This window comes from Rhinoderma darwinii, chromosome 2, assembly GCF_050947455.1.
Source record: "Rhinoderma darwinii isolate aRhiDar2 chromosome 2, aRhiDar2.hap1, whole genome shotgun sequence".
In the NCBI taxonomy this organism is placed as follows: Eukaryota; Metazoa; Chordata; class Amphibia; order Anura; family Rhinodermatidae; genus Rhinoderma; species Rhinoderma darwinii.
Genome location: NC_134688.1, coordinates 380,734,117 through 380,856,012, shown reverse-complemented (window position 1 = coordinate 380,856,012; position 121,896 = coordinate 380,734,117). Strand labels below are relative to the sequence as shown.

Here is a 121,896-nt window from a genome sequence, read left to right as displayed (position 1 = left end):
GGTTACGGGTTACGGCTCCGGTTAGGCAGCCCTTTCCCGGGAGCGGTGGCCAGGGAGGCCAGACTAGTCAGAGTGGACCAAGCGGCGGGGGAAAGGCGGGGTTTTGCTGGCAATTCAATGAAGGCCAGTGCAAGTTTGGGGCCACGTGCAAGTTCAAGCACGTGTGCTCCGAGTGTAATGGTGCATCACACGGGGCGGCAAAATGTCTGCGGAAAAAGAGGTCCGGGAACCAGCACGGGGCTGGTCAAGGGGGTGTCGCCGGTGAGGGTGGAAAGGATGGCCCCTTATCTAAATGAGTATCCGGATAGGGCGGCAGCTAAGTTGCTTTATGAAGGGTTTAGTGTTGGTTTTGTTATTCCTCCGCCTCCTTATGAGGTTCCGGTTACGCGGGGAAATTTAAAATCGGCTTACTTGCATGCGGAAGTCGTGTCGGAAAAGTTGTTAAAAGAAGTTTCGTTGGGGCGCATGTCGGGGCCATTTGTGGAGTCGCCGGTGAAAGATTTAGTTGTGTCCCCTTTGGGTATTGTCCCTAAACGCGAGCCCGGAAAGTTTCGTTTGATTCAACATTTATCGTATCCCAAAGGTTCGTCGGTAAATGACGGGATTGATCACGAGTTGTGTTCCGTAGTTTATACCTCATTCGATAAGGCGGTGGGGTTAGTGAGGGCTGCGGGTCCGGGGGCGCTGCTAGCAAAAACCGACATTGAGGCGGCGTTCAGGTTGTTGCCGGTCCATCCAGAAAGCCAACGGCTGTTGGGTTGTTTTTGGAATGGGGCCTTTTACGTGGATCGGTGCCTTCCGATGGGGTGTTCTCTGTCTTGTGCATACTTCGAGGCGTTTAGTAGCTTCGTGGAGTGGGTAACGAGGGGAGTATCCGGGGTCGATTCGTTGATCCATTACTTAGATGATTTTTTGTGCGTTGGCCCGGGGGGTTCGCCGGTTTGCGGTAACTTGCTTCATGCCCTGCAGAAGGTGGCGAGGGATTTTGGGATCCCTTTGGCGCCGGAAAAAACGGAGGGCCCGGTAGCGACGATTTGTTTCTTGGGAATCGAAATTGACTCGGTGGCAATGGAGTGTCGGCTCCCGGCGGATAAGTTGGGTGCTTTGAGGCTGGAGGTGCGACGGGCTTGTAGAAGGAAGAAAATGTCGTTGAGGGAGCTTCAGTCGCTGCTGGGGAAGTTGAATTTCGCCTGCCGGATTATGCCGATGGGGAGGGTGTTTGGTAGAAGGTTGGCGGCGGCAACGGCGGGAGTGCGGGCGCCGCATCATTTTGTGAGGCTCAGGGAGGAGCACCGAGCTGATCTTCAGGTTTGGGATGACTTCTTGGGCCAGTACAATGGTCGCTCGCTATGGATGGCCCCAGCGCAGGATACGAGTGATCTGAATATTTTCACGGATGCGGCTGGGGCGGGTGGCTTTGGAGCTTACGGGGGAGGTCCGTGGTGCGCAGGTCAATGGCCGGCTAGCTGGGTGTCCAGTGGATTGACGCGGAATCTGGCCCTGCTCGAGCTGTTTCCCATCGTGGTGGCGGCTACCATTTGGGGGGACAGGCTCAGGGATAAGAAGGTCCGTTTTTACTGCGACAACATGGGGGTGGTGCTTGCCATTAATAACATCACGGCGTCCTCTCCTCCGGTAGTTCAATTGTTGCGACATTTAGTGTTGGTGTGTTTGTCGCTGAACGCGTGGGTGGTGGCGGTGCATGTCCCGGGTGTACGGAATTGTGTTGCTGATGCTCTTTCTCGCTCGCAGTGGGACCGGTTTCGGCAATTGGCCCCGGGAGCGGAACGTATCGGTTTGGCGTGTCCGGATCATCTATGGGATCTGGTATCGGTCCCGTAGAGCAGCTGTTACAAAGGTCTTTGGCGGGCACGACGTGGAGGGCTTATGCTGCTTGTTGGAGGCAGTGGGAGGAGTGGGTAAGAGAGTTGGGTGATGTCAATACGGATAGAGACAGGTTGGTGGCACTTTTGTATTGGTTAGGGGATGCCTGGGAGGGGGGGTTTTCAGTAGCGAAGGTGAACCGGTTTATATCCGCGGTGGCGTTTGGGCTTAAGTTGCGGGGCTTGCGGGATGTATCGAAGGAATTTCTGGTATCGCAGGCTTTGAAGGGGTTGCGCAGAGGTAGGGTGGAGGCGGATAGTAGAAGGCCGGTGTCGTTTGCTTTGCTGGGCTTGTTGGGCGGTTCATTGGCATCGGTATGTCGTTCTGCAGATGAAATGGATTTGTTTCGGTTGGCTTTCTCATTGGCGTTCTTCGGAGCATTTAGAATAGGTGAGTTGGTGTCGCCAAGTACTAAACAGGCAGGGGGGCTGAGATCTGGGGAGGTGAGCCTTTTTGCAGATCGGTTGGAGGTATGGTTGCGTAGATCAAAAACTGACCAATTAGGGAAGGGAAAACTGATAGTTTTGTTCGCTCTCCCGGGGTCGGTCATGTGCCCAGTAGAGTGCATGCGTGGTTTTACAAAAAACAGGGGGTCTCCAGATTTGCCTTTGTTACGTCATGTGGACGGGTCGTTCTTGTCCAGGTTTCAGTTTGGAGCTGTTTTTAAAAAATGTTTGACGGCGGTTGGGGTTGCGGCAGGCTCATATTCATCTCATTCCTTCCGGATTGGCGCAGCAACGGAAGCAGGGCGCTGGGGGTTGGATGATGAGGGGGTGAGGCGTATTGGTCGTTGGGAGTCTAAAAGGTTTAAGTCCTATGTCCGCCCCCATATGTTGTAATTTTGTTGTTTATGCTTGCAAATGTTATATGGTGGTGCCTAACTGTGTTTTCCGTTTCAGATTCGCCTCCTTGTCTGGTGTGGTTGATGGGTCATTCGTACGTGCACTGGGGGGCTTTGAGGGCGGACGTCCGCCCGGATGGTCGCCAGTTGCGCATTCCGCGACAGGATGCGGTTGTGCATTGGCTGGGGTTTAGAGGTATGTCGTGGAACAGGGTGTTGGCGGAATTCCAGACATATGTGCGGCTTGATAGGGTTCCGGAGGTTTTAGTGTTGCACGTGGGTGGGAATGACTTAGGAGTCCGCCCTTTTCGTGAGTTGGTGCGGGATATCAAACATGATTTGTTGTGTTTGTGGGTATCTTATCCCAAGTTGGTGGTAGTGTGGTCGGACATAGTCCCAAGGAAGCATTGGCGGTTAGCTAGATCGGTGGAGAGAGTCAATAAGGCTCGGATAAAAGTTAACCGGGCGGTGTCCCGTTTTGTGGCAAAGAACGGGGGCATTTGCGTGAGGCATAGGGATTTGGAGTCAGGATTGGGGAATTTCTGGAGGAGTGACGGGGTTCATCTGACCGAGGTTGGCATTGATATTTGGAGCTTGGCTATAGCAGAAGGCATAGAAAGGGCGGTGGTGGTGTGGAGGAACTCACAGGCTTAAGGTGGTCAAGGCCTGTTTCGCGGTGGCGGGGGGAGTCCTTGAGGCCAGTCAGTACAAAATGGTGGGGGGGTCGCATCGGGGGTATGCGTCCCCCAAAAAAGGTACATGGTTGAAGACTTCATCGGGTGTTATCCCTTTGAAGTGGTCTTCTGGTAGAAGGTATGTCACTTGAAGGCTTCATCGGGTGTTATCCCTTTGAAGTGGACTTCTAGTGGTCGGTATATCACTTGAGGGCTTCAACGGGTGTTATCCCCTTGAAGTGGACTTCTAGTGGTTGGAGCCATCTGCAGAGGTGAACGGTGCTTCCGAGCTGGTTTACGGCTGGAGGTAATTTGTGGTTTGCAGATGGCTAATTCGGTGTGTTCTTGAAAGGAACATCTGAAGGGGCTTCAAGGACTTCCTCTGCTCGGGTTAATGTTAACGTTTAATTGTTATTTATGATTCTGACCCATGTTGGGTCATGTGAATTATTAGGAGGAATTCTCTGGTGGATTCCTAACTAGTTATCCGAATGTTTCGGATTTAAATTGTTTTTATAAAACTGTGAAATTAATAAACGGCTGCTGTGGCCATTTCACATCCAACCTCGGTGTCATGTGTCGTTACTAAATGGGGGTGGGGGATAGTATGGTTTAAGGTTAACACACGACTCGACCTAGGCAGGTCAAGAAGAGGCTGGACGCAGCTGCAGGCTTAAGGGAAGCCGACATGACCGTCCTGGTAGGGAAAGGGTTAATGTTAAGAGGTGAGGGAAAGGTGAAGAAGCTGAAGGAGGGACGGGGAGGAGCTAGGGGGGACGGGGGGGCCGTTACTGCGCTTCCCGCTGTTTCTCGGCATTGAGCCGGAAGCAGCGGGAGGAGTAATACACAAGAAGCAAAGCTCCCACCCTCCCACCCTTGTTTTGTTACTCCTTAGGTCTTCTGTACGTCCGTATATGAGCGTTGTGTTTTATTTTGTGTGTTTATTTAACATGTTTTTCTTTTTTCCGGAGTAGGTTCTGTTGTCATGGCAGCTGGCGGGGGGAGTCCTTGAGGCCAGTCAGTACAAAATGGTGGGGGGGTCGCATCGGGGGTATGCGTCCCCCAAAAAAGGTACATGGTTGAAGACTTCATCGGGTGTTATCCCTTTGAAGTGGTCTTCTGGTAGAAGGTATGTCACTTGAAGGCTTCATCGGGTGTTATCCCTTTGAAGTGGACTTCTAGTGGTCGGTATATCACTTGAGGGCTTCAACGGGTGTTATCCCCTTGAAGTGGACTTCTAGTGGTTGGAGCCATCTGCAGAGGTGAACGGTGCTTCCGAGCTGGTTTACGGCTGGAGGTAATTTGTGGTTTGCAGATGGCTAATTCGGTGTGTTCTTGAAAGGAACATCTGAAGGGGCTTCAAGGACTTCCTCTGCTCGGGTTAATGTTAACGTTTAATTGTTATTTATGATTCTGACCCATGTTGGGTCATGTGAATTATTAGGAGGAATTCTCTGGTGGATTCCTAACTAGTTATCCGAATGTTTCGGATTTAAATTGTTTTTATAAAACTGTGAAATTAATAAACGGCTGCTGTGGCCATTTCACATCCAACCTCGGTGTCATGTGTCGTTACTAAATGGGGGTGGGGGATAGTATGGTTTAAGGTTAACACACGACTCGACCTAGGCAGGTCATGCCACGTACTCGATTGAGTGTGCAGAACCATTTCACCAATGTTTCTTGCTTCATTGAATCTAGATTGTTAACTCCAGGCGGTCTAGAAAGCCATTATATCACAGTTGTGGCCCGGTTATGTAACGGGATTATTTTAGCGTTTCTGTGTTTCCTATTAACTTTCTTGTTCATTTCGGAGATGAGAAAATTAAAAGTTTGAATTCATTATTATTTTGTTATTTCATTTTATTGTAAAAATTACAGATTTCCAGCTTTTGCTATACAATTTTATGTGGGGGGATATCTATCAGGATCCTGGATTAACACATTCAATTTCACTGTAAAAAAACTAGCGACTTTGATTTTTGTAACTTTTCGCTCCAAGGGTGCTATATTGCAGGCACTGCATTGAATTTAGTGTAAAGCCTAACAGGAGGAGCCATGGCGAGGGGGAAAGAGAGGGGGAAGAGGAAGGAGAGGAGTATGTATGTCTATGGAGCTTGGGTGACTTTGTGACAGACCTCCATATTTCCATGGCTAGTTGTTAATGTTGGAAAAGAGTAAACATGTCACATATCCTATTAGAGAATAGAGAACTCTTTCTTTTCCCTAAGATACTGTTTGAACTGAGAGGATTTTGGAATAAAAAATAAATAAATTCAAAAATGAGCATCAGTGTTGAAATACAAATGTATACATCAACACTACAACATTTCATGTAAACCTATACACTTTATTGCAAATTCAAGAGATCTGTGGTTATCAGGTAGAGCTGGACTGATCGTGGTCTAAGAACTTGGCAAATAAGGGGTTATTTCCCCCTCTGGGACCTCCACTGTTCCTTAAAATGAAGGGTCCGTAGCACTGGTTTAGAAGTGCATACCCTTCAAAGTTTTTCCTGTACAGCGGTGATCCCAATCTCCAGCTGCAGCATCGCCTCGTTCACTTGTTTACCATGTTTGCGCTGCAGCCCCTTTATTCTCCAGACAGGTGGGTGCCCCAGAGGTCAGACCCGCACCGATCAGAAATTGAGATGGGAATAATATTTTAAAGGGTTATTCCTATCTTTTAAAGTGATGCCAAATCACTAGGATATTCTATCACTTTATGATCGATGGGGCTGCAGCGCTGATTTACCCCTATCCCAAAATTTTCCCTGCAAAGTAGCGCTCCCAGGCAGCTGGCTATTCAGGGAACTGCAGTCGGCCCCATTCACTTGAACAGGGGGCGTGCGGCAGTAACCTGCAAAGCAGTAGGCCAGGGGCAGCTCCGCAGGAAAAACTTAGAAGGGGATGGATCGGTCATTCGGTCAAAGTTTTTTTCACAGAAAAACTCTGAAAAATATGCAAAGTAGTCTGCATGTATTAACCCTTAATATCGCCAGCAAATTCCACACAAAAAATCTGTGGCAGATAGGGCAGCTGTGGATTTAAATTTCCACAGGATGTTCTCATATCTGCAAAGAAAAAACACAGCAGATAACAGTAGCATCAAAGTGGATCAGATTGAAAAAATTTCATCCACACGCTGTGTAAATACTGAGCAGGAAAAAGGTTCAGAAATGGACCTGCGGTATTCTGCAGCATGTCAATTGTATTTGCGCAATCGCTGCATATTTGCTGCGGGTTTTCCCCATTGAATTCAATGGGGAGGTAAAACCCACAACAATTGGCAGTTGTTGCATTTTTGCAGCGGGTTCACACAGGGATTCCGCCGCAAAAAAATGCAACTCTGAATAAAAATAAAACATTATACTTAGGAGGCCGGCCTGGATGACGTCAGAAGGACGGCCTCCTGGGATGACGCTTCATCCCATGTGACCGCTGCTGCAGCCAATCACAGGCTGCAGCGGTCTCCTGGATGGTAGCAGGCAGGTTAATTGAGCAGTTTTAGGCAGCGGTCATTCGTGGGCGAAAAACTGCACCAGTTTGGTGCGCTTTTTCGCCAGGGATTCCCTGCAGCGCACAGGGCGGATACGCTGCGTGCTTTTACGCAGCATATCCGCCCCGTGTGAACACGGCCTAGCGCATATATATCCTGACAGAATCGACTAGCATTCCACCAGCAATGCATGTGAATCTGGAAATTTCTAACCCATTCACATGCTCAAGGAAAAATCTGCGTGGACTAATGAACACAACGCGGCTTTTAAAATCCACAGACTTCTGAACGTGAATTTTGCGCTGGAGAGCCACAGATTAGCACAATTTAATTACAATGGAGCTAATCTGGGTGCGGATCGGCACATCAATGCGCAGTTTCAACTGCAGATTTATGCCACGGATTATCTTTCAAATTTACAGCGGATTAACCGAGAGTGTGAATATTATTGCGGAGGATTAGGGGAGATAGCTGTTTTAAAAGTAGGATAGCGGGGGTCCAGCAACGAGGACCCCTGCTGTTACTGAGATCAAGCGGCCTCAGGTCCCCAATGCTGGCAGTTTATATCAGGATGATTAGGAACATTAGAATTTTATTTTGAGGTAAGAACGCACACGCACCAAAATCGCATGCTCAGCTTTTGTTCCACTGGTGTCACATCAAAAGTCACAGTATAGCTCCAGCATAATAAGTGTTCATTTTTCCAGGGAAGTGAAAGTATGAAAAAAGAGACGTAAACATGCGGTATCAACTTTAGTAATCTCTTTTTCTCTCTTTTTCTCTTTCTCACTGACAAGGTTCGATCCTCCGTCCACAAGGTGGCGGTGTCGGGCCGCAGGTGATAAAGACGATTCACGCCTCCGTTGCTATAGACCAGCAGTTTGTTTACTTCCGGTCGCAGACACCAGGTTGAGAAGCAGCTTCTAGCGGGTGATCACTGTATGTGACAATCGGGTGACAGCTGTGTATCTGCCGCCACTGATATCCAGGGCATGGCTGCTGAAGAGGAGGAGAAGCCTGTGCCCGGTATGTGCCACCAGCGGCTTCATGTACCTCAGTGACAGCTCCTGGTACTTCACTGTTCTGTGCCTGTCATAGAGAAGTCCTATGTATACATCTCATTATTACACTGTCATAGCTGTCATCTGTATGTAGGTTTCTTATAGTGACTGCTATGATCCAGGTCTCTGCTGGGTAACAGCAATGAGACCTGGATCATACAATCACACCATTATGCAGTATACACCCCGATGACTAGTTCTGACCCTGACTACAATCCCCATCATTGCGATACATCGGAGTCTGTGTAGTGGTTGACCGTGAATGGAGACGAGCTTATTGTACCTGCCAATGGTGGGGGATATAATTGTGATACGATTATGCCTGATTTCTTTTTCTTACATATTCTGCACTGATCCATTCATATGCATCAGTTTCTCTTTTAATGCTTATCAATGATGTTCGGCTTTTATCCATTTCAATTCGCTCCTGTGATCTAGGAATTGGTGCTGATTCCACAATATACATTTTTGATACATCAGAAGATAAATTAAGGGGAGTCTGTCAGCGTTCGCCCGTTCCCCAACCACTAACACCGCTAGCTAGTGTAACGAAAAGAAGGCTGTACCTATGTTGCTGATCCTACTGCTAGCATAACTGGGAAAATAAAGTTTCAATCACTCATGAGCCATATGCTAATTAGATGCCAAGTGTCCTCAGGGCGTTCCCCAACCAGGGAAGTGTACTGGATTTTCGGTAAATTCTGCCCAACCCCTCACTCTGCGATATTTGTATTCCACGTCATGTGACGCAGGGGACCGTTAGAGCCGTCCTACTTACATGTGACGTGATCCTAGGGGGGGGGGTCTTCCTTCAGTCACCCTTTGAATGCGAGAAATCAGCATTGATCGCGACATTCAAAGAGTTTAACGGCAGAGAACAGAGGTTCCTCTGATCTCCGCCATCAGAGTGAGGCGGGGCTTGTGTATTACACTCGTTACCCCGCTCCTGATCGCATGGGCACACTTTCTGTAAATTGCGCAATCAACATGACGGGGAGGAAAAAACAGCATGTTACCAGATATATATATTTATTGTATATTTTACGCCAACATATCTTTACAAGGGCTTGTTTTTGCAGAATGAGTTTTATTCTTCAATGGTACCATTTTGGAGGTATATATAACTAATTGTTTAAAGGGGTTTTTCCATGAGAGGCATTTATGACATATCCACAGGATATGTCATAATTGTAAGATAGATGCTGGTCTCACCTCTGGGACCCGCACCTATCTCTAGAACGGGGCCACCTAAACGCCGTTCTGCCACTCTGTTGCGGCTGAAGCGGGTGAATTCCGACCATCAAAAAGGTTATATGGTCTGGAGTTACATAAACAGCGTAACTCGCTGAGCTACGCTGTTTCCGTAAGTCCCATAGAACTGAATGGTAGTTACGGAAACAGCGTAGCTCACATGCTACGCTGCTTCTGTAACTGCCATTCACTACTATGAGAGTTACGGAAACCGCGTTGCCCAGTGAGCTGCGCTGTTTATGTGACTCCCACTAGAAAGAACCAGGAAGTGGCCGGGAGGCAGCGAGATCAGACAAAGGTAGAACAGGGTTAAGGGGCCCCCGTTCTAGAGATAGGTGCGGGTACCAGAGGTGGGATCTGCATCTAGCTGACATTTATGACATGTCCTGTGAATGTTTTTAGAGAGGCGTAAAGGGAGCATGTCAGCATTTTTATGGCCTCCAAACTGCTGACAGTGTGATATAAGGGAAGAAAAAGGGGTAAAAGAAAAAACTTAGCACTTCTGAGGATAATTTGAGTGCTAAGTTTTGTTCTTGAATTTTTATTTTACTCCTTTTTTGCTTTAGTTTTATGTCAAAATGGCGCCATGTTACATTTGATATACGGTTATTGAGGTCAAACCTGGTAGTAGATTTAGTCTGATATATGGGAGTGGAAGGGTATATTATTGTTCCCTTTTTTTTTCTGGGTGATGCAAGCTACATGACTGAGAAAACAACGTTTGATTGCCCTGGCGCAGCGGTTGCAAGTGCCGCTCTCTGCACTGAGTGACGGCTCTAGCAGCCAATCAGGAAACTGCTAGAGCTCAGAGCAGAGACGGGACTGGCAGCGTGCAGTGCAGGACCACTTGTGCATCTAGTCCCGCCTCAGTCGAACTTGTGACCGGCATGCTGGGGGAATTAAAGGGTAACTAAACGTTGAACAAACTCTTGACATGTCAGATGTTTTGATTGGTGGGGGCCCGAGCACTGAGACCCCCACCAATTGCTAAAATGAAGCGGCAGAAGTGCTCGTGCGAGCACTCAGGCGCATCGTTTCTGTTCGGCTTTTTCCGGAAATCAATGTAGCTGTGTACTGGCTCAATAGAAAGTCTATGAGCCCGTACTGCGATAAATCTGCCTTCCGGAAATAGCCGAACAGAAACGAAGCAGCTCAGCGCTCACTTGAGCACTTCTGCCGCTTCATTTTAGCAATTGGTGGGGGTCTCCGTGCTCGGACACCCACCAATCAAAACTTCTGACATGTCACTATGACATGTCAGAAGTTTGTTGAACGTTTTGTTACCCTTTAAAAATCAAAAGGTACGTTTAAAATGCCCTTCCCCTCCCCTATATCACCCTGTCAGCAGTTTTAAGACGTCAAAAGTGCTGAGAGGTTCCCTTTAATGAGAGCTGTTCACGGTGCGGTATAAATAACATTTTTACTTTTATTATGGATGCCGTTCCGAATGTGGCGATATCAAATATGTTTTTTTTTATTATTTCACTATTTTTCCACTATAGGTGGATTATTAATGAGAAATTGATTTACTTTTTTTTTTAACTTTAACTGATTTTATTTTTAATAAACTTTTATTTTTATTTTTGTCCCACTAGCGAACTTGACTTTTCTGTTTTGCAGTCTATTATTGTCTGTCAGTGCTTTACTGTCAGGCAACCTATTAGTCCCTGCCATAGGTCCCCCTCATGCTGCCAAAACAGCTCTGACCAGTGGAGGCATGGACTACACAAGATCTCTGAAGGTTCCTTGTGTTATCTGGCACCAAGATGTTCGCAGGAGATCCTTTAAGTCCTGTAAGTTGTTAGGTAGGGGCTTCCATGGCTCAGACTTGTTTTTCTAGCACATCCAACAGATGCTTGTTTGGATTGAGATCTGGGGAATTTGGAGGCCAAGTCAACACCTTTGTCATGTTCCTCAAACCATTCCTGAATAGATTTTGCAGGGTGGCAGTCCGCAGTATCCTGCTGAAATAGGCCACTGCCATTTGGGAATACATTGCCATGAAAGGGTCTACTTGGTCTACAAAAGTGTTTAGGTAGGTGGTATGAGTCAGTAACATTCACATGAATGACAGGACCCAAGGTCAGAACATTGCCCAGTGCATCACGCTGCCACGCCTTTTTCCTATGGTGCCATCTCTTCCCCAGGTAATGCACACCACTCAGCCATACATCCACATGATATAAAAAGAAAATGTGATTCATAAAACCAGGCCACCATCGTTCATTGCTCCATGATCAAGTTTTGAGGCTGAAGTGCCCATTGTAGGCACTTTTGGTATTAAACAGGCGTCAGCATGGGCACTCTGTGGCTATGTCGCCGCATGCACAGAAAACTGCGATGCACTCTGTGTTCTGACACCTCTCTATCACAACCAGCAGTAACGTTTTCAGCAATTTGTTCTGCAGTGGTTCTTCTGTAGGATCGGATCAGACAGGCTAGCCTTCGCTTTCTATGCACATCAATGAACCTTGGGTGCCCACAACCCTTTCACAACCCTGTCACTGATTTGCTTGTTATTCTTCCTTGGACCACTTTTGGTAAGTACTGCCCTCCGATGGACTAATGCTAATGACGTTGGCGCTGCCAGACGCGGCCCGCGGTCAGCGCTCGTTCTTCGGAGGAGGTGAAGGCGTATCAAAGTCTTCCAAAAAAGCTCTCCATAGCGAGAATGCAGCGGTTATATTGAAAAGCAGATACTGGGCGACCAGAATGCAGAAACGGGGGCTGGATTGTTCAGGAGCGGGGCAGCTGGTAAATTGGCTATACAGTCAAAATGTATAGTAATTTTTTTTTGGGGGGGGGGGGACTGGAGAGTCACTTTAACGCAAAAAAGAAAAAAAATTCTTTAATTTCAAGTTGTAATTCAGGTTTCATATATTCCTAAAGGCAATTCTGCTTAATTAAAGAATACAACTTGTCCTGCAAACAACAAGCCCTTATACAGCTAGGCCGATGAGAAAATGAAACGTTATGGCTTTTGAAATGCAGCGATGAAAAAACTATTTATAAAAAATTGCTGCTTCTTTAAAGGGGTTTTGCAAGTAATTTTAAAAAAATTGGTCACAGTAGGAGGGATGCAAAACAAAAAAAGGCATTGCTCAGCTCATGGATCCGCGTCGTTCCAGCGCCTCCACTTCTGTTCCTTCCTGCTGCTGTGTATTGACATAGCTGCAGTGATGACGTGCCCGTATAACCACGTGATCGCTGCAGCCAATTACTGGTCTCAGTGGGAATACGCCACAGGATCGCTGAGGCCAGTGCTTGGCTGAAGCGTCACGTGGGTATACCGGCATGTCATCGCTGCAGCTATGTCAATACACAGCGGTGGGGAGGAATGGAGCCGTGGCGCTGGAACGACGAGGATTTGTGAGGAAAGTAATGGCTTTCTTTTTTGCATCCCTCCTGCATTGGCCAATTTTTTTAATTAACTCGGAAAACCTCTTTAAGGCCCAAACTGGGCCATGTCTTTAAGGGGTTAAAGCCAGATGACAACCCCTGTGGGAGCTAAAAAAAAAAAAAAGGCCATATTGGTTGTTGCACAGCTTTTCCAAAAACAGAAATAACTGAAAAAAAGCTTAACAGAAAAGAACTTTCTTCAAATACTGTCCTTAAATACTATAATTTGGGACATATGAGGCGTTTGCCCAGCTGGTGATACCTACTATTTTCTTTACTAACGGAGAAGTGGTTCTGCAGGGTTAGACATCCACTATTGAATGGTATTGGGCACGGTACAACTACAATTTTGTTGGGGAAAGGAGACCGGTGACCACAGTTCTTTCATATCGACACGTCATCTTTTATTACTTTTCTCTTGTTTTTTTTTTTTGTAGATTCTGGAGCTATATTCACATTTGGGAAAAGCAACTTTGCAGAGAATTGTCCCAGCAAATTTTGGTTGAAAAATGACAAGCCGGCATACATAGCATGTGGAGATGAACACACCGCTTTAGTTACAGGTTAGTAGAGATGTCCTATATCCCCAGCCTCCTTATCCCCATTTATTCACGACTTGAAGAAAGCAGAACGCAGAAACTGTTCCTTCCAGGGATAATCTCTCATGAAGTTTCCTCCATTCCCCCGGTACAAGAATGCTGGGTTAAAAAAAAATTAATAAAAACAAAGAATTACACGCTTCAGAATCCATCTGATAACATTGTGGTCCAGCGGCCATCCTACCTTGTGAAAGTGAGGGGGGTGCATATCAGTATATTCCGATTCTGCATTGTAGTAGTGCCCATGCCCACAGGAGAGTGGAGATTCAGAAGTGTCACCTGCTGACTATGGCACATGTTAGGAAAAAGAAAGAGAAAATCCAGCGCTGTGTTTGATTAAAAAGGAAAATTGTTCCCAATTTTACTGAAAAAATGGTTAAAAGTTACACGGAGACGCAGTCTCAAGGTGTATATATAGCGGGCTGGATGACCTTGGCCTACGCGTTTCGAGCAAGCGTGTTGCTCTTAATCATGGCAAAAAGGATATGAGTGCCCCCAATGCTGTGTCTGCTTTATATAGTAGTGCCCATGCCCACAGGAGAGTGGAGATTCAGAAGTGTCACCTGCTGACTATGGCACATGTTGCTAGGCAACTGCACAATCTTATCCGGGATCTGCTTAGCAAGAATGATTCATTCTGGAAATCTTAAATTCTTCCTATTGAATAATTCTAATGGAAACTCAGTTTTTTTTTAAATTCTCCCTTTAATGATTCCTTTAAACTACATGTTTCATATCAGGGCAGTGAATCTGTGGAACAAATTCCCATAATACATTCCGTAAAGAATGACATGAAATTCAGGCTTCTTGCAGTAGCTCCTAAAACTGATGGTGCTTTATTAGAGATTAGACTCTGATTCCCTGTATATAGTGAGGGAGGAGAAGCTTTCTTTCCTTTTGTAAAATGGATTATTTAACTTTTTTTTATTTTTTATTCTAATGTATAGACAATTTGGAATTTTGAAGTTAATCTCTATTATATTTATTGCTTCGACCCCTGGTTTTCCGGCAGATAACATGGAGCGGTGGCCGAGCATGCTCACTACTACTCCAATACGGAACTAGCCGAGCACTCTCACTTTACTTGCGAGTGCTTGAAATTTCAGAATTTATTTTCATAAGATGTTACTTAAATGACTTCTCTTTTCCGACTAGGAAATGGCAAACTTTATGTTTTTGGCAGCAACATAAATGGACAGCTGGGAATTGGATCTGGAAATGTTATTACTAAACCAACATGTGTCAAAGGTAAGAAAGTCAAAGGCTTTTTCATTGGTGCGTTCCCTGTCTTTTTAAAGAGGCTCTGTCACCAGATTTTGCAACCCCTATCTGCTATTGCAGCAGATCGGCGCTGCAATGTAGATTACAGTAACGTTTTTATTTTTTAAAAAACGAGCATTTTTGGCCAAGTTATGACCATTTTCGTATTTATGCAAATGAGGCTTGCAAAAGTCCAAGTGGGCGTGTTTAAAGTAAAAGTCCAAGTGGGCGTGTATTATGTGCGTACATCGGGGCGTTTTTACTTTTTTTACTAGCTGGGCGTTGTGCATAGAAGTATCATCCACTTCTCTTCAGAACGCCCAGCTTCTGGCAGTGCAGACACACAGCGTGTTCTCCAGAGATCACGCTGTGTCGTCACTCACAGGTCCTGCATCGTGTCAGACGAGCCGGCACCAGAGGCTACAGATGATTCTGCAGCAGCATCGGCGTTTGCAGGTAAGTCGATGTAGCTACTTACCTTCAAACGCTGATGCTGCTGCAGAATCAACTGTAGCCTCTGGTGCCGATGTGTCCTCGCTCGTCCGACACGATGCAGGACCTGGGGCAGGAAGTGAGTGACGTCACAGCGTGATCTCTCGAGAACACGCTTGTGTGTCTGCACTACCAGAAGCTGGGCGTTCTGAAGAGAAGTGGATGATACTTCTATACACAACGCCCAGCTAGTAAAAGTAGTAAAAACGCCCCGATGTACGCACATAATACACGCCCAGTTGGACTTTTACTGTAAACACACCCACTTGGACTTTTGCAAGCCTCATTTGCATAAATACAAAAATGGTCATAACTTGGCCAAAAATGCTCGTTTTTTAAAAATAAAAACGTTCCTGTAATCTACATTGCAACGCCGATCTGCTGCAATAGCAGATGGGGGTTGCAAAATCTGGTGACAGAGCCTCTTTAAGGGGAACCTGTCGGCAGTTTTGAGGCCTCAAAACTACTGGCGGGTGATATAGGGGAGGAGGAGGTCATCTTAAACTTTTTTTACTCTTAGGCATTCTAGTTGCATGCCCGAAAAACAGACGTTTGATTTAGTTTCAAGTTACATAGTTACATGGTTCGTATGGTTGAAAAAAGACACATGTCCATCAAGTTCAACCGAGGGACGGGAAAAGGGAAGTAAAAAATAAGTTACACTCTCTGAGTGACGGTTCCAGCGGCTAATTATGAGACTGGCAGAGTTGTCACTCAGAGCAGAGTCGAAGGGCTTGCAGAATTAAACATCAGTTTCAGTTGGGAATTAAACACCAAGAAAAAAAAAGTCCGTTTTAGTTTCAAAAGATATTTATTGGTATAAAATGAAGTAGAAAACGTTAAAACATTACATTGGATATCCCCGTTGGGGGACAAAATAAGAGATAAGGTAAAGGGTAAAAATATGGGGGGATGGGGAGGGATGGAGGAAAGGATAATAAAGATTAGATAACAAATAGAGCCATGGGAACGAAGGTCTACATACAGTCACTCAATAAATCATCATGCAACTATAGGGGAAGGTGTTATACAGAGCCAAAATAAAATATCAGAAAGTAATGGCACAGCGGAAGTCAGGTGCATGGGAGGAGGACCGCCATGGGTCCCAGACCCTACGGTAAGTATCTGTAGAGTCCGCTCTAATAGCTTCCAGCTTCTCATATATTGCTATGCGATTGATACTGTTTAAAACAGCGGTAAGGTCTAAGCCAGCTGTACGCCACTTCGATGCAATATAAATCCGAGTCGCTAGTAGTATAAATTGAGCGAGTTTAAATCTAGCATTACGCATTCGGGGAGGTGTAGCCCCCAAAAGACAAAATGGCAAGCGGGTTGGTATTTTAAAATGACAGATGTCAGATATCAAGGAACAGACACCTTTCCAAAGAGCTGCAACTTGGGGACAGGACCACCATGTATGATACATAGATCCCTCAGACGCACAACCTCTGAGGCAGCTGGCAGGGATCGTGGCATAGAATGGGTGGAGGCGTGATGGCACTAAGTACGCTCTATGCAGAAGTTTAATCGAAGTCTCAACCAAGGAAACCTGCCAGCTACCTTTACTTTTCGTATCACAGCACGGTTTCCATTGTGCAGCGGAAAGGCTGGTGCCCATGTCCTCCTCCCATTTCATCATATATGGAAGCTTGGTATCGGGGGGGAGAATGTTTAAAATACCATATAATATAGACAATAGGCCCACTTGGGAGAATGAAAAGATTACAAGCCTGTCAACAGCAGTATATGTCAGCTCATCCTGTGTAGGGATCAGTTGTTGAAGGAATGAGAAAAGTTGAGCAGCTCTATAATACTCGGATGGGGATTAAAGGTGGTAGTAAAATGAGCATATGTCATCAGACGTCCCCTTGTAAGAAAGGTATGTACCCTAGTAAGCTTCTTAGATGACCACCAGCCAAAGTTAGTTCCCTGTAATCCCGGGGGGGAAACGTGGGTTACCTAAAATAGAAGTCACAGGTGAGTGACGAAAATGAAGACCGTGCTTAAATCTAACTTTACGCCAGAGGAGTAACGAGTAATGTGACCGTAAGGATAGGTTTTTCAGAGAAGATGGCAGGGGTGAAGTCATCCACATCAAAGCTCCCCAGGAGTAAGGAGAAGGCTGGGCCAACTTGAGAGAGACCCAGAAGGGTGCATTATCAGGCGGCAGGTGGGTTATTAATAATTGGGTCGCTCTAGCTGCTGTTTAATATTTAGTCAAATTTGGAAAAGGCCACCAGATCTTTTATGGAAATACATTATGCGCGTGGATGTCCGAGGACGTTTACTGTTCCGTATGTACTTAAAAATGTCTTTCTGTAAAGTTTGTAAAGCTCTAATAGGGATGGGGAGGGTTCTAAAAAAAATAAAGGCGTCTGGGCAGAATTACCATTTTAATTGAATAGATTCTACCCACTCAAAAGAGGGGCAGTTTGACCCACTTGAGAAGATCGCCTTGGATAGCTTTATATAACGGGGGACAATTATATTTATATATAGTGTCGAGGGATGGGGTTAGGGATACACCTAAATAAGGAAGAAAACATTTCTGAGTACGGAAACAAGAAAAAAAAAAGCCCTGTCAGGAGCTTTGAGACTGACCGGTTCCCTTTAAAGTTAGTATGATAACCTTACCCTTAAACAATTAAAGTATTGATGTCATCAAAATGAACATTTTCAGCAGAACGTGCAATGACTAATAGAAAGTACAGCAGAGTGTTGAGCTATTGCATTATTCTCCAAAACGGAGCCTTTCCTTGTGGGTGTTTGGCTTTAGTGCTCCAGCAATGTAGTGAATAGTAATGCAGACTAAAGACACGTTGTTTTGTGACATAATACTAGTGTCTGCATCATTTTCTATCCTTCACAGAGAATTGGAGCATACGTGTTTCTAAATGTCTGTAAAGATGACTATATAATAAATATTCAGTCTACTGCAGAGGGCCACAATAAAACAAAAATATTCACTTTTTGTGGACAGTAAATGCATTTTTAATAGAGAAGCCCGAGCTTATGTGTATTGTAAGATGTTATAATACACTTAAAGCGGACCTGTCACTAGGTCATATAAGTTGAACTGGTTTACTGACCTGAATAGCGCTGTCTCCCTGATTCCAGCACTGTATTACTTTTTTCTTCTAGGTCCCCGTTCCAGAGATATGGACACCTGTTGTGTTGGCTCCCTCTATGCTAATTTGCTGTAGTTAGCCAACAGGGCGTGAACGTCCCTCAACCTGCCTCGCACTGATTGGTCAGCAGCAGAGCTATGGAAGGTAGCTCCACCCCGTTTGCTAACTACAGCAAATTAGCATACAGGGTGCCAACACAGCATTGGTCCATATCTCTGGAACTTGGGTCCAGGAAAAATAAAAATAGTGCCGGAATCAGGGAGACAGCGCTATTCAGGTCAGTAAACCAGTTCAACTTATATGTCTTATTGGCAGGTCCTCTCTAATGGACTTTCTTTCCTCAGTGCCAGACACACAGACAATTTTTCTTTTACATGCAACTGATTGGCTGGATTTAGAGAGGACCTGTCCGCCCTCCTGCCGTGTATGTTTTAGCAACTACTTGTATTTCCCATGATATAACAATTCTGCCGCATCTTTTTATTAGAACTCTGCATTGTGCCATGCCTCTGTTATTCCCCCTGGAAATATATTAATAAATTCACTAATGGGTGCTACCATTCCCACTGTCAATGGGGGCAGGTCGCTGCGAAGTTTGACTATTCAATTAGTGCTGATGGTGTGTAGGGACACACTTTATTGACCAGGTGAATGATGACACCCAGTTGTAAATTCATTCATATATTTCCAGGAGGAAAAATAGAGTAACATGGCACAATGCAGAGTTCTGAGGAAAGATGCTCCAAAATTGTTAATTTATAGGAGTACAAGTACTTACTAAAATAGACAAGTCAGGAGAGATGACAGGTCCTCTTAAAGTCCGCTTTTGATTGGTGCTCAATTTCATGCTGGTATTTCCTTCTGTATTAGAGGGAGAGTATAATACTGGTACTATACATACTATTACTTTCAGGGGTATTTTTTTTTCTGAAGGGGACAGTTTTTGTCTTTGTTATGCCACTTGAAAATGTCTCTGCACGTGATATAAACTGAATTTTCCAGTGATCTTGACATTCTGTGTGTTCATAGGGCTTACAATAAAATCTTTTGGTGGCCAGGTTTTCTCCATCCCTGTATTATTTAGTGTGCTTTTAGCAATCACATGCATAATGTATGTGTTCTCATGGGTACGGTTACATCAGTGGTTCTCAACTTGCCTTACCTTTACAACAGTACGAGAATCACAGGGTGCAGACGACTGGTGTAAATTTATAAGACATATGCAGTCCTGTGTATGGTATCTTGTATTGACACACAGTGTGGGCTTGCTTACAAAAATTGAGGCTTGCTGAGAAATTTAAAATCTTTGTTCCGTAGGGTTAACAGGGGCTTTATCCTGGTCTGTAGCTCAGGCATCTAGTTAGGCAGGTCTACCTAGTGAGAGGGATGGGAGGACGATGGTTTTCTTATAGTGATTGGTTGTAGAGTGAGCTGTCAGAAGATGCGGGAGGAGAAACTTTACATACAAAGACCATTGACAGGGAGACCCATAAGAGCAAATCTGGCTGACCGGAAGTAGCTTCCTTCTGCTTCAGAAACTGAAGACCGAAGATGCCTGGAATTAAATCCGTTATGTTTATAAGCGGAAAACGGCGCACAGTTACTACCCGTATGGATTTAGCAACACAAGTTTTTAATTTTTGTCTGATGGTACACTAATTATTTTGTAATGGTAGTCATGGATCTGATGCTGAAATGGTCATTATTTTATTCTTAAAGGGGTTCTCTAAGAGTTAATGGGATGAACTGCAGTACTGGGCATTACCATCCATATGTTACATATGTGTAACAATGAAAAGAACATTGCGTTCAATGGGCCACCGCAGTGCTTTCATTGTACTGATTGGTGGGGGTTCCGGGGGTGACACCGCCTCCTATCAACCATTAATGGCCAAGGAGTAAGCCAACAATATTAAAGTCCTGAACAACCCCTTTAACCTCTTTCACAATGAATTGTACATATACATTACTGGTTAATTGGACTTAACGTACAGCTTCAATACATGTACAACAATACAATCCCATAAAGGGCAGAATTACTTGACTGAGTGCAATGTCCTTCTGCCATTGGCATTTTTCGGCTGCATTACTTGCCTTCAACTGGAATCTGAGAATGCCAAAGAATGTAGATGGGAGCCAAAGGGGCACATCGCTCTGGTGACTACTTCCTCCTTCATTCTAGTTGTCATTGGGGATCTCACCACCCGAATCCCCCAGTCTATAGTGACACTATAAGGCCAAAATTCACTGCGTCCTTTTTACAAATGTGGAAAAACATTAACGTTACCCAGGCTGCTTTGATTTGCCGTGAGGATGCCCAGCATGGCTCTACCAAGCTCACCTGTCCTCAGAACATTATTACAGTTATCAGATGGCAATAATGTGAGGATCACCTATAAGGAAAAACGGCATATAAACAATCTTCATGTGTCCGTCTGTCTGCCAGTTTTCAGATACAGTCCGTTACATTCTAGCTTGTTATCTATACTAAGAAACAGACACACATAATCTTCTTTGATTCCTTCTAAAGCTTCCTGAAATTATTATCGCCAGCAGCGGGGAACATATCCTTTCTTTCAAGGAGCAAATATAATACGCGATTCCTGCTGTTTACAGATTATTCTCGCAATACTGGAATTGCCGGCAGCCCGGGATACAGCATTATAGCTCTCGCCTCATTTGTAATTTTTACTTTTTATGTTCGCTGTGTATTTCTTGGGCAGGTGATTCTTAAAGTGAATTCTAAAGTATAGCAACATAAATACACTTTTAAAAGTATACGTTAAAAATGTGAAAACTGGGTTACTAATGTACGTTTTTAGGCTGCGCGTGTGTTCCAGCATCCAGTCCTCATTTGTCAAGTTTTAGTTACTTCTGTTTCAAGGAAAGTCGGGTGACAACCAAATTGGTTGCTTTTATAGCTCTGATGGGAATTGTCATCCGGTCCCAAGCAGCAATTTTACCAGGTTCAATTCTCGCAAACCGTTATGGTTTAGTCTGTTCCCCTAGCGTCATTGCTTCCGATCTTAACGGTGCCATAAGAAATATGGCGGATCTATTCTTAAACTGACACCAACGAATTCTGGCGGATCCCATGACTTTTATAATGGGGTTGGTTAGGTTTCACCCCGATGCTGTTTTTTTTAATGATGTCGATGTGAACAAAGTCTAAGAAATTGCAGAATATCATTTTTAATAAATTGCAGAATAAAATTTGTAACGACTTGCCCAAAAAAGACAACCCAAAGATTTTTATTTGTTTGTGTTTTATATATTTTTTGGGGAAATTCCCATTTTTAGGTCGGTTAAATTGAATACCACTATAAGCTGTCCTTCTAAGAGATTAATAAAGATTTGGTAGACACTTTATTCGTAGCCAACACCTATGATGGAATACTCTGGCCTCTTCATACCCATTAGCTATGTAATCTGGGCCAGACTTACCTATAGGCACAGTAGACCTGTTTCTATATGCGGCCCTATGGGAATGGATCCTGAAAAATATTTATATGTAAATGAGGGGTAGTTAAATGTTAATTAGGCACCCACAGTGCTGTGGGAATGAGAAGCAGACAACCCAGGGAGGGATGAGGGGAAGACTGCAGAGGGTTCTAGATGTAGTAAGAAGCGCAACACAATGTTCTGTTTTATATGGATCGAGCAGGCAAAAATTTTAAAGCCATACATAATTTTTCATCCATATAGACCGAGAATTATGTGCTGATTCATATCTTATATCTTTATAGCAGTTGTAGCTTCAAATCCCGTGTATAGACATAGATTTAAAAGATAACATGCTGGCTGCCTGCAGACACCACTAGAGGGAGCTTAAAGAGGCTCTGTCACCAGATTATAAGTGCCCTATCTCCTACATAATCTGATTGGCGCTGTAATGTAGATAACAGCAGTGGTTTTTATTTTGAAAAACGATCATTTATGAGCTAGTTTAGATTTATGCTAATTACTCTCAATGGACAACTGGGCGTGTTTTTACTTTTTACCAACTGGGTGTTGTACAGAGGAGTGTCTGACGCTGACCAATCAGCGTCCTGAACTTCTCATTGTTCCAGCCCAGTGTGATTGTGCAGTGAAAGAAGTAAACACGCCCAGTTGGTAAAAACATAATACACGCCCAGTTGGAAATAAGAGAAAACACACCCAGTTGTCCATTAGAAAGGCTCATTTGCATAAATATAAAATTGCTCATAACTTGGCCAAAAATGATCGTTTTAAAAAAAAACAAAAGGTTACTGTTATCTACATTGCCGTGCCGATCACATGCCATAGGAGATAGGGGTTTGATAATCTGGTGACAAAGCCTCTTTAAGCTTACTGCATACTCGTATGTTAAACGCAATAGTATAATAGTATGCAGTAAGCTCCTAAGCTTCCTCTGGTGGGGCTACAAGCAGAGAGAATTTTATCATTTAATGGGGTTGTCGCATGAAAATAATTTATCACCTATCCACAGGACACTGAACTGAAACGTCGCATGTTGGAATAAAAGGATCACTTTTAACTTTTTTAGTGCTGTCTGATCTCCCATTCTCTGGTCATCAAGGACCACTGGACCGTAACCTTAAAGCGTGCACCCACCTACTTGTATTTATGTCTTTTGATCTAGTGCTGCTGATATCCATTGAATATCCACAGGATAGGTGTTAAATGAATGGTCGCTGCAGGTCCGACCGCTGGGACCTCCAGTGATCATGAGAACGAGGATCCAGTGTCCCCCCGCCTCCATTTGAATGGCGTGTAAGTCATGCATTTGCACTACCGCTTCATTCGTTCTCTATGGGACTAACGTATATAGCTGTGCACTTTCCAGACAGTCTATGCCGATAGACTCCTGAGATGTAAATCGGTGCCCGTATGTAATGGTCACTTTTGCAAAGTTTTATAAAAGGTTGCATCAGTTAAGGAATCTAACATCTCGTACACTATTTTGTTTTGCAGCATTAAAATCAGAAAAAATAAAGCTTGCTGCATGTGGAAGGAATCACACTTTGGTTTGCACAGGTATTTTTTTTTCTTTTACAGCTCTAAATATATGCATTGTGTGTGTGTGTGTGTGTGTGTGTGTGTGTGTGTGTGTGTGTGTGTGTGTGTGTGTGTGTGTGTGTGTGTATTAGAAAGAAACTCAAGTCACAACTAAAAATATGTTTTTAGTGATCTCTCATCCGTAGATTTTACATACTGGGGTCACTTGTAGTAGTAATTGGTAGGTTCTTTCTTTACTTCTCATGTTCCCTCTCTCAGGCTGCCCATAACTCTGCAGCATTACTGTGGACACGTAGATGTGAATTATTATATAGTAATCCACACTAATCCAAATAGTGATGCTATTGTGTAGATAATACTTATGGTTCCATGAGGACACATATACAGATGGACAGTGTAATCTTGTTTTTATACTGTGGTCTCTATCTTAGATTTAGATCCGACACTTTTAGGACACCGGGTGATCTAAGCTATAGGCTAGAGCTGCTAGACTATGTGTTTACAGACTGGCTTGTAACTAAAACAGATGCTTAGCCCCTTAATAAAAAGGCCTTAAAAGGGTTGTCCACTACTGGACAACTGATGACCTATCCACTGGATAGGTGGTCAGTATATGATCTGTGGGGGACAGACACCCAGAATCTGCACCGATTAGCTGCTCCGGTGGCCTGTGGGAACCGGATGTCATTGCACAGTATGCAATTTACGGGGCCAGAAGCAGTTTGCACAGTACATTGCATAGCGGCCGTGCTGCAGAACTGCAGCTCTGCTCCTATTCACTTAAATAGGAGCTGAGCTGCAGTACTTCAGCTAGGCCTCTATTCCGTGACCGGAGCCAACTGCTTCCGGCATGCACATCCGTGCACGGAGGCCACCAGGGTTTTCCCATATTCAATATTTATCACCTATCCACAGGATAAGTAATAAATATCTTCTTGGTCGGGGTTCAACCGCTAAGACCCCCACTGATCACGAGAACGGGCTTACCATACCTTTCCTGGGAGCCCTATAGAAATGAATGGAGCGGTGGTCGAGCATGCGCACTACCTCTCTATTCCTATGGTGCTCCCAGGAACGGCATGGTAAGCCTGTTCTCGTGAACTGTAAGGGCCCCAGTGGTCAGACCCCCGGCAATCAGATATTTATCACTTATTCTGCAGATAGGTGATAAATATTGATTATGGGAAAAACCCTTTTTTGCCAAGCTAAATTTTTTCGATTTTGCCTCTTACCAGCCATAACTTTTATTTTTTCTTTGATGCTGCTATATTTGTTTTTTTTATGTGGGAAAAATGAAAAAAAAAAATAATAATTCCTGCATCGTTTGCAGTACTGTGTAACTTGTTTGCGGCGTGAATATAGAAAAAACGCGATTTTCTGCATTGTTCGTTGTTTTTTGTTTTTTTTATACCAGTAAAATTTTCAGGTTATTACGGTCATGTGGATACCTAATATGTGTAGGTTTTTGCTTTTATGTAAAGTATGGGCAATAAAATATATTGTATACTAAATAATGACTTTTTTTGTGGACATTTTATTATTTTTTTTTGGAGCATTTTTTTTAATCCCATGAAGAGAACTTTTCAACAACTTTTATCAAAATGTATTAGTATACTCTTGTATGGTAATACATTACACTGTGTCACTATGACACATGCTGCTGTTAAGGCAACACATAGTGCAATAACAGCAGGCTCACTGAACAAACAGCCCTGGGGTCCATTCTATGTCCCTAGGGCTGACTGCAGAGGGTTCCCCAGTCCCCGATCGCATTACCGGGTTTACAGTGATGTGATCAAAGAGGGGAGTCACCTTAGATCAAAGGGTTATTCAGCTGGGATCGGAGGTTTCTCTAATGCCAGCTGGTTTCAGCAGGCTTCTTCAGGTTGGTTTCATCACCTGCATAGAGAATGAACGCTCACTGGAGCGCTCATACGCCTTTTCTACAGCGACGCCAAAAGATATTGCTGTAGACCTGCACCACCCCGTCAAAAGGCAGTGGGCGGTCGGGAAAGGTTTAAAGCAGGGGTCTCAAGTACGCGGCCCGCGGGCCGCATGCAGCCCCTGGGGCTGTCATCTGCGGCCCGCGGGACACAGAGCCGCTAGACTCTGGAATTCCCTGACATCGCTGTCCACATATGAACAGCGATGTCTGGGGCTTCCCCAGAGCCGTAGTCCCGTGCAGAGCGCTAGTATCGGCTCTGCTCCGGGACTCTGTGGAATTCCCTGACATTGCTGTCCATATATGGACAGTGTGTCTGGGGCTTCCCCAGAGCCGGAGTCCAGTGCAGAGCTCTAGTACAGGCTCTGCTCCGGGACTCTGTGGAAATCCCTGACATCGCTGTCCATATATGGACAGTGTGTCAGGGTCTTCCCCAGAGAGGAGTCCCGAGCAGAGCGCTAGTACAGGCTCTGCTCCGGGACTCTGTGGAATTCCCCAGAGCAGGAGTCCCAGTGATGTCAGGACCACTGGAGGAGTCCCAGGAAGAGCCTATTAGCGCTCTGCCCGGGACTCCAGCTCTGGGGTTGCCCCTGACATCTCTGTCCATAAATGGACAGTGATGTCAGTAGCAGAGCTGGAATCCCAGGCAGAGTGCTAGAAGCGGCTCTGCTCTGGGACTCCAGCTCTGGGCAAGCGCCTGACATCACTGTGGCAGCATCTGCGGAGGGCACTGTGGCAGCATCTACATGGGGGCACTGTGGCAGCATCTACATGGGGGCACTGTGGCAGCATCTACATGGGGGCACTGTGGCAGCATCTACATGGGGGCACTGTGGCAGCATCTACATGGGGGCACTGTGGCAGCATCTACATGGGGGCACTGTGGCAGCATCTACATGGGGGCACTGTGGCAGCATCTACATGGGGGCACTGTGGCAGCATCTACATGGGGGCACTGTGGCAGCATCTACATGGGGGCACTGCGGCAGCATCTACATGGGGGCACTGCGGCAGCATCTACATTCGGGCACTGCGGCAGCATCTACATGGGGGCACTGCGGCAGCATCTACATGGGGACACTGCGGCAGCATCTACGGAGGGCACTGCGGCAGCATCTACGGAGGGCACTGCGGCTACATCTACGGAGGGCACTGCGGCAGCATCCCCAGAGGGCACTGCGGCAGCATCCCCAGAGGGCACTGCGGCAGCATCCCCAGAGGGGATCTTGACGTGTGTCTGCCAAACGCTGCCAACTGAGCCGCCGGACTGCATTTAGCGACATTTAAACTGGAAAACTGGATTGTTGAAATAAGCACGTGGAGAAATATCTATATATGTGGCCCACTCACCCGGCCGAGTTTGAGACCCTTGGTTTAAAGGATAGTTGCATGGGCATTATCATGCACTAACTGCTAATCGTTTAAAACTATCGGAAAAAAACGCGTTAGTTCGTCTTTTTCCTTCTACAACATCTTGAAGCGTCTGGAGCATGTCCTTGTTAGTCAGACGTACATTATGACTGGTGACATGATTGAGCTAAGTCTGGATGTTGCTGTACTATTGGATGAGAAGTAGAAAGACCTTTGCAGTTCAGTAACTAGTAGCGGTCTTGAGCAAATAACAATGTACGCTTGTATGTTTTGTCTTTTATAGCACATGGAAAGGTTTATTCTTCAGGCTGGAATAGTGAAGGACAGCTGGGGCTCGGTGACACCACAGAAAGATCAAGCTTTCATGAAATTACCTTCTTTAATGGGCAGTACAAAATCAAACAGCTGTCAGCTGGATCAAATACATCCGCCGTCTTAACTGGTAGGAGATCTTCCCACAGATTAACATCCGCTACACTCTGAGCTCTGGAAGAATCTTTTATTTTTTTTCATTTCACCTAACCACTCGCAATGTGACATAAAGACGTGTAGAAACTCTCTTCAAGGCGAATTGTTCTCATTCATTTCCCAACTTTCTTCTGAGACTGGGTCGATCACAACATGACCTTGTCTTATTTCTTTCCAGGTCAGTGTTGACATAGAATCCTAAGTCCCTTTTATACGGGCCAATTATCAGGCAAACAAGTGTTCACAGAACACTTGTTCCCGATCACTGCCCTGTGTAAACAGGGCAACGATCAGCCGATCAACGAGCAAACGCTCAATCATCTGCTGATCGTATCGCTTTAAATGCCTAAAATTCTATCGTTGTCAGACACCCTGTGTAAACAGTGAGATGTGCTGCCGACATGATATAAATGTATGCGGACAAGCGATCGTAGTAATGAGTGCTCATCCCCATACATTACTGATCATAGCTCCTTGTGAAAGGAGCAAACGATCGCCGATCAACGAGCTGTCTCATTGATCAGCACTCGTTTACACGGCCCACTATTGTCTACTTTTTATATTTTAACCCGTTAGTGACCGCCAATGCGCCTTTTAACGGCGGCCACTAACGGGCTTTATTCTGATGCATATGCTCGTTTTACGGCACTGCATCAGGATAAAGTAAACAGAGCAGGGAGCGACAAATCTCCCTGCTCTGCCGTGTGAGATCTCACCCGTTTAACCCCTCCGATGCGGTGCTCAATAGCGTGCACCGCATCTGAGTGGTTTTGGAGAGAGGGAGGGAGCTCCCTCTCTCTCCCACCGACACCCGGCGATAAGATCGCCGAGTGTCAGTGTATCTAATGGCAGCCGAGAGCCTAATAAAGTTCCCCAGGTCTGCCTGTCATGAATGCCTGCTAGATCATGCCTCTGGCATGACCTAGCAAATGCCTGTCCATTTTACACGAACAGGCAGTAATACACTGCAATACAAAAGTATTGCAGTGTATGATAATAGCGATCGGAGAATCGCATATTAAAGTCCCCTAGTGGGACTAGTAAAAAAAAAGTTTAATAAGGTTAAAGGGAATGTGTTGCCAGCAAAACATGTTTTTTTTTTTAGTTAAACAATTAGTGTGTAGGTGATTAAACATTGTTCTAATTTTTTATTTTTTTTTCCACGGGTCAGGAAATATTATAAATTGGATTCAATTTATAATATTTCCCATTGCTGGTCACTTGATGGAGCCATTCCTAAAATTGCAGCATTGCATGTGGTAAAGCAACCACATTGCTTTATGCTGCAAAATTGGGAAAAAATCCCTCGCTCTAGTGAGCTCTCAGAATCCCCCCCTCCTTTATCCTGGCTAGTGCCGGGAGAAACGATGGGTTTGAACGGTCTAACCTCCTACACTGTGTGTCGCCATTTTTTGAGCTAACACACAGTGTAGTAGGTTTACATACAGTAGTAAACACACACAAACACGAACATACATAGAAATAACTTACCTGCTCCTGCCGCCGCCGCTCCCTCCGGTCCATCCGCTCCGTTTGCTGCCGCTGCTCCATGTGCACAAGTCCGGAAGCCGCGACCGGAAGTAGTAATCTTACTGTCCGGCCGCGACTTCCGGTCCACAGGAAAATGGCCCCGGACGGCGCGCATTTAAAATTGAACTGTGTGGGAGCGGCGCATGCGCCGTTCCCACACAACGGCGTACACGATAGTGGATGGAACGGGCCCCGTTCGCAGTCCCTATGGGACTGGAGCTGCCGTATTCCATGTCTGTATGTGTCGTTAATCGACACATACAGAAATGGAAAAAAAAATGGCAGCCCCCATAGGGAAGAAAAAGTGTAAAAATAAAAAAAAGTAACACACAAATTAATCCAAACGTTTTTAATAAAGCACTAACATATTTAACATATTAAAAAAAATTTTGGGGTGACACTGTTCGTTTAATTAAAAAAAAATTTGAAAAAAAATGAAAAACCCAGCTTTTCCCCTTACAAAATGCTTTACTATAAAAAAACCCCAAAATAAAGTAAAAAAAGTTACACATATTTAGTATCGCCGCGTCCGTAACGACCCCGACTATAAATCTATTACATTATTTAACCCGCACGGTGAACGCCGTAAAAAATGAAATAAAAAACTATGGAAAAATTGCTGTTTTCTGTGAATCCTGACTGATAAAAAGTGATCAAAAAGTCGCATCTACTCCAAAATGGTACCAATAAAAACTACAAGTCTTCCCGCAAAAAAAAAGCACTCACACAACCGCATCGGCGAAAAAATAAAAACGTTACGGCTCTTCAAATATGGAGACACAAAAAAAAAAATTTTTGAAAAAAAAGCGTGTTTACTGTGTAAAAGTAGTAAAACATATAAAAACTATACAAATTTGGTATCGTTGCAATCGTAACAACCCGCTGAATAAAGTTATTGTGTTATTTATACCACACGGTAAACGGCGTAGATTTAGGACGCAGAAAAGAGTGGCAAAATGTCAGTTTTTTTTCTATTCCCCCCCCCCAAAAAAAAAGTTCATAAAAGTTAATCAACAGATAATATGTCCCCCAAAATGGTGCTATTAAAAAATACAACTTGTCCTGCAAAAAAACAAGACCTTCTACAGCTATGTCGACGCAAAAATAAAAAGAGTTATAGCTCTAGGAATGCGACGATGGAAAAACTTAAAAAAATGGCTTGGTCATTAAGGCCTAAAATAGGCTTGTCATTAAGGGGTTAAAGGAATTTACACAAAGTGTTGATTTTAGTTCTACCAATACAGTCTGATCCTGTGCGGCCAGACGGCTCCAGGTTATTGCACACACTTATTATAAGAAGCAGGTGTTGTTAAAGGCAATATAAGTCTCCGTCTACTCCCTTGTGCATTGAACCCGCTTGTAGTACTGGTAATAACAGAAAATCATACTGTTCCTCCAGAGAAGTGCTGGCTCGTTGCTAATAAACATTACGACATCCTCAACAATATTTCTTATTGATTTTAGCGGATGGCAAACTTTATATGTGGGGTGAAAATTCAGAAGGTCAGCTGGGACTTGGTAGTGAGAAAAATGTCTTAAGTCCTCACCAGATAGATACTGGGAAGCCTATTTCTTGGATTTCATGTGGCTATTATCATTCAGCATTTGTAACACGTAAGTAAGGTTTATTTTATTATATTCGAAGTATATATATTAATGCATATGTGCACCATTGGACAACTTTTACATGATCGGACACTTCATTGGGACCTGTCAGAAGACGTTATTGGTGAGGGTATGTGAGCTGAGACTCTCAGTGATCACTAGAATATAGGGGCTGCAGTCACAATCCCATCTAAATCAATACTCTTCTACTTTGAATTTAAATCCTAAAAATATCTTTACCTTTCTACCATGATACAGCCAAGTTTAAGGACGCAGCGACGTCCGAAACGCGTAGGCCACAGAGGATACCCTCTTCCCACTTCATCTACACCCTGGACCTATACCACTGGACTTTGCTTTTAAACCTAGGACATTAAACTTGGAAACGTCGTTTCCATTTTAAACGCACTACAGCGCTGGATCCTACCTCCTATCCCCCATTTTTCAGTAACCCTTGCCTTAGTTGGGGTGACGTGATGGATTCCCCCCCTTCCCAAACAATGGTGAGATAATTGAACATTAAAAAATGAAGGCTAATTCCAGTCAAAACCTAAAACTTCCGGTGCAATTTTAGTTAATTCCAATATCCCGTCATACTCCGTGATCCAGGGTTCTGAGATATGTGAAGTTGTCTGTGGGGTACAGTAGAGATCTTTGTGGCTCGGAATAAACATTGTGACCATCTGTGATTTTATTTCCCTACTAACATAATCGCAGCTTTGTAAGGATAAATGGGTTGTCTCATCACAGAAAACCCTTTTAATATGAGAGGTACCCACAGGCCAAGCTGCTGAGACCCCTGGATTTTTCAGATAGCTGCTCATTACCCTTACAGGAAAATGTAGTATTACATGCGGCCATTCTAATGAATGTCCATCAGAGCTAAACCGCTGCTTTTCAGCTTCACTCCACTGGGGGTTATAGAGTGGGGTCCCCAGTGGGTCCCCCAACTATGACATCCATATGCAATCAAAGGGGAAATGGGAAATGGTTGTCAAGAGTAGATAACCCAATACTTTCACGTCAAAGGATATATGTAATATGTCATGAATTTAAATGTTAGAGCTCAGATCTTCACATTAAAGCCCAGAATTGCATCTTTCAAATGATACCAGGCTCAAAGCTCTAGGTTCAATATTCAAGACACAGCATGATGGAAAGTTTTACTTGCTGGTATTGTGTCTCTGTAAGTGAGGGCTGGAGGTGTGGGGGGGGGGGGTTAAATTGCAAGTGAGAGCAGGAAGGAAGATCACACCCTGTTAAGCTGGCCATGCACATTAGACGTATGCCAGCTGAGCCCACCAATCATCTAATATATATGGTGGCATTTCGACTTTCCACTGATGGCAGATGTTGGGGGAGAGAAGGTTAGGGCATGTTAAATTTCAACATGCACAATCCTTTTGTTCATTAGTCGATAAGCCGATTCCAGGAGGCGGCTTTCCCTCTATTGAAAACACATGAATTATTGGCGGAGCCGGGCGTGGATATGTATAGGGAAGTCGGGAGGAATAGCTGTTCGGCCGATTCCCATCTAAAGTGTATGGCAAGCTATGCTGGCATCTTTTCCCCTGTACAGGCTTCAGTGACCTCAAAGGGAAATACAGGAACTTTTATTAATGATAACACCCCCTTTTACCAATGAGAGAGGACATGTGCTCTTTGTCACATTTGGGGGGGGGGGGGGGTATTTTGTTTCCCTACTACAGGGGTGAGATCAGCAATTACACATGTCATCTCCACCTGCCCGTAATGAAACCATCAGACTTAGAGCTAGTTCACACAGAGTTTTTTGGCGCTGTTATTGACGCAGAAACCACGCCAAAAAATGGCCGAAATCGCCTCCTGATAGATTTCAATGGGAGGCGGAGGTGTTTTTCCAGCGAGCAGAAAAAAAAAAAGCTTGCGGAAAAATAAACCTTGCCGGGAAAAAAGCTGCATGCTCTTTCTTCTCGCGTTTCCGTCTCTGACCTCCCACTGAAATCAATGGGAGGCAGAGAAAGCATTTTCGTGGCGCTTTTTGCCTGCGGCACTCAACGCCCGCGGCAAAGAGTGCAGGCATGGCAAAATCTGCCTTAAAAATTCTTGAAGGACTGACTTATGCAAACAACTTCTCATACCTCAGCTTCAAGATGTCATGTGACATGAGGATGGGGAATTGTGGATGAAGCAAAGCACAGTCTTCAGATTTTGGAGTTGGGCTCTAAATCAATCAGACATATATGGATGCACTTTTCACACAGTCTGATTGGAGGCCCTTTTATTACGGTAGCTAGGATACATATGACTTCTAACAGAATTAGGTTTTATTATTCGCTTTATAAGGGCATAATGGGGGCTATGAGGTTAACTATGTCTTTAATATTTCTTTATCTTTCCTATATGGTAAGGCTATCTTCACGTTCAGGATTTAGGTGCAGATTCCGCACATAAATCCTCTAACATTCTGCATTTAATTCACCATTCACATCCTCCAGAAAAAAATATATGCGCCGTGGCAAAAAATCGTTAGCGAGAAAAATGACCATTTTCATTATTCTCGCAGATTCTGCACAGAAAAGCCGCAGATAAACCACATTAAATGGCAATGTGGCTAATCTTTGTGCAGATCTGCCGGCACCTCCGAGTGTCCGCCTCGGATTTCTGCTGCAGAATATTTGTAAAAACAATGTCAGGATTTGCCATAGGCAGCATAACTCTCCAGCTCAAGCTACATGAGTATTAACATTTACCTGCCTACGGTTTCGCTGTAGGGCCGAGGTCCTCAAACTTTTTTAAATCCCCAACCTTTTTTTAAGGTCATGAGCTACTTCAAAAATAAGAACATATGGTTGATGTTAAGCCACATTGGTATTAAAAGGAAAAAAGCCTATTAAAGATATGACCCGTGACATGGCTAGTACCCTATTTTTGGTTGTCAGTTCTATAATTTTGACTGTAGTGTCAAGTTTAAGTAATTCTATGCTTTCCCTGCTGCCAACAGTCACAATAGTATTTAGAGCTGCCACCAGATTGGGAACCACCTGTAGTGGGCCTGAGAGCCACATGAGCCACTGGTTGGGGAACACTGCATTTTTCTTAATTTCTAGTGCTACGATTCCTTAGGTTCTTTAAGCATAATTTAGATAGCAGATCTACATCACGATTTCTATACGGGAGCCCTTGACGCTTGCCCTGACATTCTGTACAGACACATATATAACTTGAATAATTTATATTATACATAATTTTTTTGATGGGGTAAACAATTTTTTTTTCCCGCTTTACCACACGTGTTATTAAGGCAGTGACTGAACTTCTATTTTGTAGAAGATGGTGAGCTATATACCTTCGGGGAACCAGAAAATGGAAAGCTTGGTCTGCCTGCAGAGAAGCTAGAAAAACACAAAAAACCTCAACGTGTCCCTGGTAAACTTGGAAAGGTAAAGATGGCATCCTGTGGTGGAGGACACACCATTGCCGTGACAGGTTTGTTACTGAGTAATTATATTGGTTATTTGAAGAATTCTAGGTATATTATTTTTTACTGTTGGTGGACAATAAGATAAAGAATAACCTTATATGATAATAAGTAATATAAGAGACAGCCATACATCTCTATTGTACTTTCCAGTCATGACTGGTTAAAGAGGATTTCTAACTACAGACTGTTATAGCAGATCACTTATTTTTCCATACCGTACTTGTGATGCTGTTCTAGCGGTCAGACCCCCATCCATTATACTTTTATGGCGCATTTAATCAATATACCATAAAGTCTGTGGTGGGGAAAACCCCCTTGAACTTTATCGGCCATTCGTTTGCAGACTCGGTTCTGTAAATGTTACTTGCAACTCTCTTGATGCTCAGTAGAGGGCGCTTTTAGTTATCTTTTTGTATTGAATCTCATGAAGGTACCGTACTTTTTTTAATGCTTGAAACTAACAATTTATAAATTTAATTCTAAATAAAAACACAGGATGCTCCAGTTGCAACGAACTACTGACATATAGAGGTATATCAGGATTTCAGAAGTTTGCATCGGTCCATAAACTTGAATCCCTCTTGATTTCTAGACAGAAGGGGCCACTGGGGCACTTGCAGGTTCATGCCGCTTTGGATTTTAGCTTGTCACTGTAATTTACATACATCTATGTCTGATTTTTAATGCACTACCCAAATTTAAATACTCTTGCAGTTCCCACTTTGACCTGGAGCCTAAAATATAAATAAATATATAGCATGTAGACAAGTGGTATCCCTAGATATGTTTTCTAACTTGACACCTTGAGAAGTTATTCGATTTCTGCTTTTTATCACTCTTTGGAAAGCTATCACGTGTGTGATAAAAGCTAAAGTGGCTGTGACTGTGACCCCAAACCTTTCAGGACACGGCCTAGTTTGGGCCTTAAAGAGGCTCTGTCACCAGATTATAAGTGCCCTATCTCCTACATAGGTATAAGTGAAAAGAGACCCAGCAGGCTGGCAGGCATTAAATTGTCACAAAAAGATACAAATTTGCAATGAAGCAAAAAGGATGCCTTTATTTCCAGTCAAGCTATAGTAATATGTAATGTATATGTAAATAAAATATAACTTTTATTGGTTAGGATTAAATATAATTAGAACAAAGACAAAAATCTGAATCTAAAATTTAGCCAGAGTTCACTGACAGGTGGATTTGTATCGATCAGATACAATCAGTGTATAGTGTAAACTGTCTGCCTTTGTGTCTCCTGCGGCATCTGCAGAACACCGGGCGACACAATTGAGTGGCGTATATATCTCAGTCAGTGAAGACTCTGAGGTTAAAAGATGCCCCATTTGAACCCCTGAAGATGCTGCGTATGCAGCGAAACATGTCGGGGGGGCCTCCACATTACTTTTAACCTCACTGACTGAGATATATACGCCACTCAATTGTGTCGCCTGGTGTTCTGCAGATGCCGCAGGAGACACAAAGGCAGACAGTTTACACTATACACTGATTGTATCTGATCGATACAAATCCACCTGTCAGTGAACTCTGGCTAAATTTTAGATTCAGATTTTTGTCTTTGTTCTAATTATATTTAATCCTAACCAATAAAAGTTATATTTTATTTACATATACATTACTATAGCTTGACTGGAAATAAAGGCATCCTTTTTGCTTCATTGCAAATTTGTATCTTTTTGTGACTATCTCCTACATAATCTGATCGGCACTGTAATGTATAACAGTGGTTTTTATTTTGTAAAGAGGAGTGTATGAGGCTGACCAATCAGTGACCAATCAGCCTCATACACTTCTCATTGTTCCAGCCCGGCATGATCCACAGCACAGTGTGATTGTGCAGTGAAAGAAGCTGGGCTGGAACAATGAGAAGTGTATGACGCTGATTGGTCACTGATTGGTCAGCCTCATACACTCCTCTGTACAACACCCAGTTGGTAAAAAGTAAAAACACGCCCAGTTGTCTATTAAGAAACTAATTAGCATAAATCTAAAATTGCTCATAACTTGCTCAAAAATTATCGTTTTTCAAAATAAAAAATACTGCTGTTATCTACATTACAGAGCCGATCAGATTATGTAGGAGATAGGGCACTTATAATCTGGTGACAGAGCCTCTTCAGGATAGTGATTTGTTTTGTGTTTTTACCTCCACAATCCAAAAGCCTTAACTTTTTTTATTTTTCATAAAAGAATTGGAGAAACAGAAGCCATGACGCCACAATTGTTTGAAAATAGTTACAAAAATGTTATTAGAACATACAATATAAAGTGACATGGATTTAAAACTTAAAAGGATCTAGAATATCAGTGTGGTTGTTTAAGGTCAGTTAGATAACGGATAACTTGCATAAGAAGATTGTTAATAGTTATATATACCTAAGGTAAAAACCAAGAATTGATATCTATATTGTATCCTATAAGCGTCCATGCATCCCGGTTTATGAAAGAAGTTGATAGGAGAAGCAGAAGGTTTATACAAAACGAATGCTCCTAATACCCAGAGTAAGAAGGTTGCATGGGATTTGCCATAGAAAAAACAGCTCAAAAAGTTCAAGTTCAAGGTAGATATGAAGGGGAAAAGAATCCCAACATATAGAGTAGTATTGAAGCAGACAGAAGTCTAATTCAAATAAAAGGTATATATGCAAGCTTACCCATAAGGATAAATGGTCTGATGACACCACACTGTAGCCTGATGTAGTTGCGCATATATACCGTTTAAGTTGCCCGACCCCTGGCGATCAACTGATCGCCCGTGGGTCATCTTTCTATTACACCGCCACATTGCCTTCAAAATTTGAATGTTCATACTGTTATACTGTTCATAATATTACATACTCTCACATCGCTCATATGTCCTAGTGTACATTAAAAGTTGTTCGCTGTCTGTTTGCATCAATCTTTATGAATAATGCACTTTACTGGACGCTTTTATGTGCAGCCATATTGTAGCTGACTTCCCGTAGTGATGACCAATGTCAATCCTTCTTCATATTTTTCCCTTTCAGACAAAGGCGTGTATACATTTGGTCTTGGTCAGTTTGGACAACTAGGACATGGCCCTTCTAGCTTCGAAACAGAACAAACACCTAAAACAGTAGATGCTTTGAAGCTGTATAAAATTCGATATGTTGCTTGTGGTGAAAACCACTCGGCAGTAATTACAGGTCAGTGAGCCAATAATATGTATTCCCCAAAAGACAAAGCATTGACATGCATGGTACAAATCATTATGTATGTTTCTTGTATTTGTACTTTTTGTGTTCTTCTGTGTTGGCACAGTTTATTTCTCATTACTGTGAACTCACTAAAGTTGTATAATGATGTATGAGGTTGCTATTCTTCACTACTACGGGTCATTCAGACAGTACTTGGTCGAAACTGGTGATTAACTAGATATTCATTTGTCTATGGAACTGTAAGTAAGTACCATTTTTAGACCATTTGACTCATGAGAGTTGTACCCATCTACCCATTATTGAATCTACCTATTACCCAGCTAAAGGGATTTTAGCCGTCTCAGAACAGGTACACTTCCGTAATGTTTTCCGTTGTAACGTAAACAATGACGGAGGTACTGGAACCATTACACGATGGACACTAACGGCACCTGATGGACCTCACTGACTTTTGTGTGGTTTGTTGCAGTTCCTGTCGTTTTGATGGGAAGAATATCGCTGCATGCTGTGCTATTTTTCCTGTCAAATGTGACAGAACTGCCGAATGCTGACGGTAGTGTGAACTCCGTCTTATCCATAGGGCAAAAGTCACTTCATCAGATTGTGACTATTGTGTAGGAGATACATGAATTATAAATAAATTGAATCCCATATATATATCCGATAATATGGTAATTTGGCACATTAGGCAACAAGCAGATTTTATCGGAATGTTTCTAGTTAGGACAATAATCATCAGAAGTGCATAGTATACATATATATGGCTAGATACTTGTCTCACTTGACAGATTAGACCTCATGCATATGGCCGTATCATGACTTCATACAAACCTACGAGTTATACAGAGCTGTGATTGGTCATTTATAGACCGTCGTGTGCCTCCCCATTTCACATTGGGCACACAGACTTTTCTTCTGTCAAAGTTATACCGAATCCTAGATAAAATAAAAATTGTACTATGTTCCATCAGACGCTGTATTGTTATGGAGGGACGTACTTCTAGAGGAGAATATTTCTGCAGAGCACCTTGCAGAGCCATACGGAGTCCTTGAGACTCTGCTGTGTGCATGAGGCCTAAGGCTGTGTATAGTCACTTCCAAAGGGATTGTCTTTATTAGCTACCTACATAGGTGTAAAACTACTTATGTTTTTCTACTGCACATTTACATGGAGATGGACGTAGTCTTTCTAATTTGCAGCAAAAACTTTAATTCTATTTTTGTGAACCTCTTCAGAGGGCTAAACCGTCCTATTTTACTATTCTGAATATTGATCGGTAAATTCAAATGCAGATGCGATGCAAACACCTCCATAAAGAGAGTACAAAATATATTCACCCCTGGTACAGCTCAAAATGTGGTGAATTAAAAAAGTTGGGAAAAAACTTTATGAAGTCTGCATACAAAACACACTAAATCAAGGCATAAGGTGTCCGTCACCATTATATATGCAAATAATATATATATTGTGGCATTATTAGTGCTATACTTTTGCCAACATATATTTATTAAATACACAAGGACGACGGTACCATGCATGAATTACATGAGTGAAACTGCATAAGCATAAGATCCTTATGGAACACTGGGAGTAAAACTGACACACTGTGTTATGCCCACGGACTGAAAGTACATGACACAGGGGTTGTCTCTTTAGCGTTCTATGAATCACTGTGTCATGCCCTGCGCTAGGCTTAGAGGGATTATTCAGTTTAGTAAACCCATTTTAATATACCCTTTAAGGGAATTAAGAGTTAATAGAGGAGGGTCCTCTGTTCAGTATCCTCATCTCTTGGCCAGTGTAAAGAGCGGTTACAAAGAGTATCTCTCGCTCTGGAGGACCTGTCCTGTACTGCATTACACAGACAACCCATTGATTTGAATGTTCACTGTGTAATGTTTAATTTCCCCTGTGGTGGCGCTGCAGGGAAACTGAACACTTACTGATAGGTTCCCCACAGATAACAGTTGATTGCTGGGTGTCCTAGTAAGGGGACACTTTGTGATCTGCTTATTGTCAAGGGACCCTTCTAACAGGTAAGGATTGTCTAAGGCAGTGTGTATGGTTTGCCCTAAGTGTTCCTCTAAGTACAGGCTTTATGGGACTGTGATCATTCTTCTATTTCGAACATTGCTTTTTAAGATCACTTGTGCAATACTGGGCCCCCCATAGACTGTAATTCAGTTTCAGATGCAGGGGACTGAGTACAAGCAATTTTAGTAGCACGCTATAGAGAATTCTAAGAAAAGCTTAGATTTCCTTTTCAACTAGACCAATTTTCCCATGAGCTAAGTAAATAAATTGTTCTCCTGCTTTCACACATTATTTACTAACTATATCGGTTCTCCTTAAACTTTAAGGTCCCCCATTGTTCATGAGGCGCAGCTGGAAAGGCATTTTTGACAGGAGTGATCATACGCTACACAGACCTTTCTCTGGCGGGACCAATATCTGGTTTAGTAAAATGAGCTTTAGAGTGTAGCTAAACGGTTGACGAACTTCTGACATCTCATAGTGACATGTCAGAAGTTTGGATTGGTGGGGGTCCGAGCACTGAGAACTCCACCAATCGCTTGAACGAAGCTGCTTCGTGTCTGTTCGGCTTTTTCCGGAAATAAATGTATTGGTGTACGGACTCAATACAAAGTCTATGAGCCCGTACTCCGATACATCGGCTTTCTGGAAAAGTCCGAACAGACACGAAGCGGTAGAGCGATCACACGAGCGCTTCAGCTGCATCGTTGTAGCGATTGGTGGGGGTCCCAGTGCTCGGACCACCCACCAATCCAAACTTCTGACATGTCACTATGACATGTCAAAAGTTTGTCAAACGTTTTGCTACACTTTAATCATGCTTATTTCAATGATCTGTTCGGTGCAGGAGGCAAATGAAAGATTAAAATGAGCAATATTTTAAATTTTGTTATGGACTTCGACTACTGTTGAGACTCCGGCATCACTATGTTCTGGCTGGCAGGGCCCTAGTAGGAAAAGGTTAAATGCCCTGGTCTATATCCTTTTAGTTAGGAAATATAATCTTGGAACCCCTGGGCACAATAGGGTTATGTTCACACCGTATTCGGTGTGTGCATTTGGCATACGTGCTGGGAAATGCCAAACAGGTCCATGGACCCCCGATGGACCAGACGGATGTCTTTTTTAGCATCCACTGGGCTAGTGTACAATGGTATATGTTTTCTTTGGGACACCTAAAAAATAATAATGGTAAATGGTATACCACACAGCTTATTTCTTGTTTTATACTATGGTGACATATAGGTGGCATATGCAACTGCATGGCATACAGTTGCATCCGTCGTTAGTTTACGTTCAGTGATCTATTGGCAACAGTACAGATGTAAACAATATATACAGTTTATAAAAATGTCCAGTTTCTGTGAACACACCTGTTTTTTCTGCACATAATAACATGTTTTTTATTTTTATGTTGTAGACAAAGGCCTTCTTTATACCTTTGGTGATGGGCGATATGGAAAACTTGGATTAGGGGAAGAGACTTTTACTAATCAGTTTTCTCCCACACTTTGTATGAACTTTTTAAAGTTCACCATCCAGTCGGTAAGCATATCTTGTCTGTTGTAGTTTGCATTTTTGCAGGATCCACCTCAACACAGCTATCCTATCTGACATAATCTGGTTGGTTTTTTTTTTATCGCCATTGACTTAGAATGGATGTGTCACGTTTCCTTCAGGTCTCCGTATTTTTAACTGGCAAGAATAGCCAAGTGCACAATGATATTCTGACCTTCAAAAGGCAGCGGAAATCTGACCGTAGAGAAATAAGTGTGAAAAGAGCCATACATTAACTTATCTTATGAACAATATTTGGAGACATTATTACAATACATTTTCTACAATGGCTCTTCCTCTCTGCTGTGGGCTCCTTCAAGCATAATTACATTGACAGCAGGAAAGATTTTGGGGCTCCTACCTCCCGCGGAAGCAGAGCATATCCTCGGGAAAAACTGTCTCCGCCTCCCATTCAAATCAATGGCAGGCAGTTTCGGACGTTTTTTTACCCTAAATCCAACATGGTTTCCACGTCAAAATCGGCGCCAAAAACTTTGTGTGAACTGGGCCTTATGATTCTGTATATTGTAAATGTTGTTATTAGCTTATGACAATACGTCTTGTTGTATTTGTGGCTGTTCACGCTTTATTGCTTCTCTGGAGTTGTGTTGTCTTATCTGCCCCATTAGTTATGTGCAGTTTGCCCTGTTCACACATGCAGTGCATTCAGAAAGTCTTCAGACCCTTTCAGTTTACCACACTTTGATACCTTGAGGCCTTGTGCTAAAATAAAATAAAAAATCAAGTTTTTTTTCCCCCATCATTCTGCACTTAATAACCCGTAATGACAAAGTGTAAATAGAATTTGTAAATTTTTTGCACATTTATTAAAAATCAAAAACTCAAGTTTTGCATGGACATAAGTATTCAGACCCTTTACTATGACAATTGAAATTGAGCTCTGGGGGCTTCCCATTTCTCTAGATCATCTTTGAAATGTTTCTGCACCTTGATTGGAGTCCACCTGTGGTAAATTCTTTTGATTGGACATGATTTGGGAAGACACACCCCTGTCTATATAAGGTCTCACAGCTGACAATGAATATCAGAGCATAAACCAAGTCATGAGGAGGAAAGAATTGCCTGTAGAGCTCAGGGACAGGATTGTGTGGCAGCACAGATCTGGCAAAACGTACAAAAAAATTTCTGCTGCACTGAAGGTTCCCAAGATCACAATGTCCTCCATAATTCTTAAATGGTGAAGTGGCCGGCTATAGGAAGAGTCCTGGTTGTTCCAAACTTCTTCCAAACTACGTAATCTGGAGAGAAGGGCCTTGGTAAGACAGGTGACCAAGAACCCAATTGTCACTCTGACTGAGCACCACTGATCCTGTGTGCAGATGGGAGAAACTTCCAGAAGTTCAACCATCATTGCAGTACTCCACCAATCTGGGATTTAAGGCAGAGTGGCCATAAAAAAAACTTCTCAGTAAAAGACACATGAAAGCCCGTCTGGAGTTTACAAAAAAGCACCTAAAGGACTCTCAGACTGCGAGAAACAAGATTCTATGGTCTAATGAAACCAAGATTGATCTTTTTGGCCTCAATTCTAAGCGTGATGTCTGGAGGAAACTAGGCACTGCTCTATCACTTGCCCAATATCTTCCCTACAGTGAAGCATGGTGGTGGCAGCATCATGCTGTGAGGGTGTTTTTCAGCTGCTGGGACAGGGGGACTGGTCAGGGTTGAGGAAAAGATGTATGGAGCAAAGTACAGAGATATTCTTAATGAAAACCTGATCCAGAGTGCTCTGGTCCTCAGACTGGGGCGGAGGTTTACCTTCCAACAAGACAATGACCCAAAGTACACAGCCAAGACATCATAGGAGTGACTTAGGGACAACTCTGTGAATGTCCTTGAGTGGCCCAGCCAGAGCCCTGATTGAACCCAATCGAACATCTCTGGAGAGACCTGAAAATGGCTGTCCACCGATGGTCCCCATCCAACCTGACAGACCTCGAGAGGATTTGCAGCGGAGAATGGCAGAAAATACCCAAATCCAGGTGTGCAAACCTTTTGGCATCATACCCAGAAAGACTGGAGGTTATCGCTGCCAAACGTGCTTCAACTAAGTACTGAGTAAAGGGTCTGAATACTTATGTCAATGCAATATTTTAGTTTTTCCTTTTCAATAAATTAGCAAAGATTACCAACGTAACAAAATGTGAAAAAATGGAAAGGGTCTGAAGATTTTCCGAATGCGTTGTATACATTGGTGAAATTGCCTATTTATATTATAGACTTTCGGAACTGGTTAGGCCAGGGTTAAAAAGAAATTCAGTTGCACAATTCCAGCCAAATGTGGGTCAGCCTACTCAAACTGCACGATAAGGCCTCATGCACACGTCCGTATTCTGGTCAGTATTTTGCTTCAGTAATTGTAAGCCAAAACCAGGAGTGGGTCCAAAACACGGAAGAGGTGCAAATCTTTCCATTATAACATGTTGGGTACGTAGACCCACTGGGCCGTACCGCCTTAATGGTATGGCAGCTGGCCAACAGGACACAGGTGAAAGTCTATAGTTCGTATAGGTGTACCTGTGGTAGCTTAAGACAGTAGCGAGGCATGCTCGGAAGGGACTTTGGCAGCAGGCGGACACCAGGCGTGGTGTAACAGGGAAGGATGACCAGGATAGCACGGGATACAGGTTACAGGTAGCAGGAATGGTAAACACTGGGAACTGGGAGACCATTTGCAGAGACAAATTAGGGTAACGACGACAAAGCTCAGGCAAGGCAGGAAGGGGCTGGTCCAGTGTGCTCATGGGCTAATTTGGCACTTTAACTTAGGTGATCCGGCCCGGGACCCGGCCGAGTGAAGCGGAAGTGAGCGCTGGCGTCTCCTGAGGAGGAGATGGGGGGTCAGCGCTCACATCCATGGCTGCGGCCGTCAGGAGGTGAGTGAGCCTGACGGCCCGCGGCCATGGGCATGACAGTAGGTTTTCTCTGTTTATGTTCCACTACTGGTTTTGGCTTCCAAATAGGGTTGTCACGATACCAGAATTTGGACTTCGATATCGATACTTCATGTAGTAGTGTGTTACTCGATACCAAAATGATACTTTGCCAACAATAATAATAAAAAAAAAAAGTTCTTACATCTTCTGATGTGAGGCACGTGGTGGGATGAATTTTGAACCTCTATGTGCCTCACATTAATAGTAATTAACCCCATCATGTTCCTCAGTCATAATGGACAACATTGGGTTAATGTGTGAGGTACATGATGGGGTTAATTACTATTAATGTGAGGCACGTGGAGGTTCAAAATTCATACCTCGTGCCTCACATTAATAAGTGAAATAAAGCAGTTTTTATTTTATAACCGCGTAAATTTCATAAATTACGCTATAAATTTCTTCTTACGGTCGCGACGATACCGAATGTGTATATTTTATGTACTGAGACTTATTTTAATGTTTATTGTAAAAATGTTTTTTTTTTTATTTGACACAATTTTTTTTTTTACTTTTTTTATTTTTAAACTTTAATGTACTGGCATATATCTATATACTGATAGTACACAGGCAGTTGTTATGACTTATCTCAGTATGCCCTAACATGAAGTATGGTCAGAGAGATCTGGGGTCCCTCAATGGACCTTGGGCTTTCTGACCATATATGGTATGTCCCCCGATCGTGTCACAGGGATTCCCTGTGACACAATCCAAAGGGCATCCCCCGTTCTCATTTACCCCTTGAATGCTGCGGTCAGCTTTGATCGCAGCATTCAGGGGAATAGCGGTGGAGATGAGAGGTTTCTCTGATCTCTTCCGTTAGAGCAGGGCTGTGTCTTTGTAATACAGCCATTGCCCCGCACCTGACAATAAGTGGCGCGCAGTCGGCATGAGGTGAGTTGGCCAGCGCTGCACTAATGAGCAGCGGCGCAGGCACGGAAGACAACATGGGGGTGTTTTGCAGTGCCCCCGCCATGTTCTGTCTTCAGTGCCGGCAATCATTAGTGCAGCGCTGGTCGCATCACATCATGCTGAACGTGTGCGCACTTGTTAGGACTCATGAGTGGGGCAATGGCTGCATTACACAGCCGCAGCCCCGCTCGAACAACATTCATGTGTTAAAATACTTAGCTGTGTGGCCGCAGAGCTTAGTATTGAAATACATCAATTAACGGTATTGAACCGTTTGAGTGTGCACGTTATCGAAACATTATCGAAGTTTCGATGCATCGCGCAACCCTACTTCCAAATACGGAGACAAAATAATGACCAGAATACTGACATGTGCATGAGGCCTAAGACTGTTACACAATTTTTCATTGCACTCCAGCATAGGCAAGGGGGGAAAAAAATCTGCAGCCGCCTTGGTCCCCGTTCCTGACTATTCGACGACTAAATATGTATTCGTATACATTTTTGACTCTTTCTTTACATTTTCCTTTCCTCTATTGCTTCTTTGTTTTCCTGCTTTTATATACAAAAAGAATCACCGGAACTACCTTACCACTGGTTATTACGTTTTGAAGGATTTTTACCTTTGTACCTATTGAATAGATTTCTTCCAACTTGGTTGCAGTACAACTGGCGCTTACTTTCCTTTTTTTCCCCGCAGCAGCAGGTGGTGCGATTGCAGAAATATCATATGTTAGGTTAATCTTTATAAAAATGTAAACTTAGGAAGAACATCCTTGATTTTATGTGCCAGAAACTGTTGGCCTACAAGTCCAGTCCCCACTAATAAATGGAAAGCTTTTGGAAGAGCTGAATAGGAATGGCATATTCAACCGGCTCTAGATACTTGGCAGGAAACGGGTGATGATCTGTTTTCTAAGAAATATTGATGTAATCTTCCCTAGTATTACATATATTATACATAACCTTCATTTTCGGCTCTGTTTGTGATTTTGTTCAGGCCTATTGATTTACATACAGTAAATCTCACGTGGATTGCCTTTCGTGTGGGTTATTGATCTATTATTTATATACACGTATACCATTTTTCAGGTTCTTGTTTTAAATGTAACTTTTTTCCCCTCCTCTTTCAGGTGGCATGTGGTGGCTGTCACATGCTTGTGTTTGCCATACCTAGGCATAAAGAATCTGAATTGGTCATCTACGATGAGCTCAAAGAGAATTATTTAGCAGTTAATGGTGATGGAGAAAGATCTACGACACTCCAGAGATCTCCATCTGCACGTGTAAGACGGAGGGAGAAAGTATGTTGTTTTCCATTACAGTGTTTTTTTTTTTACCTTATATTTATTTCAAGACCTGTATCATGATATTAGTACTATACCTCTGAATTCTATTATATAACAAGGAATGTAAGCCGCACAAAATCTAAATACTTACTGTTATAATGGTGGTTTCTCTTGGCTCAAATACCCACAAAATCTCTCTCAGACCGGAGCAGGCAAAACTAAATTGGGTATGATCCAACAAATACCCTAAATAACATAAAGTACAGTGAAGTTTACCGCTCAGACGGCACTGGTAACAGTCCAATATCATTCAGTATGGACTCTCTCCCAGAAAAATGCAGTGGACAGTCCGCAATCCAATGAGGGTGTGGATGGTAATTCTTATCCTTGCAGTTCCACCAAGCTCCTTATCGTCTCTCTCCACATTCAAAGAACTCCTGGTAGGAAAAGGATCTTATGTCTCTAATAGATGGAAAAAGGAAGACACATAGTGCAACACCCTCTGAAAAAGATTGCTCCACGCCAAGTTTAATCCATACTCACAGAAGTAACAAGAAATAAAAGCATCAAGGTAAGTAAAAATCTTTAAAATTTCTAGGCGGCACGCCAAACACTCTCGCCCGACCCTGGGACATGCCCCAGAGGAAGCCGGAAGGGCGAAACCCAGGGTCGGGCGAGAGTGTTTGGCATGCCGCCTAGAAATTTTAAAGATTTTTACTTACCTTGATGCTTTTATTTCTTGTCCTGTCCACTGCATTTTTCTGGGAGAGAGCCCATACTGATTGATATTGGACTGTTACCAGTGCCGTCTGAGCGGTAAACTTCACTGTACTTTAAATACTTACTGTGACGGATAAATGTTAAAGGGTTAACCAGTACCAGCAAATAGTTCAACCCGTTAGTGACCACCCCATAGTGTTTTTACGTCGGTCACTAACGGGCTTTATTCCGATGCAATAGCCTTTTTACGGGGCTGCATCGGAATAAGTAAACAGAACAGGGAGCTGTCAAATCTCCCTGCTCTCAGCTGCCAGAGGTAGCTGAGGGCTGGGGGCGTCCCTGCTCGACCGGGTGAGATCGATATTTGTATCGATTTCACCCGTTTAACCCCTCAGATGCGGCGCTCAAAAGCGAGCGCCGCATCTGAGTTGTTTTGGAGAGAGGGAGGGAGCTCCCTCTCATCCCACCGACACCCGGCGATAAGATCGCCGAGTGTCTGTGTATCTGATGGCAGCCAGGGGCCTAATAAAGGCCCCCAGGTCTGCCTGTAGTGTATGCCCGCTAGATCATGCCTCTGGCATGACCTAGCAGATGCCTGTCAGTTTTACACGGACAGGCATAATAGACTGCAATACAGAAGTATTGCAGTGTATTATAAATGTGATCGGATAATCGCATAGTGAAGTCCCCTAGTGGGACTAGTAAAAAAAAGTTTAATAAAAAGTGGAAAAAAAATGAAAAACCAACTTTTTCCCTCTACAAACTGCTTTATTATTAAAAAACAAAATAAAGTAAAAAAGTTACACACATTTGGTATCGCCGTGTCCGTAACGACCCCAACTATAAACTTATTACATCATTTAACCCGCACGGTGAACGTCGTAAAAAATAAAATAAAAAACCATTCCTAAATTGCTGTTTTCATTGAATCCAGCCTTAAGCAAAATGTGATAAAACGTGATCAAAAAGTCGCATCTACTCCAAAATGGTACTGATAAAAACTACAAGTCGTCCCGCAAAAAAACAGCCCTCCTACAACTGCATCGGCGAAAAAAAACAAACCGTTACGGCTCTTGAAATATGGAGACACAAAAACAAATAATTTTGAAAAAAAAAAAGTGTTTTCACTGTGTAAAACATACAAAAACTATACAAATTTGGTATCGTTGCAATCGTAACAACCCGCTGAATAAAGTTATTGTATTATTTATACCACACGGTAAACGGCGTAAATTTAGGACGCAACAAAGTGTGGCGAAATTGCAGGGTTTTATTCTATTGCCCCCCAAAAAAAGTTAATAAAAGTTAATTAATAAATTCTATGTACCCCAAAATGGTGCTATTAAAAATTACAACTTGTCCCACAAAAAAACAAGACCTTATACAGCTATATCGACGCAAAAATAAAAAAGTTATAGCTCTTTGAATGAGACGATGGAAAAACGTAAAAAATGGCTTGGTCATTAAGGTCTAAAATAGGCTGGTCATTAAGGGGTTAAGCACTGTGTGATGTTCTATTTCTAATACAGTTTGTGTTTCAATTCTTCACCATTTTCGAGGTTTCTGCTTGCAGTCAACGAATAGAAAGATTCATTGTTTACATCCAGAGGCTCAAAATCTGTCCTGATCATGTGATGAACACACAGGTGCACGGCTCGTTACAAGACAGCTCTGATAACTGTACTGTAATTGTAAGGAGTCCAGCACCTGTGTTTCCATCCCATGACCAGAACTGATTGTTAGCCTCTGGATGTAAACAATGAATGTTCCCGTTCACTGACAACAAGCAGAGATCTTGAAAATGTTAAGGCATTTAAATACACAGGGAGGTATTTATTAACATTTCTAAGCCAGTTTTCCGGCGTAGAAAGGTCTCAAAATCGCCCAAAATTGTTGCCATTTTTACACCACTCTTGCCACTTTTGTGGAAAATGGACATGGCTTCACAAAAAAGGACGGAGCCACAGTGGCCCGACAATATTTTTTATAAAACTGTCGTAAATTATAATAGATTTCACTTTGTGAGGCGTAGCAAGGTAGAGGCTGTGTCGGGCATATTTTTTTATTTTATGGCTGATGGCAAGAGCGGAATGGATGGCGCACGGCTGCGGTCATTGTGCCAGAATTGTGGTTCACAGTCGGCCAAAATAGGCGACACATTTATTAAGAGACTTGCCTCTAAATGAATGTTTCTCATCTTACTTCTACATTCTTTTTATTAAGACTGTCATATGAAACGGCAATCTTAATAAATTCCCCCCGCAGTATAGTAGAAAGTTGCAGAACTTGACATTATGCAGTGGTTAAGTTTTATCTGTGGTAACTGGGAAACCCCTTTAGGGCATGTGCACACCGGATCCGCCAGTGGATTTCACCTTATATCTGCACCGATTTAAATATGAAGATTTTTTTTGCGGAGTTCATAAAATCTCATCCACTTTGCTGCAAATCTAATACCCTACAGATTTTATATCCGGATTTGCAGGCGGAAAATCCTCAGCGTATTACAGTAGCTTCAAAGTGGATGAGATTTTAACAAATCTCGTCTACCCACTAAAGAGAAAATCCACTCGTATTTGCCACATGTGAACATACGCTAAATAAATATTCCATTGTTGTTCTGTTAAAAAGTGAAGTATTAGAAGTGTTAGGCTTCATGCACACGACCGTAGCCATGTGCATGATTTTCGGGTCGGCCGGCCGCGGAGTGTCACTTGCAAGCCACCCGCAAATCGCGGGCCGTGCACATGGCCGTGTCCATTATTTTCTATGACCCTGGACCAGGCTCTTTCTGCGGTCCAGGCTCCTGGGCCATGCACGGACTGTGGAAACTATGGTCGTGTGCATGGGCCCATAGAAATGAAAGGGGCCGCAATTCTCCCGTGGATTTTCGGGGGAATTACGGCCGCAAAACCACATTCATGTACATGGGGCCTTACTCTTACATATTCATTGTATCATACTGAAGAGATGTAATTCTGCAGGCATTGTGCTAAATATGTAATTTGTCATTCTCATATGTGGATATCAATTTTTGCATATAGCAAAGGTGACAAGTTGGCAGTATCCGCCTTCCTGTATCTTATTTAGTAAAACACATCGTTATGTAATCGTTTCAGACACAGACCTTTTCTTCATTGTTTTAATTTTACTCCTCCGTTAATTCAGTGGTTCTTGAAATGAATCTTCTGGGGTTGGGTGGACTGGTTTTCGGTAATGGCGGACAGGATGCAGCGTATTACTATTCATATATTTATTGCAACACCCACCTGTTGGTAAGGTCTGGGTGCTGTGATGGTTATGCTGAAAGCCGGCCCTTTAATAAAACGACTGCGAGAGGCAGAATGTTGTACAGCATGCCGGCGCTATTACTGTTCAGAAGAAGTTATCTCCTATGAGAGTACACTGGCCCACTGAACAACGTCCTGCCATCCATAGCCATAGAGAGGATCTGGCTTATTAATATTCATATATTCATGCAGTACCTACCCTTTGAGGCCAAATGCACATGCATATTACGTGCAGACTTGACGCGCGTAATTTCATGCGGTAGATCCGCAGCGTAATACAGTGCCAGCAAAGTAAATGAGATCTCAAGTAATCACATCTACACCTTGCAGAATTTTTTGCGTACGTAAATTGACCAGCATTGCGAATTTTAAAATTCGCAGCATGCCAATTTATCTTGCGTTTCCACCTGCAAATTGTATCTGACAAGTTTATAAAAAAAAAAAACGCACCAAAATCTGCACCATCAAACCAAAATGTAAAAACCGCACCTAAAAACGCATTAAAAAATGCACTCTTTGGTGCGGATTTTACCTGCAGAATTACCTGCGTTTACCTGTGGTTTTGATGTGGATTTTCTGCACCAAATTACGCAGCGTGTGTATGTAGCCTTAGACTTGCCTTTTGGTAATCTGCACTGTCAGTACAGTTTTATTACAGTCGCCCAAAAGTTGAGGTTTATTTTATAGAATTGGGTTTTAATAGGGTCTCTTTTACCTGTTTATTATAAAAGCCTAAATGCCTTTTGTTGATCTCGAATTTTCATGGAATTTTCTTTCATCATAAAGAACATTTATCTGTAATTTATTTCTCTTCCGTTAAGAAACATTCACCTGAACAGATACGTGACTTGACCCGTACGCTGCCACCATTGAATAGTCATTTACTGGAATCTTCACTGCCTGTTCCTAGTAGGACTGTTCCACCAAACCTTCTTAAAGTAAGACAAGTCCGGAGTGAATCAAGTTTCCAGGACTCCGCATCAGCCTCTAAATCGGGTACGAGTAACACACAACATTCATAAAGTAACCTAATGTAATGGAAATCTTTAACTTATTCTATAACCTGCCAACATGTCAACTAGTGCTGGCTGAGATACAGGTAACATGAGCTTGTTTCAGGAAAGCGGTATGACGGGTTCCCTGCAACATAGTATATGGGACAAATATTTTATTAGCCCTCCATGAAGATTTGCTATGCTTTCTACTGAGTAGTCAAGGCTACAGATTACATTGAAACCAATAGCACTTAATATATATATATATATATATATATATATATATATATATATATATATATATGTGTGAATAAAAGTTGTTGATCCTCATGTTCAAGCAAACATTTTCACTTTAATATGACATTTCTTTATTTTTGGGATTTCTTTAAAAAAAACACAAAATGTATACCTCTTATTCAGCATGATAAAATAATATATTATGGTATTTGAATCAGTTTGAAAGATATATATATATATATATATATATATATATATATAGTAATGATTTTGCATGTCAAAACACTTATTCTGCAGATGAAAAAGAAAAGCATGACCTAGTGAAGAGCTTTTCTGCTGATGACGAATCTGACAGCGTGAGCCAGCAAAGTTTTGGGGGCACCACAGACATTTTAAACATGGTACGGCTATTATAATGAAGTTTTAATGAGATAACAATAGATTAGATATGAGTTCCTAATTAATCATAAATGGGTGGATGGATCTTAAAATTTATACCCTCGAATACCATTTTGTTATTTTAATCTAAAGAAGACCAAAATTATGTGCAAATAAATTTTTAATATATCTTTATAGTGTATGGAGCTCCAAATTCCCTGCAGAGACAAAGTTAATTTATAGGATGTGATCTTCCTACAGCCAACACTAGAGGGAGCTCCGGACCTTACTGCATACTATGTTATTATTGAGTTTAATGTAAAAAACAAAAAACATGCAGTAGGCTCCCTCTAGTGTCAGCTGCAAGCACTAAGCATATTATCTTTTAGATCTATGTCTATGCAGGGATTTGGAGCTCTAAAAAATAGATCTCTAATCACTATAAAGCATAAAATTAAAGGCAGCATAGTATGTAAAAATATGTTCTGTTTGGCTTATAGACCTGTTTTAAAGAATAACTCCGTCCAGTGTATTCTTTGAACGTTTCTATTAGCCAAAGGTACCTGCCCCCATACTAGGGTGCCCTTATATAGGGAAGCATAGTCTGATGTCGGATCCGCTTAAATCTGCACAGAATTTTGGATTTATTTAGATTGAAAAACAAAAATGGTGTACGAGGCTAGACCTTCACTTAACAGGGAAGGTTCTCCATCGTAACCACTTTTTATTTCAATACATCTCTAATCAAGAGTTAGGCCTCATGCACACGACCGTAGTTTTTTTCTGGTCCGCAAATTCCAGGACCGTGTTCCGTGAAATGTCATCCGCAGTTCATCCGTATGTAATCCGCAAAATGCGGATGAAAAAAAAAAAGCCTAGGTAAAACAGGATGACGACAGAACTCATTCCCGCTCGTCGCCTAGCAACACTTCCGCAAATCCGCAAACTGCGGATGACACACGGAGGTGTATCTGCAATTTCCACGGGCCCATTGACTTCTATTGGCATGTCCGCATCGAATTTGCGGCCCGTAATAAGACATGTCCTGAGTTTCTGCGGCACGGATGTGCGGACATGCGGAGACCCGTGAAAACACGGATAGTGTGTATGGGCCCATAGAAATGAATGGGTCCGCAATTCTCCCGTGGATTTGCGGGGGAATTGCGGACGCAAAAACACGGTCGTGTGCATGAGGCCTTAGGCAACTTTCCAAATAGTCTTGATTAAATACCTATATTCATTTTGTGTCTATAGCTCATATGCAGACCTGTGTGTCTCCATGGTAACAGACTACAGACAAACCCTGTGTAGTCTGATCCTGCAGTCATATTTCCTTTCATCTGTACCCTACTTCTTACTAACCTATCAAATGTAGTTTAGTAAGAAGTAGGGGAACAGACTAAACAGGTTGAAAGAACATTTTTAATTAATACTCTTTGCAAAGATGCTGAGTTCATTTTAGATGCAGTGGAGCAATACAAAAAAATGGTTGTGAAGTTGGTCCTTCCCTTTCATAGAAAAGCTGTCTAAAAAAAAAAACTTCCAAGAACCGCATAAATAGCATTCACATGCTATCAATTATACTCCCATACATAGAACTATAATCTAATATCACAAATGACGAGAATGCAATAGAAAGCAGTCTTTTTATCATGTTATATTTATGTAGTCTATTGCAACATATGTTAACAACCTCAGCACCCCTCTGTAAAGAGAACCTGTCTGCTCCCCTGACATGTCTCTTTTAGTAAATATTTATATTTTCCTTAACAACTGTGTTATCCATTCCTCTGTTATTACACCTGGAAATGTATGAAAAAATTGACAACTAGGTGTTACCAGTTAGGGGTGCCCTACATACATTAACTCTGTACAATGTCACACTCTGTACAATGTCACACTGTGTAAAGACACACCCCTTTGACAAGGGGAATGGTAATGACCAGTTGTCAATTTATTCATACTTTTCCCAGAGGAACAACAGAGGAAGGGCACAATGTAGAGTTTTAAGAAAAGATGTTTCGTCATTTTTTTTTCATGGGGATTACAAGTATTTACTAAAACGGACATATCAGGAGGTCCTTTTTAAAGGTATTTTAGATTTGTGAAAAGTTGTTAAAAGAGATATTATAATTTTGTCTTTTAAAATGTGACATACCCTGTGTGTAGTATAACATTAAGAGTTATTCTCTAGAATAATGCTATAACAATACAAATGACCATGTATTTATGATGTGATTACATTTTTAGACACATGTAGTAAGCACAAACCGGGGAAACGGCGCTTTCTCACCTGTTCACAAGAGGAAGGTACGTGGGATTCTTCTCTAGTAGACATTAACATTAAACTATCATTAATCAAGGCAAGCAGATTTTCTGTTGATACTGGCTGAATATTATGTAAATCATTGACTTAAACAAGTAATAACACATCTAATATATATATATATATATATATATATATATATATGTGTGTAAAAAGATGAAATATTTGCTTTTGATATAAACATTGAATATAAAATTACTGTTGAATATTTGATTTTACTTTATGATTTTCCTATTAAAGGAGTTTACCCGTGAAAGACATTTTTGGCATATAGGTTGTCATATCATTCCGGGCAGAGAAGTGGCCATGTATATGAGGTCAATTGCTATTATAGTGAATGGGAGATATGTAAGCCTAGCAGACTCGCTTGGGATTAGTGGGGGGACCCCCACTGACCAGACACTTATGGTGCATACACTCAATATGCCACAAATATCAGTCTTGTGAAAAAAAAATTGGCCCTAATACATTTATTGATAAATGGATACTGGTGGAATCTATTGACAATATTAATACTATGTAGGTAGAAATGTTCGTAGTCTTATAAAGGCAGCTAATTGATTTTATTGCTTGAAATCTGCACTAAATATTCAAACAATTTTGAGAACCTTTTCATGGGCATACGTTGAAAAGGGAAGCCCTTATTGAAATTGAAAGGAACCCCGCCCCCCCTCATTCCCTCCTAGTTTGCACCTTTCCACTCCTGATCTGTCAGAAAAAGATATAATGCAAAAAAATTTTAGGTCCTGGAGATTCTCCAAAGGATTACCCCCTCCCCCTCTACAGTATTAGCCAGAGTGAAGAGACGCTGTAAAAAGAAGCTCTCGCTCTGGAGAACTTGTAGTAGCCATGTGTCGTTTGTTCGTTTCCCCTGGCAACAACAACAGAGGATTGTGGGAATTTAGCTGCTAGATCCCCTAAAATACCATTGATCTGCCCTAGATCCTTCATTCTGCTCAGCTCTGACTATTTTATTTAAAAATACTATAAATAATTTTCGAGCTTCTCGTATATGGACAATTTTAAGTTTTGGGTGGAAATGTTAAGGAAAGTAAATTATAACAATTGTTAGGTTACAATTTGGTGATACAGGGCAAAATTCTAAGGACAATTCTCTCTTGAATACCCAAAAATACAAGCAGACTAGCTGTTTGATGAATATTTATTGGAAAGCATTACATATATGAAATAATAATTTGTCATCTACTCTTACCGCTTCTTTGACTTGTAAAGCTTTATTAGTCTTTGCACCGCTCATGAAATGTATTTTGTTGATCTAGTGCTTCTAATTCCTGGACAAATTTTAGGGTATGACATAAAATTAGCTTTTCTCTTCAATTTGTATTCTAAATTCTATGACTTTTCATTTCCATCATATCGTCTTACTTTTCTGTTTTATAGGGGTTCTACACTGCAACAAAATAATGCCCCAGAGGCTGGAATGAGTACAGGATATATATTTAAGCATTGTACTCGTCCTCATTTCCAGCCGTAGGGCACTATTTTGTTATAGTATAGTACTCCTTTGACATTTCTATTAGCTTTTTCCTTTTGCTTTCCCGTGCATTTCATTTCACCTGTTCTTATTCTTTCCATTTTTCTTCATTGTGTTGCCTCTCGTGGAATAGAAGAACATTAAAAATGTGGAACTGAAAGGTGATGGTAAGGTTGAGATGAAGCAAATGAAGCAAAGGAGCAGATCTCGACTTTCATCTCGGTCACTAAAAAGCAATTCATTCAGTTCTAATAGTGATGAATCTGGAATTACTAGTGTAGATGCCCAAGCAGAGGCCGTTAAGAAATACATGCAGGCCAAATTTCGAAGGGCATCTGAAGCTGGAAAATCCAAGTTTGTTGCCAGTCAAGAACAGTTGAATTCTGCTCAAGATACTAAGGCAGATAAGGTCATCTCTAAGGCCAGTAGCAGAAGACAAGAAAAGTTAATATCAAAAGATAGCCAAGCAGAACTAATACAGGTTAAGTCTAGTGTCATTTCTCTCGAAGCTAGCGAGTCAGATAGCACAACCCCCTCTCCGGTTGATAAAACACGTAATAAATGCCCCCAGATTATCCGTGTTCTAAGCCATGATTCTATTAAAGGGTTAAAGACGGTAAGCAGTAGTGATAGGAACTGTTTTTCAAGCAAGTCTGGTCATACTTCACACTTGTCATCCAGATCAGATAACTTCGAAGGAGAGACATTCAGAAAAGATGTTAATTTAGTAAAAGGTGTCACAAACCTAAACAATGTAGTAGATGGCAGTCATCATATAGGGAAAGGATCCAAGCGTAATGATGGCAATAGAGTACTATGTTTTAAGGAGGAGAACAGTTCTTGTAGTACTGTGGGTTCAGAAGAACAAGCAAATCCTAAATGTTATAAGAAAAAGAGAGAAAATAAAATACTTGTTGTAAAGCAAAAGGAAAGTGTGGAAGTATTTGCCTTGCAAGAAAGTAAAACCGTAAAAAGAGTTGAGAACATTTCTGTTATAAGTAGTAATGTGGAGGGAGATGGAGAGGGTGACCTAAAAGATGATGTTACAGAGGAAGGGGATGATGAGGATGGAGAAGAAGAGGTGGTAAATAAGGAAGACCAGGAAGTTGGGGAAGAAGAAGAGGAAGAAGATGACTTAGAAAAAGATAACCGGGTAGAAACCTCAAAAGAGGAAGAGACCAATGATGAATTAGAAGAGGAAGAATATGAAAATGAGGAAGCTGAAAGAGAGGAGGCAGACAGTGAAGAACAAATGGAGGATGAGAGCGAAGAAGAAGTGGAAAATGAAGGAAAGGAAGAGGTGGAAGAAGAGGAGGAGGAAGGTGAAGAAGGGAAAGAGGATGAAAGTAATGAGGAAGAAGCAGAGAATGGAGGGGATGAGGAAGAGGAAGAAGAAGATGAGGAAAAAGAGGAGGCAGCAGATGAGGAGGAGGAGGAAGAAGAGGCAGATGAGGAGGAGGAGGAGGAAGAAGAGGCAGATGAGGAGGAGGAAGAAGAGGCAGATGAGGAGGAGGAGGAAGACGAAGAGGCAGATGAGGAGGAGGAAGACGAAGAGGCAGATGTGGAGGAGGAGGAAGACGAAGAGGCAGATGAGGAGGAGGAGGAAGACGAAGAGGCAGATGAGGAGGAAGAGGCAGATGAGGAGGAAGAAGAAGCAGAGGCAGATGAGGAGGAAGAAGAAGCAGAGGCAGATGAGGAGGAAGAAGAAGCAGAGGAAAAGGCAGATGAGAAGAAAGAAGGAGAGGCAGATGAGGAGGGGGAGGAAGAGGGGGAAGAGGAGGAGGAGGAAGAAGAAGAAGGGGCAGATGAGGAAGAGGAGGAGGAGGAGGAGGAAGAAGAGGAGGAAGAAGAGGAGGAAGAAGAAGAGGAGGAAGAAGAAGAAGAAAAGGGAGAGGAGGAGGAGGGAGGGGAGGAAGAAGAAGAGGGGGAGGAGGAGGAAGATGAAAAAAAAACAAAAGAAGAAAATAGTGGGAAGAATAAAAAAGAGGAACAAACCTCAATGAAAACTACCAAAGAAACTGAAAAGCAGAAAAAGAATGTTAAAAACATTAAGAAACAGGAACTTAAAGAATCTGAATCGACAAAACCAGAACATTTGGCAAAACTAAAATCTGTGGATCAATTTGTTCAATTCTGGGATAATATTTTACCACAATACCTAACACTAAAATAATACTTGGATATTTGCTCTTATTAAATAGTAATTTAGTCAGGGCTGAGTTAAAGGTTCTTTCTTACTAAGGCATCCCATTTCCATATGCAGTATTGGGGCAAATGGACGTCATAGAGGTGGGTCGAAACCTCTGCTGATCCATTCACTCAGAGAGCCATTTGTGATGCAGAGGCGAATCTTCCCCCAGCAAAAATTGCTGTATTGGCTCTCATTAAAGGTGTTGCCTGCGGTGAAACAACCCCTTTAATGTGATGTTATTGGATTTTCCTTGTCTCCTCGTATCTAATTCGACTATGAACTGATAGCCTTATTTTTTATATATTTTTTTTTATATAGTTTATACAGCTAATTCTAGAGTAGCAGTGAGGAACTTCTCCACCATTTTGTATATAAATATGCCATAGATATATTGTATGACCGCTGCATTTTGTGTGTTGACATGCAAGTAATGTCCTGTTGGTGCTATGTATGTGCCCATGTTTACTTCCTTTATTTCCTTCTGTTTCTAAGGCTTCGTTCACATCTGCGTCGGGCTCCGTTCATGGGTTCCATCGGACCTTTCCATCAGGGGAAACTTTACAGAACGGTGACAAACGGATACTTTACCATTGAAATCAATGGTAATGCAAACGGAAAACTATGGTTTCTCTTTGTTTCAGTTTGGTTTCCATTCGTGGTTTCCCCTGATGGAAAGGTCCAACGGAGCCCCGACGCAGATGTGAACGAAGCCTAACACATTCTTTATGTTTTCTGCCTTGCTGACATTTCTTGTTTCTGTATGTTTTATTTTATCTTCTGTTCTCTTTTGTATGTTGTTTGTTTGTAACATTTAATATATACAATTTGTGTGTCTGAATTATTATTTCTAACAATGAGTAAAAGTATTCGCAATTCTATGAAATTGGAATCCCTTTTTTATTTTGGACTGAAAGAAACAATAATAATTTGAAAACAAATAATAGACGCAGCAGATGTATGTGTATATATACACTACATGGCCAAAAGTATGTGGACAGCCATTTAAGTTAATGAGTTTGGCCATGCTGTTATGTTAAAGGAAAATGTGTAGGAGCAACGACAGCTTAGTCGCAAAGCAGTAAGCCACATAAACATCCAGAAAACGACGTCCAAGTGCTGAATTGCATAAAGTGTAAGGACCATCTGTTCTCAATTGCAACATTTACTACTCTCTTCCAAACCGCTTCTGGCGACAATATTGGTAAAATATTGGCTTGTCTGGAGCTTCATGGACTTTTCTCCCATAGCGGAAAAATTGCAAGCAAATCTGAGATCGCCATGTGTATAACCAGGCATTGTCTGCAGTCCTGTAAAGCACACTGCCATTATAATATGGCGAGAAAGCTTACTGCCCACATGTGCAAAGAAAACTGGAAAGTTAGATCAGGGGAAATATTTTCTGAGGCTGTTTTTCATGAGTTGGGCTTGACCCCTTAGTTCCAGTAAAAGAAAATCTTTAATGAAGACTTAAAGCGTACCTGAGTTTTCATCAAAAACTTCAGAATCGTCATGCTCCTCAGGCTTCAATGATGTTATGACGTTCCACAGGCAATTTTTTTTTATAAAAGTTAACATAACCAAACGATCACAATATAGCGTTGTTTAACCCGCTCGGTAAATGTCGCAAAAAAAATATATATATATAACACATTAAAATTGCTGTTTTTTTGTCACCTTAGCTCTGAATAAAAAGTGATCAAAATGTCGCATGTAACCCAAAATGGTGTCTGTAAAACTACAGTTCGCCCCGCAAAATTTAAGCCCCCACACCGCTAAATTGATGGAAAAATATAAACGTTATGGCTCTTGTAATATGGTGACTAAGCATATAAATATGGTATCGCCGTAATCCTATCAACCTGTAGATTAAGATGAATATGTAGTTTTTACCGCCTGATGGATGCCGTAAAAACAAAACCTATTATGGCAAAAAAAAATTGGCATAATTGCTGTTTTTTGCCCATTTCACCCGACAAATAATTCTCTTTCAGCTTCCCAGTACGTTATGCGGTACAATAGATGGTGCCATCAAAAACTACACCATATCCCGCACAAAACAAGCCCTCATACGGTTATGTCGACGAAGAAATAAAAAAGTTAAGGCTTTTGGAATGTGGGGAGGGAAAAACAAAAATGAACAAACTCAAATTGACCTGGTCATTAACCTCTTGCCGAATCAGGACGAGAATATTCGTCCTGAGCAGCGTGTGCTTGCCGCATTAGGACGAGCATTCTCGTCCTGCAGTTAAACTGTCACAGCATGTAAACACACTGTGACCGAACAGTCATAGACAGCTGATAGTCATATATGTTAGTGGCGGGACCGATCGCAGCTGTCCCCGCCTGGAGATGGCTGTGGTTGGTCAATCAATCCAAACTGACCAATCACAGCCAAAATGTGAAAAAATCGCCTTCCCCAGCTCCGATCTCCTCATTCCTGTCACAGTTGTAAGGAGATCAAATTCCAGAATTCATTTCTGCCTGGGAATAAAATTTGACACCACCGGGTACAGCAAACTGGATTTTTTTAAAAATCTTTTTCACAGAAGAGTTAGTGAACTTGATGGTTACACAAACAAATCTGTACGCATCACAATTTCTGGCAAATCACCCCATCTCTTACTATGCAAGAAGCCAGATGTGGCATCCCACTGATGCTGCAGAAATGCGAAAGTTTTTGGGGCTTTTTCTGAATATGTGGCTTATTTAAAAACCCACTATACGGTCCTATTGGTCCATTGACGTATTTTATGACACGCCAATGTACAGGGCAGTAATGATAACATGTTTTGAAGCGCTGTTAAAATTTCTGCATTACACCGATAACAGCCAGTGCCCTGTCCCTGATGTCCCTACCCATGACAGACTATTTAAAATTAGGCCACTACTGACTCATTTTAATGAGAAATTTTCAGGGGCATACACCCCACAGAAAAATATTGCCATCGACGAGTCACTCGTGCTGTTCAAGGGGGGGGGGGGGTTGGGATTCCAGCAATATTTGCCAAGTAAATGTTCAAGATACGGAATCAAAATTTACAAGCTCTGTGAGAGTGAAAGTGGGCACACTCACAGATTCCGTATCTACGAAGGAAAAGATTCCAAGATCCGTCCACCAGAATGCCCCACCATCCTCAACATAAGTGACAAAATTGTCTGGGACCTTTTATACCCCCTGCTAGGTAAAGGGTATCTCCTATACATAGACAATTTTTATACCAGCGTCCCTCTTTTCAAGTGTCTGTTTGAGAAAGGGACAGTGGCCTGTGGTACAGTAAGGAGGAATCAAAGAGGCCTCCGCAAAAATCTGGTGGATCAAAAATTGGGACTTGGCAAAAGCAGGTCCCTGTATAATGCATACATTATGCTGACTAAGTTTAAGGACAAAAAGACGTCTTCATCCTCACGTCCGCAAGAATAGACAGCAGCACCCCTGTTCCTGTAAGAAGCAGTAACACCACAGCCCTCAAGTCTGTGTGCATACAAGAGTACTGTTCGCACATGGGAGGGGTGGTCCTGGCTGACCAATTATTACAGCCATACAACGCGGTGCAGAAGTCGGGCGTCTGGTATAAAAAGGTCGCAGTGCATTTAATTCAAACAGCACTGTGTAATTGCTTTATAATTTACCGCAAGACAGGAAATATTGCCCGGTATCTTGAATATCAAGGACACGTAATAAAGCAATTACTGTTCGAAGACCGGGCAGAAGAGGGTGCAAGCACATCCCATGGAAGTCAGGCCAGCAGAGTTGTACCTGGACAGCACTTCACAGCCGAAATTCCACCCACTGAAAAAAAAAGACGGCCCTACAAAAAATGTTGCGTTTGAAAAATGGACTTCGAAAAGACACGGGTTATCATTGCAACACTTATAAGCCGGGGTTGTGCATCAAAGAATGTTTCTGTTCTTATCATTCTTCTCTAAAGTATTAATTTAATTCATTCTCTAACTTTGTTTTGCTCTTTTCATATAGACGTACAGATATTTTATCCATATTTCCATTACATTAGTGCCCATTTAAAAATTGGAATTATACCTCAAATAAAACAAACAATTTCATTATACCCCTAGATGCATACTGGAGGGCGGTGTTTTCTGCTCAGTCACTTCAGAACTTTGTGCCTGGAATTTATCTCACTAGGCCCAAAAAGCCACAAGGCATTTCAGTTTTATGCTCTCCCATAATTCCAGCTAAAAATATAGGATCAACATGATCACTATACCCCTAAATAAATACTTTCAGGATCTGATTTTAAAAATGGGGTCACTTGTGGAGGTGTTACATTGTTCTGCCAGCTTAAATCCTCTGTAAGTGGAAGCTATATTCTGAAAACGACAGGGTATTCCTTGCTTTTGAGCCCTACCATGTTGACAAAGATCAGATTTCGGCCTAAGTGGGGGTCATTTTGAACAAGAGAAACAGCTAAATAAACATTGGGGTACATTTCCTTAGTTTCATGTACTGGATACAAAGAAAAATGTCCTATAAATGACACATTTGTGAGAAAAAAAAATCTAAATTTTATTTTTACATCGGCTATACGTTAATTCCTCCAACAAAATGTAGGCTCAAACTACCAACTACAACCATGAATAAATTCCTTGAGGGTGTCGTTCCCAAAATGGGGGTCACTTGTTCGGGGTTTCCACTGTACTGGTACATCAGGGTCTCTGCAAATGTGACATAGCACCCAAAAAACATCTGTGCAAAATACAAATGGCACTCCTCACATTCTAATCCCTGCAGTGGGTCCAAACAGCAATTTATTACCACATATGGATTATCCTGTAATCGGGAGAAATTGCTTTATAAATGTTGGGGTTCTTTTTCTCCTTTATTCCTTGTAAAAATTAAAAACTTCTATGTTTTTCAGAAAAAAAATGTGATTTTCTTTTTCACGGCCTAATTACAAATTCAGCATAAAACCTGTGGGGGTCAAAATGCTCACTATACACCTAGAAAAATTCCTTGAGGGGTGTAGTTTACAAGATGGGGTCACTTTTGGGGCTTTTCCACTGTTTTGGACCCTCCAGGGTGTTGCAAATGCGACATGGCACCCAAAAACCATTCCAGCAAAATCTGCGCTCCAAAATCTAAATGGCGCTCCTGACTTTGAGCCCTGCAGTGGGTCCAAACAGAAAGTTATGACCACATATGGGCTATTCCTGTAATCGGGAGAATTTGCTTTACAAATGTTGGGGTTCTTTTTCTCCTTTTATTCCACTGTTTCATCATTACAAGACCTCTTCAACCCTGACATGGTGCCTAAAAATATATTGTAATAAAAAGGAGGCCCCAAAACCCAATAGGTGGTCCTTTGCTTCTGAGGCCGGTGTTTCAGTCCATTAGCGCACTAGAGCCACATGTGGGATATGTCTAAAACAAATTATTTCATCAAAACAAATTAAATTTGTAAATTTCACCTCTACATTGCTCTAATTCCTGTGAAACACCTAAAGGGTTAAGAAACTATCTAAATGCTGTTTTGAATACTTTGAGGGGTGCCGTTTTTAAAATGGGGTGTTTTATGGGGATTTTCTAATATATGAGGCCCTCAAAGCTACTTCAGAACTGAACTGGTCCATCAAAAAAATAGGCTTTTGACATTTTCTTGAAAATGTGAGAAATTGCTGATAAAGTTCTAAGGGCATGGCCAGACGTAGCGGATTTGCTCTGGAATTCCGCAGCGGACCCGTTTCTCCATTGCCTTCCACAGCTTTGTGGTTGGGTTCGTTTGCACGTTGCGGACAATTCCGCTGCAGAGCATAGGCTGCGGTGTGGAATTTGGTGTCCGCAGCATACAATGGTTGTGGCGGACTGGTTGCGGACTCATTGCGGAATTTCTCCATTGACTTCAATGGAGATTCAAAATTCCGCAATGAAGTCCGCAGATGTAATGTAGATGTTATATGTACTGCGGAGCGTATTGGTTTTTTAACATGACATTTCTTAAAATGTGTATTTCTAGGTCTACAGCCAGACTGAGGAAGTCAATGGGGCTCCCGTAATTATGGGTGACTACGTGTGTGCACCCATAATTACGGGTGACTACGTGTGTGCACCCGAAATTACGGGAGCGTTGCTAGGCGACGTCAGTAAATAGTCACTGTCCAGGGTGCTGAAAGAGTTAAGCGATCGGCAGTAACTGTTTCAGCACCCTGGACAGAAACTACCGATCACAATATACATCAACCTGTAAAAAAAATAGAAGTTCATACTTACCGAGAACTCCCTGCTTCTTCCTCCAGTCCGGTTTCCCAGGATGACGTTTCAGTCTAAGTGACGGCTGCAGCCAATCACAGGCTGCAGCGGTCACATGGACTGCCGTGTCATCCAGGGAGGTCGGGCTGGATGCTGAAAGAGAGACGCGTCAGCAAGACAACGGCCGGTAAGTATGAAATTCTTTTACTTTCACTAGGGAAAGTGCTGTCCCTTCTCTCTATCCTGCACTGATAGAGAGAAGGGAAGTACTTTCACCTCAATACGCAGCGGCTAGTCTGCATCAATTTAATGCCCATTTTGGGCAGATCCGCAACAGAATCTGCAACGCAGATTTTGTGCGGCATTGATGCGGACAGTTGCAGAAGAAATCCGCCACGTCTGGGCATGCCCTAAACCTTGTAACGTCCTAGAAAAATAAAAGAACGTTCAAAAAACTATGCAAACATAAAGTAGACATATGGGAAATGTTAACTAATGACTATTTTGTGTGGTATTACTATCTGTTTTACAAGTAGATACATTTATATTTACAAAAATTTTTGGCGTTTTTCACAAATAAATATTGTATTTATCGACCAAATTTTTTCACTTTCATAAAGTACAATATGTCACGAGAAAACAGTCTCAGAATCGTTTGGATAGGTAAAAGCATTCCAAAGTTATTACCACATCAATTAACACATGTCAGATTTTAAAAAAATCGGCTGTGTCCTAAAGGCCAAAACAGGCTGTGTCCTTAAGGGGTTAAAGAGGTTTTCCGAGTTAACACTTTTAGGGTATGTTCACACAGAGTTTTTTTGCAGGCGGAAAATTCTGCCTCAAAATTCCACGTTTTTCACCCGTGGCCATTGAGCTCCGATAGGCAAAAACTCACCGAAATACGCTTTCTCTGCCTCCCATTGATGTCAATGGGAGGTCAGAGACGTAAACCCTCTGCCTCCCATTGAAATCAATTTTGGCCTTTTTTTGGCGCGTTTCCGCGCCCAAAAACTGTGTGAACTGACCCTTATGTGTCAGTGCTTTTAACCATGTGCTGCCCCTGCTGTTCCCTCGCTTGTTCGAATGCGCGTTCCTGGCTGAATAACAGAACAGCCCATACACAGGACGTCACTAGTGACGTCTACCAGGCAGAAACTTTTAACAGTTTGACCACGTGATAGGTATATGACTGGTAAACAAAGCGGACAAAGAGAGTGACGTCACCAGTCATGTGCACAGTGGTAGCATCGGGAAACTGGGCCAATTTTGATACAGTAAGGTTATTACGAATGTAATCACATTCCGAGGTTAAAAGCACTGACACATAAAAGTGTTAACTCGGAAAACCCCTTTAAGGGGTGCTATATTATCACAGCCAATCTGTGGGTAGGTTTTGCAGCCTCTGCCCATGTAATTAATCTTTCCACAATTCTGAACTCTGCTGTTCATGCTCTACGGTAGTTATACCCAAATAGCGCCCACCATGTGCCTGTGCCCCAGAAAAAATGGGAAAAAAACACTACATAGCCTTTAAGCTCTTCATGCTGAGAGACCGTGGATAGAACAGCGAATTATTAAATGGACAGGACACAATAGGGAATGGACTTGCTGCATTATTGTAGGATGACCCCTTTTATAGTTCTAAGGTTGGGGTCATATATTGTGTTTTTCTGCAATGTGTTCAATTTTGGAAAAAGCACAGCAGCCAGGTGTTTCATTGGAGTAAAACTCATTCACACATTGCACCTAAAAACTGTTGTTTTTTTTGTTTTGCTGTGTTTGCAAAAAATTTCCGATCTGTCGCATTTTTGGTGATATTTTGCCCCATTAGCTTCAATGGGAAAAACAATGATATTAAAGGCTATGTACACCTTTGAAAACTTTATATATATATATATATATATATGTGTATCAGTATGTTTGGTCCAACTTTCTAATTCGTTTTTATTAAAAATGCTTTGTATCCTGTATACGGATCAGCTGTATCTAGCGCTGAGACCTGAATCTGTCCAGTCAGCGGCACTGACTGCTTCAGTGTCAGCGGGTCCTGCATGGCTCTGTTCATAACTTAGATGTGATCAATAGTAAGTGGAAACTGCGTGTCACGCAGGACCCGCTGACACCGGACGGATTTCCGGTCTCAGCGCTAGGTACAGCTGCTCTGCATACAGGATACAAAGCAGCTCTATCTGGGAAAGTAAAAATAATTTTTAATAAGAAATAATTAGAAAGTTGCATCAAACACACTGATTGTTTTTTTTCTTAATAAAAATGTCTAACGTTTTCAAAGGTCTACATAGCCTTTAAAAAAAGTCGAAATGAAAAAACATGAGTGCCGTTTTCTACAAAAATAGTTTTAAGCAAACCTAGGTTTACTTATTGAAACTAAATATTGAGACATGTTCATTTGCTGATTTATTTTTATATTCTGATGGTATGTTGTTGTTTTTCGTATACTCTGTACGTGATTATCGGGGTAGCCATCTTGCCTGAGCTGTGAAGAGCAGTTCCAGAGATTTACTTTACGGCAGTCACATGGACATAAGAAACCTTAATTCAAAACAACCTATTGATTCCTATGGGAGAGTTATGGACACGCTTTTTGTCATGTGCAGAGGTCCTTGTGCAGGGAGGGGGAGGAGGTGAGCTGTCAGTGGTGAGATCTTGTGTTATTTGCCTCCAGCTTTATAATAAGCTCATTAATCAGTGTGAAAACTGAAATATTGTGTGATATTTGTTCATATAGATACATGTAAAATTTTAGAAAAAAAACATAAAAACATTCTAGATTCACTTTAAAGCACTGAAGAAAATCGTAGCAAAACCACATCAGGCCCAACGTGATCCATTTTCCAGGTTTTTGCAGATGCGGTAGTGTTGTTACACGTTGAGTAAACCCAAACACCTTGTGTAAACTTGATCTTTAGGTTTTTTTTTGTTTTTGCTATGTTTTAATCCCGCTGTAGAATTTGGGGAGCTTTATGGGATGTTTTATCCTTATATTACAACAGTTAATGGTCTATTCACATGGTGCAGTAAAATTGTGGTTTATTACAGCAATTACCGTGAAATTATGTAGTATTCGCGGCATAAACTGAAATTTTACTGCACCTTGTAAATATACCTTAACAAGAGTTTAGGCTTTACTAATACGTTTTGTCTGCCAGCTGGTGAAGCCTTTTTTTAAGTTACGGTCCCACGTAGCGAAGTCCTCGTTCGACCAAAACCACACCCACATGCAAGTGGCCAGACGATCTTGCCGGTGATATTCGGCAAAATCGTGCAGCCATTAGCCACTGCAAGTGAGCAGGGTTTCGGCCGCATACGGACGCCGCTATGTCGGAATGTACCCTTAGAAAGGTCAGATTGTTTGTAAGTAACACTTAACAGAACTGAGAAAATAATGAATTTATCCCTCAACAGCTGAGCTTTTTGTCCTTATAGGTAAGCATAAAATATATGTTATTGTATATGGGTTGTGTTTTTTTTAGACAAAATCAAAATTCCTGACAATGTTGCCAGTTGATTTATGAAGAAAAATTGAAGTAGTACAACCACTTAGGGTAAGGCCACGTGTAGCGGCCACCAGGCGATGCAGCCAAAAACCACTCGGACATGCATTTTTGCCGAAAATGAGCAGTTTTTCAAATTGACTTTTTAATTGAACTTTATTTTTTATTTTATAAGTAGAAATCAAGAACACAATGTTTGAACAAGATATCATATATGCAATCTGATCAATACAGTGTCATATTAGTAAGTAGTCTCATAAATATAGAAACCGTGTCATATACAACAGCTGTTTTACCCGCAAAACCACACGGCCATTAACGATCAATTTGAAAACCGTGCCAATGTGCAGTAAAACCGCATGTTTGCTCGGCTGCTACATGTCCTTACCTTAGGATGTGTTCACAAAACACGGTGCAGTGGATTGCACTTTTATTTTGTAGCACGGTACCCAATGGTTTAAGGCTCTATTTACACTGTGTTTTGAGTTAACCTTCAACAGAAGGCTTGGGAGTATAGCACTGTATGGACATGCAGTGCCATACATCCCCCATACGGTCCTATTATACAAAAACATGATACCACACAGAATACTTTTTTTTTTTTTTTTTGCTGGATGCCTCTGGATGAAATAGTGTGGTTGACTATGCTATTCAATACAGCTAAAAAAAACGCTGACTGACACGTTTGGCACATACGTCATACACCAATAGTAGTGTTCTATCAGAATGTGAACACAGACCTAATCTGACATGGACAGCATTGTGCATGGAGTTTGTATGCTCTACCTTTGTCCTGGGATTCCTAAAAATACCCAAGTTTCTTCCGACACTCTATAACCCAGCCTAAGAGCTCATACCCATGTGCATAGAGCTTGGCACACGGAGTCCCTCTTGACTTTACACTACAACACCGTAGGCACTCTGTGTGCCACTGTATTCTATTCTCAGTAGAACGGCATCCAATGGAACATAGAACAATATTTTCTGTAGGATTCAGTATGAATCAGAAGTAGAAAAAACCTCTGTGTAAAATCAGAAGTATATGGAGGCACAGTATGGACCCATACATGTCTAGGAGTACCCTATTACAGCTATGTACAACCCCGATCTTGTACGGAGCTGTAATATGGCAATGTGCATAGGGCTTATATTGTAAGTCTCTAACGGCTCAGGTACTAATGTGTGTGAATACACTCAAAAGCCGCAGAAAAGGTGATTAAGACTGCATTGTGTGTATCGAAGGAGTCGTTCTGTGTAGTGAGTGGCAGAAATTCCCAAAATATAACCCATTTTTATACTTCCACCTCTGATAAAGAGAATGACTCTGGTTCGTGAGCGTGTGTCTCTGAGGTAGGCCTCTGCTTACAATTCTCGCCATTTGTTGTTCTGTGTTTTTTTCATCGTTTTGTCTGACGTCGTAGCTTTAAACATGCTGTTCTCTCTACAACACTGACCTTTTCTTTGATGTGAATGAATAGACCACGTTATGCTGAATAATAAGGGTTAACCATAATTTTGTTTGCTTTACGCCTCTGTACAATTCTGCTCCTGTTCCTTTTAAGTTTTGTGTTCTTTCACCTTCATCTTTTTTTTTTTGTCTTCTCCATTTCCTGTCTATTCTAGGATGTCTACATCCATATGTATGTATTAAGTGGGGCTTGCTTATACTGCTGGCTGGAAAAAACCAAAAACATTACTGGTGAGGCCCATCTTATAGCCTAAGACTTATTAGTGATGGCCCAGATTACTAGTGTGTGTGTGTGTGTGTACCTTTTCCATCTGTTTGACTGTAGCCACATCGCCTCTTGTGTGTTTCTTATGTTGAAGTCCATTCATTACTCTGGCTCTTTGCCTGGCCTAATAGCCTGTCCGTACACATCTTTATACAGAAATGCAGCCCCCTATTTATTTAGTCCTATATCCAGTATATATGGTCATTGGCACAATTTAACAGTCTTGCTTTCTACTAGAACTTACTCTCCGCTATAGTCTGTGAATAGAAATTTCCACTACATATGTCACAATTTCAGCGTTTTGTGCAATCCTGCATTTTCCATTCTTTTCTCATGTAATGGCATTGACAGTGTGGTTAATAAAACAATGCCGTGTAATATTTACAGAGAAATAGCAGGCAAAGTGACAACTACACCGGTTTTACGAGCCAGGTAGACACCTTAGTTTGGAACATTATGAAAATATTCTGAAAGAGTTCTGTTATTCTTTATGTAAAGCAGGAAACCGATAAAGATGAAGAGTCTGAGGAGGATGAAGTAGAAGAAGAGGAGGAAGTAGAGGATGAGGAGGAAGATGGAGAAGTCGAGGAAGATGAAGAGGTAGAAGAAGATAAAGAAGACTCCGCAATAGAAAAGAATGAGCCAAAAACACCTGAGTGCAAACCTGAGGAAAACCTGAAGACAACAGAAGAGGTAAGAATGCAACTGTCTGGATATGATCATATGTCTATCAGTCAGAAGAACAGATAAATGGTTCAGGTTAATCTAGCGGCCATTATGCCAAACCAAAAACAACTATCTATAGCAGTGAAGGCAATTATATTCGATTTTATTGTTTGGTTGTGCTTCTTTCATGTTCAAAGGGTATGTCCACCTTAGAACACCATTTTAGAGTTTATATGTATTTTTTAAAGGGGTTGTTCAGTTTCAGTAAATAAGGGTTATGCTTTGTATACTCAAAAGCTATGCAATTTTCCAGTATGTATGTATGTATGCACAGTCATGTACACTTTGTTCCTTATTAGGCCACAAAAATGAACCAAGCAGAGAGTACATCCATCAACAAAGTGGAAAATGGTATGTAATTCTTTCCAGTAACCCTGAACATGTAATTTTGGAAAGTGTTAGCCGACCACCCTGCGGAAACATAGTCCTTAAATAGGATTCTATCAGTTGCCACGGTATGGAACGTCTGTTCTAATATTAAACTTTAGGCGAGACTGATGGATGCTTAAGGCCCCATGCACACGACCGTAGAATTCATCCGTTCTTACGGACCTATTCACTTCTATTGCCCTCGGATACCTTCCAGTATATTTACAGGAAGTTGTCCGTGCCGGAGAAAGCCTCCGCAAAAGATAGGACATGTCATATTTTTTGCTTTTTTGGCGGGCCATGCTCCCATACTTTAAATGGGAGCACGGCCCGCAAATGCGGATGGCTGTCCGTGGCCATCAGCAGCCGGCCGTATCCGTAATCACAGACTGTGATTACGGGCAAGGCTGTGTGCATGAGGCCTAAAGTTGTAAGCTATGTTAAATAGTCATTTTATACAGTAATTTGGATAAGGCTACGTTCGAAGCCCCCTTTGCAGAATCCGTCAGATTTTACAGAAAGAATATTGCTTCATGCAGCACAATTCTTCTTGTCCAAACGTCGGACACCACGACGGAATCCGAGAGACTCCATTATAAGTCAATGGGGTCTGTCAGGAACCGGTGTTCTAAGTCATCGTCACTGCGTTGTGGTTTCCGTTATGAATGGAAACAATGAAGCAGATGTGAACATAGTCAAAGAAGTTCTTCAAAAGCTGCAAAGGAAATAGAAGTGTCTGTAAGTTACAGGACAGGTCCCTAAGTAGTGAAAATGCCGATATATAAGTTGGGTAAAGTCTGATGCATTTTTGTTCTGTTTCTTTATGTGCAGAACTAGAACTACCGAAAACTGTTAATGGAGTCAACTCTTCTGAAAATGATTCAGGCAAAACAACATTTCTTGAGAAAACAAGGCGGGTGAGTACATATTTTAGATTTAGAAGGGCACTTTCCTTTTGAAAACCTAATATCGAAAAAATCATCAGTAACTATATATTTCTAATGTATAAACCTTTGATGCGCTCTTTTCTCAGGATGTTTACAATTCTCTTCTTAGTTTCTTCCAATAGTGTGTATTCCAAAAAATTGAAAATCTGCGGCCATTACAGATACTGTAGAAGTTGTCACCCGTTTTATTCTTTCTCCTAAATGGCAAACCAGGTATATTTATCCTGCCGGGAGCTGAAATGTTCACAGTTTTCTTTTGGGAAAACTCAGGAGGAAGAAACAACTGAACAAAACTCAAAAAGCTTTAAATATGTTCACCAATAGGTTACATGTATCTTTATACATAATATGTGGGATATTTGGTTTGGGGACAAGTTTACTTACGTGACTGGAGGTGCTATAGATGCACCAATATTAGCTAAACGTGGTCTAATCAGAAACAGCAACTCCTACAAAAGATGTAAAGGAGCACAAAAAAAAAAAAAATTACAAATAGCAGCAACTTTTCCCATGATTTCCATCTAGCCTTTATTTCTATGGTGCATCCTAATACAATGGAGAAAGCTGTTAACAAGCAGCGGGTGGGCAGCTCATGAATACACTGGACTCCGAGCTTGTAGTGTGATGTAACTAATAAGCTGTAAATTCAGCCAAACTAGAACATATTGTATTCACACATAAATGACACACAGTTGAAATCGGCGTGCCTGTCACTACTGTATACTGCTCTCTGATTGGAGGGGGTCCCAACGTTCCAGCCCTCGAGAATCCCAAGATCGGAAATGCCTGGTCTCTGTTCCTAGCATAGAATCGGCACACGTTCGTCGGTTTCCGTGTTTCCCATGAGTGACTATGCATGCGGTCGCTTCTCTAATGATTTAAACACATTTGCCATTTTATAACCTACCATTGTCACACAACACTAATGTGCGCTAAAGAAAATGACACCTTCTCATATTCATTATTTTCAGTTATCGCTGTTTAAAAGAAGATCCACAACAAGTCAGAAGTCATTGCAAGGAAATGGGAATGTCGCTGCTGCTTCAAAAGAGAATGGCGATGAAAAGTCCAGAAGTAAGGAAAGCAAAGATGAAAATGAGGGTAGAAAACAGGAAAATCCCAAAGTCACTGAGCCCACTAATATGGGAGCCACAGACACTGGGCAAAATGCTCAAGACCGAAAATCCAAGTCTGCCACATGTCTATTGTTATGAGGGCTAAAAATCTGGAAAATGGCAATGTGAGACCTATTTCATTAGGACTTATTGGGTACATTTCTTGCTCTCTCTGTCCTGTGGAACCAAAGTAACTGGGGGAGCCTGAAACTGGGTAACATACAATTCAGGGAACTTGCGAAAAGCAATTTACTTGGTTTACACCATTTCCAGCTTTTCCTCCTTTGCTAATTCAAACACCATTTTCATGCATTTCCAAAAGCCCAGGATTTTATACAACTGGTTAACACTTCATTTTCCCATTCCCATGTGGTTGTGTATGAAGTGGAATTTATGGAAAGAGAACAATAGTACTGAATTGGACAATACACATTCACAAGATTAACATCATGCTTTTCTTTTATCCATTTTAATGGGACCTAAACATGTCTTATATATCCCAAAAATTTGATACAGATCCTGAATACGGTGGTGATGCAAATCTATGGAGGTATACATCCTCTGTATTTCCATACGGCGGTATACAATGTTTTTTCATGAAAAGTTTGCATAAAAAACACAGCATGCTCCATTGGATGCCATATATACGAGGCCATTGTCCAACCAGTGGCGGGAGCCACATGTGGCTCTCAGGCCCCCTCTACATGTGACTCCCTAGCTGTTCGTAACTTCAAATACTCGTGTACCCTGATGGCACCAGGAATGTCATAATTTTACTAAAACTTGGCACTAGGGTTAAGACCATATCACCGGCAGGTAATGCTAGTGTAAGAAGCACTTTGGTCATATCTTTAATACACTTTTGCACTAAATATCCATTGTAGCTCAACACCACCTGTCGTATTTAAAGTGACTCCCGAGCTAGAACTTGTTGGGAACCTCTGCCCTAGACACTAACACTGTTTTAATTTTTCCTTGGGGAAATACAGTGCTATATATGGCACACAATACTGGACGATAAGGACTACAATACTGTGTTCAGTATGGTTATGTACATGAGGCTTAAAGTGAATGTCCACCCTTAAATACCATTTTAAATTTAAATAGGTCTAACATTATGTGCAGATTAATTTCTTCATCTTAATAGGGTCAAGTTTTAGTTTTTTTCTGATACATAGCTCCAAGTTCCCTACATAGGCATATATTTAAAATATAACATGCTGGTTACCTGGAGCTGCCACTAGAGGGAGCTTAGGAGCTCAATAAAAATACATTAGGCGCTAAGCTCCCATGCTCCCTCTAATGGCAGCTACAAGTAACCAGCATATTATTTAACCCCTTCACACCACAGCCATTTTTTTTTTCTCCTCCCCACTTTCCAAAAACCATAACAGTTTTCAGTCTACATATGTGGTATAAGTTGTAGTTTTCATTGCATTATATGCACCATATAATGTACTTGGAAACTCTTAAAAGTTATTTTGCTGGATGGAATGGAAAAGAAAAAAACCAATTCTTTTACTTTATTTTTTACTGTGTTTACCGTGCTGTGAAAATGATGTGTTAACTTTATTCTGTGGGTCAATACAATTATGGCGATACCAAATTTATATTTTTTTTTTTTAGGTTTACGACTTCTACAAAACAAAAACTATTTGTTGAAAAAAATCTATATACTTTTGTCTCCATATTCTGAGACCCGTAATTTTTGATTTTTGCAGGGCCGAGCTGTTGTTTTTATTAATACCATTTTAGGGTGCATGTTACTTTTTGATAACTTTTTTTTCCATCTAATGGCTTGGATGTGTTTGACAGCAGCATCTAAGTGGTTAAACGGCTGGGATCAGAGTCCTCTCCCATCCCGGCCATTAGAGTGAGGTGTCAGCTGTAATATACAGCTGACACCCCCGGCGAATGGAGCCTGTGAGCCAGCTCCATAGTCAACCCCCTCTCCCAACTATCATATATATACATGTATGTCAAATTTCGAGAAGGGGTTAATAGAGATTTGGAGCTCTGTATCAGAAAAATGGAGCTCCGGCTGCTTAAGAAATTAATAATCAGGGTTTTTAGCCCAAAATTCTGTCCTAACAGGTTGAGAATCACTTTAAGGCCCTGTTCACACAGAGGTTTTTTTTGCAGGCAGAACAATCTGCCTCAAAATTCCTTCAGAAATGTTGAGGCAGATTTTCACCTGCTTGCACTTTCTTGACACGGTTTGTGCGGCGTTTTGCACAGCCTTTAAAAAAATTTTTAAAAAAACTAAGCGCGAGTGGGGAAATCAATGGGATGAGGTTTCGGCCATTTTTTGGCACGGATTCCGACACAACTTCCATGAACTGACCTTAAGGCTGGGTTCACACGGAAAATCTGCAGCATGAGGCCCCATGCACACGACCGTATTTTCATCTATCAGTAAATATCCGTAAATACGGATCCGTAATTAATCTGTATTTACGGAAGGGTGTCCGTAAATACGGTCCGTGTTGCATCATTATATAGGGATCAGTAAAAAAAGAGGGAGGATGCAAATGATGTCATCAACATGTTGCATAGCAATGCTTCCGTAAATACGGACGGTATATGGACGGACATCCGTATTTACGGAAGCTCCCATAAACTTTTATGGGAGAGTCCTTTCTGTAATTACGGACAAGAATAGGACCGGTTCTATAATTTTTTCAGCACAGACGCCCATCAGTAAAAATACTGAAAGGTGTCCGTGGCCAATAGAAATGAATGGGTCTGTAATTACTGATGAAAAATATGGTCGTGTGCATGGAGCCTAATACAGTAGCAGCAGAGTGAATGGGATTTGAACAAAAATCGTAACTCAGAAAAAAAAAGATTATAATTACCCAGAACTCCGTCCAGCCCAGCCTCAAGGGATGATGTTTCGTACCATGTGACTGCTGCAGCAAATCACAGGCTGCATCGGTCACATGGGATGAAACATCATCCTAGGCGGCCATGCTGCAGGACGCGAGAGGACGTGTGGCCATGGCTTCAGGTAAGTATAGATTTTTTTTTTTTTTTTTACCCGCAGTTTTCTGCATCAAGCCTTCCGGCCAAAATACTGCACCACAATTTGGTTCGGGTTTTCGGTCGGAATTCCCAGTGTATTAATCTTTATAGGAAACCACTACATTTCAACCGTTTCACATTAGATTATCATGGGAATGTTGTGAAACGGTCAATTGTGGGCACTTTGTTGCAGTACTTTGCAGCACTTTGTTTTTTTTTTAAATGTCCCTTTTTTGGACATATAACATTTCTAAATATAATTGTTTTTAGCCTTTTTTTAAAAGTAAATCAAATAAAACAAAAGATTTTAAGTGTCGCTGTTTATACAGTTTAGGTAAAGTTGAACACCTCCATCTATTTGATAATCTTGTAATCCTTGCACATGAGAAGTGAACTTTATACCCTTGTAAACCACATGTATTTATAATTGTATATATTGTACGCATGATATTGTGGATACACTGAAACTCTTGTAAAACGTAACCGGAATGTGTGAATGAAAATCTATTTAATTCCTGTGGCCTTTAATTGTTCAGTGTTATAAAAAAAATTAAAAAAAAAGAAATATGTATTTTTGTACACGAGTTTGGGATAAACCACATACAGGTTTTTGTAATTCCGTCCAGTAAATTGTGGTTTTAATAATGAGTTGTAAATATGTCATGAAATGGCATGGAACTGTGTTGTGCCCTCTTACCCAAATAAAGTTTATGGATGATAATGGTTCGTTTATGCCATTTTTGTAATGGGAAGATAAAATTATTACCATATGGACAAATTTACAGAATATTGTCCCCTGTTCAAATACTGACTATATAGTTTGTTAAAGGGAAACGCAAAGCTAAAGTTCCCCATGAGTTCCATGAACATGTATCAGTCTTATACACGTTCATTTTCTTGCCGCGTTTATCGCTAGACCATTTCATAGCAACAGTAAGAATCGGGCTTCAGTGGCACGCTTTATATCCATGAGTCAATGGGGATAAGCCTGTTGTCCTATATGATGTAACTACGAGCTTCAGCCTCTCTCTAAGGCCCCATGCACACAACCGTAAAACCGCGGACCGTACCAAGGTCCACGGTTTTATGGACCCATTCGGTTCAATTGGCCGTATCGCTACAGAAAGGTGTCTGCGGATAGGTGTCCGTGCCGTAGAACCGTAACGGGAATTATGGAGCGTGTCCTATTTTTTTTGTATTTTACGGGCCGAGCTCCTATACTTTGTGGGCCGGCCGTGGGCTGTGATTACGGGCATGGCCGTGTGCATGGGGCCTAACATGGACTGTTCCACACAGACTCTCCACAGAGGGGGGATACACACGCAAACTCCTTTCACAGGATTCTTGTCTATAATCTCTTATTTTATAGAAAGATAATCACACTGTCCTCCGCAGGCAGGGATTGTACTGGCTTAAGCTGCTCATGTGATTCTATTCTGAGACATCATGGGATTGGTAGCATAACGGGAAGCTAAAGCACCATCAAGACGGCATCTAATCTAAAGCATAGAGTTGCAGTAAAGTACAGCGCCTTGTGAAATCACCCCCCCCCCCCCCCCTCCTTGGTGGTTTTCCTGTTTTTTTGCATTACAACCTGTAATTAAAATGGATTTTAAATTAGATTTTATGTAATGGACCTGACAAAACAGTCCAAATTGTTACATTGAGCACCATTAAATCCATTATAACCAATGGAAAGAATGTCACAACTACAAACCTGACAGGAGAAGGCCGCCCACCAAAACGCACAGACCGGGGAAGGAGGGTATTAATCAGAGATTCAACAAAGACACCAACGATAACACTGAAGGAGCTCCAAAGATCCACAGCGGAGATGGAAGTAAAGTACTGCAAGGATGCCATAACCCCTGCATTCATGTCACTCACTTCATACTTATCAGTCACACAATGCACTGACCTCACAATGCAAATAATGCATACCTTTTTACGATAACTTGGACCCTAAGGCCCCATGCACACATATCCGTAAATACTGACCGTAAATACCGTAGTCATTTGTATTTTATCTGTACATACGGAACGGTATCCGCAAATACGGTCCATAATGCATCCGTATTTGATCCGTGTATACAGATCCGTAAAAAAAGAGGTAGGCTGCAAATGATGTCACCAACATTTTGCATAGCAACGCTTCCGTAAATACGGACAGTTTACAAATGCACATCTGTAGCCATCCGTATTTATGGACAAGAATAGGATAGGTTCTATAATTTTTTCAGCACGGACATCCATCAGTAAAAATACGGAAAGGTGTCCGTGGCCAATAGGAATGAATGGGTCCGTAATTACGGATGAAAAATATGGTCGTGTGCATGGGGCCTAAGGGCTTATGCACACAGCAGAGCCCCGTGCACAGCGCTTGTACGGCTCCTTAGGTAATGAGCCGTGCTGGTTCCCTCAGACTCCGTGTGTAGGGAGATATTCTGCCTAGAAGCAATACTTCATGAAGAGAATATCTCCGTACATACAGAGTCTGATAGGGCATCCGAAATAAAAAAAAAAACCTCTGTATGAAATCAGAGACATACAAAGGTACAGTAGAGGACCTACGTACCTCTATGGCAGTCCTATTATGACTTCGTATAGAACGGAGCCATAATAGGGTCACGTGCATGAGCCCTTGATCTGGCTACCCAGATATAATTGAGCAGTAAGTATGCCCCCCTCCCCAGTAGTAGTCCACCCACTCTATAGTTATACTGAACATGCCCTCAATGCTGTAGGGACAGTGAAAGTTTGCAGATTTTTCAAGGTATATATTTTGCAAAATTCCATATTAGGAGGCTGGATGATAGTAGACCCCTTACTTGTATGGGCCCTCAAGCATATTTGTTGTTGCCCTAGATCTCACTATTGACTGCCCTCAGACTAAATATTAATGGGTAAATAAACTTTTAGAAAACTTTTGACATGTCATAGTGACGTGTTAGAAGTTTTGATCGGAGGGGGTCCAAGCACTGAGACCCACACCGATCGCTAAAACGAAGCTGCAGAAGTGCTCGTGTGAGCGCTGAGCCTCTTTGTTTCTGATCAGCTTTTCTTGGTAAGCTCAGCAGTTGATGTACAGGCTCATAGACTTTCTATTGAGCCGGTACACCAACTGCTCGGCTTTCCGAGAAAAGCCGATCAGAAACCAAGCGGCTCGGACCCCCACCGATAAAAAAAAATTCTCACATTTCACTCTGATGTCAGAAGTTTTCTGAAGGTTTAATTACCCATTAGGGTATGTGCACACGATAACGAACATTACGGCTGAAATTACGGAGCGGTTTTCAGGAGAAAACAGCTCCGTCATTTCAGACGTAATTGCTCGTACTCGCATTTTGCGAGGCGTCTTTGACGGCTGTAATTTGGAGCTGTTCTTCATTGGATTCAATGAATAACGTCTCAAATTACGTCCAAAGAAGTGTCCTGCACTTCTTTGACGAGGCAGTCATTTTACGCGTCGTCTTTTGACAGCGACGCGTAAAATGACAGGTAGTCGGCACAGTACATCGGCAAACCCATTCAAATGAATGGGCAGATGTTTGCCGACGTATTGGAGCCGTATTTTCAGGCGAAAAATTGAGGCATAATACGCCTCGTTTACGCCTGAAAATAGGTCGTGTGAACCCAGCCTTAGGCCTCATGCACACGAACGTAAAAACGCCCGTAATTACTATTGGCCACGGGAAGGTGCCCGGGCCGTTGAAAAATATGTAATAACGGCACGGGCAGGCCCATAGAAGTCTATGGGGCTCCCGTAATTACGGGTGGCTACGTGTGTGCACCCGTAATTATGGGAGCGTTGCTAGGCGACGTCAGCGAATAGTCACTATCCAGCGTGCTGAAAGAGTTAACTGATCGGCAGTAACTCTTTCAGCACCCGGGACAGTGAATACCGCCGGAGTTTATAGTATTAAAAGTTAACTTACCTGCTTCTTCATCCAGTCTGGCCTCCCGGGATGACGTTTCATCCCATGTGACCGCTGCAGCCAATCACAAGCCAATCACAGGCTGCAGCGGTCACATGGACTGCCGCGTCATCCAGGTAGGTCGGACTGGATGTCAAAAGAGGGACGGGATACGTATGAACTTCTTTTACTTACAATCGCTGCGTTCCGCTGCAGAAACTCTGCCCGAAATGACTGCACCTTATATCCACCACTGATAGAGAGAAGGGGTTGCCAATTAGTGCAATGCAATTTTGCATTGAAAACTGGTCCGTAAATACGGGTGGAATATTGGTGACAACGGGCCCGTATATACGGGCACGGGTCCGTAAATACTGGTGGAATACGGGTCGAATATGTGTGACAAAGGACTCGTATTTCCGCCAGTATCTACGGGAGGAAAAAAATACGTTCGTGTGCATGAGGCCTTAAAGAATCCCTCCAGGAAAAACTGATACACTGTGTTATAGTGTACACAGTGCATGGCCTGGAGGGGCAATGCATCACTTCTATGGTGTTCTCGGAATCCCTGTGTCATCCACCGCCCACTCCTGGAGTGTTTCTTTAAGGCGGCGTTCACGATACATTTTCAGAAATGCAATATGCAGGGAATTTAAACTTTCTTTGCTCAATTGCATATAGTTTAGTTTTTATGAATATGTTTCTCCAATACCTGCATCTCTGAGCATACCAATGATATCCTGTGCGCAGTAGTATAAGGATTCTGCTTTCTATGAATGAATGGCAATTTATTTTTCTCAATTTGCTTATGATAACTCTGCACACAACTGAAACCACTGTCCAGCTGCCAGCGAAGCGTACATAAAGCCAAATAATATGCCAATTCCAGCTCCTTTTCTTGAATACAGTGGATTCTTCACAAATCCCAACCTTTAAATTACGAGGTTGCATAGGAGACACTTTAAAGTACATACACTAGAGTGTTTTACCTGAACTTGCACCTTGTTTCCTGTGCACAAGAAAAATATAAGCCATGGAAAAGTTTTTTACAGGGACGGTATATCAAGAAAATAATTAAATATTTTGTATACAATTGTACAATGCCTATTTGACAAAGTCCTAGTTTTCTATAGAATAATAAATATAATAATATTTTTTTTTTAGAAGGAACAGCTATTGATCAATATGTGTTCCGCCACTTTAGAGTCATATGGTGGAGGGGGTGTTATCCTCATTCTGCTAGTTCTCTTTTTTACAAAACCTATCTCCAGTCTTTCATTATACTTCTCCCATCAATTGCAGAAGAAAAGATGACATAAAACTCATGTACCCCATTTGTCTTTTTTTCCCGTTTTTTTTTTCATTTTTATTTAATAACCCTTTGGTGCTTTTGATATATGAGTGTATGGGGAAGGGAGATGGAGCTAACCCTCTCATGAACCATAGCAGCCTCAGGTGCTGCTTCTGTTATGCAAATGCGCTTTCCAAAACAAGGTTCCTGTGGTAACATGTGACGGAGGCCCCATGCACGCGACCATAAAAAGGTTCGTAATTGCGGATGGTAATACGTTCCGCAATTACGGACCCACCTGGTTCTATTGGCCGCGGACACCTTTCCATATCGCTACGGATAGGCATCCGTGCCATAGAACCGTGCCGGAAATTATGGAGCATGTCCTACTTTTCGTTTTTAACGGGCCTTGCTCCCATACTACGGCTGCGTGAATGAAGCCTAAAAGATGTGAAAAGGGCCATATGTTATTAAACTAGAAATTGAAGCAATAAGAATTATATTGTGTTATTATTTTTTTTTATGACAACAAGAAGTGCAGCTTTATAGGTTATCACTTTTTTGTAAGCTCTCAAAGAACTCATTTTGGCAGCAGCTTCCATGAAGAACAAGATACAGGACACAAAGAACCAGATGGGAAGTATGCAACAATAAGAACAATTTCATTGGGTGAGATATTGTGCTGTTTACGGACTCTAGGAAACAAAAATGTCAGGTAAATAAATGTCAGGTAAATACATTTTTATATTACTGGTCATCCTACGACCGCACAGCAATAGTATTTGAAAAGCAAATTGGGGTGAGATTTAATAGCAGAGTTTTCCATCACTCTTCTTCCAAAGGCTGATACTTCTGCTGTCTTGACATCCAGCCTATAGGGTGATACAGATGTGGAAGAAGAGGTCCATGTAACAGCCCTACAAATCTGATCCAAAGGAACTCTGCCAAATTTGGCATAGCAGCCGTATAATTTGTTGAGTAAGGCTGGGTTCACACGACCTATTTTCAAACGTAAACGAGGCGTATTATGCCTCGTTTTACGTCTGAAAATAGGGCTACAATACGTCGCCAAACATCTGCCCATTCATTTGAATGGGTTTGCCGACGTACTGTGCAGACGACCTGTAATTTACGCGTCGTCGTTTGACAGCTGTCAAACTACGACGCGTAAATTGACTGCCTCGGCAAAGAAGTGCAGGGCACTTCTTTGCAACGTAATTTGAGCCGTTCTTCATTGAAGTCAATGAAGAGTAGCTCAAGATTACGGGCGTCAAAGACGCCTCGCATAATACGAGGAGCAGCATTTACGTCTGAAACGACGCAGCTGTTTTCTCCTGAAAACAGTCTGTCTTTTCAGACGTAAAAGCCTCTCATAGTGTGCACATACCCTAAGCATTAAGGCATAATGGAAAGTCCAATTCAAGAGAATTTTAATATGAAAATTGGTAGATTAGATCCAGTGGACCAAAAAGGATTTACTGGCCTTCTTGCCTTTATTCTTCCCTTGATATTGAAAGAAAAGGATAAGCACTTCAAATTGAATGATTGGACCCTTTTAAGGTAAGCTGTTAAAGCTTTTTTCACATCAAGTAATGCAAAAAATTTGAGATTGTCTTCCAGATCTGAATATAAAACTGGAAGAACAATCTCCTGGTTGACATTCTGGTGGAGGCCACCTTCAGGAGGAATCCCGGCATGGTACGCATTACTATGCAGTTGTTCAATAGTCCTAGATAAGGCTCCCTACAACAGAGAGCTTGAATGTCACCTAAGGTCCTTTTATACTGCCCAATATAGGCGGTAAAAATGAGCGCCGATCAACAAGCCAACTCGTTGATCGCTGCTCGTTTGCTCCTTTCACAAGGAGCTGTGTATGGGGACTAGTGATCGTTACTACGATCCCTCGTCCCCATACATTTCCATCATGTCGGCAGCACATCTCCCTGTGTAAAGATTTGCTTTTCATATGAAAATATAGTTGCTTCTGGTTCATGCGGAACTTAGGAGATCTTCTTAACTGTGGTTTAAAAGGTCTGAATGACTATCTTTTATTTGCATTGGGAACCGACACACCTTTACCATCAGATAATGATTCTAGGATTTTGGTTAACTGGACTAAAGAGAGGAAAAAATATTTTTGAAGGGTATATCTGCAATCCACGGTTTAATCCACAGAGGTCTTTGTGATGCTGTAGAAAGAGTTTAACTCTTAAACACTGATCTCATAGTGTCAATTGGGACATCATATATGAACTCTGCTACCATTTTTAGGAGGGGAAAGCTTTGGAGTAACTCTTCCCTCTTCTTGTATATCAGCAGATAGTTGATTGAGCCACATACTTAGAGCCCTGGCTACTGGGACTTTAGCCGAGGCTGACTTATAAACAGAAGCTGTTGCAGTATTGTCTCTTTTGAGCAAGGCATCTGCCTCTCTGTCCATCAGATTCCTAAGAAGGGACGACTCCTGACAAGGAAAAATCGCTTTCCTTGACAACTGTTCCGCAGATCTGTCAACTTTAGGGAGAGATACCCAATCTTCCAAATCCTTGGGATTCAAATTATATACTGCTTTAAAATAGGGCCCCACAACTATCTTCTTCTCCGGTTTGGCTCAGTCCTTACAGAGCCTCTTTCAGCAGAGAAGAAAAAATATCTTATTCTTTTTAGAAAAGTAATAAAGTCTTTCTTTTTAGGCTTATGATCTGTAGATTAATCATTCCCCACTACTTGTTTAACTCCTTATGAAAGAGGTAGAGATCTTTACCTGCCAAAAAATCGGAGGCATCAGACAAGATTTCTCCTTCTGATAAAGCTACAATGTCAGAGATACTGGAAGTGGAGGCAGAAGGAGAGGCTGCTCTGCCGATCTTGTGCCGGTGTTTAGATGAGGATCCTGCTGACTGCATTGCCTCAGTTTGCTGACCTTTAAACTAGTCGAAAAACTGCTTCAGATTGAACAGAAAAGTTTCTTGTGGAAGACCGTTCTCACAGAAGTCTTTATCATAGTTGTCCTGCTGAGGTTGCTGACAAGTTCCTCACAGTCTATGAAGTCTTTATATTTTCCTTTTGAGTCTAAACATCTGCAGAGAGATTCACATTAGCCCAAAACATATGGACGACCAAGGTCGCGTATCCAAAAATTACCTGTGTCCCGCTGCGTACGTAAAAGTAACGAAAGTGAATGTGGTTGCGTTAAAAGTTATTGTGACAATTGCGACATCTTGCGGGTTGCAATGCGACCACATTTACTAACATTACTGCGATGTGCACAGTACGACACAGCAATCTTTGGATGCTACCTGTGTTTCGGCCAAAGTCGCCGTGTAGCCATAACCAGTTAATTGTTTAACTATTGCCAATCATTGAAAATAACTTAGTGTAACTAAACTTTTAAAAAAGCCCTGAGACCTCACCGATCACTAAAACAAAGCGTCGGAAAGTCAATAAGTCCATATACTGCTCGCTCGGCTTTCCGCAAAAAACTGATCAGAAACTAAGCAGCGCACTACTCACCCGAGCGTTTCTGCCACCTCGGTTTAGCAATCGGTGTGGGACTCAGTGCTCGGACCCCCACCAATCAAAAATTCTTACATGTCACTATGACATGTCAAAGGTTTTTAAAAAATGTAGTTACCCTTTAACCCATTGCAGTGCTGCCATTGGACGACCAGGATTCTAAGTTTAACATCAGCTGCTCAGAAGATAATTCAAATGTGACAACCGATATGGCTGTACTTCCTGTTATAACTAAATAGAATAATGCCGATAACTCTGTAAGGCTCAATTCATGTCTGCGACGTGGCTTCCATTTAAAACAGAAGCTACGACTGTGAGGTATCTGTTGTACCAATCTTTTGCTAATGTTCTAACTTCTTCTATAAATGACCAATTTGGCTCTGCTACATCTGTATTTGGGCAACAGGGCTATCCTAAGTAAACTAAGCATTATAACTTCTGGCAGAACACGCACAATTATACTTGTCGATAAGTTGTGTTTGTATCATAATTGCAGTTGTAACCTTGTCATTAGTATCTGTTACTAGTATGAGAACTGTTCTCAGTCAAGGTAATTACAGACTTGTTCCACGGGCGCACATCCTGCTTCCTGTGCCACATCATGTGTCTCTGTGTTGTATACTCCTGTCTTTTGGCTGGCTGGGTATTCGCACGCATACTCCACTTGCCTATTGCTATTCCTGAACATTGGCATTTTTTTTTTTTACCCTTCAAACAATATATTTATTATATACGAGGTCGGACTTATTTCTCACTTATGTTTATTTCTAATGTATCTGAACCTTTTCTTTTTTTCTTTAGTGTTTAGTATCAGAAACTTGATTAGTTAAGCAAGCAGTCATAAAATCAAGTATTTTTATACTATTGAAGGCCTAATTTTCATATTGAATTTTTTTTTCAGGGACACTTAGGCCCCATGCACACGGCCGTAATTTTGACCCGCAATTACGAACCGTAATTGTGGATCAAAGTAGGGACCCATTCCTTTCTATTGCCCATGGACACCTTCCCGTATATCTACGTGAAGGTTTCCGGGCCGTAGAAAGGCTCTGCAAAAAATATGACATGTCCTAGTTTTGATTTTACAGGCCACGCTCCCATACTTTACTCTGTTATGAGCTTGGTGGATTAAGTGGCTTGTGATATAAGTGGAGTTATAAAACTGGATTGTGTTGCTGTGTTCCAGTGTGTGAATCTGCGAGATAACTGAACTGAATTGAGTGCTTGGAAATAGAAACTAGCAAAAACTGACACAATTTAAAAACCTTTTATTCTTTGCAGCTTCCTTCCTGCTGAGCAGCTGACTAGGGGGAGGGGTTAATTGCTCTCAGGAGATATAAATTAGCCTGCAGAACTCAGACTGAGGTAGCTCTGTTCTGAGCTTGGTGGATTAAGTGGCTTGGAGTTAAAAAACCAGAGTTAAAAAGAGGAGTTAAAGCCCCTGTGCGTACTTTTCTTTTCTTTTACTTTAACAAATGTTCACAGTTTTTTTGTGACTGGGATAATGGACAGCAAGATTGGAGGTTTTCTTCAGTGCACAGTTTGCCATATGTATGCACGACTGGAGCCGGAGTTCCAGGGTGAATACCTCTGTGACAGATGTGAGCATATTGGTCACCTGGAAGCTCGCATTAGAGATCTGGAGGAGCAGAATGCAACACTGTTAGTGGGGTAGAACTGGAGGGTGAAGACATGGGTGAGCAGGATTAGTCAAGTAGCTGGGTTAATGTACACCGCGTTCCAAATTATTATGCAAATGTTATTTTTCGCTGATTTTCCTAAATAGTCGATGCAAATGACAGTCAGTGTAACCTTCAAGCCATCAACCGTTAGAGTATAATGCAAATTTTATTGAACAAATCTCCTAATGATAACAGATTTTTTTTTAGAAGTAAAAAAACTCAAAATGCACCGTTTCAAATTATTATGCACAACAGAGATCAAAACATTTTAAAGTTTGTAAAGAGAACTAAAATGGTAATTTGTTGAATTTGCAGCATCAGGAGGTCATATTTACAGAAATCAAAAGCTCTTTCAATCAAAAAAAACTTAGCAGGCCAAGTTACATGTTAACATAGGACCCCTTCTTTGATATCACCTTCACAATTCTTGCATCCATTGAATTTGTGAGTATTTGGACAGTTTCTGCTTAAATATCTTTGCAGGATGTCAGAATAGCCTCCCAGAGCTTCTGTTTTGATGTGAATTGCCTCCCACCCTCATAGATATTTTGCTTGAGGATACTCCAAAGGTTCTCAATAGGGTTGAGGTCAGGGCCACACCATGAGTTTCTCTCCTTTTATGCCCATAGCAGCCAATGACACAGAGGTATTCTTTGCAGCATGAGATGGTGCATTGTCATGCATGAAGATAATTTTGCTACAGAAGGCACAGTTCTTCTTTTTGTACCACGGAAGAAAGTGGTCAGTCATAAACTTTGCAGAGGTTATTTTCACACCATCAGGGACCCTAAAGGGGCCTACCAGCTCTCTCCCCATGATTCCAGCCCAAAACATGACTCCTCCACCTCCTTGCTGACATCGCAGCCTTGGTGGGACATGGTGGCCATTCACCAACCATCCACTACTCCATCCATCTGGACCATCCAGGGTTGCACGGCACTTATCAGTAAACAACACGGTTTGAAAATTAGTCTTCATTTATTTCTGAGCCCACTGCAACCGTTTCTGCTTGCTGAGCATTGTTTAGGGGTGGTCGAATAATAGCTTTGTGCACACTTGCAAACCTCTGGAGGATCCTACACCTTGAGGTTCGCGGGACTCCAGAGGCACCAGCGGCTTCAAATACCTGTTTTGCTATGGCATTTTAGCAGCTGCTCTCCTAATCCTATTAATTTGTCTGGCAGAAACCTTCATCATTATGCCTTTATCTGAACGAACCCATCTGTGCTCTGAATCAGCCACAAATCTTTTCACAGTACGATGATCACGCTTACGTTTTCTCGAAATATCCAATGTTTTCATACCTTGTCCAAGGTATTGCACTATTTCACACTTTTCGGCAGCAGAGAGATCCTTTTTCTTTCCCATATTGCTTGAAACCTGTGGCCTATTTAATAATGTGGAACGTCCTTCTTAAGTAGTTTTCCTTTGATTGGGCACACCTGGCATGTAATTATCACAGGTGTCTGAGATTGATCACAATGATCCAAAGAGCCCTAAGACACAATACCATCCATGAGTTTAATTGAAAAACTAATAATTTAATGTTTATGACACTTAAATCCAATGTGCATAATAATTTGGAACATGGTGTAGTTAGGGGGAGTTAAAAGGGGTCCAAGAATAGGAAGGCCAATCCTGTTTCTACTCCAAGCAAAATTGCCAAGTTGGGTGATGATGCGAGGGTGTCGGTCTCAGAAATGGCAACCCTAGTGGATACTGATCACCCTAACAGCCGGGAGAACAGCCCAGCTAGTAGTCGTCGAGATGGTAATGAAGGTAAGGCAAGACAATTGATAGTTGTAGGGGATTCTATAATGAGGAAGACGGATAGAATAATTTGTCGCCAAGACCGCCTCAACCGAATGGTTTGCAGTCTCCCTGGTGCCAGGGTTCGGCATGTGGTCGAATGGGTGGACAAATTGCTGGGAGGGGCTGGTGATGATCCAGCTGTCGTGGTCCATGTGAGTATCAACGACAGAATAAATGGTAGATGGAGGAGCCTTAAGAATAATTTTAAAGAACTAGGCTACAAGCTGAAGGGAAGGACCTCCAAGGTTGTATTCTCTGGAATTCTGCCTGTGCCATGCGCATCACAGGAAAGACAGTGGGAGCTCAGGGAGTTAAATGCATGGCTTAAGTCTTGGTGTAGAGGAGAAAGCTTTGGGTTCCTAGAGCACAGGGCTGACTTTTCATTGGGGTACAAACTGTATTCTGCAGATGATTTGCACCTAAATGGAAGGGGTCCGCTGTGCTGAGGGAGAGAATTCTAGCTGGGGTAGCGGAGTATTTAAACTAGGGCTGAAGAGGGAGGTCAATGTAGAAAATAAAGGGGTAGTTAGGTTAGAGAGGGGTCAGACTATATTGGTGGGGGGAGAATTGGTGGGGGGAGAAACAGACTGTGGGGAGAGGACTAGGCAACAAGATAAGGAGATCCTTTCGTTACAAAACGGCAATGACAATGAAAATAAAAATGCCAAAATAATGTCAAATAATCACATTTCTGATACTGAAAGTGAAATATTTAAAGGCAAGTTAAAGTGTATGTTCACAAATACCAGAAGTCTAGCAAGCAAAATGGTGGAGCTGGAGGCCTTGGTACTGGAGGAAAATATAGATATAGTTGGTGTTGCTGAAACTTGGCTAGACTCTTCACATGACTGTGCTGTAAATCTACAGGGTTTCACACTGTTTTGGAGAGACTGGGCAAATAGGAAAGGTGGTGGTGAATGTCTGTATGTGAGAAGTGATATGAAGGCGGTGGTGTATGTCTGTATTTGAGAAGTGATATGAAGGCGAGTGTGATAGAGACATTAGAGAATGAAGATTGTGAGGAGGTTGAAACCTTTTGGGTGGAATTACAAAGGGAGGTAAACACTGAAAAAATTACTTGTGTAATCTATAGACCCCCCAATATAACGGAGGAGATGGAAGTTCAGCTATATAAACAGATGGAGCGGGCTGTAACCAGATGGGTTACACCCTAGAGTTCTTAAAGAGCTTAGTTCAGTTATTTCTGTCCCCCTCTTCATAATATTTAGAGATTCTCTAGTGACTGGTATAGTGCCAAGGGACTGGCACAGGGAAAATTTGGTGCCTAATTTCAAAAAGGGCTCTAGGTCGTCCCCGGGTAATTATAGACCAGTAAGCTTAACATCCATTGTGGGGAAAATGTTTGAGGGGCTATTGAGGGACTATATACAGAATTATGTGACAATAAATAGTATTATAAGTGACAGCCAGCACAGTTTTACTAAGGACAGAAGCTGTCAAACCAACCTGATTTGTTTTTATGAAGAGGTGAGCAGAAGCCTAGACAGAGGAGCCACTGTGGATATAGTGTTTTTGGACTTTGCAAAGGCATTTGACACTGTCCCTGATAGACGTCTAATGGGTAAATTAAGGACTATAGGTTTAGAAAGTATCGTTTGTAATTGGATTGGGAATTGGCTCAAGTACCGTATCCAGAGAGTTGTGGTCAATGATTCCTACACTGAATGGTCCCCGGTTATAAGTGGTGTACCCCAGGGTTCAGTGCTGGGACCACTATTATTCAACTTATTTATTAATGATATAGAGGATGGGATTAATAGCACTATTTCTATTTTTGCAGATGACACCAAGCTATGTAGTAATTTTCGGTCTATGGAAGATGTTCGTGAATTGCAAGCGGATTTAAACAAACTGAGTGTTTGGGCGTCCACTTGGAGGTTTAATGTAGATAAATGTAAAGTTATGCACCTGGGTACGAACAACCTGCATGCATCATATGTCCTAGGGGGAGCTACACTGGGGGAGTCACTTGTTGAGAAGGATCTGGGTGTACTTGTGCAATGTTAATCAGCTGCTTCAAAGGCCAGCAAGATATTGTCGTGTATTAAAAGAGGCATGGACTCGCGGGACATGGATGTAATATTACCACTTTACAAAGCATTAGTGAGGCCTTATGTAGAATATGCAGTTCAGTTCTGGGCTCCAGTTCATAGAAAGGATGCCCTGGAGTTAGAAAAAATACAAAGAAGAGCAACGAAGCTTTTAAGGGGCATGGAGAATCTAAGTTATAAGGAAAAATTAAAAGAACTAAACCTATTTTTCCTTGAAAAAAGACGACTAAGGGGGGGACATGATTAACTTATATAAATATATTAATGGCACATACAAAAAATATGGTGAAATCCTGTTCCATGTAAAACCCCCTCAAAGAACAAGGGGACACTCCCTCCATCTGGGAAAAAAAAGCTTCAACCTGCCGAGGCGACAAGCCTTCTTTACTGTGAGAACTGTGAATCTATGGAATAGTCTACCGCAGGAGCTGGTCACAGCAGGGACAGTAGATGGCTTTAAAAAAGGCTTAGATCATTTCCTAGAACAAAAAAATATAAGCTCTTATGTGTAGCAATTTTTTGCTACCATACGGCTTGGAACTTACCCTCTTGCCGGCGTGTGCCATCACCCTCTCGGGTCTTGTGCTCCTTGGTGTATACTGGCAAAGAAAGAATCACTTGATGTGACGGTGGAAGTTTGGAGGCCTCAAGACAGGGGCGTAGCTAAAGGCTCATGGGCCCGGGTGCAAGAATTTAGCTTGGGCCCCCCTACCCCTCCCCAGCACCACCATCATCATCAGACCCCTGCGCGCTCCTATGCCCAGACGCCTTGCCCAACAGCCCCCATAGTATAATGCCCCCACACAGTTAATGCTCCCATAGCTGCCCCCACACAATATAATGCCCCATAACGTATACTGCCCCCCCATAATAGCCCCATACCGTATAATGCTCCCCATATCAGCCCCCCATACAGTATAATGCCCCCCCTATCCCCGTTCCCACGTCGAGTGGAGGATCCTTCGCCTCCTCCGGTGTGTACTATGAGTGACTCAGCGCAGGCAGGCGCGATGATGTCGCTACATCCCGCCTGCCTGCGTCGAGCCGCTCACGGCACAGGGAATGCTGGATCAAGGAGATGTCAGCTCCTTGCTCCAGCATTGATTGGAACCGGGACCTCGGTGAGTGACTCACGGACCCCCAGGGGGACGCGACCCACAGTGTAGGGATGTCACGATACCAAAATTTGTACTTCGATACCGATACTTCGTTTACTTTGCCAACAGTAATAAAGAAAAAAAAAGTTCTTCCATTTTCTGATGTGAGGCACGACGTGTGATGATGAATTTTGAATGTGCCTCACATTAATAGTAATTAACCCCATCATGTTTCTCAGTCATAATGGGTTAATATGTAAGGTACATGATGGGGTTAATTACTATTAATGTGAGGCACATGGAGGTTAAATTCATCATCACACCTTGTGCCTCACAATTAGGCCCCATGCACACGACCGTAAATAACCTCCGTTTTCACTTTCATTGAGCGCGGACACATTTCCGTAGCGCTACGGATGGGTGTCCGTGCCGTAGAAATGTTCCGAAAATTATGGAACATGTCGGTCCTTTTGCATTTTGCGGGCCGTTCTCCCATACTTTGTATGGGAGCACGGCCCGAAAATGCGGGTGGCGGTCGGCGGCCGGCCGTGCCCGCAATCGCGGGCCATGATTGCGGGCACGGTCGTGTGAATGGGGCCTAAGTGATAGAAAGCAGTTTTTTTTTTGTTTTTTTTACAGAGTACACATCATAAATGATGCAAAAAAATAGTTGTGCAGGTTATTACGGGCGTGCCAATACCGATTATGTGTATGTTTTATGTATTGAGACTTATTTTAATGTTTATTCTAAAAAAGGTGTATGTGTATTTCTTTTACTTAACATTACTTTGTTTTTACTTTATACCTATAGCTATATGCCAGTACATTAGCCTGTGTACTGAGTGCACAGGCAGTTGTTAGGACATACCTCAGTATGCCCTAACAACAGGAAATATGGTAGAACAGCCCTGGGGTCCTTCAATAGACCCTGGGCTGTCTGCCCATATATGGTATGTCCCTTAATCGCGTCACAGGAATTCCCTGTGATGCGATCCAGGGGCATCCCCCCTTCATTTTCCCCTGAATGCTGCAGTCAGCTTTGATCGCAGCATTCAGGAGAATAGCGGCGGAGATGAGCGGTTTCTCTGATCTCTGCCGTTATAGAGCACGGCTGCGGCTGTGTAATACAGCCATTGCCCTGCTCCTGATATAAGTGCGCGCGCGGTCAGCATGAGATGCGACCGACGCTGCACTAATGAGCGGCGGTTCAGGCACTGAGGACAGAACATGGGGGTGTTTTGTAGCGCGCCCACCATGTTCTGTCTTCAGTGCCGACGCTCATTAGTGCAGCGCCGGCCGCATCACATCATCCTGACGGCGCGCACATGTCAGGACTCAGGAGCGGGGCAGTGACTGTATTACACAGCCGCAGCCCCGCTCTCATACACTCATTTGTACTATACTGTATTGTGTAGTTTGCGGTGGAGGAGGGGGGGGGCTGTGATTTAACGCCCCCCCCTCTCCACCGCAAACAACACAATACATTACAAGGCATCACAACACATTACATTACAATACATTACAATACATAACGTTACAACACAATACATTACACTGCAGCTTACCTGGAGTCCTCCGCACCGACTCTTCTGCTCAGTCTGGAAGCCGTGTCACGTGACAACACGGTCACATGCTACACTAAGTGTACCATGTGACCGTAACCAGGAAGTGCCGGCTTCACGGCACAGAAGATTTAGTTAGAAAATATGCTGTATGGCAACGGGGGCCCTTGGGCCCCCCAGGCTTAGGGGCCCGGTCGAAACTGCGACCGCTGCGACCCCTATAGCTACGCCACTGCCTCAAGATATATATGACCATACAAAGTGGAACTTACCTGGTGAAGGCCTTCCATGCGGCCCGTCGGGCTGACTGCTCCTCCACACGGCTCCCCGATGATCGCTGGATGATTATAGGTAAAACCTGTATGACCAATGGAAGTTGGGCTTGCCATATACAAATCTTGATAAAACGGCCCCCTATAAGAATAGAGATCGGGAGAGCTACATATTGACCTAAGGGTCTATGAATAGACTGCCAGTTACCACTAATCCCTATAACAATAAGGATGCAACTACTGAAGGGGAAGAGTGAAATAGACACGCTGTTAAATTTGTCTCCTTACTATATGATGGCCATCTTCCCATGACGGGAACCACACTATACAGAAAAAATTATTACCAACTATCTGGAATAGGAGCTCTGGCCATTCTTAGGATAAAAAATATATATTGCCCAAAACCGCAAGTGTGAACACAACCCAGCGTTTTTTCAGATTTATCCCTCTGATATTATACTAAGGATAAATATATATATATAATGTATGTTATTCATCTTTTAAGGTATTAAATTTATGTATAGAAGATTAGTTCCAACTGTATGTTATCTTTTCCTGGCCAGGAGATTTTTTTAAATTTGTGTGTATATATTTATATTTCCGAAAATATTCGGAGTTAATAATAAAATAATTTTTATAAATTTCTATTAACCCACAGGTGTGTGGCCTGAGGAAGATGCCGGTGCGGCATTGAAACGCGTAGCCTACAACAATAAAGTATCATTTATTAATACCACTGTATCCTTTCTGAGTAGCAGCGCCTCACGGGGTCCCGTTTTTTTCCAAAGAATTTACACAGTATCCATTGCGGTGGTCCTCCAAGGCTGACCGGCTGGGATCTCAGCAGCAGCACTCACCTAATACTTATCTACCTACTACACGCTATTGACCGTTTCACCTGTGGTAAGCCTCCATCTGTCAAACATAGTTTGTTATTTCCTGGGCTTACTCACACTATGTGGCGCCGTGCTTTTCTCTTTTAATGCTCCAGGAGGAGTGAATGGCAGTGATGACGCAGATACAATTGAATGTGGTAGTTGCCAGGACACATCCCAGGACAGTAATTTGCCGGGACTGTTTCTGTAAATTCAGGACAGTCCCGGCAAATTTGGGGCTGTTGGCAACTATGGTATGTATATATATATATATATATATATATAAAACCAGACTTCATGATTTATAAACCACTGGAATTATAGAAAGCAGTATGTAAGCAGGAGTATAGTTATGGGGAAGGCAGAGGTTGTTGCCGCAGCAGTGGTGAGATTAGATACCTGGTGCAGATTCTTCCTCAGGGCCTAGAAGCTTTAGGCTAGATTCACAAGTGGAGTTTGTGTGGCATTTCGAAAAGAACGAAAAGTACACAGAAAAGACTGATTTGTTTTCCTCATTATTGTATCCACTAGTGTGTTTGGCTCAAAAAACTGCCACGAAAACTGATACCTCCCAACTTTCAAAAAATTTAAAGAGGGCATATTCGGGATTTGTAGTAATAGCAATTAAATCAACTGCTATGCATATTAATATGTCGCCGCATCAAGTTGAATTAATAAAATGTAATTTTGGCTTTCAATGGAAATTTGTCAATTCCAACATGACATATTTGGGAATTACGCTTACTAGAGACCCAAATAATCTCTATCTTAGTAACTACCCCAAAAAATTTGCATCCGTCAGGAAGGTTCTAGAGGATGGTCTAGATACCACATATTATGGATTGGCAGGCTTATCGCAGTTAGAATGACTATTCTACCAAAACTTCTGATTTATTTAGGGCACTCCCCGTAAAAGACCCTTTGCATGCTATCTTGCATATACAGCAGATAACAAATACATTTATATGGGCAAACCGTGGACTGAGAGTAGGTAAATGTACTTTGCATTGCTCAACCACTAAAGGCGGACTTAGTCTTCCAGACCTGAAATTATATTTCTATGACTCACAAATATCACAAATCGCCACCTGGAACTGTAATCCCAACACTGTTAAAAGGGTTTTGATGGAATATTTTACTACATCCCCTTCTTAACTTTGGGCACTGATGTGGTCTCCAGAATTGAAGTCCCACATATCTGGTATTGACAATAAAACTGTTAAACACTCTCTAACACTCTGGCTTATATGCCGAGTTAAATTTCAATTTATATCACATCTATCCTCTTTACAACCTCTTTTGCTTAATCCTGACTTCCCACCTGGATTACAACCGGAGGATTTTGGGTGGTGGACTACATCGGGACTCAATGCTTTACTTAAATTGTGCAAAGAAGGTAAACCCCTTCCCTTTGAGACCCTACGACAGGACCTTCAAATCCCACTCAGGGAACATTATCGTTACCTCCAAATACACCACTTTCTTTCCGTATCTCCCTTTATACCACAATACTCCAGTCCAACCTGTCGCGGCTCACCTAGGGAAAAGGGGCTGGTTTCAGTCCTGTGTTCACAATTTGGAAGCTCAACATACAACACTCCTACTCCATATATGCTATCTTGGGAAAAAGAACTAGGAAACTTTATCTGGTTCGACCTTGTGGCAACAGATATTTGATAGAACAACTACAGTCTCCTTATCAAACAACATTAACCCATTCCCTCTCCTGGACGTACTATTAGGTCATGGTAACTGAATCGTTCGCGTTCCATGACCTAATAGTACGTCACGTGAGGAACGGCCATTTCGGCCGTCTTCCCGACACATACAGGAGCTGTGACAGCTGCTGTCTTGTACAGCAGTTGCCGCAGCTCCTATAGTGGGGACCGATCACTGTGTCCCAGCTGATTAACCCCTTAAAAGCCGCGTTCAATAGCGATCGCGGCTTCTTAGGGGTTAAACCACCATCGACGGCCCGCTACATGATAGCGGGCAGCGAAGGTTGCTATGGCAACCGGACGCCTAACAATGGCATCCGGCTATGCCATCTATGGAAGCCTAGTGGCTCCTGACAAAGTCAGGACCCACTATGCTTGCTGTCAGTGAGTAGCTGACAGCTCTAATACACTGCACTATGCATGTAGTGCAGTGTATTAGAATTGCGATCAGGGCCTCCTGCTCTCAAGTCCCCTAGTGGGACCAAGTAATAAAGTAAAAAAAATTAAAAAAAAGTTGGGTAAAAATAAGAAAATAAAAGTTTTAAAAGTAATAAAAGTAAAAATCCCCCTTTTTCCCTTATCAATCCTTTATTATTAATAAAAAGAAATAAATAAACTATACATAACTGGTATTGCCGCGTCCGTAATGGCCTGAACTACAAAATTATTTTATTATTTATCCCGCACGGTGAAAGCCGTAAAATAAATGAATAAAAAACCATGCCAGAATAACAATTGTTTGGTCACTTCACCTCCCAAAAAATGGAATAAAAAGAGATCAAAAAGTCACATGTACCTAAAAATGGAAAAAAAAAAAAATGGCTCTTAGAATAAGGTAACACAAAAAGTCAATGATTTTTTACAAAAAGTATTTTATTGTGCAAACACCATAAGACATAAAAAAAAATTATAAACATCTGTTATCGCCGTAATCGTATCGCCCCGCAGAATAAAGTGAATGTAATTTATAGAGCACGGTGAACGCTGTAAAAAAATAGAATAAAAAACAATAGTAGAATTGCTGTTTTTTAGTCACCACGCCTCTTAAAAATAGAATAAAAACTTATGGAAAAATCGCATGCACCCCATGAAAACTACAATGAATTCCTCAAGGGGTCTAGTTTCCAAAATAGGGTGACTTTTGGGGGGTTTCCACTGTTTTGGCACCAGAAGACCTCTTCTAAACGGATATGGTGCCTAATTAAAAGAAGGCTTCAAAATCCACTATGTGCTCCTTTGATTCGGAGGCCGGTGTTTCAGTCCATTACCACACTAGGGCCACATGTGGGATATTTCTCAAAACTGCAGAATCTGGGCAATAAGTATTGAGTTGCGTTTCTCTGGTAAAACCTTGTTTTACAAGAAAAAATTGAATAAAAAGGCTTTTCTGTCAAAAAATGAAATATGTAAATTTCACCTCTACTTTGCTCTAAATTCCTGTGAAACACCTAAAGGGTTAATAAACTTTCTAAATGCTGTTGTGAATACTTTGAGGGGTCTAGTTTTTAAAATGGGGTGTTTGATAGGGGTTTCTAATATATAGGCTCCTCAAAGCGACTTCAGAATTGAACTGGAACCTTAAAAAAAAAAAAAAAGAGGCAATACTTTGCTTCTTACATTATACTGATAATGAGTAGTGCCCACCCCGAGATGACCCCAGTTTTGACCGTTTGTAGAAACTGAGACCCCTATTAGACCATTTCAGTGCCTACACCCCTGAGAAGTGTATTTCTATTGATGAGTCCTTGGTACATTTTAAAGGGAGGCTTCAATTCCTCCAGTACCTGCCGAGTAAGAGGTCTAGGCATGGTGTGAAGATGTGTAAGCTGTGCGAGAGTGCATCCGGGTATACCTACAAATTTATGATATATGAAGGGAAGGACACCAGTATTCAGCCCCCAGAATGCCCCCCCCCCCTTACTGGGAGTTAATTCAAAAATTGTGTGGGATTTGATGCACCCACTGCTAGACCAGTGTTACCACCTCTACCTGGATAATTTTTATACCAGCGTCCCACTCCAAGTGCCTCGCTTCCAGAAGTACTGCGGCATGCGGCACTGCTAGAAGAAATCTGAGAGGTCTCCCTAAGACACTGCTTGGGCAAACACTCAGAAGGGGTGAGAGCAGAGCACATTCTAGCAGCAACATATTGTGTGTCAAGTACAAGACAAGAAAGATGTCACACCAGTACCCATGTACCTGTTCGAGGTACCAGTACAGAGACCCCCAAACCAGACTGCATCCTGGACTACAAAAGGTACATGGGAAGGGTGGACTTGTCAGATCAAGTCCTGAAGCCCTACAGCGCCATGCGGAAATCGAGGGTGTGGTATAAGAAGCTGGCTGTGCACATCATACAGATGGCATTGTACAATGTGTACGTGCTACGTCGATGTGCAGGCCAGAGGGGAACTTTCCTGGACTTTCAAGAGGTGGTTATCAAGAACCTAATTTTTAGGGACCAGGAAGGGTGGGCACCCAGTATTTCTGGTAGCGAGGCCACACGCATGGTACCAGGGCAGCACTTTCCAGGAGAAGTTCCCCAAAATGGCAAGAAGGGAAAAAGTCAAAAGACGTGCAAAGTCTGCTCAAAGAGGGGGATAAGAAAGGACACAATATATCAATGTGACATGTGTCCCGAAAAACGGCGCTCTATATAAAAGTTTGTTTTAAAATTTACCATACATTCCTTGAATTGTTATTTTACCCTGATGCACTCCGCACAGCTTATTGCCCTCATATTTCCCTTCTGGGCCCTGCCGTGTGCCCAGGCAGCAGATAACAGCCACGTGTAGGGTTTTGCCGTACCCGGGAGAACTCACATTACAGTTTATGGGGTGTATGTCTCCGGTGGCGCATGCTAGGCACAATATATCGGACACTGAAATGGCATATATGTATAGGAAATTGCAAATCTCACTCTGCACCATCTGCTGTGCATTACCTTTTACACAATAACTGTGGGGTCAAAATGCTCACTACACCTCTAGATGAATGACTTAAGGGGTGTAGTTCCTAAAATGGGGTCACTTCTCGGGGGTTTCAACTGTACTGGTACCTCAGGGGTTCCCCATACATGACTCAGCACCAGAAAAGCTCCAGAAGGCCAAATGGTGGTCCTTCCCTTATGAGTCCTCCCATGGGCCCAAACGGCAGTTTATCACCACATATGGGGTATTGCCGTACTCAGGAAAAATTGGGCAACAAAATAGGGTATTTTGTTCCCTGTGAAAATAAGAAATTTTGGTAAAAAATGACATCTTATTGAAACAAATGTCCATTTTTTTTAATTTCACAGCCCAATTCAAATACGTGCTGTGAAAAAATTGTGGGGTCAAAATGGTAACAACAACCATAAATTTATTCCTTGAGGGGTTTAGTTTACAAAATGGGGTCACTTCTGGTGGGTTTCCATTGCACTGATGCCTCTGGGGCTCTGCAAATGTGACATTGCACCCCGAAAACCAATCCAGCAAAATCTGCACTCAAAAGATCACAAAGCGCTCCTTCCTTTCTGAGGCCTCCCTTGGGCCCAAACAGCCGTTTATCACCACAAATGGGGTATTACTGCACTCAGGAGAAATTGGGCAACAAAATGGGGCATTTTGTTGCCTGTGAAAGTAAGAAATTTTGGTAAAAAATGACATCTTATTGAAACAAATGTCCTTTTTTTACTTTCACAGCCCAATTCAAATACGTGCTGTGAATTAACTATGGGGTCAAAATGGTAACAACAACCATAAATGAATTCCTTGAGGGGTGTAGTTTCCAAAATGGGGTCACTTTTGGGGGATTCCTACTGTTTTGGCACCACAACACCTCTTCAAACCTGGCATGCTGCCTAAAATATATTCTAATAAAAAAAAAAAAAAAAAGAGACCCCAAAATGCACTAGGTGCTTCTTTGCTTCTGGGGCTTGTGGTTTAGTCCACGGGCACACTAGAGCCACATGTGTGGACATTTCTAAAAACTCCAGAATCTAGACAATACATATTTAGTAGTGTTTCTCTGGTAAAACCTTCTGTGTTACAGAAAAAAATTGAATAAAATTGAATTTCTGCAAGAAAAATGAAATTTACAAATTTCACCTCCACTTTTCTTTAATTCCTGTGAAATATCTAAAGGGTTAATAAACTTTCTAAATGCTGTTTTGAATACTTTGAGGGGTCTAGTTTTTTAAATGGGGTGTTGTATCGGGGTTTCATAATACATAGGCCCCTCAAAGCCACTTCAGAACTGAACAGGTACCTTAAAAAAAAGGCATTTGAAATTTTCTTAAAAATATGAGAAATTGCTGTTTATATTCTAAGCCTTGTAACGTCCAAGAAAGATGAAAGAATGTTCAAAAAACGATGCCAATCTAAAGTAGACATATGGGAAATGTGAACTAGTAACTATTTTGGGTGGTATAACCATCTGCCTTACAGGCAGATGCATTTAAATTCAGAAAAGTTTTGCTATTTTTCACAAATAAACACTGAATATATCGACCAAATTTTTCCACTAACATAAAGCCCAATGTCTCAGAAAACAATCTCGGAATCGCTTCGATAGGTTTAAGCATTCCAAAGTTATTACCACATAAAGTGAATTATGTCAGATTTGAAAATAGGCTCTGATCCTTAAGGCCCAAACTAGGCTGCCTCCTTAAGGGGTTAACTAATTTTTGAAACACAATGGTCTTGAAATAGATTGTGTATAGCATTTATGTCATATATACATATATGGAATGTGCTGTTCAATTTTTGTTGTGTTTATGGTATCCATATATGTGGGGTTAGTGACTGCCTCCACTTGTTGTTCTTGCACTCCTCCCACTCTGCCCTGGGTGATTTTAATCAGTTCAATGCTGGATCCTACCATCCCCAGGTATATATGTAGGCTTAGTCCCAGTTCTGGGTGTATGTGCAGCGTAGGTTCCCACCTTACAGAGGTCGCCTTGTCGTGGCAGGTGGGCTAACACTTTTTGATCAAAATGTGCACTAAGAACCTCCCTATTTGTAGGTAGATTGAGCTTTAGTGCATATCTATTTACATTTAGTGGTTTAGGTGGCATTAGTGTTGCAGGGTGCTGTCGCCATTTTTTTATATCTGCTATATATATATATATATATATATATATATATGTTATTGACTACTCTGTAAAATTTAGAATGTAGTGTATCTACGTCAAAATATTTCTACTACTATTGATATCATAGCTCTGCAAAGCTATAACTGTTCCCGACCTGTGGGAAAATACACTGACTTATCATGTCTTTTATTGACAAATAAGGTGTTTAAAAAACAAAATGTAAAGAGGGAAAACTCTAGTGACGCATACATTTTTTACATTAAGTAATGCCACTAACCCTGCCTAATCCCTGTCCATGTCTGCTATATATTGACCATTTTAGAGGCACTGTGCAGGGAAAACTGTGAAGGTGATGCAGCACTAAAACAGCACTGTGTTCCCATCATTTAGGATTTAAATGCATACTTTTTTTTTTTTTGTCAGATTCCATATCAATCTGACTGAAAAAATGGTGGCATGTTCTTTTGGACGAATATGTACGGAGATATTCTCAGCATTGCTTCTAAAGGAGAATATTTTCGTAGCTCTAACTGTGTAATATTTATTTTGGTATCCCTGATCATTATGTAATCACAATAATATGCATTAATTGGATGATTGTTATTAGATGAGATTCAGGATGACTAATATACATTTTAATATATAAATAAATAACAAATATAAATTTGCACTATACAATCTCCAAATAATACCTCCACACCAAGACCACATATAACCAATAATATTACCATACAGTAACCATATATGTGTCACATACAAAGTTTACACAGGCCCTCTGCAGAGTATAATCACGTTGTACAGTACATTATTATCCAGAGACTCACAGGTGACGTCTTCTCTGATTAAAGTCATTCACATTCCCTTCTCTCTCCATCTCGCTCAGACCTCCATGACAACTTCTCCCAGCCATGATTAATTTCTGCAAAGTTTTCTGTCTATATATCATTGGCTCTTTTCCAGCCCCATCCCCAGCTACTTTCCACCCCCTTCATAAACTTCCCATCCTGCTGTCCACCTTTAACAATCTTACCGCAGCAAAAATAGTTCCACACTGATAGTGCCCCCAAAAATAGTAGTGGCAAACTGTCTGCCCCACACTGTAATAGTGCCCCACACAGTAATAGGGCCCCCTTTGTGTTCCACACAGGAATAATGCCCCTTGTCCCCCACACAGTAATAGTGCCCCCATACAGTAATAGTTCCTCCACACAGTAATAGTGCCCCCTTTGTGCCTCTCACAGTAATCGTTTCCTCCTTTTTGCAGCACACAGTAATGGTCCTTAATGCCCCCACACAGTAATAGTGCCCATTTGTGGCCCACACCCATTCATAGTGCCACTTTTTTTGAGCACCAATTAATAGTGCCCAGACACATATATATTTCCTCTCACAGTAATGATGCCCACTTAATGCCCCCCCACCCGACAGTAACGATGCCTCTTTAGTGCACTCCACATAGTAAGGATGCCCTCTTAGTTCCCCCCACACAGTGCAGTTGCCTCTTTAGTGCCCCACATAGCAAGGATGCCCCCTTAGTGCCCCCCACATCTGTCAGATTCCTTATAATCCATGAGAAAAAGGCTCTGTATGAAACCAGGGGAATACAGAAGTTCAGTAAGGGCCCATACACTTATATATGTGCCCTATTATGGATCCTTACTACTCAGATGCTATACCTGAGCCGTAATAGTGTGTCATGTGAATAAGGCCTTACTTTATCAGATTGCTATATATCTAATATTTTGAACATGGTATGAGATCATGCAGTCACAATGTGTCTCTAGATCATACAAGGTATAAAAATATGTAAACATAATAAAAAATTAAATCAATTCTCAAGCTGTTTGGAAATGAAGTCTCTAGAATGCATTTACTCCGTGTCTGGCACCTTTCCAATTTAAACATCCTCAGAAAACTATGCCTGTGTACAATCCTGGAGAAAATACTCCCCTCCCCGACCCCCGGTCAATGCAACCATTAATAAATCTATTTCTGCAGACATGGCTAATCACTTATATTTCATAAAAAAGGTAAGTTTATCCAGCACAAGGCAGAAGGGTTCCATTCAACTCATTGGCCTAACTTTGATCAAAGAAAAACGTAAGAGAGTCTTATAGTACATATGTGTAGGGAATCTGCTGTGTCCAATAAGGGATTTCTGTACTCCCCCCCTTTTTCCTGGCAGAGTTTCAGTTCTCCAAGGAAAAAAAAAAAAAACTTGCGGTATCTTGCTTCTTGCCTGAAGCTTAAAGACTGTAGAATTCTTTCCTCTCTGCTTGTGTCTTTATGCTTCCCTTCCCACTTAATCTACGTCTGCAGAAGGACTTGTTTTTAAAGTCATGGGGACTTCATTGTACATACTTTGGCTGTTCACCTTGAATTTGTACCTGACAAGTGGATATGAAGGTAGGGCTACCTGTATATAGTGTACTTCATTTAGTAAACTGAGGGCCAGAAGTCTGCGTACTCTCCGGGACAATGTTTTATGGTGGTCGTCATATAGCTGGGAGCATTGAAACACAATTTGTTCACGTTGTATATCTATTTTTTTAAACTTACGCAATTGTAGACGTTAAATTATATGAATTTTATTCATGGAGAATACAAGATCCTGGCTGACCATACTGTGATTTCATCATTCATTTTGCGTTGTAGTAGATCTGTTTGCTTTGTGTGAGTGTGTAATGGTCAGGCATTCCTTCGTGCCTGCGTTCGCAACTAATGTTTGGATATTTGACAGTTAACACTTTTAACCGCAGAGACATGCTGTGACTCTCCAGTTTGGGAGAAGTGTGAGTGTGTGTGTGTGGGGGGGGGGGGGTGGAATTGTTCCACCAGACTCCAAAGGGGAAACTGGGAGTTGTAGTTAGACATCACTTGAAGAACGTTAATTCAGTCATTGCAGAAGAAGACATCGAATTTTGGTCTGCCACTGAAAACAGCAAGAAAACACCATAATTGGGCCAGTATATAGCAGAGCTGAGTCTGTCATGTGGCACGGCTCATTCTGATATGATGGTGTTATGTGAGCATGCAGATAAACCTAAAAAGTAGCTTGCAGCCAGGGCACTATATTCTAAATAAAGTCACTAATGCTATTTCCAGAGGTGCCTTCAATTACTATACTTTCCACAGACTTTTAAAAGTCAGGTCCAGTAGAGTAGCACCCCTTAAACTGTGCCTCATTTTTGTATGTCATATGGTATACAAATGGAATTATGCAGCAACTCAATATACTAAAGCCATATGCTTTATAGCAGACTATGGGAAATCAGCCTAGAATAGGAGTTGTCAATCCTTAGATAGACTGCACATTCAAGAAAACTGTTGATTCTTGTGACCTTTCCACTTAAAAAGAGGAAATATTCCAATCTTTTATGCTATATATAGTGAAAGTTGAGACACTTTTACAATGTATAACAGTAAACTTGTTAGAGTCAGCAATACTATAGAATTTCCAGGAACCGTAAACTTAAATGACGGTCTTCCATTAAGGAATCTCTACTTTCAATCACTTTTCTTAATATGTTTTACATATAAAATCCCCAAATTCAAGGGTAGTAATAACCACCATGTGACTGTACTATCCATATAGTTCCATTTCTGCTATTCTTCAAATTCTGATAAGGCTGTGGATAAAGTAGAACCATCTGAGTGCTGTGTGGTTCATACTAGAAATGTGCCCTCTTCATACCTACCTATTGAGCACTGTATCCATACCCATAATTTGCAGTATCCACTCATCAGTACTCACATCCATATTGAACCAACACATTATTTTTTTTTTTACCTAATAACCATAATTCCATCTAATTGTCAAAAATTTACAGTAAGATGTCTAAAACCATATCCCAACTGACAGGAAAGCGCTCTCAAAAAAAGTATTTCCATGACTACGCAGTAAGATTTGATAAGTGATGTGTCCAGGACGTGCTAGTGTCTTATTCTCCGCTGTTGGCGGAGACTATGAACAATTTTCAGTACAATACGGAGACAGAAAGCCAGTCCTTCTTTGGAATAATTCTATAAAGGCTAGCAACTAGAGTCAAAGTGACTCACACTTCATTGCCATTTTCAATTCACTGGCAGCATGCAGAGATATTGAAAATAGAGAAAAGTTGAAGCATTAGGTATAATGAATAAGATTTATGTAAATAAAATTGCAAAACCCTATAAAAAGAAATGTCATGCATTAATTGGCCCCATTTTCAGAAAATGTACAAGGTTTCTTTTAAAAAAAAAATCATGTGTATTATTATTTTTAGTATTATTAGTATGTGATGTGCCACTAGTCACTGAGCTTTGGCTTATATATCTGTTTCTTTAACATTCGTTCTGGATAAACCCAAAGCAATATCATTTGATAGCTTTCAATTCTATGCACTGTGACCAGAATGGTTTAAGAGCGCGGAGCACATTAACACAATGTTATTATTGTATTTAAGCCTAAACTGAAATTTGGCAATCTATTTTATCTTGGAAATTTACTTTTGAAACTGTTATTATTTATTTATGAGCTTCCAAAATGTGTGGTGGAACATGAGAACATGAAGGGAAAAAATAAATTTATGCTCCTTTGGTGGCATCTAAGATATTGCCAGCTAAATCTTCAGGGGAAAAAAGCTTCAGTATGTAGGGCAGTCAACAACCGGACTGAGGGTAAAGAAGAAATTGCCAGCCTATAGTATTGTGTTGCTCACTTTGTATTGATGATAACAGTGAAGAACATGTGCATGTATTGTATTAACAATGCCATTGTACTGTGTGTAGTGCAAAGTAGAACATTTGTAGCACTGAATTATCCTCAAACTACGTTCAAGTAACTCAAATCTGTAAAATATCCCACAGAGTGGCACATGCCCAATTTTAGACTGGCGCTCCATAGACCCAGCAAAGAAAATGATTCTGAGGGCCCACCATCCACATATAGTACATGCCCAGTTTTAATTGCATTGTAAACTTTATTATCATTGAACAAGCAGGACATAAATAGGTCTATTTCAACCCATAAGAAATAGACCCTAATGGCAAGTGACTGGCTCCAAAGACATCAGAATATGCAGAAGTGATGATGCACAACCGTATGATGCAAAGTATTTTACCGTTATTACAGTACAGAACATTGGTTCTACAAGTGGATTAAGGCGTTAATGCAATGTGGATATAATGACACATACGGTATTAGTGAAAATTGTATGCTGAATTTCAAATTTCAAACGTTTTTACTTATTTACAAGACCCGACTTTCTGTTTCTTATAGATACTGGAGGAATTTTTTTTTATTATGTTTTAGTACACTATGCCCCGACTATGCCAGGGAGGCCTAATTCTACCTCCTTCTGCCTTACTTTTTATTGTGGAATCCTACCCTGGTTGTCTAGCAATAGGGCTGGGGGCCAGATGATTTGCATGGTACAACTTGATGTTATGTATTTATTTTAAGTAGGGATTTATTTGTTTCTAAGTATTTATCAAGCAGTTGCTTACTCATCTTAGATGAGCGTCCATTGAAATAGCTTGTTCCTCAGGTGCTGAACTATTGTAATTCTGTATATGACCCAGAAGACTTCCGAAATAAACAATAAAAACTTTTTCCACAAACACAGCATTTAAAAAGTGCTGGTATGAGAAACCATAAATGTTTAAGTATTTATTTTTAAGGAATTAGTAGTTAAGGCTACCATGGAATAGTTTTTTCTGTATCAGCCAAAATGTAAGTGGTGAGACAAGCTTCAAGCCCAAGTCTGTATATTCAATCCCAACATTGTAACCACTCTACCGCATTTTATTTGGATCAGGACTAAGTTGTCATCACTAAATAATAAATTCCAATGGTCCCAAAAGGACACATCTTCGCTATAATTATATAGAGTTATCTTATCATATTGAAATGTATAAGTAGTAGAAAATTTATATAAGTTATATTGTGTTCAAAAATACCAACTCTAGATAAAATATTAAGTAGAATATTTTGGATTCGGATAGAAGTGATTAAATAGCTTGGGCAGCCCTATAACTATGGGACTGCTTGCTTGCCTGCATAGATTGGACTCAATTACCAAGTCCCCAAACAGAAGACTAATATTTAGCCACCAGGAGGGCATGCTTGGTTGAAAGGTTCAGAAGTTCGTAAGAAGGCGATAGCATTACACAGGTAGTATTTATTCCAGCATAACAAAAAATGTAATGTTTCAACCCTTTGGTTGAAATGTTCAGTCTCTATCCAAAACTATATTTTTAGATTGACTTTAAAGAGGACCAGTCAATAAGTCATATAAGTTAAACTGGTTTAGTGACCTGAATAGTGCTATCTCCCCGATTCCTGCGTTGTTTTTTTTTCTCCTGGACCCCCGTTCCAGAGATATGGACCACTGTTTTGTTGGCTCCCTATATGCTAATTTGCTGTAGTTATTAGCCAACAGGGCGTGTACTACCTCAAGCTGTCTTGTGCTGATTGGTCAGCATAAGAGGCAGAGGAGCTAGCTCCACCCTCGTTGTCTTAATACAGCAATAATAGCATATAGGGAGCCAACACAATAGTGGGCCATATCTCTAGAACGGAGGGTCCAGGAAAAAAACAAAACAGCGCTGGAACCAGGGAGACATTGGTATTCAGGTTAGTTAACCATTTCAAGTTATATGACCTAGTGATAGATCCTCTTTAAGTTTTAGCCACACAAGGGCATTTTCAGATTTGGCATTGTTGACAAAACTGCTATGAACCCACTAGTTAATAAACCTATTTTAGTACCATTTATTATTTTTACCTTATGGTATAGTATAAGTTTATTCTGGAAAAAATAACTAGCTAAGTTGTGAGTCAGTTAGTAGTATGCTTTTTCACTCTTCAGACTTTTTGTTTTTTACCTCTAGGTGGGTTTTTAGAATTCGTATTACGCCCACAAAACCTGGACTCCCTCGGCTCTACTGAACACAACTAAGCCCATCAAAAGGTTCTGTGATGATCTAAGTATGGTTCAGCACAGCTGCAGGGAATTTGGTCCTTTGTTGCGGCCATCATGTGGACCCTAAAATGGGATCGTATTATGGCTGCGTGAATTATGGCTGACCTTAATATTGTGGATAAATGTACACACGTTGTTCCCGTGCCCTGCTACCTGTACTCTGTATTCCGTGCTATTTGTTCCTGGTCCTTAAACCTGTTGTAGTCGTGTTGTGCCACCGGTTCCACCTGCTGTTACACCACGTCTGGTGTCTGCTGTCAAGGTCCCATCTGTGCCTAGCCGTTGCTAGTCTCTGAACCACTACAGGTACCCTTGTGCTTGGACTATTTATATATTGACTTGTTACTCTGTTGGCGAGCTGCTATCTCGCTACGGCGGTACGGCCCAGTGGGTCCACATTGCCACAGATCGTGACAGAATTGACATGCTGTGGATTAGGAAATCTGCAGAATGCTATTAATTATGTATAGTTTTTTTTAAAACCTCATCCCCATATTTTGTACTGTATATTGCTGCTGATTTTCAGTGTGGAATCCACACTAAAAATCCACAGCAATTCCACAACGTGTGAATTCACCCTCAAGGTTACTTCTTCACCAAAGTTCAATGAACAATAATTGTGGTTTTCGATGGATCATGACCCCTAGCATTCCATAAAAGCAATTCAATAAATTCCCATATGGGTACTACTAATTTCAATCTAATTATGCCTTCCTACTGTCACGGTGCGAGGTGTGAACCCACTGGGCCGTACCGCGTAGCGGGATGGCAGCTGGCCAAACCGGTAAGTACACAGTTCGATAGTTCAGCGAGAGTACCTGAGGCAATCGTAGGCAGTGGCGAGGCGGGCACGTCCAGGACCAGGCGGCGAGAAGTCGTCCGGTGAGGCGTAGCAGGTCAGCGTAGGCTGTAGCACGGCAAGTAGCACAGCACGGTAATAGCACTAAGTAGCACGGAAACAGGATATGGGATACAGGAGCAAGGTACATTGGGAGGCTGGAAGACACTGGGAGACCATAAGCAAGACGAACAATGGAAAACTAACAACGCTCTGGCAAAGGGATAGAGGGCAGAGACATTTTTATAGCCCAGGGCATCCTGGGCCAGATTGCCGTTTTACTGCAAAAACGCGTGCACTGGCCCTTTAAGGCCGTGCACGCGCGGGCGCGCGCTCGCCGGAGACGCTCGGAATCCGGAAGTGAATACCGGCGCCTGACTGGGGGACTACGCTGCAGGGAGGTAAGCTGTCCATGGCCACGGCCGTCGAGGCTAATGACCGAACGACGGGCCGTGGCCATAGACGTTACAGTATCCACCCTCTTACGCCCCCTCTTCTTGGGACCAGAGCGAGAGAGAAATTTCCCAGGGGCATCGATGTTCTCCTCTGGCTCCCAAGACCTCTCTTCTGGACCGAACCCCCTCCAGTCCACCAAATAAAATGTCCTTCCTCCCACCTTCTTGGTAGCCAGAACTCCTTTACCTCGAAAGTCCCTGATGGGCCGCCAGGGACCACTGTGGAACTAGGAGTCCTGGAGTAGCGGTTCAGGACCACCGGTTTTAGCAGGGAGACGTGAAAGGAGTTAGAAATCCTGAGGGTGCGGGGGAGCCGCAGCTTGTAGGATACCGGGTTAATCTGTAGCAGGACTTCGAAGGGACCAAGGAACCTCGGGGCAAATTTGCATGACGGCACCTTCAGCCGGATATTCCTAGAAGACAGCCAGACTTTAGTCCCTGGAAGGAACTGCGTAGGTACCCGTCTTCTTGTATCTGCCTTTCTCTTCATGCGGTCCACCACCAAGAGGATAGAAGATTGGGTCTGTTGCCATATCTGTAGAAAGTCCCTGAAGGTGGAATCAGCTGCAGGCACCTGGGACATTGTAGAAACAGGAAGAGGTATATGTTGGCCGTAGACTATGAAAAATGGACTGGATGAGGTCGACTCACTGGTGTGGTTGTTATAGGAGAACTCTGCCCACGGGAGCAACTGCACCCAATCATCATGGCGCCTGGACACAAAGTGACGTAGGTAGTTCTCCATAATCTGGTTAACTCTCTCGACTTGCCCATTGGAGTGGGGATGATAGGCCGAAGAGAAGTCCAATTTCACACCAAGGAGCCCGCAGAGTGCTCTCCAAAACTTCGAGGTGAACTGGACACCTCTGTCCGAGACAATATGCAGGGGCAAGCCGTGCAGACAGAAGATGTGCTGTATGAAGAGGTCAGCCAATCGCGTAGCAGACGGCAGAGCGGTCAACGGAATGAAGTGAGCCATCTTGGAAAATCGATCCACCACCACCCAGATCACACTGCAACTCGCAGAAGAAGGAAGATCCGTGACAAAGTCCATAGCGACATGTTGCCACAGGGCAACGGGCACAGGCAGGCAGTGGTTGGAGCAGACCAGCAGGTCTGGAGTGAACAACTTTATTTGCTGCACAGACTGTGCAAGAGGAGACAAAGTCTATGACATCTTTGGGCAGCGTGGGCCACCAGAAATGACGGGTGATTAGATCTTGGGTCTTATGAGCACCCGCGTGACCTGCCAGCTTAGAACTGTGACCCCAGCGAAGAATTCTTATTCGGTCAACCAGACGCACAAAAGTCCTACCCGGAGGAATGTCTCTGACTTGCAGGGGATTCACAGAGAAGATGCAGGATGGGTCAATGATATTCTGTGGAGATTCTATGACGTCTTTGGTTTCAAAAGATCTAGACAAGGCATCGGCCGTCACATTCTTGTCGGCGGGACGGTAGTGGAGTTCGAAACGGAACCGAGCAAAGAACAGCGACCACCTGACTTGACGAGGATTCAACCGCTGGGCCGTCTGTAGGTTGGTCAAATTCTTGTGATCCGTGAAGATCAGGATAGGATGAACCGCGCCTTCCAGTAGGTGTCTCCACTCCTGCAGAGCCAGTTTGATGGCCAGTAACTCCCGGTCCCCAATCGAGTAGTTACGCTCTGCGGAAGAAAACAGCTTGGAATAGTAGCCACATACCACAGCTTTGCCTTTCGGTCTTTTCTGGAACAACAGTGCACCAGCACCCACCGAGGAAGCGTCCACCTCTAACGAAAACTGTAAGGATACATCCGGATGGTGCAGAATGGAGGCAGATGTGAAGGCTTTCTTCAAGGATTCAAATGCGGCTTCAGCCTCCGGGGTCCACATCTTGGCATTCATACCTTTCTTAGTGAGGGTGGAGATAGGGGCTGTCAGAGAAGAGAAGTTGGGGATGAAGAGTCGGTAGAAGTTGGCGAATCCTAGGAAGTGTTGGATGGCCCTTAAGCCTTGGGGGCGTGGCCACTCCAGGACGGCCTTTACCTTCTGGGGGTCCATCTTGAAGCCCTGATCTGAGATAATATAGCCCAGGAAGGATAGAGACTTCTTCTCAAACACACACTTCTCCAACTTGGCGTAAAGTCGTTTCTCTCTTAGACGGAGCAACACCTGGCGGACATGACTTTGATGAGTTACTGGATCCGGGGAAAAAATCTGAATGTCATCGAGATACACCACAACACAAACATAAAGGAGGTCACGAAAAATGTCATTGACAAATTCTTGAAATACTGCGGGGGCGTTACACAGGCCGAAGGGCATAACTAAGTATTTGTAATGCCCATCACGAGTATTAAAGGCAGTCTTCCATTCGTCACCTCGACGAATCCAAATCAGATTATAGGCCCCCCGCAGGTCCAGTTTAGATTTTTTTTTCGCCCCCCCGTATGCGATCAAACAGTTCCGAAATTAAAGGCAGAGGATACCTGTTCTTTACCGTGATCTGGTTTAGGCCTCGGTAGTCAATGCAAGGTCGTAACGATCCATCTTTCTTTTTAACAAAGAAGAACCCTGCTCCGGCCGGGGATGAAGATTTACGAATGAAACCCCTCTCCTGGTTCTCCTTAATGTAAGCCGACATGGACTGGGTCTCTGGCAAGGAGAGAGGGTACACTCTACCACGAGGAGGAGACGATTCCGGAACCAGGTCGATCGGGTAGTCATATGCCCGGTGTGGCGGCAAGATCTCGGCCTCCTTTTTATTGAAGACATCGCTGAACATGGAGAAACAGGGAGGCAAACCTGCCAACGACTGAAGAGGAGCAGGCTGTGGCGACTGGATGTGACTCAGACAGCAGTCAAGACACTTCGGGCCCCACTGGAGAACCTCTCCAGAATTCCAATCCAGGACGGGGGCGTGCAGACGAAGCCAAGGCAAACCCAGCAGCACGGGGTTGACGGCCTTGGACAGGACGAACAGGGAGATGAGTTCAGCATGAAGGGCTCCCACTTGGAGTCTCAACGGCTTGGTTACGGACACAACTGGGTCCGGTAATGGCAGTCCATCCACCGAGGCAACGATCAGCGGCCTTTCAAGCAGGATAGTCGGCAACTGTAGGAGATCCACAAGATCCTGGCAGATGAAGTTGGCTGCAGAGCCGGAGTCCAGATACGCGGGAACCTGATGGGAGCTCTCGCCAGCAATGATGGTTACAGGGATGAATAGTTTGGAGGAGAGTTCTTGCTTCAATGTGTTGACGCCCAGGGTTGTCTCTCCAACCAAGCCTAGGCGCAGGGGTTTTTTGGCTTGTGAGGGCACAGACGCACGACGTGGCCAGCGAGGCCGCAATATAAGCAAAGTCCAGAGGTGCGCCTGCGCTGTTTCTCCTGAACCGATAATTTTAGTCGGTCCACTTGCATCGGAACCTCGGGCAAAGCAATAGAAGCAGGCAAGAGGGGTTGCTGAAAGTTGGGCGCCAGTCTAAGGCGCCGGCGTTCCTGACGAACCTCATGAGATCTCTCCCTCAGCCTTATGTCAACCCGAGTGGCAAGCAGAATCAAGTCGTCCAAAGCGGAAGGCAGTTCTCGAGCAGCCAGTTCATACTTGATCTCGGGCGACAGGCCATGCCAATAGGATGCCACGAATGCCTCATTGTTCCAGGATAGCTCTCCTGCCAGAGTCCGGCACTGAATAGTATATTCGCCCACGGAGGTGTCCTCTTGGTGAAGGTTGAAGATGGTGGTGGCGGCTGATGAGACTCGCCCCGGCTCCTCAAAAACGGTTCGGAATATTCGTGCAAACTCCTGGAAGTCTCGGGTCTCAGGTCCCTGACGTTCCCAGATAGGATTAGCCCATGCCAGGGCCTTGCCGGTCAGGAGGGAGATGATAAATGCGATCTTGGCTAAATCTGACGGAAATGCCCGAGAGTGCAGGGTAAAATGAATGTGGCATTGGTTCAGAAACCCCCGACAAGCACTGGCGTCTCCATCGAACCGAGAGGGCAATGGCAGCGAGAACCGAGGATCCGTACAGGAACTGCCAGGAGGAGTAACAGGAGTGTCGGCTTGAGGAACTTGCATAGAAGCAGGAATAGAGGCAACTAGCGTCCCTAGCTGCTGCGCCATAGAGTCCACGGCCACGAGGAGCTGGTCCTGCCTAGCTCGGAGATCCAGCAGATCCGCCTGCATGGCTTGGGAGGGTGTCAAGCCCTTGAATTGGCCAGCGGGGTCCATGGCCAGAGCGTACTGTCACGGTGCGATGTGTGAACCCACTGGGCCATACCGCGTAGCGGGATGGCAGCTGGCCAAACCGGTAAGTACACAGTTCGATAGTTCAGCGAGAGTACCTGAGGCAATCGTAGGCAGTGGCGAGGCAGGTACGTCCAGGACCAGGCGGCGAGAAGTCGTCCGGTGAGGCGTAGCAGGTCAGCGTAGGCTGTAGCACAGCACGGCAAGTAGCACAGCACGGTAATACCACTAGGTAGCACGGAAACAGGATACAGGAGCAAGGTACACTGGGAGGCTGGAAGACACTGGGAGACCATAAGCAAGATGAACAATGGAAAACTAACAACGCTCTGGCAAAGGGATAGACATTTTTATAGCCCAGGGCATCCTGGGCCAGATTGCCGTTTTACTGCAAAACGCGTGCACTAGCCCTTTAAGGCCGTGCACGCGCGGGCGCGCGCTCGCCGGAGACGCTCGGAATCCGGAAGTGAATACCGGCGCCTGACTGGGGGACGACGCTGCAGGGAGGTAAGCTGTCCATGGCTACGGCCGTCGAGGTTAACGACCGAACGACGGGCCGTGGTCATAGACGTTACACCTACTTTATGGTGAGTGTTTTGAAGCCTAGTAATCCTAATGATAAACATTTTACAAATAGAGTTCTCGATTCTTGTCTTTTTTGTAACAAAGACCCTGCCTCTAATAGTCAGCACATAGGCAGTTTAGGCCTGATAAGAAACATTAGGCTACAACATCTTCTTCATAGTAAATGTAGGGGGTTCTATATTAGTCATCCAAAAATATTCAGAGAATGGTAAATTATTGTAATAAAAAGTGGGGCATTCATATTACTGATAGACAGCTAATAGACAAGATATACGTCTAATGTCTTATACACAGTATATATTAATAGTCCACTTATCAAGCTGGAGTATAGGCATCTGTATTTGATTAAGTGTACTGAACTATGTTGCATCTAATCATGGAAGAATTCTGGTTTTCACTTTGGGAAAAATAATGGTGCCTTGAAAAATTGGACATAGTATATTAAAATATGTTACTTTTGCACATTGTTTCTTTACTGTATGTTTTACTGTGCTTATTACGTATTCATTAGTTCCCAAAAAGATCACTGTTGGTTCCTTCTGAACGCTGAGAATGCTACAATTAAAATCTAGAGCAAATAGCTAAGCACAGTAATAACCGCTTGCCAAGCAGCTATATTTGTTTTGGCTGCTTAGAAAACCTCTGGCCTTAGTTTTTGGCTTGAAGTTATGTTGGAAGTTGTCCTTAAAGAGAAAGGGGGCATTTGCAATTTGTTACACAACAGCAGAATATTGACATGTTAGGAACCATTAAATCTAGTAATACAACAAAGCAAAATACTGAAATTGGGACAATAAACCAGTCATTAATATAGGACCCACATAATATTTAAAGAGGCTCTGTCACCAGATTTTGCAACCCCTATCTGCTATTGCAGCAGATAGGCGCTGCAATGTAGATTACAGTAACGTTTTTATTTTTAAAAAACGAGCATTTTTGGCCAAGTTATGACCATTTTTGTAGTTATGCAAATGAGGCTTGCAAAAGTCCAAGTGAGTGTGTTTAAAGTAAAAGTCCAAGTGGGCGTGTATTATGTGCGTACATCGGGGCGTTTTTAATACTTTTACTAGCTGGGCGCTCTGATGAGAAGTATCATCCACTTCTCTTCAGAACGCCCAGCTTCTGGCAGTGCAGACACAGCGTGTTCTCGAGAGATCACGCTGTGACGTCACTCACAGGTAATGCATCGTGTCAGACGAGCGAGGACACTGGCACCTGAGGCTTCAGTTGATTCTGCAGCAGCATCGGCGTTAGCAGGTAAGTCGATGTAGCTACTTACCTGCAAACGCTGATGCTGCTGCAGAATCAACTGAAGCCTCTGGTGCCGGTGTCCTCGCTCGTCTGACACGATGCAGTACCTGTGAGTGACGACACAGCGTGATCTCTCGAGAACACGCTGTGTCTGCACTGCCAGAAGCTGGGCGTTCTGAAGAGAAGTGGATGATACTTCTCATCAGAGCGCCCAGCTAGTAAAAGTATTAAAAACGCCCTGATGTACGCACCTAATACACGCCCACTTGGACTTTTACTTTTAAACACACCCACTTGGACTTTTGCAAGCCTCATTTGCATAACTACAAAAATGGTCATAACTTGGCCAAAAATGCTCGTTTTTTAAAAATAAAAACGTTACTGTAATCTACATTGCAGCGCCTATCTGCTGCAATAGCAGATATGGGTTGCAAAATCTGGTGACAGAGCCTCTTTAAGTGTGCATGTTTTTATTAAAAGGGCATTTCATTTCTGAGTAAAAATGTATATCTGTCAAGAAATGAAACCTCAAGTCTCCATTTTCCAGGACCTTCATCAGTTTCCTAAGCTAAGTGGATATGTTGTATGGCTGAAGAATAACTAGCCTCCGTCCTGGGGAAGGTGGCCAGATTGTGGTGAGACCACACTCCTACATTAATTGTAAGCAAAATGTTCCATTTCCATAGTGGGATTTACAGTGTGTGAAAACATGGCCCTGATACAATCGTTTTCTTGTTAATTCAACTGCTGTGTCCACTTTGTGTAAAGCTAATGAGTGTTAGGCAATGACTAGTGTGAATATATATATATTTTTTTTTACCAAATTTGTTTTTATTGAAATATAGGCATTCTGACAAGCAATAATGAACAAAAGGCAATGTCACGACTACAGGAATATTAGGACAAAAAGTTACAATACAAACAAAACAAAACAGTGTCTGAACATCTACAGACCATAATGCATACTTGGTATTAGCAGGTACTGAAGTAGTATAAAAGTGTGAAATTTAGGTGAATATTGAAGTCTAATATGTGTGATCCCACAACTAGAAGACCAGCAAAACAGCAGATGGTGGCCAAAACACAAAAAACCTATAGCTTTTGTAACCTTGTAGATATCTCCGATTGGACACAGAGATCATGTGGATGCAGTGTGACCAATAGGGGAATTCGCTGCAGCACCAAAATCCCACCATGGTTTCCACAATTTCACAAATTTAGCATGAGTACCCTGCTCCCAACTAGAGAGTTCCTCCAACCGAGCAATTTGATGAACTTTCTCAAACCATTGGTCTAAAGAAGGGGGAGTCGGCGATCTCCACTTCAGAGGTATAAGAAGTTTAGCAGAATCGTGGGGAGATTATGCTTGGAAGGGATCAACTTCGGTGTAGGGAGCCAAAGCAGGATAAGCTCAGGGGAGAGGGAAATAGATTTGGAGCAAATGAGGTTTACATGATGCAGGACATCCCCCCAGAAGGGTTTAATCACACCGCAGCTATACCAAATATGGGACATGCCCCGTTCAAAATTACACCTCCAACAGGTATCCTCCGGAGAGTAGCCCATTAATTTAAGCTGGCACAGCGTTTTATACCATCTCGTCACGGTTTTATATGAATTCTCCTGAATTCTAATGCATCTTGAAAATGCATGTGTGTTGGCTAACATTCTGGAGGTCTTAGCTGCTATAAAGGAGGGTGTAACCACATTATCTTTGGAGAGTAATAGACCATAAATTCTGGAGATCAGACCCTTGGGGAGCTGAGGGGATAACAATAAGATCTCCAACCAGTTGATGTCTCTTAAGGGAGACAGTGTCATATTCTTAAATCTTTTACATATACGCTAGAAGGACAATGTATGTAAAAATTATACCCTATTCGTTGCAGCCGTAGGTAATAAGGAACTTGATGTAGGTATTTGAGTGTGGTTCCTAAGGTATGGAGATATAGTAAAGTTTGTGAGTTTCGACCAGGGAAGTAATAAATGTGCAGGATGTTGTTTAACATAGGCCGGGAGTAGACTAAGTGGCATCAGTGGGGACGGGCATCCGTAAGCCTGCAATGATGCCATAAAGTCCTAGACCACTGCAACAGTTCCCCTAGTAGTCAGGCTACAGAGAGGTTGGGGAGGCTTAACCTCAAAACCAAAGATGATTAAGACCCTCTTCACCTAATAAATACCTCTTCAATTGTAAGTGGGAGGAGTCATCTACCCTATGTACCTATGCGAGCCACCTAGACAGATGACTTGCTCTATAGTAGGTCAAAACATCCGGCATACCATGTCCACCTAAAAACCTGTGACGTCTATGTTGTTGAAAGGCTATTCTAGAACGTTTACCATTCCAAACGAAATTAGAGAACAAAGAATTAAGGTGGATAAAGAAGCATCTGTAAAGGATCTGCCAGGCACAGCTTCGGGGTTAACGCCCATGGATGGTCGGTCTGCAACTGCTTCTGTGTCTGTGGGACTGACTCCATCTTCCACCACTCAGGGTGGCAGGCTTAGGAGTGGGAGAACTTATCACAGCCTGGCCAGACGGAGCTAGCTCCCGCCCTCTGTCTATTTATACCTGCCTTTCCTGTTCCTCCTTCTCGTTTGGTTTCCTGGCCCTGCTGCAGCTTCTTGTACTATTTTCCTTGCTTCATATTGACCCCGGCTTGCTGATTACTCTCCTGCTCTGCGTTTGGTACCTCGTACACTCCTGGTTTGACTCGGCTTGTTCACTTCTCTTGTTGCTCACGGTGTTGCCGTGGGCAACTGCCCCTTTCTCCCCCTAGCTCTGTGTACCCTTGTCTGTTTGTCTGTCGTGCACTTATTGAGCGTAGGGACCGTCGCCCAGTTGTACCCCGTCGCCTAGGGCGGGTCGTTGCAAGTAGGCAGGGACTGAGTGGCGGGTAGATTAGGGCTCACTTGTCTGTCTCCCCACCCCTGTCATTACAGCATCTAGATAATTTTATGGGAACTGCTAACGATGTATAAAGAATCTGAGGTAAAATGTATGTTTTAATAATGTTTTTCCTCCCTAGCCAAGAAACATATGGAATATGGAAGTGGCATAGCTGGTCCGCTATTTTCAGTAGCAAGAGTTTATAGTTATGTAGGTATAAATCGTTAGGGTTAATGGGAATGCAAATCCCCAGATATTTAATCGCATCCGAGGGCCATGAAAACGGGACCGAAGATTTCAGCACAGCTATTATTGATCGCGGGGCACTAACATTAAGAACTTCAGATTTTTCACAATTTATCTTGAAGTTGGATACGTTTTCCAAATTCTTCAAAGATGTCCAATAACTTAGGGAGGGCCTGAGTCGGATTTGTAATCAAAACGAAAAGGTAATCTGCGAACGCCGCGGTAGAATGCAGGTGGGGACTAACCTGTAATCCCTTAATTTAAGGGGACTGTGCGATTTTCCTGATTAGAGTTTATATTGCTAATATGAAAAGTGAAGGAGAGAGAGAGGGCATCTCAGTCTGGTCCCATTACTAATCTCAAAATCCGGGGATAGCATACCATTTATCTTGAGTCTAGCATGCGGTTATTTATATAGAGAAAAAAATTGCTCCAATAAAGGTGCTTGGGAAAACCAATCTCTCCAACACAGCCTCCAGGAAACCCTATCAAAAGTCTTCTCAGCATCTGTGCTTAGAAGGACCAACGGGAGACGACGTTGTTTGACGAAGGCAATTGTAGTGATTAATCTAGTGGTATTAAACCTACCTTCGCGGCCTGGAAGAAACCCCGTTTGCTCCGGTAAAATAAGTCTGGGGAGAAAAACCTGTAAGCGTTGAGCAATAAGTTTTGCCCACCACATAGTGTCCACATTTAAAAGGGAAATCGGCCTGTAATTTGAACATTTAGTCGGATCTTTAACATCTTTAGGTATTAGAGTAATGAATGCTTCAAGCATTTGTCTGGGGAGATTCTGTCCCTGTAGGAGGGGGTTGCAGAGGGAGAGAAAATGTGGGGCTAGTATTTCGGAAAACTTTTTATAATATATAATTGGTAAAACATCAGGGCCCAGGCTCCTACCTATGAACAGATGATAACACTTTAGATATCTCTTCAAGCGTGAAGGGGGCCAGTAAAGATTCTCGGTCGTATCGGACAATCTGGGCAGTTGTAAAGAGTCTAAGTTGTAAAGAGTCTAGGAAGACTGAAACGAAATTGGTTATTTCCGATATGTTCAACACAGGTGGGGATTCCCGCAGGTTATATAAGGAAGTATAAAACCTGTGGAACTCTGAAGCGATGTCAGAGGTGTATGAGACTACTCTGCCATCATCTAAAGTTATGCTAGATATATGAGATTTATCTTTTTTTCTTCTTAATAATTGCTGACATCACTTTAGACCCTTTATCCCCATGCGCATAATGTTTATGTTTGCAGCTCTGTAGAGATTTTGCCGCTTTATATTTAACAGATCTTTTAATTTATTCCTTAGTTTAGGAAGGTCAGTTTGTGTGTCCACCAACCTGGATCTCTTACGCAAACATTCTAGTGACAAAATTTGTTTCAATAAGGAATTTATTTTTAGCGATCTAGCCTTTTTGAGTCGTGCACCTAGTGAAATCAATTCACCCCTTATGAATGATTTATGTGCCTCCCATACAATTGGTTCCGAGGTCTCGCCAGTACACTTTGATTTAAAATATTCCGTCAGGCGCTCGTGTAAGAAGTCAACCTTCCCCTGTTCCCCCAGTTGCGTCTCATTGGCTATGTTCACACGGAGTATTTTGGGGGAGGAATATCTGCCTCAAAGCTCCAAACGGAATTTTGAGGCAGATATTCCTCCCCCAAAATACTCCGTGTGAATAGCAATGATCGCGCCGTTTTTCGCCCGCGGCCATTGAGCGCCGCGGGCAGAAAACACGCTTTCTCCTGCCTCCCATTGAAGTCAATGGGAGGTCGGAGGCGGAAGTGCCCGAAGATAGGGCATGTCGCTTCTTTTTCCCGCGAGGCAGTTTTACTGCTCGCGGGAAAAAGACGCCGACGCCTCCCATTGAAATCAATGGGAGGCGTTCTCGGGGAGTTTCTGCCGAGTTTTGCGACGCGGTTTCCGCGTCAATAAACTCGGCAAAAGACCCCGTGTGAACATAGCCATTCTGTGACCAAGTCCAGGTCCTAAGAGGTAGAGATGTAATGGAAAGAGAAATAGAAATAGGGGCATGGTCCGAGACTGTTGTAATACCAATTTCCGCTGCCTGAACTCCAAGTAAATGTCTGTCTGTGATATAGAAGCGGTCTATTCTGTAGTGAGTGCCATGTACTGGAGAATAGAAAGAGTAATTCCTGACATTGGGGTGCAAAGTCCTCCAGGGGTCAGCAAAATTATATGTAGCTAACATTTTTTTAATCCTTCTCATGGCTCTTTGCGACAAAGAGGGAGATCTGGATGTCATATCTAAAATGAGGTCAAGGACGCAATTGATATCTCCACCAATGATGACAACACCTTCAGCAAAGAGGTGTAGTGCTGCCAAAGTAGCTGCTAACCACTTGCCCTGATCAATGTTGGGCACATAAAAGTTGGCTAAAGTGACTAAAGTGGTCCGTATCAATCCCTCTAGAAATGTAAATCTCGCATTTGGATCTAACTGGTCGGCCAATGCAGTAAAGGGTAAATGTCTGTAAATACCTATACTAGTGCTCCTGAAAGTCGAGGAATGCGTGCTATGGAACCAACGGTGGGAAAGGGTGGGCGTGTGTGAGTGCCGGAAGTGTGTCTCTTGTACAAACAAGATATCCACTCTGTCTTTGCACAGTATTGACAAAACCTGGCTTCTTTTTTGTGGGGTATTTCGGCCTCTTACATTGAGGAATACAATTTTAACCGTCGCCATATGTGTCAAACAAAGATATAACTCGTAACAAGGTCATAGATCTGTAAGTCACTCATACATGAGACACTCAGTATATATGAAGATATACAATTAAAACATGAACATAACATAGTCAAAATCAAATTCCAAATCAAGCTCAAGGTAAGGACAAGTACAATTACTGGTGTGAATATTTTTTAATCGAAGATTTATAAAATTATTATAAATGGTCACATCAGAGAGCAAAATGTGAACAAAAATGCTTTATTGTAGGGCTATTGTCTATCTAAGGAGGTGTTGTATGGTGATATTACTGTAGTTCTGCCTGTATAGAAAGTTTACCATTCTCCCAACTGGATATCTCCTTTTCTAAAGCAAGCCTCCCAGCGATCAGCTGATCGATGAAGGTCCCTGCCGAACAGCTGATATCACCACAGAAAGCTTCCTCCAGCCATACATAAATGTAGTATCACACAGCTCCCATTAAAACGAATAAAATCCCATATAACACACGGGTGTGTTGAGCCCACCAAAGTGCAAGCCACTTTTTGTAGCGACTCTCTGCTATGGCTAATAGATGGGAGTCCTCAACAAGCAACCCCCCTCTCTTTGATGTCCATATGTATGTACAGGTGTTGTCCAGTCTACCCCTTTAAGAAGAATCAGCAAATAGGTAGGGGAGACTTAAGTCAATGCTCAATGGAAAATTTAATGATGAGGTTCAAAAGACTAAAACAGATCTTTGAAGATATTTTTGTCTCTGGTAAGCTAATACTGGAGACATATCCTAAGACTTCTTCTGGATTTAGAAATTGACTAATGGAGTAAGCATGTAAACAAACCACTTGGCAAAAAATGCAAAAAGTGTAGATCACTGCACACCCAGTCTATACATACTTTCTCCAAGTGAGCTCTAGCCCATTTCTTTTAGCTGCAGTATAGTTGAAGGAGCTGGATGGAAGTTTTAGACCAACTAAAGCTCTGAAATTTGCCTCATGCACGCAGAACCGTATAGCGCACTGTATAACAGTCCATGTTGTTCACTATTGTGTGCCATGTCCCAGCCCTGCGTATATATGGCTTTTAGAGACAGTATTCTCCCTCCGGTAGAAAAGCTATGCACAACCCATTTGCTTTCTGCATGTAAATTGGCCCCTTTCCCATAAAATGTGTGGATTTTATATGTGATTTATATGTATGAATCTTAGTAAATGAAATAGCTAGAGGGAAGATCTTCAAAGGATGAATTACATTTTATAGGACAGGAGTATAATTAAACATTTGTTCATTGCGTGGTAGCTTTTTATAAGGATTATAGAAAATTGTCAATGTGAAAGCATACGCCTATACTTAGATGAGAAATGTCAAGTGACCATAGCAAAATGTATGCCTTACCAGTATTTTACAAGCCAAAATCAGAAATGTAACCTAAACAGAAGAAATATATAAAGGAAGGCTTTATAGATCAGCTTACCAGTATCCAATTGTGGTTTTGGCTTAAAAAATGCAAGCAAAATCAGTCACATATCTGCACTGTGTGAACCATTGCTAACATTTGCATAAAACGAAGCATAAAACTAGGAAATCTCCATAGATAAATTATGGCAGTAAAATTGGTCATACTGAAGAGCTCAGTTACCTTTAACATGGGACCGTCATAGGATGCTACCTTTCGGGTAAGGGGTCATTCATTACATTTCTGCCATATGTGCCCAGTCTGCTCCAAACTTTATGGCAAAAGTTAATGAAAGGCCCATTCCTGTTTCTTCATGAAATGTTCCCATTCAGAGAGTATGGTTCACGTGTATGCTGAGATCATTGTGGAAAACTTGACTGCTCTTCACAAAGCTCAGACCTAAACCCTTGGAATGAATTGTAATAACCTATTATGAGCCCATCATTAAAATATTTAAAGGCTAGATGGGGACACGCTGCCACAGCCATGTTTGAGTTTAGTGGCAAGCTCCAGAAAATTAGAGGTGGTTATAGCAGGAAAGGGAGACCAAATCCATATTTGCACTAGCGCTCACGTTTTTGTACCACTTTCTGAAAAGGGTGTGGAGCTTACTGGGAGGGTCAAGACCACACGCAGAATGATAGATTTACGAGAAATTGGCATTGGTTATGGCACAAATCTATGTCTAATCATAGCAGACATAGATTTGCATTTCTGGCGTACAA

General features: G+C 42.3%; 3 protein-coding genes across 4 annotated transcripts in view; all 3 read left to right on the top strand.

Moving 5' to 3' along the window:
• The first annotated feature begins 7,707 nt into the window (after positions 1–7,707).
• LOC142743307 (X-linked retinitis pigmentosa GTPase regulator-like) lies at positions 7,708–75,395 on the top strand. Of its 2 annotated transcripts, none has more exons than XM_075853950.1 (17): positions 7,708–7,923; positions 13,046–13,171; positions 14,363–14,455; positions 23,044–23,106; positions 26,685–26,843; positions 29,864–30,013; positions 33,314–33,472; positions 36,491–36,649; positions 40,117–40,241; positions 45,256–45,426; positions 50,243–50,417; positions 50,951–51,054; positions 53,282–53,341; positions 68,995–69,186; positions 69,519–69,570; positions 70,420–70,505; positions 71,507–75,395. In XM_075853950.1, exons 1-17 carry the CDS (start codon positions 7,890–7,892, stop codon positions 71,747–71,749), a joined length of 2,151 nt encoding a protein of 716 aa, XP_075710065.1. In that variant the 5' UTR covers positions 7,708–7,889; the 3' UTR covers positions 71,750–75,395. The 2 variants fall into 2 exon arrangements, with proteins under 2 accessions (XP_075710065.1, XP_075710064.1); XM_075853949.1 differs by having other exon boundaries at positions 7,711–7,923; positions 68,992–69,186.
• On the top strand, positions 55,031–57,174 carry LOC142743737 (uncharacterized). The gene is made up of 2 exons (XM_075854760.1): positions 55,031–56,005; positions 56,051–57,174. Exons 1-2 carry the CDS (start codon positions 55,031–55,033, stop codon positions 57,023–57,025), a joined length of 1,950 nt encoding a protein of 649 aa, XP_075710875.1. The 3' UTR covers positions 57,026–57,174.
• A 26,503-nt stretch (positions 75,396–101,898) lies between the features above and the next one.
• The window catches only part of SRPX (sushi repeat containing protein X-linked), a 100,195-nt gene continuing 80,197 nt past the window's right edge, over positions 101,899–121,896 (top strand). The window contains exon 1 of the mRNA XM_075850762.1: positions 101,899–101,965. Within this exon, the coding sequence (XP_075706877.1) occupies positions 101,899–101,965 (67 nt within the window). The remainder of the gene's footprint in view (positions 101,966–121,896) is intronic.

Bases quoted from the DNA above. Each gene is read 5' to 3' on its own strand.
- LOC142743307 (XM_075853949.1), top strand. From the start codon at position 7,890: ATGGCTGCTGAAGAGGAGGAGAAGCCTGTGCCCG. The intron at 13,172-14,362 runs GTTAGTAGAGAT...TTTTCCGACTAG, and splicing joins ACACACCGCTTTAGTTACAG to GAAATGGCAAACTTTATGTT. The intron at 69,187-69,518 runs GTAAGAATGCAA...GTTCCTTATTAG, and splicing joins ACCTGAAGACAACAGAAGAG to GCCACAAAAATGAACCAAGC.
- LOC142743737 (XM_075854760.1), top strand. From the start codon at position 55,031: ATGAAGCAAATGAAGCAAAGGAGCAGATCTCGACTTTCATCTCGGTCA. The intron at 56,006-56,050 runs GTAGAAACCTCA...GAATTAGAAGAG, and splicing joins ACTTAGAAAAAGATAACCGG to GAAGAATATGAAAATGAGGA.